Source organism: Coffea arabica, chromosome 6c (genome assembly GCF_036785885.1).
Source record: "Coffea arabica cultivar ET-39 chromosome 6c, Coffea Arabica ET-39 HiFi, whole genome shotgun sequence".
Taxonomy (NCBI): Eukaryota; Viridiplantae; Streptophyta; class Magnoliopsida; order Gentianales; family Rubiaceae; genus Coffea; species Coffea arabica.
The window spans coordinates 56,105,218-56,245,872 of NC_092320.1; the positions used below are offsets into that span (position 1 = coordinate 56,105,218).

The 140,655-nt window shown below is 35.4% G+C and overlaps 12 protein-coding genes, 1 long non-coding RNA gene and 1 other non-coding gene across 18 annotated transcripts; 9 read left to right on the top strand and 5 right to left on the bottom strand.

Moving 5' to 3' along the window:
* Positions 1-15,355: 15,355 nt before the first annotated feature.
* LOC113693307 (uncharacterized) lies at positions 15,356-18,372 on the bottom strand. Its single transcript, XM_072053696.1, has 3 exons — positions 16,909-18,372; positions 15,623-16,813; positions 15,356-15,505 (listed from the first exon to the last, which is right to left on the bottom strand). Exons 1-3 carry the CDS (start codon positions 18,370-18,372, stop codon positions 15,356-15,358), a joined length of 2,805 nt encoding a protein of 934 aa, XP_071909797.1.
* A 10,131-nt stretch (positions 18,373-28,503) lies between these two features.
* On the top strand, positions 28,504-28,610 carry LOC113694416 (small nucleolar RNA R71). Its single transcript, XR_003449367.1, has one exon. It is a non-coding gene; the product is annotated as a small nucleolar RNA R71 (small nucleolar RNA).
* Positions 28,611-31,941: 3,331 nt separating this feature from the next.
* On the top strand, positions 31,942-34,042 carry LOC113693776 (beta-amyrin 6-beta-monooxygenase-like). The gene is made up of 3 exons (XM_027212460.2): positions 31,942-33,028; positions 33,266-33,453; positions 33,564-34,042. Exons 1-3 carry the CDS (start codon positions 32,092-32,094, stop codon positions 33,855-33,857), a joined length of 1,419 nt encoding a protein of 472 aa, XP_027068261.1. The 5' UTR covers positions 31,942-32,091; the 3' UTR covers positions 33,858-34,042.
* A 664-nt stretch (positions 34,043-34,706) lies between these two features.
* LOC140008810 (uncharacterized) lies at positions 34,707-36,508 on the bottom strand. Its single transcript, XM_072053697.1, has 4 exons — positions 36,343-36,508; positions 35,598-36,145; positions 35,403-35,482; positions 34,707-35,217 (listed from the first exon to the last, which is right to left on the bottom strand). The coding sequence occupies exons 1-4, from the start codon at positions 36,506-36,508 to the stop codon at positions 34,707-34,709; spliced, it is 1,305 nt and encodes a 434-aa protein (XP_071909798.1).
* Positions 36,509-47,609: 11,101 nt separating this feature from the next.
* Positions 47,610-48,088, bottom strand: LOC140008811 (uncharacterized). The gene is made up of 2 exons (XM_072053699.1): positions 48,046-48,088; positions 47,610-47,932 (listed from the first exon to the last, which is right to left on the bottom strand). Exons 1-2 carry the CDS (start codon positions 48,086-48,088, stop codon positions 47,610-47,612), a joined length of 366 nt encoding a protein of 121 aa, XP_071909800.1.
* A 1,005-nt stretch (positions 48,089-49,093) lies between these two features.
* Positions 49,094-53,480, top strand: LOC140008919 (uncharacterized). Of its 2 annotated transcripts, XR_011816228.1 has the most exons (3): positions 49,094-49,678; positions 52,302-52,374; positions 53,152-53,480. It is a non-coding gene; the product is annotated as an uncharacterized lncRNA (long non-coding RNA). The 2 variants fall into 2 exon arrangements; XR_011816227.1 differs by lacking the exon at positions 53,152-53,480 and having other exon boundaries at positions 52,302-52,985.
* A 6,712-nt stretch (positions 53,481-60,192) lies between these two features.
* LOC113692091 (cytochrome c-type biogenesis protein CcmE homolog, mitochondrial-like) lies at positions 60,193-61,521 on the top strand. Its single transcript, XM_027210445.2, has one exon. The coding sequence runs from the start codon at positions 60,312-60,314 to the stop codon at positions 61,182-61,184; it is 873 nt and encodes a 290-aa protein (XP_027066246.2). The 5' UTR covers positions 60,193-60,311; the 3' UTR covers positions 61,185-61,521.
* A 7,014-nt stretch (positions 61,522-68,535) lies between these two features.
* Positions 68,536-74,732, top strand: LOC113692006 (putative clathrin assembly protein At5g57200). The gene is made up of 15 exons (XM_027210339.2): positions 68,536-68,616; positions 68,786-68,855; positions 69,129-69,226; positions 69,705-69,843; positions 69,991-70,118; positions 70,204-70,296; positions 70,478-70,528; positions 70,946-71,011; positions 71,101-71,166; positions 71,285-71,365; positions 71,460-71,540; positions 72,411-72,578; positions 72,678-72,756; positions 73,655-73,773; positions 74,321-74,732. Exons 1-15 carry the CDS (start codon positions 68,536-68,538, stop codon positions 74,711-74,713), a joined length of 1,713 nt encoding a protein of 570 aa, XP_027066140.1. The 3' UTR covers positions 74,714-74,732.
* Positions 74,733-80,915: 6,183 nt separating this feature from the next.
* On the top strand, positions 80,916-83,319 carry LOC113692600 (acetolactate synthase 2, chloroplastic-like). Its single transcript, XM_027211032.2, has one exon. The coding sequence runs from the start codon at positions 81,023-81,025 to the stop codon at positions 83,060-83,062; it is 2,040 nt and encodes a 679-aa protein (XP_027066833.1). The 5' UTR covers positions 80,916-81,022; the 3' UTR covers positions 83,063-83,319.
* Positions 83,320-84,306: 987 nt separating this feature from the next.
* Positions 84,307-85,365, bottom strand: LOC113693309 (DELLA protein RGL2-like). Its single transcript, XM_027211865.1, has one exon. The coding sequence runs from the start codon at positions 85,363-85,365 to the stop codon at positions 84,307-84,309; it is 1,059 nt and encodes a 352-aa protein (XP_027067666.1).
* A 3,060-nt stretch (positions 85,366-88,425) lies between these two features.
* LOC113691335 (uncharacterized protein At4g15970-like) lies at positions 88,426-95,832 on the bottom strand. The gene is made up of 5 exons (XM_027209435.2): positions 95,536-95,832; positions 91,250-91,609; positions 90,120-90,595; positions 89,924-90,026; positions 88,426-88,682 (listed from the first exon to the last, which is right to left on the bottom strand). The coding sequence occupies exons 1-4, from the start codon at positions 95,770-95,772 to the stop codon at positions 89,972-89,974; spliced, it is 1,128 nt and encodes a 375-aa protein (XP_027065236.2). The 5' UTR covers positions 95,773-95,832; the 3' UTR covers positions 88,426-88,682; positions 89,924-89,971.
* Positions 95,833-107,156: 11,324 nt separating this feature from the next.
* Positions 107,157-107,711, top strand: LOC140008812 (uncharacterized). The gene has a single exon (XM_072053700.1). It carries the CDS (start codon positions 107,157-107,159, stop codon positions 107,709-107,711), a length of 555 nt encoding a protein of 184 aa, XP_071909801.1.
* A 12,135-nt stretch (positions 107,712-119,846) lies between these two features.
* On the top strand, positions 119,847-124,135 carry LOC140008128 (uncharacterized). Of its 2 annotated transcripts, XM_072051706.1 has the most exons (5): positions 119,847-120,136; positions 120,251-120,321; positions 123,224-123,318; positions 123,425-123,513; positions 123,634-124,135. In XM_072051706.1, exons 3-5 carry the CDS (start codon positions 123,273-123,275, stop codon positions 123,949-123,951), a joined length of 453 nt encoding a protein of 150 aa, XP_071907807.1. In that variant the 5' UTR covers positions 119,847-120,136; positions 120,251-120,321; positions 123,224-123,272; the 3' UTR covers positions 123,952-124,135. The 2 variants fall into 2 exon arrangements, with proteins under 2 accessions (XP_071907807.1, XP_071907808.1); XM_072051707.1 differs by having other exon boundaries at positions 119,847-120,321.
* Positions 124,136-132,345: 8,210 nt separating this feature from the next.
* LOC113693954 (uncharacterized) lies at positions 132,346-137,588 on the top strand. Of its 3 annotated transcripts, none has more exons than XR_003449208.2 (4): positions 132,397-133,107; positions 136,597-136,733; positions 137,079-137,225; positions 137,293-137,588. XR_003449208.2 is itself a non-coding variant. In XM_027212760.2 (3 exons), exons 1-2 carry the CDS (start codon positions 132,549-132,551, stop codon positions 136,701-136,703), a joined length of 666 nt encoding a protein of 221 aa, XP_027068561.1. In that variant the 5' UTR covers positions 132,346-132,548; the 3' UTR covers positions 136,704-136,733; positions 137,293-137,588. The 3 variants fall into 3 exon arrangements, 1 of the variants encoding a protein (XP_027068561.1); XR_003449209.2 differs by having other exon boundaries at positions 137,089-137,225; XM_027212760.2 differs by lacking the exon at positions 137,079-137,225 and having other exon boundaries at positions 132,346-133,107.
* The last annotated feature ends 3,067 nt before the right edge of the window (positions 137,589-140,655 follow it).

Here is a 140,655-nt window from a genome sequence, read left to right on the forward strand (position 1 = left end):
GTGTTCGTGTTCGTGTTCGGCTCGTTTAACATAACCGAGCTGTTTGCGAACACGCTCAAAAAGTTCGAATCCAGATTATTCTAGACCTTAAATATGCCACACAAATCATTAATCATCCTAAAAAATAATTAAAATACTAAATGACTAAATTCCATTATTCAATAACTGCATAACCAACATTAACATAAAAACAACAAATAAAACAAAGTAATTTGTCCTTCAAATATAAAAATTCAGCCATAAGACAAGTACAAATTTTCAGCAGCAGCCAACGGGGAAGGAAAACAAAAGTAAGGTTGGAAAGGGAAGGGGGAAAGTTTTAGAATTTCTTATGAGTAACCCTAAAATTTGTCAAATGACAATTATGTCCTTGTTCGCGAACGCTCGTTAAAATTCGTGAACATGTTCGTGTTCGCTCGATTATTAAACGAACACAAAAATTCGTTCGTGTTCGTTTGTTTAAGGCTTTCGAACGAGTCTTTAACGAACACGAATGAACTGAAAAGAACCGAGCTAACGAACAGCTCGGTTCGTTTAACAGCTCTAGTAGTGTCCATGACAAGTACGTAACTACTAAGGATTTGTCCAAATATGAATTGAAAAACATTTTCCAACTGCCCCACCAGTTGGTGGAATGCTATTCTCCCTCTACACCCTATCAATTTGGATGCAACACATGGCAATAGTAACTTCTTTAATAAGAGACGCTCTTGGCGTGTTCTATAGAACCTGCATTGGATCTAAATCTTGACAAGAAGATTTAGGAAGTAGCTAGGGCATTTCCACGGAATGTTCTCAAAACTAATCTAGTAAAATGTTTTCCAAAGACAATTAGACACGTCGTATTCCTCATGATATTCTCAAAAACTATATAAGAGCAACATCTCTGTGCAATTTATTGCGAACCCGTAAGAAAAAAAAGCACACAAATATTCAAAAACTCTTTACGAAAGTATAGGCATTTGGATTTTATTTTGTTTCTTGTAATCACTTTTACTGCTATAAATGTCATGGATCTCTCAAATAACCCAGACAAAGATGCGCAAAAGATGACATATAAATATGTCAAAGATCTAATAATTTCCAATTTGGCATCTTTACAAACATAAACTGGTGGAACGCCTACATCTATTAACACATCAAGTATGAAGTATATTGGATTCCAAAGAAAGAGTTATTGAATTATTGGTATATTAATAGGGCATGTCGAATGTGTGTCAAATGGGGGCTTAGATTTTAGTTTTAGAAAAATCAAGTTAAATGGAGAGACAGATTACGTGCAAAGGGACAACAATTTGATTATGTATTTAGAATGGTAAATTATGCAAAAATTAGGTGTCCTAACTAGTACTCGTGAATACTCATCAAAGAAATCCATATTAATGAGAAGGTTAGCATGCTCCAGTCTTCACTAAACTTTTCTAAATGTCTCATCTTGTTCATTCAACTTAATTCCATTTTCAATTGGTCATCTAACTATCTCAAATGGCTTTATTGCCCACTCCATGGAAAGTTTTACATTAATTCCATCAACAGAGGGTCTCACATTTAGGCATGTCAATAGCATCGGGGTAATCTGAACCTATCATGCTGTCTCATGAGTATGCGTTAAAATTTTTACATTTCAAATTCTATTTTGATCTAGATCCTATAAAAGAATTATGGGTCTTGACAGGATATGATTTTGTAAATTTTTGCACAAATTCGATCCAAGCCCATAACCCATTTAAAGCAACAAGCGAGTTCTAATTATTAACTAATAGCTCTACTTTTCATATGTTTTGAGTGTTTCACTACTAACAAAAATACTTTTCTTGTGAATTTTTACACTACTAACCAATATGTCTTACCTGGTGATTTTTTTATGTGATTTACTTCTTTTATTATAGTCCCGCGAGTGACGTTTTCATAATACTCTTATTTAGTTAATCAATTAGGAGTCATTTCAAGTTTAGATAGTGGATCCTTAATTAGAATTACAAAATAAGTTCAAATATCAAATTGGTCAGAAATAAAAGTTAGGGATTAAATCAACATTAATAAATTATTTAGAGATGAAATTGGCCATTTTCCCAAGTAGTTTAAACTCTCAACGTCTTCTTTTCTTTTTTGGAAAATTTGTCATCTTTCTTCCTAAACTTTTTCACTAAAACCAATTTTGTCTTTAATGGTTTTTTTTTACCAATGTAGTCCTTCAATTTTTATTTGCTATCCAATCAAATCCTTCCATGGTGGTGCCACCCATTTTGATTTTTCCAATACAAAAATCAAGGGCAATGCAGGAACTAGAAGTGAACTCCTTTATAAGAACGAGGAAAATAAATATATTAAACTAAGTTGGAGAGAAAAACTAAATTTTCAATTAAATTGTGGTAAAAATATAAATTAGTAATTTTTTCCCCAAAATCAGACATCGCTGCAACAGTTCTTCTTCTTCTAATGATTCCCCCCTCCTAGCTAGTAGACTTGCCAGAATTTTCCCACTCTCTCACATCCAAGCACGTAGAAGCTACACACACATATAGATGCTTTTTGAAACCCAAAATAACAAAAAATAAAGGATATTATTTTAAAGTAAAATAGATGTATTTTCCTTACAACCCACTCATTGTTAGTCTCTGGTGCCTACAAGATCTACAATAGACAATGGTTTCTCTTCTCATGCAAAGACATATCACATACACAAAATCTCAGCCTCATTTTCATTATCAATTTACATTCTAGCATTTTCACAAGTAGTTAGAGGGCATTATTTAGTTTTTGGTGTGTTTTAATTATTTTAATATTAAATAACAAGGATCCCAGTGAATTTTACATTTTATGGTTAAAATGAGAAAATTTGCATTTCCATAGATTTAAGTGGTTAAAACTTCATATTTTTGTAGGTTTTGATGACTTAATCATCAATTAGAGTGAAGTGAATAGATATTTGAATGATTATTGATGATTTGAAGCGATTTCAAGTAAAAAAGAACTTCAAAATATTCAAAGCATGGAATACAAAGAAGAAACAAAGAAGAAAAGATTGGCAGCCCTAACACATGTCAGTATTTTAGCTATAATTTGAGTTTCAAGTATTGGATTGAGATGATTCTTGAAGTATTGTAAAGTTAAGATCTAGGGATACATTTTTTATTAGACCTCAAAACCCAATTAACACATTTCAATGGTCAAAAAGCTAAACTATAGTCAAGCATTTTTGCCATCGAGATAGGGTTCAAGGGTTTGGTTATTTGTCAATCTCTAGAGTTCCAAATGACATGATTCTTGATGTACTGGAAAGCTAATTCAAAGAGTTACAATTTTATGTTTTGTGCAAGAACTAGTTCGGCTTTCATCTAAAAAGCGATTATTTTACACTATATTTGAATGACATGTTATGTTATTTTTAGTCACGTTTGCAATGTTATAAGAAGAAAATTGTCCATTTTGGATAGAACTGATTTTTGTCCTTTTTCTCTCACACATTTTTAGTTGTTTTTGTAGGAGTTGCAAATAGATTTCATTTTGACAAGAAACAAGATTGTAATATGTTCATTGAAGTCCTAAAGTTCACTAATTTGGCAAGTTTCAAAGGTGGTTCGAGTTACATACACAAGAAAGTGATGAAAATTGTAAGAAAAAAAAAGTTGCCTTGAATCACTCCAAGAATCCGTGCAATGATTGTCAGAGGGATTCGAGGCGGAAAGTTTTGGTGAAATAGGGAATGAATCCCTCCAAGAATCCTAAGAACCTCTTTCTTGTCTGTTTTACTACTTTTATTACATGTTTCTAGCATAGATTTACATGTTTTATTTGTGATCATCTAAATAATAAATGATTTCGAATCACACCGACAATTGACAATCTTCCATGTAGGATCGACACTCAAATATTCCCTATACTCATGTATGACTTATGAATTTGCAGCAGTGAAATTTTGAGTTATATTTAAAACTTGGGAGCAAATAAGATTCAAACTTTGCATGCATCATGCATCAAGTTCCAATACCATTTTCTTGTCTTAAGCTTAAGACAAGATGTGAGGCAAGAAAGATATAGGAATCATTTTAAAGTGCTACATCGAACTTGGTTTTGATGGTGTAGTAATAGCAGTTGTCGGCTCAGGTCAATGTTGATGTGCTGCTTTTCATCCTATCATCCGTATTTTCTTTTACCAAATTTGCCTTCAGTTTTGTTCCTTTTTTCTTTTTTTTTTTTAGTTTTTTAAAGGAGAAATTTTGAGAGAATCTAAGTAAAGTTAAAGACCAATTATGGATTTGAGGTTGACGAATGGAGAATAAAGATGACAAATTTCTTCCAGAATCACAATCTAAGTCCTTTTAACACTTCTAATGTTCTTCTATACTCAATTTCTTCCAAGAATCCACATTTTCAGCCAAAATCCAATCTTACTCAACCCAAAAGCAGAATGGCCTTCCGTCCGTCTTTTCTTGGTAGGTTGTACTTGAGCAAGGCTGTTGTAGGTACCAATGCTTCTTCTGTTGTAGCTTTTTCTTATCCGAGTAGTGGCTACTAGGGATGTACAAAATCGAAAAATTCAGATTACTGACCAAATTCGAATTGAATTCGGAATTTTCGAAATCGGTAATTCGAAATTCGGCACTGAAATTGGAATTTTTGATTTCAAATTATGCAAATTTGGTTCGAATTCGGGAATGGAGTTTTTGAAATTGAAATTTCCATTTTGAAATCGATATATAATTCGAAATCGGAAATCGAAATCGGATTTTTCAATTTCAATTTCGTTTTATAATATATATATTAATATTTATTTATTTATTTAATATTTTTTATTTTAATTTCGTTTGATAATATGTATATTAATATATATAATAATATTTTTATAATATTTTTATATATAATAATATTTTTATAATATATGCAATATAAAATTTATATTATATAACAATACATCTAACAAAAAAGAAAAAAAAGGAAAAAAGGTTTTCGAATTCGGTGAATTCGGAATTTACCGAATTTCGAATTGAATTCAAAATCGAAATCGAAATCAGAACTGGTAAATTTGAAATCGAAATCGATCGGTAATTCCTACGTCAAAATTCCGAAAAATTCCAAATTCAAACTTCCAAATTACCAAATTCGAATTCGATGCACACCCCTAGTGGCTACATGCATTGATGGAACATGCTGGTGAAGGAAGGCTTGATGTGCACGATTTGGTGGTTTTGTATTTGCAAATTTTTAATTTTCACCCCATTTTAATGAAAAATTAGTTTTTCACCCTTGTTTAGTTGAATGTTTTTATTTTCTTTTATTTTTTATATAAGAGTTGAATTGTAAACCACAAGGGAGTTTTGCGACTATTTTGAAACCTTAGGAGTTTTGAAACCTTAGGAGGGGCCATCTGACATTATGCAAAATCACAAAGGAATTATAGAATTATATGATATTGTAGAATCTATCCTTTTCTTGGCAAAAAATGCCCCTGGCTGGTCGAGCAAAAGAGTTAAAATGCAGTGACATTGCCGTTGAAGGACTATATTGGAATGCAAAATATAATTTAAGGACTAATTGGTCAAAAAAATCATTAAGGACGAATATGGTTTTAGTGAAAAAACTCAAGGACCAAATTGGCTAATTTTCCTTCTTTTTTTAATTGTAAAATGACAGTCAATGGTTAATTTCCACAAGCAATTTTAAAATTACATAATCACATATACGTGTACAACAAAAATGAGAAAAAGACATGTAAAGATTGGACATTTGATGCAAATGAAATTGTTAAAGGAAATACAATTAGTTGATATAACTTTATGAGTTTAGTTCTTAATTCTTACATGCAGTACTATTCTATCATTATTTTGCCATTTAAAAATAATAATTAGATTATATTTATGTTATATTAAAATTTTATTTTCTTCCATTTTTAATTTTTAAAATGGTAATACTTAATTGCACATAATAATGTATCCATAGATAGTCAATTGACACCAAAATCGTAATGGGTCTGTCTTTTTCAAACTTATTTGGGTTTGGGTCTAGTTTAGGATCTAAAATTTATCCAGTCACAGTCAGAGTTAAGTAAATCTTACTCAAACCCTACTTGGCATGCTCACATCTAAATTAGTACCACAGTTTACATTTTGTTATTGCAAGAGCAGACTCCAATATTGCTCACACTAGCACGCGGTCCGACTTAATTCTTGCTTAATATTCTTTTCAGTAGACAAAGTATGGCCTTGGAGATTTGAATTTTGCGCTAGATTCATTCCTCATTCACAACTGTGCCAAAGAAATTAAAAATGCTACTAACTAAAACAATATATGTGACAAGCAGAAGTTGGTTTTCTAAGGTTGATTTCAGAAACAATGCAAAATGTGAAGTTACATTGGAAGTCAATTAAGTAAGAAAAATAAATCAGTTATGACGTTTGCCTTTCCTTTTGCTAATTAACTGGACGGAGGGAAATATAGGGTATTGGCAATATCCCTAAGATGTATAATGTGAAAACAGTATTGTGTGCTATTAATACACTTTGCTCATGTTGGGACCTTCCTTTTATATTCTTACTAAAAATGGTAAAGTAATGCCAACATATTAAAAATAAAAATAAAAATCACACTCTCAAGTAAAATAATTATCTAAAATTGTAATACACGTCTACTTTTTCATGCTTCCACAACAAATTTCTTGTGCTTTGATAACTACAACTATAATTATTGATATATATATATATATATATATATATATATATGTAATAAAAGTGTGTTAAATGATTTACTTTTGGGTGTTTCTTACTTTTTTGGATCTACCTATATTGCCCTTGAGTAAATCATAAAACATCTCTTTAAGTAAGGAGTAATATACCAATAAGGGAGGATTGATGGGTTTTTGATATAATTACAAGTTTAATTCCGAAATATACCCATTTTACTACAAGTACACAAATCAAATTAGTAGTTTAGGGCATATATCGGGTCGATCTCACAAGAAGCAACTTTACAAGTACTAAGACCTTACTTACTCTATTATTTAGACTTATAATCAATTAAAGCAAGAAAAGTTGTAATTTCTACTATCTAGCTAATCTTAACTAGATAACTTGTAAGGTAACAATGGAGAAAATTCACTAAATACTCGAGTTTAGGGATGTAGAGTCCACTTATGGCAAAAAAAGATACAAATAAATAGAATTACCTCTTGTTACAACTCTTGTTTAACTAGAGATTTATTTCCAATATTACCAAATCTCATTCTCATGATGAAATGACCTAAACTAGATTAGTTTTCCCTATTCTCATGGTGAATAACTAGATCTACTCTTGTTTCTTTCATGAAATGCAAGGCTAATCCACTTAAATGTATCTCTATTTTCATGAGTCTACTACTTAAGCTCTATTATGTTGTTCCATCATTATTACCAACCTTTATTGAATAATAGCAACTTATAGCTTTCTATTGGTGATCAAGCAACAACAAGTGATAAGCATGCATAATAGACAATTTACTACAAGGTGTAACAAGTGTAAATCATGTTCAATTCATATCAAATAGCCATAAGGTTCATCTACTCCCTAGATCTAAAAATTTAGCTACTCATATGATATATGACAAGAAAGAACATTGTTTCATTGCATGAACACTATTGAATCACAAGCAAAAGATAGATAAAGAAAGCTTAGCCAAAATAATGAAGAAGCTCCCAATGATCTTCTATTTCTTCAACAAAATGAGTTGTACAATGAAATCTCCAACTGTTCTCACAATTCCTCTAGCTAGAGAGCACAAAACAAGGCTAAAAACTAAGCTCTCCTAAAATCTAATGATAACCCGCTCTAATGTCTCCCTTTTTCTCTTTCTAATCAGTCTTACATGTTTAGTGTTAAGAGAGTCAAAAAGTGGTTTTTGACAAGACATAAAGTTTCTTTTCTCTTCCTTTTAGAATTTTAAGCATGTGCAGCCGAAATTCTATTCAGAAATTGAGATAAAAAATAGTATGAAAGCAAAGCAAGTGGCAGAGCAAGTTGTAGAAATCAGGCTAGATATGCGGCCTCAGGAATACGCGACTTACGATCGTGTATTAACAGCTCGCGTTTTCCCTTCTGCGAATTTAACACCATTTCAACTGATATTTTTTCAATGATGTAGGATGAACTACCTTTTGTGCAAAACATGAAAGTTGTAGCCCTTTGAGGTAACTTTCCAATGCCTAAGTATTATCCAATTTGGAGCTCTGTGAACCAAGAATTGACCAAAATACCCTCTATTGGTTAGAAATCTGTTTCAGCTTTCGACAATGAAATTGTACTTTAATATTTTGACTTTTTGACAATAAAAAAGACTGAACTGGCCTTTGATTTCTTCATACCAAATGTAGATTTTATGTCTTAGATTCAAAATGGTACAAGAATCACCTTAATCCAATTATTGTAACTCAAGATATAGCTGAAATATCATAAGGTGTCAAAGCTGGAGAAATTGCATTTCTTCCCTTGATTATTTTGCACTTCATGTCTTCTTTTTACCACATTAAATCATCAATAATCATCCAATTATCTTCGCAATTCATACCATTTGATGATTGAATCATTAAACCTACCAAAATGTGAAGTTTTCGCCATTAAAATCTATAGAAATGCAATGTTCACACTTTAAACCACAAAATACATATTTTCAATAAAATCCTAGCTAATTAGCTATAAAAGTGACTAAAACACACCAAAACTAAATAATAAAACACGCTTAAAAACACTCAAAATTTGCACTTATCAAACTCCCTCATACTTGAACCATTGCTTGTCCTCAAGCAATAAGAATTACAAGCCAACAATGATCCAAAAGTTTGAAAATAAACATATGTGCACCATTCAACTTCATTTCTTCAAAAACAAGGTAAATAACTATTATGCAATCACGTAACTAAGCTCAAGTACTCATAATATCAAGTAAAGGAGAGCCAATTATACCATAATTGTAACTAGTTCAACTCAATTTCTCATCCTTACCCAATTTCACAAGTAAGTAACTCATATGTCAACAAAAAGGCTACCTAATCCCATGATCATCTTCTTATTCGACTTAAAAAGGGATTTATTCATATATATATATATATATTTTACTCAAGTTGTGAAAGTGCCTTTTGATACTAAGATCAACATTTGTAGATGAAAATTGCCGGTTACTCAACACTTCACAAATTCAAATTGCTTTGCAGACTCTTAATTCAAGTACCGTTTTACATAAAAATCGACATTTGTAAATGAAGACTCCCAGTTACTAAGTACAAGAACCATTTGAGTAGAACAACTTTTACTCTCTTCTTCTTTTCTTTTTTTTGATGAAAAAGATAATTATTTCCTTAAAAGAATAATTGATAAGTGCATATTTCACATTGATTTCATTTGATAAAATGTAAGTTTTTGTTGTTTTTTTAGGGGTTCATAGCCATGTTTAAACCCTTTTAGTGCAAAATTTCTTCAAGTGTTACTTAGTGAACTAAATGTGCAAATGAGTGGATTAAAGCGTAAATATGTGATCTTTTGAAGGTTATTGGCGCATGCAACACTCTCTTCAGTTGAAGAAGATGCAATGCACTTCATGGAGGAAAACATATAAGTGAAACAAGAAGAGAATTGAAGCTAGAAATAGGGGAAAATGGATCCGAGCTCATATCCGTTTCCACAAGCCTTCAATCCGAGCCCTCGTCTGAGAATCTAGAGAAGTAGATCTGAGAGCAAGGGATCCGAGCTCGGATCCAAGTAGAATAGGCTCCGGATCATCTTGCAAAATAAATGAAGGAAAATGGGAAAACCCAGATCCAATCTCGGATCTGTGTGAAGCTCTCGAATCCAAGGCCTCGAATCTTTCTCTTTTCTTTGCAATCTGGAGAACAACTTATGTACTTTTCACACTTACTTTTTGACTCTTGTTTCACAACGAATTCCGACTAAAAATTGACAAAGCATCTTGTACACTTGAAGAAGGAATATTGGAGATTCTAATAAGGTCCATTTTTTGAACAAGAAGTAAAGAAACAAGTAGAAAAACACAGTATTGAAGATAGAAAAGAGGGTGTGAGGAGATAGAGAAGAAAAAATATAGAGCTTTTCTTTCTATTCTCGCTAGTTTAGCTTAGTTATAGTTTTAGATCTAGTTCTCATTTCTATTGAAGAACTCTTGATGTATTAAAGCATTTTTGATAGCAATGAAAATGATGGAACTTGAAGATCATGTTTCTTCATTTGAATGAGCATATCTTCCTCTTTACTCTCTTTATTTGTTTCACTAATGCTTTGTTACATTAGAGATATGAGATTTATTATTAAATCTACTATATCTAGCTTAATCTTCTTGTTCTAGGGATAGATGAAACTATTTGTGCCTTGACTATGGTTGAATGAAGTTGATTATTGCTATATTTTATACTTGCTAGTTCATTTGTTCATGCTTTAATACTTGTGAATGCTTGATCACCATTTACAAGCCATTTTAGTTATTGTTAATTTATAAAAATAGTTGACAATAATGGAAAATGAATGAATAGAACCTAAGGAGTAGACACACAAAAGTAGTGGTGCACCTAGGTGGATGTTTATGATATTTCTTGTGCTTGATCTAGTTTATACTTGAGATTTCACCATGAAAGTAGGGAAACTCTAGTGTAGGCTAAGTTCGATTCATTGGCGAGAGTGAGTTCTGATGGGTTGAGTGAAATGCATCCTTAGCAAGACAAGGGTGACGAGCGCAGGGTATACATATAATAATGAACTCATTCCACAGACAAATTTCACATTTATAACATCCTAAATACTCCACAAGCGATTTTTTTGCAAGTATACAGGTCATGAGCGAATATAGGATATTAAGGACCGAATCCACAGGAAAGATTTTCAATTACCGGTGATTTTTGAACTTCTTTATTATTTAAACTATCACAAGTAATGAAATTAAATCTACACTATTAAAGTAACAAAAGTACAATAAAAAAACTCCTAGATGTATGGAATTCCTTACTATTTTTGCAAGTGAAGTTATCGATTAAGTAAATGCTAATTTCTTGATCAGTTATGGCGTAATTTCCTAATGTATGTAAAACCTACTCTCGTAATGAATCAACTATACTTGTAGTTAAATCATACCTACTCTCATGGTTATGAAATTAACTACAAACTCATTTCTTTTATGAAATTATATGAAACAAGTCACTAAAGGCACATAAGTGCTCCTCTATTCTCGTGAGTGTACTTCCTAGGTTTATTACTTTTTTGAACTAGTGCTAAATTATAATTTTCATTGCAAACTTAACACCTTAAAGTTATCATAATTAATGGCCGGTTAATCATCATTAGAAAAGCAAAAGTAATAAATAACTTGATCAAAATAATATCATCAAATAACCAAGTAAATATCACTAACAAGATATAAAAAGTTCATCTATAACTCTAGGCATAAACTTTAACTAAACATGAAAACAAATACCAAACTTGTATTATAGTTAAACATGAACTTAAATACAAAAGAGAACGTGATAAGAGAGAAGTCACCCTTGTCACATGAGGTCTAACTCTCCATCTTTACTCTTCAAATCTTCATCCAAGTCCAGCTAGAAATACAAGAAGAAAACTTACACTAACTATACTATATTATTCTAACTAATGAACTAAGGAAATTCTAGTCAAGACTACATTTTTGGTAAGTTTCTTTAGTCTTCCAAAATTGTGAAAATGGTCTCCAAAGGTTGCTATTTATAGAGGATTCAAGAGTCAAATGAGTTGTTTCTAGTTGTCATTTTTTACTCTTGAAACTCCCATTGTTTCTCCAACTTTCCATACTCTTCTTGGACAGATACAGCCGAAATTACTTGTTAGAATTAAGTTGGAAAGTTGTGTGAACAAAGAACAAGTTGCAGCCGAAAATGATGAATACGTGACTTGAAAAAGTGACCTTAAGTCTCGTATTGCACCCCCACGTTTTCTCCTTTGCAGGTTTGCACTTTCTAGGTAGAATTCATCCTTGCTCCAATTTCAACTGATAATTTTTTGATGTTAGAAGCTAAGCTAGCTCTTGTATAAAATATAAAAATTGTAGTCCTTTGAGTCAACTTTTCAATGTATCAAGAATCATCCAATTTTGAGCTCTGTGAACCAATAAATAATGTGACAGCCCCACCTCACCCTAAGGCGAACCAAAGGGTTCGGCGGACCGCCTGCCCAACTATCGCCGGGACTCAGTCATACCTCCATCAAAACTGGAATAAAACTACAAGAATCAAAATGAAATGGAAGGGCCGCCGCCATGTAGGATCCAACCCAGTACAAGTACACTTTATTTGCCATGAAAGAAGGTATATTCCCGAATACATGTGTTACATAAACATGAGGACACACTTTAAAATATACATATTAGTAAGTTTACAAATCCAAAAGGAAACATTGTATTAAGATACATTTAGGGTTTCCAAATTGTCGAGGAGCTATACCAAAAGAACAAAAGAATTTCTAACTAACTCAACTCATTTCTCAAAACATTGAAGTTCCAAAAGATGGTTCCCTGTAAGGAAAACAAGGATAACGAAACGGGGTGAGTTAAAAGCTCAATGAGGTACCAACAGTATAAACAGTAGAATCAGTAGAATTCATGAGAAAACACTTTGGAGGCACATATTCACACCAAATACGAGAAATGAATGAACATCACAGTGTAAAGGATACAGGTGGCTCTCAGGAGCCAAATCCCCGTTGCTATACTTGATCCAGCCTCGTTGACCCTCCGTCAACGTTTAAATAAAGAAACCCGTCCAGTAGAATACCACTTTAACGCCAAAACCCCGTTCACCAAACATACCCCTTACCGGGCCCGAACGCCAAACAGGAACAGGAATGGTAATACTCAAGTATACCGGAATCAAGAGTCTCAATACCCAATGATTCCCCAGGAACAGGTACCCATGGATTGTCAATTATCTCGACCAAACCTTTGCTGGCTCGATTTAATTAACTCTCCATGAGGTTGAGCTCAAGTTTAACAGGAAGATCATTGGATACAATTCCAAACAACCTCATAACAAGTGCAAGTAACAAGTTCAAGTACATAACAAGTACAAGTAATAGATTCCAGTTCGTTCAGTACAGACAAGAGAACGAGTGTGATAAAGTACATTCTCGTCTCATACAGGATAAACAGTCAGGAAAGACATTCAAATAGCAATTTGCAAGTACAGAAACCCAGTTTAGCAATAATTCAGGGGAGTGGTGCACTCATCAGTTAAACAAGGATACGTCAAAAGTTTCAACTAAGATAGGGCTCTAATCACCAAGAAACCCTAGAATAACCAAAGTAAACAATTATGGTTCCCACAGTCACAAATCTAGTAAATGGAATGCATAAATGAGGCTCGACTACATGTCGTACGCCTTTCCAGGTTAACTACTAGTACGAAAGAATAAAATATGACTTTTGAGCAAAAAGGATAACAGTTAGTCCTAGGGTTACAAACAACTCCCAAAACCCATCATTTTTACCAAGATCAACTTAACTTAAAAGAATCGCATAGTCCTTAAATTTTGGGCAGCATACCCTCTATATTTACCTATTTTCCAGCCATATGTGGCTTCATTGTTTTCCTCAATCAATTCCAAAATCACACACAAAATAATCTCATTTCAATAGCCGTTCAATAGGCTCCAAGTGGTACAAGTACAAATTCAAGTTAGGACAATGTCCGGAAATGAAGTTTAGGCCCTAAAACCAAAAGACAGTTTTGACGTTATTTAGCGAAACGGTCACAACTGGAGCTATATTTATAGGATTGGGGTGCAATTTACACCGTTTCGAAGCTAAGAGAAAGGGATACAATGTTGAACAAGGCCACTCAGTCCAGTTTGCAATGTATCTAGGTCAAATTTATCAAAGCAATCCCAGATTTTCCAGTTCGAAGTTTACTATGAAATGCAACCAGCAGTCCTGATTCATTCAATCATATCTCAGCACATACAACTCCAATTCAAGTGATTCCAAAGCCATCTGAAAGCTAAGATACCAGAATATAAATGTTAAGAAGACATTGACAACCAAATCAGTAGTATTCCCAGTCAAACTAACCAATTACCCAAACTGATTATCAGTTTCGGACAGAAACAGGGCAGCAGGGGTATTTCAGTCTTTTCACTGGCTACATTACTCCGATTGGGTTGAAATTTTGCAGACAACTATAAAACATCATTCTCTACAACTTTCATGTTTTAATCCAAGACTGATTCAGCCTCTAACCTAGCCGAACAGAACCGGCCAGAACAGGGGTTAATTGAAACCCTAATCTGGAAATTTTGGTACAAAGAGGAAATTTTCCGCAAATAGCTACAATTTACGCATCAAAACTTCATCCTAGACTATTCCAAACCATCATCCATAGCCACACAATATTAAACATATAAAACAGAAAAAAAAATCATGAATAAAAATAAAATTCACCAATCTCTACCAAAAATCAAGAAATCTTCCACCAAATCACATCTTTAACCAACACAAGTCATTAATTTGACATTATCAAGACCAAAGAAAGAATTCCCTAGCTACTCACCTTGCAACCTCAAGAAAGGAAGTCGCTTATCACCAATTTCTTCCAACCCACTTCACTAACTACTTCAATACCACCTAGCTAAGGGTTTTTATGGAGTGATTTGAAGTTTTATCGGTTAGATTCGAAAATTGAAGCAAGTTTTGGAAGGAATATGTTGAAGGTTTTTCTTCCTTTTCCTCTTGAAGAGCTCGACCAAGAAGGATGATGAATGAAGGTTATTTTGGGTCTAAATTAAATATTTAGTAAAGTTAGTGTAAGATGGTAAAAGTCCAAGAACCAGCCGTAGCGCGACACCTAGCACCTTTAAAGTTTAAACTTATCCTTTTGTCTCTCCATTGATAGTCCATCTAGATAACCTCTAATTATCTCTTGACACCTGATAAATTAAACCCAGTATACAAAACTTAGCCTAATTGACCGAATTTTACCGAACTTACCGCACTAGTGGGTCCCACTTCCGGTATATACCCTTAAAACCTCATGAACTAACTTATACTAAAAAAATAATTTAAAAACCCTATTTACTCATAAAAATTACTTAGAAAATTTTTCTAATAAAGAAAATGTATAAAAGACGTGCAATTAAATAAAATAAAGCCTAGAAAATCGAAAAATTTATGGGTTCTCACAAATAACCAAAATACCCTGACTGGTCAGAACTCTGTTTCAACTTTCGACCATGAAAATGCACTTCTGTATTTTAACCTCTTGACTAGGAAAACGGCTGAATTAGACTTTTTTTTTTAATAACTTCTTTTATTTATTCTGTGTTAAATAAATATAAATGTGGAGTACTACTCCCTTACATTAGCTCATCTCAACCGACGAAGAGACGCAACTCCTAACCTATCTAAGTGAAATGCTCCTCTCGCGATTTGGGGTAAGGCTGAAGCTGCCAAGTAGATCTCCTCCCGGTCATGCCGACAACCTTCATTGGCCAATATATCTGCCACCTGGTTAGCCTGGCGATAACAGTGATGAACTCATGAAAAATGATGCAACAAACCAACCAACTGATAAATCTCCTTATAAATACTCCATGGGCAACGAGATGTCCGATTTAAAATTTGCACTAACACCAAGGAATCCAGTTCAACATCAAATGAATCAAAACCCTGCTGAAGGCATAACCTGACCCCAAATAGCAGAGCCCAGGCCTCAGCCTGCATACTCGAAGCTATACCAAAATTACACGAAAACGCCAGGACCAGCCTACCACTAGCCTCCCGAAGCACACCCCCACCCCCACTCTCCCCAGAGTTACCCTTGGAGCACCCGTCTGTGTTGAGTTTTAGGCCCCCGTGTGAGGGCCGTACCCATTTAACCAGCATGTAAGACCTAGCTGCATTCCAATTGGAAACCTCCAGATAAAATTCTACCCAAGATAGCGATGACACCCTGCACTCTGGGAACTGTACCCTAAACAACTCTAGAAGATCGACAACAACACCATGACATAGCTGGACCCCCTCGATCTTCTTACCATCATATTTCATGCCATTCCTAACCTTCCATATGTGCCAACAAATCAACAAGGGGGTAACATGATGAATAAACTCCAGAAACTTATTTCCTCGCTTTCCCTGCCACCAGGCCGCAATACATACGCGAAAGGCTAGCCCAGTCCAGGCAACTCTAACCGTATCCCCAAAGCAGTGCCACACTTGTTGCGCCATATCCCCAGCAGCAAACACATGCTCCGCAGTTTCGACCTCAGGTGAAGAGCAACACACACATCGCGACGGTCCATGAATCCCCAACTTCCATAAGGTACAGTCTAAGGAGAGACGATCCCGCAGCAGGCGCAACAGGAAGAATGAAATTCTCAATGGCACACCTCGATGCCAAATACGTTTGAATAGTAGCGAGGAGGAAGACTGATGTCGGACCAAGTTGAACGCTGACTTTATTTTGAAATATCCCGAATGCTCTGGTCTCCAAATCATGAGGTCAGGTAGCTGCCCGGCAGGTGGGTCAACTCGAACAATCTCAGCGACTATCTCCGAAAGCACCCATTGTGCAATACTTTGGACATCCCAGGTAGCATGTTGCACAAAATCCACAATCTTATGGTCGGATACACTATCCAACCGGTCTGACAAACCTCCTGAACCAAACCAATTGTCGAACCAAAAATTAGAGCTCCCGGAACGAACAATCCATCCGATATGTCTCTCAGCAATATTCCGCACCTTCACCATCCGTCTCCACACCTCTGAACCTTTGCCATCAAACACCAGATTCGGGTGCACCGCCCGACAAAACTTAGCCTGCATGAAATCAGCCCACAAAGATGTGTGTGCCGGAAGATTCCACCACAACTTGATGGAGAAAGCTTTGTAGACATCCTCCAATTGGCACAGGCCAACCCCCCTTCTTCTTGTGACACACACAGGTCCTGCCAGCGAATCCAATGATACTTGGAACCCCCCTCTGAAGCTCCCCAAAGGAAATTAGCAAACATGCCCTCAAGCTCCAAGAAAATAGCTTTGGGAAGAGAAGCCACCATTAACAGATGAATCGGCATAGATGAAAGGACATGTTTCAACAACACTATCTTCCCTCCCTGAGACAACACCCTGTTCTGCCAGGACTGAATACGAAGAAGGACTGCTTGACACAAACCCCCAAAGTACTCTTTTTTCCGGTGACCGCAATAAAGGGGGAACCCTAGATATTTAATCGGGAAAGGCTTATACATGAAACCAGTTAACCTCTGAATGGCCATCTTCGTGGATAGGCATACCTTTAGGTGCACCAAGAAACAACTTTTCCCCGCATTGATCCGTTGCCCAGAAACTGCCTCATAGGTTGTCAAAACCCACTTCACTAACTTTAAGGATCTCACAGTCGCACTGGAGAAAACAAGCACATCATCCGCATATCCTAAGTGAGTCACTAGAGGGCAACCCCTTGGAACGAAAAACCCCTGAAACCCTCGGAAGTACGGCAAACTATTTAGTGACCTCGACAACACCTCGACTCCAATGATAAACAAAGCAGGGGAGAGCAGATCCCCTTGGCGTAGCCCCCTTGCTGACTTAAAGAAGCCAAACAAAGCCCCATTGACAACCACTGAAAACCAGACATTCGAAATGAGCCGCCAAACCATATCAATCCGCTGCTTTCCAAACCCAAAAGCCCTAAGCACATTGATCAAAAAAGGCCATACTACCCGGTCATAAGCTTTCATCATGTCCAACTTCAATGCCACATTCCCTCCCCTTACTTTGCTAACCATATTAGAAATCAGTTCTTGAGCTAGCAAATAATTATCCGAAATTAACCGCCCCCAAACGAAACCACTTTGATTTGCAGAAATTATCTTGGGAAGGATAGGCGCAAGCCGAGCCGCGAGAATCTTAGAAAAAATCTTGTTCACAAAGTTACACAAACTGATCGGGCGAAACTCAAAAAAACACTTTGGACGTGCTACCTTGGCCAATAGAACTATGGAGGTAGCAGTAACCCGTCGCGGAAGCTCCTCTCCACAGAAAAAACTTTGCACCGCTCTATACACATCTCTGCCAATTATATCCCAGGAGGAGGTAAAGAATTTGCTAGTGAACCCATTCGGACCGGCGGCACTATCCCCGTCCATCGCAAAGACCACTTGCCGCACTTCCTCAAAGGATGGAATATTCTGCAATTGCTCATTGTCATCCTCCGACAATAATTTTGGGATGACCCCAAGTACCTCTGAATTTGCTGGAGCCTCCTCCATCGAAAAAAGAGACGAGAAATACTTGATTGCTTCAGCCCCGATACGCGCTTCCTCAGTCACCCACTCTTGATTGGCATCATGGACCCTATGAATCACTGCTTGCATGCGCCGTTGCTGAACTAGACTTCAATGTATCATACCAAATGTAGATCTATCTCTTACTTTCAAAATTGTATAAGAATCACCTCAATCCAATGCTTATAGATCAAGATATTGCCAAAATACCACAAGATATCAATGTTGGAAAACTTGCATTTCATCCTTTGAGTATTTTGCACTTCATATTCTCTTTTTTATCATTTCAAACCATCATCAATCATCTAATTCTCTTCTCAATTCATGCCATTTGATGATTGAATCCTTCAACCTACAAAAACATGAAATTTTCACCATTAAAATTCATAAAAATGTAATTTTTACCACTTAAACCACAAAATATTTATTTTCACTAAAATCCTAGTTAATTAGTTATAAAACTAAATAAAACACATCAAACTAACTACTAATATACACTTAAAACACGTAAAATATGTACTTATCAAACTCCCGCACACTTGAACCATTGTTTGTCCAACAATGATCCAAAATTTTGAAAATAAAAATATGTGCATCATTCAATTTCATTTTCTCAAAACAAGGTGAATAACCATTATGCAATCAGTCAACTAAGTTCAAGTACTCATAATATCAAGTAAAAGAGAGCCGATTATGCCATAATTTTAACTAATTCAACCCAATGTCTCATCTTACCCAATTTCACAAGCAAATAATTCCCATGGTCAATAAAAATGCTTCCTAAACCCATGATCATCTATTCATATTTAAAGAGGGATTCATTCATAGCTAAATATTACTAAGTTGTGAAAGTGTCTTTTGACGCGAAAATCGATATTTTTAGATGAAAATCGCTGGTTACTCAACACTACACATCCTCAAGTTGCCTTGCCTACTCTTAATTCAAGTACCGTTTTGCGTAAAAATCGATATTTGTAGATGAAGACTCGCCGTTACTAAGTATAAGAACCATTAGAGTAGAACAACTCTTATTCTCTTTTTGTTTTCTTCTTCATTTTTCATTTTTTCCATTTTTCCCCTTTTTTTGAAGAAAAGATAATAATTAGTCCCCCAAAAGAATAATCATGAAAAGAGTATTGCAATTATTGACTATATTTATCACTTAACTATGTAAAATCAAGTAAAGAGAAGAAATTTCATCAATCATACAAAATTTAGGCATAATTGTCTCCATTTTACACGATATGCTTTCCTATAAATACACAAATTATAATCACATAATAGTCATTTCCAAGTAAATTGAGAAAAGAAGTTTCCAAGTCACATATATTTATCTCAAAAGTAGAAGAAATTTGAATTACTAATGGTGTGCAACTTGTTACCCTTTGATAAAATCGAAACAATTTGAAACTTTTTATGGCAAATTTACAATTTTGGACAAGATTTTGAAAAAATTTGGGTAGAGTTTTTCCTTACACACGGACAAAACTCCCTGTCAACAAACCTAAGATTGACAGCATTCAAGACACATGGCAATTATCGAATAACATGTTCAAACATTTAAACACAAAAATAACATCTTAAGACAATTCTCCCCCCACACTTAGCATACACATTGTCCTCAATGTTTAGGGAAAGAAAAGATGCAAAATAAGAACAAGTTACTCCCTATTTTAATGGTTGCGGTCCAATTCAACCTTGAATCACGAGCCATCGACTGATCAACCATCTACAATAAACCATCTACTAACAACTACCACAAGTTCCGAATTGTAAAATAAGAAGTGCGAGTTAAACATCCCTTAAAGAAGAGTTAAAACAAAATACAACCACGAAGATAAAACAAGATGGAGACAAAGATAAAGATCATGCTAAATCTGGCGGAACCTTAGTCGTCGCCCTTTTTATCATGCATGGGAGGTGGACTAGCTCTTGCTGAAATGATCTTCAATGTAGTGCAGGTGAGTATCCATTTTGATTAATTGATGTTCAATGTCATCCAAACAACCAAAAAGCCTCTGCCAGTTGGATTGAGATGGATGCACAGGAGAAAGAGGTGGTGGTGCAACAGTGGAGGGGCCAACCTCATCTCGACCATGTTGCACCTTGTCTCGTCGTTCCCGAACTAGTCGAGGGACGGCTGCCACATCTATGCCCATGCTTCATAGTCAAGTTAAAGATAAATCAATACTAGGGCGAACAACTTCTTGAGTAGCTCCAGCCAAATTAAATTTCATCCTCTCAAACATCAAGGAAAGTAGGCGAGGAAATGCTAATTTGAACAACATTATGCGTCTTCTCTCCGTGGAGTGTTTTAAACTGACGATGATGTTCGGTAGAAGAATACGGGCATAGAAGGATTCCCGGTCGTGGAACATATAATGAAGGAAGTAGATGTTGCTCTTCCGAACCTCGTTGTAACCCATCTTCTTTGGAATTACATTATGCGCCATCATATAAATAATGAGACGATAGCGAGAGTCAAGGACACTTGCCACCATTGTTTCCTTTTATGAAGACCAAAAAGGTTGGTACTTAAAACCAAACCTATTCATGGCGTGCGATAGATCCTACCACTTATTGGGTGTGACAAATCTCTTCTTCAGATGAACCGCCCGACTCTAGTTGCTACAACCCAAAATAACTGCCAAACGCTCCCGTATTAAATAAATGCACTTCCCACGCACCCACGACTCTACCACCTCACCATTGTGATGTGCCCTGTTGACGATGTTGGCATAGAACTCGCGCACTAGATCAGGGTAATAATATGTTGACAGGTTCAGAATCGACGCCCAACCAAATTGGTTAAAAGCCTCAGAAATGCGATACACTGCTTCAATATCTGACCTCACATGCTTTTCAAACAAGAATTCCAAGTTAGCATGTGCATCATACCGCTCTTGATTCTGCAGCATTGAAAATTTGGCACTATCATAAACCATCGGCTCAGCTTATTGCAATGTTTTTCCCGATTGATGTCGTGGCACTAGTTGAGGCGACAGAGATTGCTCCTTGTCTTCACGTTCCTCAATTTCTTCGCTGACTTCCATCTCTTTGGTCTTCTCACTACTAGAAGAAAAGGGTTCATAAACAACTAGTCGATTTCTTCCCACCATGGTACCTAAAAAAACAATTAACTCTTATATTAAAGCATAAAGGAACACACATCACATATCATAGGAGAAACAATTCTAACAGAATACCTAAGAAGAAATTTTCCAATTATAGTAATCGTAGGCAATTCAATAGAATTTCATTTCAAATATGGGGATTAAAATTGACTAAATCAACCATACCAACACATCATAACATCATAAATAATCGATGCAAATTTTCAAAAATGTATAATAGTATGACATATAGACATGACATGAAAACTTGCTGACAAATTACCAAAATCACCAAATTCTTGTCATCAGTAACAAATAAGATCAATTTAGTGACTTTTAGCAATAATCATGCTTATAGCAAATACTAATCGACAATAATAGCTAATATGTAGCCATAAACATGAATTAGGCAAAAATTATCCTGAAAAATCATAAAATCCATCAAAATTACTCCTAATCAATAATGTACATGCTAAAACACCATCAACCAACCATTTTTAATCATAATCATCCATAAACAAGGGTTCAATAACAATCCAAGCAACTTTTTCAATTTTATCCAAATACAGAACTCAAAAATTTAACAACAATATAGACATCCAGTTGCTATAGTAGAACATGTAATCATGCTTGAATAACATCAATAAACATATTAGAAATCATAAACATCCATAATATTCATCAAAATTTCAAAATTAGAAGATGCTAGAAAAATAAAAAATACCAGCTTCTAAAATTCAAAGAATTAATGAAGAAATTTATCTCAATCACGTAGAAGGATGTTTGGTGATGAATAATATGCAAAATGCCTTCTGAGAAACACCCCAATTGACCTCCATTTGAAGAAATTGAAAACCAAGAACCCTAACCCCAAATTAATTAAAAACCAATTTTTTAGTTGTTTTTCTTGGATTTCAATCGATTAGAAAAGCTATATGATGATTAAAAGGTGTTGGGTTAATGATTTCTAGCAAAACTATGGAGTCAAAATGAAAGTGTGTGAATTGTGTGTGTTTTGGTGGAGAGAAAATGCGAGGAATATGAAGAAAAAAGTGAAAGAAAGCTTCTTCATGTTTTTTATTTTTAACATTAAGAGGCAATACACAACCTCAAAATGCAACTTGAAGTCACGTTTTAGTATGTCGCATTTTCTGCTTTGTTGGTGTAGAATTGAATATGCGACCAATGAATACGCGACTTCACTAATAGTCATGTATTCTATTTTGTCAATATAGAATGGAAAACGCGATTTGAAATACGCGGCTTGGGGTCGCGTAATCAACTAAGTGTTGTGAATTTCTGCAATTTTTGTGCAGAAATTCATACTATACCAAAAATGCGACTTTTACCCTCAAGTACTCAAAATATATCTTAGATCATTTTTTTGCCAAAATTATCATTGCACGCGCAAGTAAAATGATCAAAATATCTATTTTACCCCTTTCTAACTGATCAATAACACCTTTAACACAAGTCGAGAGGTTGAGTTTCTTGACCAAACTTCGCTTTTTTCGCCTCAAATGATCCTCTTTGCTTCCATTTGCCGAACCTACAATACAAAAACAACAAACTAATTTAAATATATGTGTTAAACACGAAATCACACCGAGTTAACATATATAATAAAAACATTCGATTGCCTCCCAACTAGCGCTTTTGTTTAGAGTCGTTGACTCGACTCAAAAGATTTGGCTCATTAAGTTGAAGAAGAGTTACCCAAAGGACATATGAGTCCTTTGGGGACGATTTCACCCATCAAGAAGGATTTTAATCTTTGTCCATTGATTTTGAACCGATCATATCTTACACGGCCCTATAAGGAAAGACTTGAATGACTTCAAATGATCCCGACCATCTTGATTTGAATTTTTCGGGAAATAATCTAAGGTGTGAATTGTATAAGAGAACTTTTTGTCCACCTCAAATTGTTTAGATATAGGATGCTTATCATGCCAATATTTAACTTTATCTTTATAAATTTTTGACATTCTCATAAGCATGTAACCGGTGTTTCTCGAATTCGCTCAATTCAAGTAATCTTCTTCCACCTACAAGATTAAAATCTATATTAATTACTTTAATAGCCCAATATGCCTTATGTTCAATTTCTACAGGTGAATGACAAGTTTTTCCATATACTAATCGACACGATGACATCCCCAAAGGTGTTTTAAATGCCATCCGATAAGCCCACAGTGCGTCATCGATTTTTCTTGCCCAAATTTTTCTTAAATTGTTCACCATTTTCTCCAAGATGAGTTTGATCTCTCGATTGGCTAATTCCGCTTGTTCGTTTGATTGTGGATGGTATGGAAATGATATTTTGTACCTACAACTATATTTAAGCAACAAAGAATCAAGTTGTTTATTATAAAATGCTTTCTTTCATCACTTACTATGGCTCTAGGGATACCGAATCTATTAAAAATGTTTTTTTTAAGAAATCGAAATACCACCTTAGTATCATTAGTAGGTGAAACAATTGCCTCCACCTATTTAGAAATATAGTCTATGACTATTAAAATGCACTTATTATTAAAAGAACTAGAAAATGATCTCATAATATCCATACCCCACACATCAAATAACTCTACTTATAAGAAAGTAGTTAAGGGCATTTCACTTTTTCTAGAAGATATTTCAATTTTTTGACAAGTACCACAGGTTTTAACATACTCCCTAACATCTCGGTACATGGTAGACCAATAAAATATCAAATACCACATCTTAATTACAGTTTTAGAAGTACTAAAATAACCATCTAATTCTAAATTATGATAATGTTGTAGAATATCACGTACCTCCTCTTCAAGAATACATCTACGAACCATACCATCGGTACAATATTATAGAGTAATGGTTCCTCCTAAAAATAACTTTTAACATCATGTAGGAATTTCTTCTTTTGGTGAGAGTTAAAATCCTTCGGAAGTACTCCACTTATCAAATAATTAGCAAAATTCGCATACCATGGAGAATTGATAATTGTTAAGCCAAATTCATTTGAAAAATTCTCTTTAATTGGAAATTGGTTATTTGTCGGGATATACTCTAATGTCGAAAGGTAATCTGCTACAAGGTTCTCCGATCCCTTTTTTATCCTTAATTTCAATATCAAATTCCTACAATAAAAGAATCCATCAGATTAGACGAGAGTTTGCATCTTTCTTATGCAGTAAGTATTTAAGAGCTGAATAGTCCCCATAGATGATAATTTAGATCCTACTAGGTAGGGTCTAAATTTATCTAGAATAAATATCACCACCAATAATTCATTTTCTGTAGTTGCATAATTGATTTGCGCCACGTTTAGTAATTTGTTACCATAATAGATAACATGCATCATTCCTTCTTTCTTTTGTCCCAAAATTGCTCTAACCGAGTAGTCACTTGCATCCCACATCAATTCAAAGGATAGCGATCAATACGATGAAGTTATAATGGGTGCGGAAATCAATTCCTTCTTCAACCTTTAAAATTGAATTAAACACTTATCATTAAAATAAAAGGGGTATTTTTACATAGTAAATCACACAATGGCTTTGCTATCTTAGAAAAATTCTTAATAAAATATCTATAAAATCCTGCGTGTCTAAGGAAGTTTCTTATCCCCTTGACATTATTTGGAGGTGGCATTCACTCAATAATTTCTATTTTTGTTTTGTCCACATCAATTCCTTTAGAAGAAATCTTGTGCCCTAAGACAATTCCTTCACGAACCATAAAATGGCATTTCTTCCAATTTAGCACAAGATTTGTCTCCTTGCATCTCTACAAAATTAAGTCTAAATTATGAAGAAAATGGTCAAAAGATGAACCAAAAACTGAAAAATCATTCATAAAAATCTCCATAATTTTCTCAATATAATTAGAAAATATAGCCATCACGCAACGTTGAAATGTAGCATGTGCGTTGCATAGGTCAAATGGTATCCTTCTAAAGGCAAAGTTGCCATAGGGACAAGTAAATGTGATCTTTTCTTGATCTTCCGGAGCTATAACTATTTGGTTATAACTTGAAAATTCATCAAGAAAACAATAAAATTCATAACCAACTATACATTCTAATAATTGATCAAGAAAGGGTAAAGGAAAGTTATCCTTCCTATAAACTGCTTCAACCACGTAGTCACTTGCACCACACATCAATTCAAAGGATAGCAACCAATTCGGTGAAGTTATAATGGGTGCAGAAGTCAATTCCTTCTTCAACCTATCCAATACAGTTAAAGACTGATCATTAAAATGAAAAGGTATATCTTTACATAGTAAATCACACAATGGTTTTGCTATCTTAGAAAAATTCTTAATAAAACATCTATAAAAGCCTGCGTGTCCAAGAAAGTTTCTTATCCCCTTAACATTGTTTGGAGGTGGCATTCGCTCAATACTTTCTATTTTTGCCTTGTCTACCTCAATTCCTTTAGAGAAAATCTTGTGCCCTAAAAAAATTCTTTCACGAATCATAAAATGGCATTTCTTCCAATTTAGCACAAGATTTTTCTCCTTGCATCTTTACAAAATTAAATCTAAATTATGAAGACAATGGTCAAAAGATGAACCAAAGACTGAAAAATCATCCATAAAAATATCCACAATTTTTTCAATATAATCGAAATGCAGTAGGAGCATTGCATAGGTCAAATGACATCCTTTTCAAGGCAAAGGTGCCATAGGGGCAAGTAAATATGATTTTTTCTTGATCTTCAAGAGTTATAGCTATTTGGTTATAACCTAAAAATCCATCAAGAAAATAATAAAATTTATAACCAGCTATACGTTCTAATAATTGATCAAGAAAGGATAAAGAAAAGTGATCCATTCTAGTGACTGCATTCAATTTCTTGTAATCAATGCACGCTCTACACCCAACCACAAGTCATGATGGAATCATTTCATCATTCTTACCATTATTATTGTGATTCCACCCTTCTTAGGGACAACATGAATTAAGTTAATCCAAATACTATCAGAGATGGAAAAAATTATACCTGCATCAAGCCACTTTAGAATTTCATTTCTTACCACCTCTTTCATATTTGGATTGAGTCTCCTTTGCATTTCCACCACTGGTTTGCAATTGTCCGGTAATAAAATGTGATGCATAGATATGGAAGGACTTATACCTTTGATATCCAAGATTGTCCATCCAATCGGCCTCTAGTGCTTTCTTGGAACTCTTAGCAGGTTCGTAGATTATTCCTCGTCTAAATGAGCACTTACAATTACCGGTAGAGTGCTATTCCCTCCAAGGAATTCATACCTTAGATGGTTAGGAAGCGGATTGAGCTCTAATTTTGGCGGTTCAATCTTCAAAGGTGGTGGAAGTCCTTTTTCCTAATTAAGATTTTCATAAACATTACCTCTTTTATAAGGTGCCTAAAAATCCAAATACTTGGCCAATATTTCAATTTCTTCATCATTTCCCTCTTGCATCCCTACACTCATTAAACAAATCTCAAGAGGATCGAAGTCAAGATTGACTTGACTCAATTCTTGGGTTAGCATTTCAATAGTACTAATGGAACAAGCATGATCGGTAAAAAGAAGGGTATTTTTTTCATTTCATGCAAGCTAAATACTACCACTTCTTCACCTACTTGAAATTTGAGTTTTTTATCTTTTATATCAATGACAGTGCCCGTAGTTGCTAAAAGTGGTCTACCAAGAGTAATTGGTATAGACATATCTTCCTCCATATTTAATATCACAAAATTCACAAGAATGATGAATTTTTTAACTTTAATCAACACATTTTTCAAAACTCCTAATGGATATCTAATAGATCGATCAGCTAACTGCAAAGTAATATTAAGGAGTTTTATTTCATGCAAAGCTAATTGTCTAGATCGTTAAAAGAATTAATGATACACTAGCACCAAGATCACATAATGTCTTGAAAAATTCAATATTAACGATGGTGTATGGTATAGAAAAACTCACCAAATCTTTTAATTTCGGCGGCAACTTGTTTTGTATAATGGCACTGCACTCCTCCGCTAATGCTATCATTTCATGATCCTCCAATTTCCTCTTTCGCATCATGATCGCCTTGAGGAATTTTGCATATGCAGAAATCTGCAAAATAGTATCAGCGAAAGGAATATTAATATGCAATTATATAAAAAATTTGACAAACTTTTCAAAATCTTTGTTAAACTTATTTGGCTTGAATCATTGAGGAAATGGAACTGCAAGAGATATCGAAATGATAGTGAAGAATGAAGATTGATCTTCTTTCGAATTTTTCCTACTACATTCCCCCACACTTTCCTCTTGTTCCACTTGCTCATCTCCTTGCTTCTCACTCTCATTGTTCCTCCCATTTTCTACCACCAGAGGATCCTCTAGTTGTTTACCACTACAAAGAGTAATGGCTTTGACATGTTCCCTCGGATTCACCTCCATTTTACTAAGAAATTCTCCTTGATTTCAATTGTTAATAGAATTGGCAATTTAACCAATTTGGATCTCTATGTTTCTATACATCCCTGTCAATTGGTCCAACCGCCCCTCTAGTTGTTTGAACCTTTCTGAAGTGCCCTTGGTTGACTTTTTCACCCCTATCTCCCAACCCAGTTTAGTATCCGTTTGAGGTTGACTTGGTTGGATTTCTGATGGATTATCTGGCTTTTGAGGATTGCATTGATCTTTCCACCCAAAATTTGGATGATTTCTCCCACCCCAATTGTATGTATTTGAGTATGGGTTATTTTGAACATTTTTATTGTAATTATTAACAAATTGAGCCTGCTCAAGATCAACACACTCGTTAATATCATGATCACCTCCGCATATGGAACAACAAACTACATGTACATTAGATGAACTTGAACCACATCCAACTTGTCTACTTAACACTTTTATCATATTACTCATTTGGGCACTAAGCATATTGATGGTATCCATTTCGATCATACCTGCTTGGCGCCTTGGATTGCCTCTTTCATTACCCCAATGATAATTGTTTGCTGCCATTTCTTCTATCAAATCTTGAGTTTCTTGGGGTAATTTTACCATCAAAAGTCCACTTGCGGCTGCATCAATAGTCATTTTAGTGGAAAAGAATAAGCCATTATAGAAAGTTTGTACGATTAATCAATCGGGAAGTCCATGGTGTGGACATTTTCAAAACAAATCTCTAAACTTTTCCCACGCTTCATATAATGATTCACCATCTTGTTGGCTAAAACTAGTAATGCCCATTCTAAATTTAGCCATTTTACCCGGTGGAAAATACTTATTCGAGAATGCTCTAGACAAATCATCCCAAATACTGAAAGCATTAAGAGCATGAGAGTGTAGCCAAATTTTAGCTTTATCTCTTAAAAAAAAATGGGAACAACCTTAATCTTATAGCATCCTCACTTATTCCATTCATTTTGATTATATCACATATCTCCAAAAATGTGGTTAAGTGTGTATTTGGATCCTCTACGGCATTACCTCCAAATTGAGATGGTTGGATCTACTCTTGTTTTCTTCATGAAATGCAAGGTTGATCCATTTAAATGTATTTCTATTCTTATGAGTCTACTACTTAAGTTCTATTATGTTGTTCCATCATTATTACCAACGTTCATTGAATAATAATGACTAATAGCTTATTATTGGTGATCAAGCAACAACAAGTAATAAGCATGCATAGTAAACAAGTTAATACAAGGTGTAACAAGTATAAATCATATTCAATTCATATGAAATTACCATAAGTTTCATCTACTCCCTAGCTCTAGAAATTTAAATACTCAGGTGATATATGACAAGAAAGAAAATTGTTTCATTGCATGAACACATATTGAATCACAAGTAAAAGATAGATAAAGAAAGCTTAGCCAAAGTAATGAAGAAACCTCAAATGATCTTCTATTTCTTTAACAAAATGAGTTGTACAATGAAATCTCCAATTGTTCTTACAATTCCTCTAGTTAGAGAGAACAAAACAAGACTAAAAACTAAGCTCTTCTCCTAAAATCTGACTATAACCCACTCTAATGTCCCCCCTTTTTCTCTTTCTAATCATTCTTACATGTCTAGTGTTAATAGAGTCAAAAAGTGACTTTTGATAAGATATAAAGTTTCTTTTCTCTTCCTTTTGGAATGTTAAGCATGTGCAGCCGAAATTTTGTTCAGAAATTAAGCTGGAAAGCAGAGAAACTTGTAGAAATCAGGCTAGAATACGCGATCTCAGGAATACGTGACTTACGGTTGCATATTGACAACTCGCATTTTCCCTTCTGCAAATTTAGTACCATTTCAACTGATATTCTCTCAATGATGTAGGCTGAGCTAACACTTGTGTACAAAACATGAAAGTTGTAGCTCTTTGAGTTAGCTTTCGAATGCCTAAAGAATCATCCAATTTGGAGCTCTGTGGACCAAGAATTGACCAAAATATTCTCCATTAGTCAGAACTCTGTTTCAGCTTTTGATAATGAAATTGCACTTTTGTATTTTGAATTTTTGATAATGAAAAAAACTGAACTGGCCTTTGATGTCTTCATACCAAATGTAGATCTATATCTTAATTTCAAAATAGTACAAGAATCACTTTAATCCGATCATTGTAACTCAATATATAGTCGAAATACCATAAGGTGTTAAAGCGGGAGAACTTGCATTTCTTCCCTTGATTATTTTGCACTTCATGTCTTCTTTTTACCACTTTAAATCATCCGTAATCATCCAATTATCTTCTCAATTTATGCCATTTGTTGATTGAATCATTAAACCTACCAAAACATGAAGTTTTCGCCATTAAAATCTATAGAAATGCAATATTCACACTTTAAACCACAAAATACATATTTTCAATAAAATCCAAGCTAATTAACTATAAAAGTGACTAAAACACACTAAAACTAAATAAAAAAACACACTCAAAATTTGCACTTATCAAGGATTAATGTCCTATCACAATATTAATACTTTGCTTTAATCAATTCAATACTCTCGTATTGCAATACCAATACTATCTAGTGACCAATTCAATATTCTCCAATTGGAATACTAGTATTATCCAGTGACTAATACCTTGAGGAGAAAAAATCAACAAGCTTCAAAGGATGGATGGACGTTTGGGTCACCGATTTACATAAATCTTCCTATATGGATTTTCAAGTTCATACTATAACCTAAAGATTCCTCAAAATCCGCGAGTAATATATCCTATTTTATCACCTTCATATCAGACAATTATCCATATATAACCAATAATTGCAAACGGACAATTATCGACACCAATTATAACTAATAATTGAAAACGGGAAATAATACCAACTAACAAATAATTGACCATCTATTTTATCACCTTCATATCAGACAATTATCCATACCAACTAACCAATAATTGAAAATGGAAGATAATATATACCAACTAACCAATAATTGAAATTTTCATATATGTAATGTAGCTATCAACATTAATCATCCCTGCAATAACCAAGACTAATTACTAGGAAGACGTCTATGGAAATGTTAATTTCAACATTATGATTGAAGGTTATTACCTAGGAATGTTGTGAAGTAGAGAAAACTCCATTAATCTGTTGAACAGAGGATACCTTTGTTGCTTGTTCCGTACCATGCTGGTTTTGACGTGTGCACGGCTGTTGGTAGGGCATTTCGTTTCTTCCGGTTGTTTTTTCTTGAGAAGCTACTATTCCTAGCAGCATTCCATTTCTTTATCAAAACTTCAAAACTTTACTATCAATAATTATTTGAAAACTTTATTTTACTGTTTAATGAGCGTAAAACACAATGATCAGGAGTATCCAAAAGCGGCTGAGTCTCGGTGCAACCATGCAAGTATTTAAAGCAAGTTGCTAAGAATCTATGTAAAACAACGTACGATTGTGTTTTATAGAACTTTATAAACAGACTTTTATCTAAACTATGTTTTCTAATTTTTTTTTCTTTTAGTGAATATTTTATTCATGAAGTTCAAACATGTAATAAACAAATAATTACTGCCCATACCATTATGTTTCGTGTCATTAATAACTAAAGAAGTTACTACCCATAATATCCTTTCAATAAGCCAAACAATCAATAAAAGAAGAAAAGTGCAAAAGCATAATAAACTTCATTTGCATAGCTAGGTAAGCATACTAGAAATTTTGAGGAATGATCTTTCTACACACACGTCGATATAAAAACAAACTTCAAGAATTACATTAATGACATTCAATGAACATTTATTTTGACAAAAGATTAGAGCAAATATCAGTTGCTAGAATCAATTTTATAATTGAAGATTTATTATGGATCAACAAATTAAATGTTTACATTTTTGAAAGTTAAATAATTAGCACAATAAAAATAAATAACTTAATAACTTTTTTTTAAAAAAATTAATTCAAAGGCGGCTAATTCACATATATATATATATATATATAAACTCTCATAATATAAGTTAAAATTATAAAAAAATTAGAAGACAACTTTATTTGGACATATATTTACACACTGTTGAATTAAAATTTTCAAAACTTAGGTCCCCCTCTGCCCGCTTGGCTCTATCAGCCCCTTGGCTTTGTCATTGATCACATAGAACCCAACCGCATTGAGTACTTCCCCTCATAGATGGGCCATCACCACTTCGTTCCTCAACCATGTATATTACTAGAGCCCCGCCTGAGGGAACAACTCTAAGTTCAACATCTTTTTCACTGTGTTGGAGTGAAAGAGAGACAACATGGAGGCCTTTTACCACTACTTCCTCTCCGTCCTAGTCGTGTTCATTTCCATTTCTCTTGCCTTTCTTTGCCACGGTTCTGAGTCTAAAAAGTACAAACTTCCACCAGGTGCATCTAGATTCCCACTAGTCGGAGAGACACTCCATTTTTTCCTGAGCGGCCCTGAAAAATTTATTCATCATAGAATGAAAAAATACTCTGACGAAGTATTCGCAACTTCGTTGGTCGGACAGAATATGGCTGTAATTTGTGGTGCAGCCGGGAACAAGTTCTTATTATGCACTGCAAACGATTTCGTTAGTCCTTGGCTTCCAGACTCACTATTGATGTTTTTTAATTGGGTGGATTCTCCTGGAAAGTCACGCAAGGATGTATTTTCAAAAATCCGCGGCTTTCATCAAGCAGTAATCATGAGGCCTGAAGCTTTGAAGAAGTACATACCCATCATGGATTCCTTGACAAGGCAACACCTGAAGACTGACTGGGATCCTTTCCAAGTAGTAAAGGTCCATCCAGCATCCCGGAAGATAACACTTGCATTGGCATGTAAATTAGTGCTAGGTCTGGAACCTGAACAAACTCAAAGATTTTCTGACTCTTTCACAGTCTCATTACAAGGTCTGTTCTCATTGCCTATCAATTTGCCCGGCACCACTTATAATCGTGCTTTGAAAGAGATCGAAAAGCTTAAGCAGGAATTCCTGAATATCATTCTAAAGAGGAAAAAGATGGTTTTAGAGAATGGGGAAAAAGCAGGTTCGGACATACTGTCTCGCACGCTGCTGGATGAAAACGCCCATTTGTTGTCCGACTTGGAAATTGCTCTTTATCTTGTAAGTTTGATGATGCCCAGCTATGAATCCACCAGTGCAGCAATCACCTTTGTCTTGAAATATCTCGCAGAGCTTCCCCATATCTATGATATGGTTTATAAGGGTACGTTACAAGCTGGTCTAAACTTCAAGAATTTTTCAAGATTATAGCATCTCCCCATGTAGTGTGTAACGTAATTTCTCCTATAAAGTTGCTGATGAATTGTTGAAATCTTATCGGTATAAACGGGTTTTGATCAACCATGCATTAGTGTATAATTTTCTTAAAGAGGCTAATTAATCAGCGCATGTCTTGAAAGCTTTAAACATCCATACTAGCAGCTTCTTTGGTGATATGCAGAACAGATGGAGATTGCCAAGTCTAAAGATCCTGAAGAGCTGCTGAACTGGGAAGACGTTAAGAAAATGAAGTATTCTTGGAATGTGATCTGTGAAGCTATGAGGTTAACACCACCAGCCGTAGGAGCCTTTAGAGAGGCCGAGACTGACATCCATTTTGCGGGTGTCACTATTCCAAAAGGATGGAAAGTAAGCACCAACAGTTATTGTAATCTACCGGGACAAATGACCATTACAAACAGTAATGAGAATTGATTGATGCTCCTACATTTAATCCCTCATGATAATTGTACTTTCAGGTGCTTTGGAGCCCATTCACAACAAACAAAAACCCCAAGTACTTTCCTGAACCAGAAAATTTTGATCCTACGAGATTTGAAGGTGACGAACCAACACCATGCACATTTATACCATTTTCAACAGGACCGCGAATGTGCCCAGGAAAGGAGTATTCCAGATTCCTGATACTCGTATACATGCATAATGTTGTGAGAAAGTATAAGCTGCAGAAGTTGATTCCCGACGAGAAGGTCCTATATCATGGCGGCCCTTATCCAGCTAGTGGTCTCCCCATGCGTCTACAACCGCATTAAAACTTAATCATAGTTTCTCTTGAAATTTAACGCTTGAAACGCTCTGTTAGCATTTGGCTAATATGTTTGGGTTGTATCTGTCTTTCATCATCTATGTATGGGATTTGGATGTACTGGTAGCCTATCAGACAAGAAGTCCTCTGTTTGCTGTTTGAATAATGAAACTCTAAATCGTTTCGATGGAATGCATGTGTTCAAACAATTAGAATAATTCGAAGAAGTTTCCCAAGTATTAAACCACTTAAAAAATAATGGATTCCTAGGGTATAGAATTCATAAATTAATTTTAATTTGGTTAAATTACCTTTTACTCCTCCCTTGATTTGGTACTTTATCATATAACTCCCCTATGATTTAAAGATTCATATATAACCCTCTTATAATTTAGATTAAAGTGTCACCATTAATTTTTTTTAATTAAAACTAATGGTCAATAGTAAAAAGTCAAAATCAAACTAATAAATTGACAAATTTCTTGTTTGATAGTTCTTGCTTCCATAAATTTCTTATGCCACCTGTTGTTTGACACAAACACATTTTCAGTCTTTTTTTCCCTTCTTCTCCTCTTTTGCTTTTTAATGGAAATGTGGTGTACAAGGCTTTGGCATATTTTTTTAAGGAGTATGTGGATAAATTGTGATAGCAATAGCAAATGGAGTCTCAGATTTATTTATTTATTTATTTAAACTAGAGTAGAAATTTCATCAGTAGCAAACCAATGGAACTAACATGAAAGCGGATAGGTAGAAATTGTTACACGAATGATTCACAAAAGTAACCAAGATTCAAAAAAACACTTAGGTTCAAGAAATCTCTAGATTTTGGGAATCAGGGATATGACAATATGATTTACTGATTTAAGCATGTATCCTGAGGAAAAGAAGGCTTGATTGCTAGGATAACATCACACTTGATGGTACTCCAGAACCTTTGGAAGAACAATGGGGTCATCCTATCTTGTCCTGGGGCTTTTTTAGAGTTCATAGAAAATAGTGCTTCGTGAATTTCCTTCTCCTCCACAGCTTGAGTCAGCCTTTCGTTCATTTCCTGGGTTATGGATTGAGGAATACCATCTAGAATTTCTGACATATCCCCCCTCCTCCCACTGTTAAATAAATCCTTGAAGAAATCTGAAATCTCAGTCACGATCTCCTCCTCATTTGTTGTCCATGAGCCATTTCCTCTCTGCAAGGTCCTGATTCTGTTGCTCACTCTCTTGCCTTTAACATAGGAGTGAAAGTACTTAGTATTCTTATCACCCTCCCTAAGCCAATTGATCCTAGCTTTTTGACACCAGAAATTTTCTCCCTCCTTATAAGCTGCTTTCAATTGGTCTTTAATGTGAGCAAGGATCTCTTTCCTATTGTCAAAACTCTATTCTTTAACTCTCTCAAAATCCTTTTTCAGCTCAGAAATTCTTTGCCTAGAGTTTGCTTGGAAGGTATTCCTCCACTTTAAAAGCTCAATTCTGCAATTTTTAACCTTCTTAGTGACTTTGAACATTCTAGAACCTTGTTCTTCCTTACTCCAAGCTTTTTCTATCACCTGTTGGATCCCCTCCCTTTGGAGCCATCTTTTATCAAAGTAGAACCTCTTCTTTCTCCTCTCTTTCCCCGGGTCAGTATCTAGTAACATCATAGAATGGTCAGAAGCAAAAGTGTCTATATGCTGACATTTAGCCTTTTCAAAAACTTGGAGCCATTCCATATTACACAATCATCTATCCAACCTTTGTCTAACCTCTCCTTCATTATCCCAATGGTTGCTCCACGTCCAAGGTTGACCCTCAAAACCAATATCTATTAAGCTATTATGATCTATGAAGTCTCTAAAGTCCTTGAAACTTCTCTCCTGCCTTAGTACTCCTCCCCACTTTTCATCATTGGACAGAATGTCATTAAAGTCCCCAGCTATTATGTATCTAGTTCTCCACAGAGTTTTCCTATTACTTAGGACCCTCCATTGTTCTTTTCTGATCATAGGGTCACAACTAGCGTATATCCCAATAAACCACCAGCTAACCTGAGTATCCGGGTCTTCTACCTTCGCTTCAATCGTGAAGGCAGTTTTATACACCTCCAAGATGTTAGTATCCTGTCTCCAAAGCAAAGCCATACCACCTGCTTTGTTCATAGCTTCAATAGTCACATTACTATCACATCTTAAACCTCTAGTCAGTCTGTCTATCACATGCTTCCTATTCTTTGTCTCACTCAAGAAAACTAGGTTTGGAGAGGAGAGGTTATATACCTCCCTCAGATAGGGAACTGTCAAGGGGCTCCCCACACCTTGACAGTTCAACACCAGGACTCTCATGTCCCTTGAGGGGTCCCTTTCAGGCAGGTCCCCCTAACCTCTCCCTTCAGCTCAGCAGAATAGACATCTATCATGGGTTTAGTCTTTTTCCACTGGATTATCTCAGTATTAGCTTCCTCCATCTCTTCATCCCTGAGCAAGACCTTCCTCTTCCCAAAACTCGACTAACTTGCTCCATTATCATTCAACTCTTTCAGAGGTCTCCTATTATTGGTTGGGGACTTCAGCCTTCTGAACGTCCTCTTAGCTTGTTTGTCCATAGCCTCCTGGACCTTTCCAGGCACCCGTGATTCCTGATGGATTACAAGCACTCCTCTAGATTCCTCATTGTCCATTAGTCCTTGATTTTGATTCTGCATCTATATCTCTCTAACCTCCTCCCTCACTTCCACTACCATAGGGGACTGATTTTCATCCTCAAACTGGACCACTAGTGGGAGATCAGGACTTCTCGTTTCTAGGTTCATGATTTCTTCACTACAGTCTTGGGTTCCTCCCTTCTTTTCCTATGCCATTGGTGAGGCTTCCCTACCCTGTACTTCCTTCGCCCTCTCCCTTTCCTCCCTACCTTGCACCCAACTAGTTTGAAGAACTATAGGCCTATCAGTCTTTGTAGTGTACTCTACAAAATCATTGCTAAAATCCTTGCAAATCGTCTGAAATCTGTCCTGGACAAATGCATAAGCAAAACTCAATCTGCCTTCATCCCAGATAGACAGATCCTTGACAATGTGATGATTGCACATGAATATATGCATTACCTCAAAAACAAAAGACAAGGGAACTATGGATACATGGCAATCAAATTAGACATGGCAAAGGCATGTGATAGGGTTGAGTGGCACTTTTTGCAGGCTATGATGGAAAAGATGGGTTTTTGCCCGGTATGGATCAACTGGATCACTAGCTGTTTAAAGACTGTAACTTACTCCTTCAATTGCAATGGAGAAGCCAAAGGTTTTGTGACTCCAGGAAGAGGCATACGACAAGGAGACCCTTTGTCTCCTTATTTATTCTTAATCTGCTCTGAAGGACTCTCTAGTTTGTTGAGGAAAGCTGAAGATAGTAATAGAATTCAGGGACTGAAAATCAGTTGGTAAGGACCTGTACTTACTCATCTCTTCTTTGCTGATGACTCCCTCATCTTTTACAAAGCTGACAAGCATCAAGCTACTGAGATCATGAATGTTCTTAAAATCTATGAAGCTGCATCAGGACAACTGATCAATCTAGACAAATTTGCTGTCTTTTTCAGCAGAAACATGACCAGTGAACAAAGGGATGAAGTGTGCCAAGCATTGGGAGGGATGACTGAGGTAAAGCAAGGGAAATACTTAGGCCTCCCGATAGTGATCTCAAGAACCAAAGACCAGATATTTGGCTTTGTGCGGGAAAACATCAAAAGAAGACTTCAAAACTGGAAAAGTACATTCCTTAGCTTAGCAGGGAAAGAGGTAATGCTAAAGTCAGTAGCTATGGCCATGCCAACGTATGTCATGTCATGTTTCAAGTTGCCAAGAAAACTTTGCAAAGATATTAGTGCTCTGATGGTCAATTTTTGGTGGGGAGAAACAAATGGTAGAAACAAAATGCACTGGATTTCTTGGGAAAGAATGGCACGAAAGAGAAATGAGGGAGGACTTGGCTTCAAGGACCTTGAAGCTTTCAATAAAGCATTGTTAGGGAAGCAGATATGGAGGATCCTCACCAAGCCAAATCTTCTTGTGAGCAAGGTGCTAAAAGCTAAATACTTCCCTAAGGAATCCATACTACATTGCAATCCCCCCAAAAATGCCTCCTGGATTTGGCAAGGCTTAATGGGAGCAAAAAGTTTGATGGACATGGGACTGATCAGGAAAATTGGCAATGGAAGGAATACACGAATCTGGGAGTATAAATGGATACCAGAGACAATCACAGGAATGCCAAGTACAAGTAAATCAAGCAATTGTGAGCTGGTAAGAGTGGACGAGCTCATTTGTCACAACAGATGGAACAAGAACACCATATTTAGAGTCTTCAACAGAGATGATGCTGAGAGGATCCTAAGTATCCCCTTAAGTCTGTCAGGGGGGGAAGACAGCTATTACTGGCAACCACAGGCAGGAGGGGTGTATACGGTCAATTCAGGTTACAAAATCCAAATGAAGAACAACAGGAATGCAAGGAAGAGTAACCCAGAGGTAGCTGGTTCAAGTTATACAGAGGGGAGCCAACATGTGTCACAGATGTGGAACACACTCTGGCAACTCAACATCAAGCACAAAATCAAGCTCTTCATTTGGAAATGTATACAAGGAGCTTTACCAGTGAGAGAAGCAGTGAGTAGAAGAACAAAAGTGGGTGATCCAATGTGTAGAACCTGTGGAGAGGCACAGGAAACAATTGAACATCTATTGCTAACATGCCCCCACGCGGTGGACATCTGGAAGGCATCACCTATTCACTAGGACGGGGCTCAGGACCAGCAGGGTGATTTCAGAAGATGGTGGCTTAGAATTTCAGAAGCAAGGACAAGACCAGAAGGGAAGGAACACATTGGTTTGACAGCAAATATTTTGTGGCAAGTGTGGAAAAATAGAAATAAGAAGGAGTTTGAGAGCTTAACTAGATCATCACCACTGAGAACAGTAGAAAAAGCACGTAGAGAGTGGCTGGAGCAAGTGGAAGTAGAGAAATCAAAGGATAAAACGAGTACAGAAGAAACAGCCCACATGCATGATCAACAAAGCCAAGGCAATCACTACAACAAAAATGGCTTTTCTTGACATGCTTATAAGGACACTTTCTGGTTTGTGTCATTATAGCAATCCTATCATGACACTTATTATCAATTCAATAATACATACTTTAATTTTTTTTATTTTATCTAATATAAAAATAATAATGTGCCTTTAGACTACCTATCATGACATTTAAGAAAATGTAAGATGTAAAAAAAAAAAAAAAAAGACACAAAACGATAGCGTTTGATTTTGGCGGAAACTCCAAAGTTTCATTTTGGCAGCCAAAAGACTTAGTGAAAATTTTCTTCTTCAAGGCAAAAAAAGTGGCGGACTCGTCTAGTTGTCTTTTACCATGTAGAAGCAAAACAAAGCTTTTCTAAGTGTTGAACTCTCTTTCAAATCACCTCTACCTCACTTTCACTTAGATGCCCACTCTCACCTCTACTTCCACCTCACTACTGCAATCTCAATCTCTCTGACGATTGAAGACCAGTGAAGTACCATGGCACTCTAGCATGAAGACCAAGTAATTCTCCAAGTGTCTGCAACAAAGGTTAGTTCTTTCTCTCTCCCCTTTCTCTCTAAAATAATTTGCAAATATTTTGGCCCTAAGCCTGTTTCTTTTTTTTTTTTTTTTGAAAATTTCTACCTGCATGCTTGTAGAATCTGCATTTAGGGTGTAATTTTATGGTTATTTACATGATTAATCTTTTCATCCCTAGAAATTTTATTGCCCTAATTTTTAACTTAATTAGGGGAAAAAATTGTTAAAAATTTTTGCCTTGTCATCATGAATCCCCTAGATTAATTGCATCATCTGCCTCTTGGCTCGCTTGGGAAGGACTTGCTACTTCCCAACCATTTTTTGCACAAAACCCAACTACGGCTGGACTTGGCAGGGGGAGAGTTGAACAAAAATTGACCAGCGGTTGGAAAATTTTGGTTGTTGTCGTTGGTAGTGTAAAATGTTGACCAAACTTTCTTCTTCTTTCCCTCATTAGACAAACCTACTCAACAAACTTAGAAAACATTAAATTAGATGTGTTTTGCCACTAGTTTTTGGGGTTGATTTAGTTTATCCAACAAGCTAATTGGAGCTTTTGTATGGGTACGCAGAATTGGAACAGATGGGATGTTATGTGCTTGATCTGACCCTATTTTTTTCCCTCAAATTCAATCTGATTGAGTAGGCTGGGTATGTATCATATGGAGGGGTTGTTCATGACTTGAAATCTCCTTTGGTTATTCTTTTTCAAACATGGGAGTGATGTTGTGTAGTTTGAGATGTATAATTTTAGGACTAGCTTAAAATTATAATCACACTTACAACTTATAATTCAGACTTTGGAGTTTTCTTTTGCATCTTCTGTGATGGGACATAATCTGTCTTGTTTTTTAACAAATTGTTGTTATTCGTACCTAACATGGTTTAAAAATTCAAAAAAATGCTGAACAAGCTGAAAAGCGCTCAGCTGAGATGGAAATTCAAGTCCAAACTCAATAGCAACTTATGCAAAGGCTGGAGAACTGACAAGCTGAAATGTAAAACCAACAAATTGAAATGCAAGACCTTCTTAACGCTTTGAAAGTTGAATTGCAGTCTAGGAAGTAGGGCAATGAGAGTATATCTGGCAATGATAAATGGTAAACTATCTTTCTAATACAAGCATTTGATTTAGCCTCGCTTTTGTCTTTACTAAAATTTGGGGAAACTATTTTTGCAAGCTTTGTATCAAGAAACTTTAGCAATGAATGCCTCTCCAAACAATTTTACCTTAAAGAAAGGAAATCAAGACTCTGCACAGGAACAAAAGCACAGCTTCTTTTGAGCACTAATACAGAACTTCCCTCCTTTGGAGGTAAAAATTTTAAGACATTCCTTTTAGTATAGTTCAAATTTTTCGCGAAAGCAACGGATGCAGTGCACATTTTGCTGTCCATGATTGCAATTTGATGTACTGAAAAGTTATTAGGTAATATATGGTTTCACCATAAATACAAAAACAACCTAGTATAGGTTTTTTATTGAGTGATCTCTCTTATGATTCCATTTTCTACATTCCCTGATTCACGAGGAAGCCAAGAAAAGATAAAACAAACTCCTGATTCATGTGGAAAACATTAACACCAAAAAGAAACTAAATTCTTGATCTACTAGGTAATTACATTAAGTATTTAAAAGGCCCTGGTCAAGGATAGGACAGCAATACATCATTAAGATTTCCAATCTGTGTGCCGGAAGGGTTGCTTTAAGTCTTCTCTAAAGGTAAATCTTGGCTCGTGATTTTTCTTGAAACTGAAAAATATGTGTTTTAATTTTGTGGGGTTTTGGTATAAGCTGATCAAAGAACGGTCTTTAGTCTTTGTGAGGAAGATTAAGGATGTTGCATGGCCTTTTCTGGATTTTAAGGATGGAAGTTGAGTACTAAAATGGGTTGATTTTCTACTCTGTTTTATGAATTAAAGAGGTTGCTTCTGCTTTGCAGATGCATTTTTGGTAGTAATTATGTCGGTGGTTAGTGGTTGTACAGTAAATTGAGGACTAGTAGTCAGTTTTGTTTGATTCAATTGGGCCTACAGATGATGTTCATTAGTGCTTTCCATGTATTTGTTGTGAAAGGGTTGTGAAAATTGTAAATGTTCCAAGAACCATTTCTTGTTCTGTTCTTTCTTTTTTTAGTTTTCTTTTTTTTGGGGGGGTGGGGAAGAGGAGGGTCAGGGGGCAGGAGATTGGGTTTATTGGACTTTGTGGTTGGTATAAGAGAATGAGTGGTGTGATTATGGTTGTTGGCAAGTATGAGGTGGTAACTAATAGATGAAATTAAAGCTTCTAGGTGGGAAACGTTATGATCTTTTCTCTAGCTAATAATTAAGAAGTAAATGCAACTAAAGCTTCATGATCCGCTACTGCTGCACATTTATGTATTGGCTTTATGGGCATTGAGTTGCTAATACTTATTCTGTAAGCTTTTAACTTTACGCATTGATCTGTCCTGTAATTGCCAATATGAAATGCATGTAACTAGTTTTGTTAGCAGTTGACTTTATGTTACTGAGTGGATACAAGGTTTAGTTTTTCATTGATAGCAGATTGATCTTAAGTGTGAGTGGGTTGCAAAATTTCCCCCTAGAAGTGATTATTTCGTGGAATACAGAAAATTTGAACAAATTTAAACCCTTAGAATGGTTCCTAACTTTGAATCAAACAAAATGACATGGCTTGTGGCCTAACCCAGAGTAGTTGAAAAGGGGTTCATGTCTTTACATCGTGGCTCTTAGGTCTCATCATGAATGGCTTCGCCTCTGGAATCATGGCAATTTAATTTGATCTTTAGCAAATACATTGTGGCTTTTCTAGAAAGCTCTTGTTAGTATAATGATCTAATGATCCCCCACAAACTTTGTGCATAGGTGGAACCAGCTGAAGATTGATGGGGACTTCGTAGTTATGACTGAAAGCTTTCATTTCATTGGAAAGTTTGGAAGCTACTGTTAGTTCTTTCAACTTGTTAGGGATGAGAATCTTTTAGTTTGTGCACAAGAGAGTATTTCAAGTTTGTGTACATGAGAATGTTTTAGTACTTGTTTGGGATTTTAGTACTTGCTACGCTTGTACTTGTTACCGACTTTTAATTCATGAATTATATTTGAGTATCAACTTCTTCTTTTAAATTGCTATATGCATTCTGCTCTTTGGGATAATTTTACAAGTCCCTTGGGATTCTGGTTGATGGAATGTACAGCAGGGAGGACTAATTGCAGGTTGCTTCCATATAAAAAAAAACAGGAAAAAAACTCCTGGCAATTAAAAGTGTCAGCATAGCTTAGTTTTGAAAAACACTAATGACGAATGGGCATGTCGTCCAAAGTAGTGTAAATTCACATGGCTACATGTCCTTAGAGCTATATATTAAGACAACTCAAGATGCCTTCATAAATTGGATATCCTACTGATCCGCTACTGATGTTCTAATGCTATACTGACACTTTCGATTATCACAAAAAAAGTTTTTGTTGGCAGAGGGAATTCTATGGCAGCATGGTATTCCTGACACATTTGAATGCTGCTAAAGATTTGAGGCTATCCCCACATTGGAAGGGACAACACTCGCCCTAGGTGTCCGGATAGATAAAATGTCAGGTTAGATTATCTATACTGACACCTTTAAATGCCGTTAAAGGCCATTTTTGTTGTAGTGAATGAAGCTCGGGGAGCTATGATCATGGACTTGACAGCAGCTACAAGGAAAGGACAAAACAACCTAGGCATTGGAGTCACAGTTAGGACAACTTCAGGCACGAGAATTGCAGAATGGAAGCAGACAGAAAGAAGCCTGGGGAACCAAGAACTAGATGATGCACTAGCATTAAAGCTAGTTTTGTGCAAAGCTGCGCAATATCAGTGAAGCAGAATCAAGCTCAATTTTGCCAACAAGGCGCTGTTGAAACAACTAACAAAAACACAACCACTGGATAGCAGGATGGCTACATTGCTGGAGGATATTGTGAATGTGAAAAGACTGTTTTGCATGTGCTCCTTTTGTTTGAGTAGGGAAGAAAATATGTTAGATAGTAGAAAATTAAGTGTTGATGCCTTAGGCATTATTGTGGATAAGGAAAGGAATGTTCCTCAGTGTCTTTGAACACTTTTTGTAAAGTTCTCTCGAGCCGTTGCTCGCACTTGTAAATTTTCCCTTACTATAATGAAATTAACCTACCGTTTCGACAAAAAAAAAAACAAGAAATCTCTAGAGAATTCAATAAAAAACTATTTAATTATAATTGATAAAAGTTTGAAAATAAATCCCATAATCCATCCCTGTTTATAACATGCAACCTTTAAATTGCGAAGGAAAAATACAATTAAAAAAGAAAACTAATAAAGAATAGTGACGCAGCCACCATCAAGATTCCCTCGCGGATCCATTCGGGGAAGCATGGATCCTTGAAGCTGATCCAAAAGCAAACTCTCTAATTCTGTTATAAAGGAGAAAACTTTTGTGTCTGTTTTAAAAATTTAAAGAGCTTAGGGTTCGTTTGGATTCCTTGTTTTTGCACCTATTTTTGAAAAACTGTTTTTCACATTCCAAATGGTACAGTAAATGTGTATTTCAAAAACAATTCCAAAAGCACCCATATCCAAACATTATATCAAAAACAACACCAAATATACAAATTTAATATGTATATTTCAATTATTTATATTATATATATTATATTAATATAAATTAAAATATACAAATTGAAAATTATATATTTATATGTTATATATTATATATTATATAAATATTTATATACATTAATATTATACATAATATAATATACATAATATGTAATATTGTATACATAAATGTATAAATATTTATACATAATATATTATGTACATTATATTATAATATATACATTATTAATGTACTTTCATTATTATGTACATTATTGTGTATAATAATGTATAATAATGTTATGTATAATATATAATATACATAATATGTAATAATGTAATAATGTAATAATGTATATTATGTATAATATATTATATTATGTATATTATATTATATATATACAATATTATGTATATTATACAAATTGCAAAATTTTATATTATATATTTATATATTATATAAATATTTATACAATGAAATATACAATAAATATTACAAATTGAAATATTATATAAACACCATATTTATTAATATTCAAATATTTATAATTAATATTAATGTATATTATATATATTAAATATTTATAAATATATACATAATATATGTATAAATTTATTTATTCATATTATATATAATTTATTTATTTAATATATATTTATATAAAAAATATATTATAAAATTATATATTATATAATATATATTATATTATATAGATTATACATTTATATAAATGTACATTTATACATAATATATATATTTATGTATATTTATAATATACATTTATATTATGTATTTTATATAATATAATACATTTATACATTTATATTAATATACATAATATTAATTTTACATTTATACATAATATTAATACATTTATATATTGATATTAATTATATTAATACATTTATACATAATATTAATATATATTTATGATATATTAATTTATACATTTATATAATATTCATTTATAATTTATATATTTATAATAATATACACTTATACATTTCTAAATATATTTATATTATGTATTATATATAATATAATACATTTATATATTTTTATATAAATATATAAATATATTTATTTATAAATATTTATAAATGTATTATAAATGCATAAATATATATTTAGATAAAAATATAAAATTTATAATTTTTACATTTATATAATATTCATTTATAATTTATACATTTATAATAATATACATTTATACATTTATAAATATATTTATATTATGTATTATGTATAATGTAATACATTTATAATATATTGATATATTTTTATATAAATATATAAATATTGATATATTTTTATATAAATATATAAATATATTATTTATAAATATTTATAAATGTATTATAAATGCATAACTGTATATAAATATAAAAATATAAAAATTATAAATTATAAAATACTCAAAAATATGATTTAAAAATACTTCTAAAAATAATGCAAAAAAACATTTACAGTAAAAGTTTTTCATATAGTTTTTGAAAAACAACCCCAAAAACAACTAATCCAAACGGACTTGTATTTCAAAAACGAAATGCTACAGTATTGTTTTTGAAAAACAACTCCAAAAACAGCTAATCCAAACGGACCCATTGTTTTTTACTTTCTTAACAAATTGAGATTTGAGAATCATTAGAGTGGAAGTTAGACCGGTGGAGAGGAGCTTTTCATCAGTTTTTATACAGAGCAACAAAGGGGAGAGACATATAGAGGCAGAGCTTGAAGAGTGCAAGAAACACCACAAAAATGTAGTTTCTTGGTTCTTTAGTGTAGAGTAGTGTAGGATAGTTTAGTTTTAAACAGTTTATGCTTTCTTGTATGTTAGCTACATGAAGATGAAGATGGAGATGAAGAAGGAGGAGTTGAAGCTCAAGTCACATGGGCTATCTCTTCTCCAACTCTTTATCTTTTGTATTGGATTCTTAAATATGGTTAATATGCAAGTTTTGGATTTCATGTTTATTATGTGTCTTTAAAGTTTATGCCATGGGTTTGGTTAAACTTTCTACAATTGTTAGTGTTTATTATTTGGTTATTTGATGCTATTATTTGAGCAAGTTATTTAGCACTTTAGCTCTTTAAATCATAATTAATCTGGTACCATTAATTGTAATTATTTAAGGTGTTGTTTCTGCAATGAAAATTGAGATTTAACACTGGTTCAAGAAGCGCTAAACATAGTACTCACGAGAGTAGAGGTGCACCTATGTGGTTTTAAGTGATTCATTTCATGTAATTTCACAGAAGAAATGAACTTGTAGCTAATTTCATAACCATGAGAATAGGTATGGATTAGTTATGAGTATAATTGATTCACTATGAAAGTAGGATTCATATGCATAAGGAAATTATAGTAGTACTCAATAACCCAAAAATGGCACTTGCATGATTAGTTAGAGATACCATAACCTAAGGAACTTTCATTTGTTATTTTGCATAAGTTCAGTAGGTTTCATTTCTTATAATTCATTGATAGTTTAAATAATAGAGAAGCTTTAGTAGTGCCGGTAATTGTTCAATCTTCCACGTGGGATCGACCCGATATATACCCTAAATTACTAGTTGACCTGTATACTTGCAGTGAAACGGGTGTATTTCGGATTTTTAACTTTTACGTATATCAAAACCCCGACAGTTTTCAACTTATAGGCTCGAATTCAGTTAATGTTAAGAAAACCTACTATTATGTTAGCGAAGTCATTTTTTTTCTGCAATTACCATTTATTGGTAAATCGTACTGATTTTTTATTTTAACAAACCTACTACTAAGCACTACAATTTTTTAGTGAATCTACTATTTTTTGAGTAAAGGAGATTTCAAATTCAGAAAATTATTTCTTCATTTATAATCCCCCAATATTTAATATTAGTTTATATTGCTTTTGGTTAATCTAGGAGAATTTTCATATAGTGATTAAAAATCACACAGGCACTTTTAAGAAGTAATATAATAATTATTAAAAATGGCATCATCTATCCATTGACAATAGATGCATTACTAAGGCCTTTCTTAAATAGGTAAACTAATTTAGGTTGAGATACAAAACCTAAAAGGGCTTACACAAAATGGGTAAAGCACACAAGTTTGTAAAGAGAAAAAACTCCAACATACGCAATGCAGTTATGAATGGCATTTTACAACGCCTTTTTTCTTTCCATTTTTTTTGCTTTGTTCGGGGTTTTTTTTGGGATTTTTATGTAGTCCTAAATTATTACACATAGATTTATTTTTAAAAAATTACACATAGATTTAAAGGGAAGAATGAAATTTACTACAAAAGACCCTATTATAGTGTGAAACAACAGAATAGGCAATGCACCACAAACACAAAAGGACACAAGTGCTTAAATTCATAGACACCCAAGTTTTTCGCTCTCTCTCTTTCTTTCTTTCTCTTTTTTTTTTTGAAGGATCTAAGGACTGTGTCCACCCAAATTGAGGCGAACTTCGATGCCCTTGATATTAATGCCACACTTCCAATTTGGATTTTTCAAAGAAATCCTGATTTTCGCGGTGGCATTGCTACCACGGCTTTTCATGAAATCACCCAATTGATTTCCTTCCATCCGTCGCCATGGGGTTCGGGATGTTTACCCGGTTCATTACCATTTGGTGACTTGCCAATGAACACAATTTGTTGAGGTGAAAAATATCTAGTAATTTCGATATGGCCTTCATCTTCAGCAAATATGATCGATGCAGATGCCCTTCCAAGTTCATGGGGCTCAGAATCTAGCTTCAACACGAGATATGCCGTATAGAGTACTCTGCCTCTGTACAGGTTCTGTGCAGGCACACTTGCCTGAATGTCAAACGAGGGAACATTCTCGAGCTTGGCAACCCTGATGCTGAACACATCTATCAAAATCAGTCCAAGGAAATTGCAGTACTATAATCTGCAAAAAATCGACAACTAAAGGGAGAAGTGCGACAACATGAATGCAATAGGAGGGGTCAGTGGGTTTGTATACCCAGAAGATTCATTAGAGTGCCATTTCCAACAGAGTGGATCATCACCGTGGATGATTGTTAGATCCCTTGCTTTGATGATGTATACATATCACCCGATTCCGAGATGACTCAGACGATATGTAACCGGAATAGTGCTTGTCAGTACGAGATCGATAGCCAAATCAATGAATGACCTGTCTTCGAGTTGACTCCAGCTGACTTGGTCGATATTAGCCGGGTCAATTCAGCAAGACAAGAAATTAGCCGAAACTGGGCGATTCATGACGATCCGACAAGCAATATAAAAGTTTATGGAACGCATTGATTTTTAAGTATATTAATGTTTAGAGCTTTTTCTGAAGCTTTTTTCATTTTTTAGTTAAGATGTGAGTCTTTTCTCATGGATTTTTGTGAGAACCCTGAATATATATATACAAATAACATTGCATATTTCATTTGCATTTCTAATTCTCTAATAAATTTTAGCATTACTTTCACTTGTTTGTAAATAAGTGCGTAGAAACAATTTTCATGTGAAAAATAATATAATTGTTCTAAGTTACGAAATTTCTTTTGTTTTGCTAAACTAAATTAACAGCTTTAGAGTTAGAATAATTTTAGCACCCCAACATAAAATATTAAAATACTTAGTTTCCATTATGTTAAATTAATACTACTTGAGCAGATTAATTTTACTACTTTAAAATAAATTACTTGGATTCCAATAATTAACTCCAAATAGATAATAACGTTAAATGTTAATAGAAATTTCACATTAAGACGAGGCCGATAAATTTTAGATAAAAACAATACAAGTATATTAAATACGTGTAGGACGTAAAAATTTCGATAATTGAAACCTTGCAAGTTTAGGGTATTATTAGGAGCTTAATTTATAATTGGGGAAAATTTGGAAACAGGTTAGAATTGAGAACTCGAGTAGAAATTTGGAGGAGATGTGAAAAGACTAAACTACCCCCACTATCTTAAAAATTCCCATGCAACCACAAACCATTCGGCCAATACAAATTTTCTCCACTCCAACACGCAACCTCCCAAACACTCAACCTCTCCCTCACCGCAAATCACCTCCACCTTATCTCAGCTTCAACCACAACATTTACTTCGCCTTGTTATCATCGACGAAGTGCGAGAGAGGGAGTTGCATTCTGCAATCTGCGATTCAAAAGGAAAGAAAAGGAAGGAAACCGAGAGAAACTAGCCTTATTTGTTCTTGTCAGCCACTAGCCACCGAAAAGAAACAATCTTGTCATTCCTAAGAAATAAGACCCAAGAGCAAACCAGGAAGAAAAGGAACCAACTACATATTCCTCTGCTTGCTAACACCGAGAGATAAACAACCGAAAGCTTTCTTCACTTCTCCAACCGTAAAGCTGTGAGTGAAGTGAGAAAGTGAGAAAGAGTTGCATGCCGCGCAAGCTGCAACTTTTGCAACTGTCCGAGAGAGAAAGGAGAGAGTCAGTGCGTGAGCTTCATCCCTTCCTCACCTTCAACCAGCTGTGATCAACCCAACCACAAACACCACAGCTGCAACCCCTGAGCCAGACCAGCTACACCAAGTGCGATAGCAGCCAAGAGGAGAGAAAAAAAAAATTGCAGAACCTTATTGCGTGAGCTAAGCTTCAAACCAAGGTAATTTCCGGCTTTAGAGTAGCTGATTTTGGGTAGATGATGCTGTTATAAGCTTGCATGTGATGTTCAAGCTCTTGGATGATGGATTAAAGTATCGGAAATCCTGAATCTTACAAATGGGGAGCTGCCGAGAGTTGAGCTGGAAATTTGCAGCTTTGATTCGATAATCTGGGATAATCTGAGCAGGAATTTGGGATTAACTAAGTAAAAACAAGGAGATTAAGACTTGCATGTCGTGTTTATGTGCGTTGATGAGATTAAGAGCAAGAAAAAAATCTGTTTTGGTGAAAATAGAATGTGCCATGAGATGATTCAGAATTTCAGCTTTAATCTTGTTTAAATTGGAGTAATCTGAACTTATAGCTATGATTAACTAGTTAATAACTAGGTGTGTAAGTCTTGCATGAGGCTAATCAGTTCGGCTAAAGAAAAAATATATATATAATAAGAGGAAACAAGAAATCTGTCGCATGCTAGCTTAGCCGAGGAAGAGCTGCACAAATTTCTGGATTTTGGGATGATTATAACTGTTGTTTGAATTTAATCTTGAACTGGAAATGTTAATTAGCTAGCTAAGTGTTTGCATGTTAAAATGGAATACTTAAATCAATATTTTAGCCGAGGAAATATTGGTTTTATGAACACTGAAGTGCTGGAAAAATTTTGACGTCCAAGAAGGTTGAGCTGGAATTTTCAATTGGTTTCTGGAATTTTTTTTCTTGGAATATAATGGTCTAGAAATGCATGAGAAATATGTGTTTTATGCGGTGTAAGTTGTTCAGCTACGAAGCATTTAATTTATTGGCAAAGATTGGCCAAAAATGTTGACCTATAGCTGCTGGAAATCCTATTTAACCAATGACAGATTTATTGTGGTGGAATTATCCGCCAAAATTACAGGTTATTTGTTTTATTTCATGTTGGAAAATTTTGATGGTGGACTCTATGAACTCCCACCCTTGGATTGATGGCTGATAAAATGATTGATGATGGATATAATGCTAGTTTAGTTTTTAAATAAATAGATTAATGATACCTAGCTAGTCTAGACTTCAAGTGAGGCATAGTTCAAAAATGTTCAGTTTTGCCCTGTTTTAATCGCACCCCTTTTTGTAGAATTTTGAGGGTTTCATGACTCGTATATTATGTTTATATGTTGAATATGTGGTGTACAAAGTTTTATTGAAAAATATTGAGATTTGGTTGGTCAAATAAAATGATTTCACAAAGCTAGTAAATCTGGAACTGTTTCCGTAATACTCTGACCAGCTTTCGTATTTCGGCTATAAATCTGTGCTCCGATGTCGAAATTAAGTACCGTCAGTGGCATTTGAAACTAGACATCCCAGCCTTTCCGACGGTATAAAATGCACATTCTGGTTCCATGTGTGTGATCCGAACCAACCATTTTAAGTCGGCTGTCCTGTTTCTCTGTTTTACAAGAACAAAATGATGAGGCTGCAACTTGTGGCTCGAATTCGAGCTAGTTGTGTGCCGAATTTCAAAGTGATTTCTTCTGTGAAATTATAGCTCTATGAGTGTGTTTTCCAACGCCATAAACCATGCCAAATTCCTAGTTAACTTGAGTGATCTATAATCAAAATAGGAAACCTGCTCTGTCCTTGAAAACCCTGATTTTTAGACAGATTTGATGCAAGGCTCGGTGTAGACTTGCAAATTAAATCTCTTGGTGTTAATCACCACAAATGTTGTTCTGAGATGACCCTTAAACCTTTTCTATGCAAATGAACCATGTTTAGAGGATTTTCCTTGGTCAAAAGTTTAGAAAAGGAAATTTTCACATACAAGGCAGCTTTGCCTTAAAATTTTGGAAACTTGAGTGATTTTGTTAAGTGACTTCCCGTGCATATTTTTCTATGAAATTTGGTAGAGGGACAACCCTTATATGGTAATATTATACTGCTAATTTTGGTGTTATTCCGAGACCGTTTCATGGGTCAAATAAATTACCAACGTTCCTGACTCGAGTTTGAAAAACCCATGTTTCACAAGGGAATTTTGGTAACTTTGAGTTGCCATATCTTAATATTCAAAACTCCATTTCTCATCCCGCTTGTTTTACTGTACACTTGGATTATGACTCTAAAAGAGTACCAAATTTCAAAAGCTAGTTCCCAACGAGTGAATTTTTCCGAATTTTCCAAGTTGACCAAAAATCAACTTAAATCTATCTTATGAACCAAAGCAGCGTCCTTGAGCTCATTTTTGAATATTTTCCATTTGAAATCATGGAAAAGTGTCTTCGAGGAACTTTTAATACTTTGGAAGTAGTTTCCAATGGTACCAAGTTTTCCAATTTTGGGACCTACTGAGTGCAAGACCTGATTTTTCTAAGTTTGACGTGCAAAGCTGAAATTTGCCGATTTCTTAGAAAATGAAAATTTGAAAACCCGTTATTCCTTCTTGATGAAAATTGGTCACTTTAAACTTGATTCCATGAAGGAAATTATTTTTTTCCTTGTGTTAATAAAACCTCACTTTTGAACCTTTATTTTTAGTGGCTAAGGTTCTTGATTTGAGGTAGTGACAAGTCTAGATAAGTGTAACTCCTTCCTTGATTAATGCGTGATTATGAGTGAAAAATACTTGTCAATTGCTTCAGGTGCTCAAGCTAGTCTTGAAGAGAATCCCGGAGAGGACAACTAACGATTCTCTCGCTCAATTACTCTTGAATTGTGAGTGTCAAGTGCATGACTTGTCGTGTTTACTTGATTTACCTGCTTATATACGTGAATATCACTTGATGGGACGAGTGTGTACTTTATCGCACTCGCTCTCCTTTACTTGAACTTTACTTGTATTAACTTGGTTTTCGAAGTCGATTTGAGTGAACCTCGTCAGCTAAAATATACCCGTTTTCGTGTACATGTCGTGTTGTCGTGTGTGACGTGTTGTCGGGTGGAGTGAAACTCCTCGACTTATGGGGACGCCCAAATTCTCTTATCCAATCTTGCAACTCGAGCCGGCATGGGCTTGGTCGAGAAGCTTGATAAGCCAAGGGAACAACAAAACATAACTTGATCTTTTGAGATCTTGTTCGGCATACTCGTGGAGTATCGCCCTTTTCGTGCGTGTTCAAAAATCAAAACTTGATCTCTTGAGGTCTCGTTCGGCATACTCAACGAGTATCGCCCTTTTCGTGCGTGTTTGGTTACGGATCCGAGAGGGTGGAACGTTGGCCGGAGGAAGTAATAAGTGAAGTTTCTACGGATATAATACCCACCCGAATGACGGAGGGTCATCGTGAGGGGGTATCGGATCGAGCCGTGGCGAAGCAAGTGGAAAATAGCTCCTGAGAGCTCCTATATTCTTGAATTGTTTCTGTTTACTTGCCTCGCTTGAATTGTAAATTACTGGAACCTTATTGTTCTACTTGGACAACGTGCGTGCATGTGTGTTTTCTTGGCCTCACGAGCTATTGGCTCACCGTGTATATTTGTTTTCCTTGACAGGTTCTGGAAATTGAGAGCTTTACAATTTACTTAGACTTTCTTATGGATGTAAATGAATTCTATGACTTCGCTTTGCGGTTTGTAATGTCTAATGTTACTTATGTCATGTATCGGATTGGAGATACATTAAGCTAGGTGTACTTAATGCTTTGGATTGCCACTTGAAGCTGGAAAAGTGCAATCCCTGATTCAGATATTCGGCTTGTATGTTCGTACTTGTGTTGTATGAACTTGTAGGTTTGGGATGGTATGACTTTAGACTTGGGTTGTAACGCGTAACGTTCTTAAGAGTCGACGATTGGCTATATTGAAATGCTGTTATCTCTGAAGTTAATGTGGTTTGGTTATTGACCATTTTGGAGGAAAGCGATATTGTAATAGATTAGGTTATTCTTCGAAAGGGTTTTGGCTAGATTTCTTGCGTGAGTCCTGGCGAGAGTTGGGCAGGCGTCCCGCAGATACCCCTTGGTTCGCCTTGGGGAGAAGTGGGGCCGTCACAATTTTGAAGATAAAATCATCTTTTTCACCAAAAGAATCATAAGTTTTTGGGCAAAGTTTTGCTTCAGTAGAACTATAGAAGGCAGAGCCGAAGTCCATTGAAGAAGACGATGAGAAATCTCTAGTTTTAAATTTTAGACAATTAAGGCAAAGATTTCACACTATTTACCAAAATACCACCCACATTCTCTGCTGGTTTAACCGTGGCTACTATGCAACTACTTATCTTTTTCAAAATAAAATAATTTTATAAAAAGGCCGAAATCCTTTCAAGTCTTAGTATAATTCAAAAAAACCATTTTCACTAAATAAATATTCTTCATTTTTCACTAAATAAATTAAAATTAAAATATTTTATGGTATACTTCATATGTTTTAGCTATCGCAATGTACATATTAAAATTAAAATATTAAATAAATTATTTTATGTAATCGCAATAAATTAAAATTAATGAATTATGTATAATTTTTTATGAAATTCTCTAATTTTTAGTAATATTTTCAAAAATTTTGAAAATTTTTATGTGCTATAATGTACATATCATCCAATATCCAACTGATATGCCGTGATGAATGTGGAACAACCGCAACCGCAATCCGCGATGGCGAACCATGGATGTATACCTATTGGAAAATTGAGGATAGAGCCGATACAGTATATTTTTTTTCTTCAAAAAATTTTTACATTTTTTATGAACACATTTTCCAATTACTTCTTTATCTCACATATATCAAACCGATATAGTATATTTTTTTTTATAAAAACTCTAAAAATAGCAATCCCAATGAATTCGATGTAAAAATAATGCATCTAACCTTATGTAAACCTTATTTTTTAACATTTAATTTTTAATATAGTGGACTTATCCGGTTTTATAATTCTACAGGTTTACAAAATAAATGAACGAGTGGTAGTCCAAGTATCTGACATGAAACGCACGGGTGTTGATCTTGGCTATATACAGTATTATAGAAATCTTTTGCGGGAAGTTATCCATCTACGAGAAAGAACAAATAAAAAACCTAACCCGGATTCTCCCAAGTATGAGCGATGTGAAGCAGACTTGAAAAGTTTACAAAAGAAGTTTTGTTCCATTACCTGCAAAGTAAGAATTAATTTTCAGTAAAGTGACATTTAACTTCTGCTGTACTTAATTATGTCAAAACATACTTATGCATGTATCTTCATTCGATTTTGCAGTTTAATCTGCTCCATGGAGATGATGGCCAAGGAATGCGCCAGGAAGATGTTGGCCTAGCAGTAGTCTACTCTCAAGGCATAGCAGAAAAGGAGCACCTATTAGATCTCCTCTATTAATTTAACCCACAAATTATGTTCTCTTGATATTAGATATTTAAAGCATTTGCACGGATTGGGATTTTCTTAAGGTTCATAATTGCTTTATTATCGTAAAGCAGCTTTACATGCTAAGGCCTTATTTGAATTGTTAGTTTTCGCTAAAAAAATTCTCTCGATATATTTTAGAGTTACCTTTTTACCTCATGCATATCACATTGTTACACTATATTTGTCTATAGAAATCCCAAAAACTTGCAATTTAAATGGGCTCTTAGTTTTTAGAAGTGATGGCTGTTTTTTTCGATTTTAAATAATTGTTATTTAGGCAAAAACCTTAGTATGTCTTGTTCGGTTAAATTATAATGATGTTTCTGGTAAATCCTTCCTTAAGCCAAACTTATGGCTAATTTCTTCCATTTTTCTTTGCTTTTTTCCCATTTTCCAATATCATCCAAAAAAGAAGGGATGATTTGAGATACTTCCCTTGCGATTTATGTTAATATCTCTTATCGCCCCTAAAGTTTTAAAAATATCACTCACCTCTAGGGGTGTGCAAAATTGAAAAATTCTGATTTACCGACCGAATTTGAATTGAATTCGGAAATTCGAATTCGGTAATTCGGAATGAAAATCAGAATTTCAATTTCGAATTGGTCGAATTCGGTAACGAGATTTTTCAAATCGGAATTCGGAATTCCTATTTCGATTTCAAATATGTTTTTCATATATATATATATATATATATAATATAATATAACATTTATATTATAATAATAATTTTTATATTCATGAATTCGGTGAAATCGGAATTCCTATTTCGATTTCAATTTCGTTTTTAGACATATATATATAATGTTTTTTATATCTATGTAATATAATATTTATATAATAATAATAATAATTTTTATATTCATGAATTCAATGAAATCAGAATTTACCGAATTCCGAATTGAATTCGGAATGAATTCGAATTCGGAATTGGTGAATTCGAAATCGAAATCGGTCGAAAATTCTGATACCAAAGTTCCGAATTACCGATTTCGATTTCGATTCACACCCCTACTCACCTCTCCTCAAATGATATCTTTTGTAACAATGTACCCCCTATATCATAAAAATATTCCTAAAATAATCATAGAAGGATAGAGATACATTTTCCTTCCAACATAGCAATGCTTTCCTTTTGCACTATCTTATCTTGAATTTTTCTATCAAATTGATCTACGTATTAATTTGCATGGGAGGACTTAAAAAGTTATTTTTTTCAAGAGGGGGGAAAGGGGCATTCAATGCAACAATAATTATATTCGAATTGTGATTTATTTTTCTATATTTTATTTTTTTCTAGATTATTTTTGCCTACATGATTATTAGAATAGCGAATAAAATTTGATATAAGATTGGCATAGGAGACTAAAAACAATAGAGGGGAGAGATGTTTAAATAGAAAAACAAGGAATAGTCATTTTTATAATCTTCTATTGTTTTTGCATACATAATTGTTAGAATAACAAGGATATTTTAATATAAGCATCAAATAGGAGAATTAAAAATGGGGGAAAGAGATATTTAAGTGCAAAAATAGTTGTCAGAATAGCATTCTTTTCATGGATTTTCGTATTTTCTCTTCCATTTTCTTTTTTCTTTTGACTAAAAATGTTAGACAAGTAAGAGTAATTTAATATAAAGATGTTGCAGGAGGACTAAGAAATTTGGAGGAGAGTGGTCTTTAAGAAAAAAATAATTGCTCAAATCACCATTGATTTTTATCAACTTAGATTTTTTCTCTAGAATTTATTCGCTTAAATAATTATTAGAACAGTAAGGATAATTTAATACATGGTTGGAGTAGGAAGGTTGAATAGATGGGATGGTTTAAGTGTTTGAAAAAAAATGAAGTTAAAATAGCCATTTATTTTAGTGCTTTTGATTTTTCTCTTCCATACTTTTTTGGCCTAAAGAGTTGCTAAAATAGTGAGGGAAATTTTATCAATTTGTATGCTATGACAATGATTAGTGGTCCCATCCTACTAATAGGGAAGGTAAATGATATTTCTAAAATTTTAAAAATGCTAAGTTATATTAGCATAAATCTTAGGAGAAGTTTCTAAAATTATCCCATAAAACAAATATTGTTTTAATTTTTATGGTGTGAAAAATTCGAATTACCATATCTATCCGTTTATGAAAGGTGATGCGCATTTAGGGGTGGCATCGTGGTGATTTTATGGTGAGGGAGCTTTGTTACCAAATATCTTCTGATCTCGCCCCTCTCCACGTAGCCCCTCCCATTTTGAACGCACAGGGGAAGAAATTTTCTCTAAACTTATTTTGCTATTTCAAGCTAGAAAACTATGATAAACCCCAAGATACTCGATTTTGTCCTCCAAGAATGGAAAAATTGATGGGGATTTTGCTTACCCTAATTTGGGTTTTGGAAAATCAAGAGACTTGGAACTGTACAACTTGAATTCATCTCAAGAATATGATGAATTGGTGACTTTGCCGGTGAAAAAGAGCAAAAACAATGGGAAATTGCATGGAGTTTCTCAAAAATCCAAAAAAGTGAAGGAAAATGGGGTTATGCAAAAGGAAAAAAATAAGAAGAAAGGGGAAAAATGGGAAGGTTGACTCAAATTGTGTGGAGTTCACAGAGATGATAGAGCATGTGGATGGATAATATTAAAAACAATCACTTCAATCTTTATTATAATCTTTTATGTATTACTTGTTTGAAATTGGGAAAATGGCCATTTTTGTCCCTAAACTTTTGTCTAGAGTTGATTTAGTCCCTAACTTTTATTTCTGATCAATTTAATACATAAACTTAATTTTCAGATCCAATTAAGGACTTTTGTGGCAGCGCCACTACCTAAAAGCAATTTATCTCCTAATTTAATATTAAACAAGGGCATTTTTGGAACTTCAGGTATGAATTGTAATCAAACTGAGTAAATTAAAAAAATTATTAGTATTTGGGGTATTTTTAAATTTAAAACTTTTTGAAGGGATTTTTAATATTTTTAATTAACTTCTTAATTCTTCCTCTGCCTCAACCCCTCTTTCCTCCTTGCCGCCACCGCCACCGCCTCCCCTTCCTTCCTTTCCTTTTTCAGCCACCCCTCTTTCCTGTTAACCCTCCAAAGATGTGATGTCTAAGGAAATCAAGTACTTTCACCTAACATCAAGTGGATGCACAGTTCAAGAGAGCAGCGATCACCCTGCAAAGCAGTTAGTGTTGGGCCCAACCTGACCTCTTGACTGGAAGCTGCTGCTGCTTTTGTTGGCCGCCTTTCCCAGCCGATTGGCCTGTGGTTGTGGGGTTATTCCTTCTTAGTCTTTCATTGCTTGCCTGTTACAGAGGCTTTAGCAGAAGCAAGACAAGAAGAAGGTGCCGAATCACAATTTTCCGAATGTCGAATCAAGACAAGAAGGTGTCGAAGCCAAAGCAAGACAAGTCTTTCCGAATGCCGAAGCAAGACAAGAACAGCGTTGGCTGCTCTTGATGGGTTTGTTCAAAAATGTATTGGGAGTGAGATTCTCCAAGGTTTTGTGGTTGATGGGCTTGTTCAAAAATGTACTGGGGGTAAGACCCTCCGAGGTTTTGGGATTGATGAGTTCGTTCAAAACCGTAATGGGCGTCTGAATCTGGGGTGGTTTTGAAATGGTTTGCAATTGAACTAGAATCATGGGATCTGTAGTGGTAGAAATTTATGGACCACAAACGTTGGAGAACAGAGGGTGATCTAGCAAGCTTGGGTTGTTGAGATGAAGATCATTTTGGGAGTTTTGCTGGTGCTGATGGTTGACAACACCTGGTTAGCTAAAGTCGAAGTAATTGCAATGGTACCAATCATGAGATTGAGGAGAACAAAGAGAACAGCAGGAGTAAACCAGCTCTTCATGGATACCCAGATCGAATGTACAATGATTGACACAGATTCCTCAAACATCGTGCAACTTTTGTTCTTCAGAAATGGAGGGCTGGAATATTGGGGAACCCACTCGCCCGCATTTACAGATTTCCTCTTCTACTTTCTCAATTACAACGTAAACTCAAGATGGACGAAAAGAGAAGGATAAGAGGAGGAGGAAGAGGTGGGTGGGTGGCTGGTGATGGAGGTTGACAGTGGAGAGAAGATAATTTGAAATTTTTAAAAATGCCTTTGTTTAATGTTAAATTAGGAGATAAATTGCTTTTAGGTGGTGGCACTGCCACAGAAGTTCTTAATTGGATTCGAAAATTAAATTTATGTATTAAATTGGTCAGAAATAAAAGTTAGAAACTAAATCGACTCTAGAAAAAAGTTCAAAGATTGAAATTCAAGAATAACTTTTTATAAATAAAAGGTAAAAGAATTATAAAATAACATTATTTATAACTTTGGGCTAACTAGTTTTCATAAAAGAGGGTGGTATTTAGATCCATTGGGGTTTGAGACGTAACCCGACGCGCCCAGTAGCCTAGTCGACTGTTCATTCAATCTGATCAGACAATTCGAGTTAGGTTCCAAAACCTTGGACAGGAGGTATTTTTTTTTTGTCACAATGTCACTTCCTTTTGTATTAATTAAAATAGTGCCTCTACAGCAGTGTACAAACAGGAGCAACTGCTCCATCATAGCTGTGATGCTCGTTTGAGCCACAGGGGGAAAGTTCTTTCCCACTTAACATCATGTATCAGTTTGGTTGCAAATTTTGCAAGTTTAAAACTAACTGTCTTTTTGCTGAATAACTAAAGAGAAACGGCACTTCCAAAAAGATGCTTGAAGTTGCTTTATATCTCTGATGATTACTGCTAGTTGGGATTCCTCTTCAGCTTCATCATTTAGGTTCCAAAACCTTGGACAGGAGGTATTTTTTTTTTTTTTTTTTTGTCGACACAGGGATGTCCGGGTCAAGACCCGAAGGTGGCCTGACTAATTCCCTGCGGCCCGAGAGGAGAGGCCCCATCCCCTCGAACACGGTAACCCTGCACGACTCGACCCCTGGCAAGCTGCTCTGCCCATTTTTTGGCGGGGGATTAAAAATTCTCTTTCCCCACCCTCCCAACCCCACCCAGGCTCCCAGCCCCGTCCTTGCCCAATGGGGGAAGCGCTGCCGCCTGTTGTTGTCATCATCCCTATAGGCGTTCGGACAAAAGGCCTGAAATGCAATTTCAAAATTGGGTATCAGTCCATAAATTGACAAACCTCAGGGCAAAAAACATAAATTTCCATACTTAGTCGGGTATAAAAGTTACCGCAGCTTTAATTTTTGTAACCGGCCCCCTTTGTATTGCCCGTTTGCCCCTCTCTTTTCTGGAGAGACTTCTCATTTTTCGCTAATAAAACCCCAAAAATATAAATAAATAAAGATCCAAATGTACTCCCGAGTAGCCTCCCATCTCCTCCGCCGCCTCCGGCCAGCCGCCACGACAACCACTACCTTCCTCCGCCACCACAATTATCCCAACTCTTTTAGCACCACCACCACCACCACCTTCTTCTCGAAATCTCACCCAATATTCTCCCTCTATCCCCCCGGCCACTACAACCTCTCCCCAAACCTCCGCTTCTTCTCCACCAGGCCAGCTCGACCTGTTCGTCCAAACCGACCCGACATCGGAGCCCGAGCCCGACAACTCCAAACCCGCCGGCTATGGACTTATGCCCTGACCTTCAGCTGCATCGCGGGGTTTATAGTCATCGTCCTCAACCAATTTCAAGACCAGCTCGTCTTCTACGTCACCCCAACCGATGCCCTAGCGAAATATTCCCAAAACCCTTCAAAATCCAAGTTCCGCCTTGGCGGGCTCGTTCTGGAGGGCAGTTTGACGCAGATTCCGTCGTCGCCGGAGATGGAGTTCGTGATCACGGACTTAATGACGGATATTTTGGTGAAGTACGAGGGTTCGTTGCCGGATTTGTTCCGGGAAGGGCATTCGGTTGTGGTGGAAGGGTTTATTAGGCCGTTTCCGGAGAAAGAGAAGGATGAAGATGTTTCCAGGGAGGGAAGTAGTAGTAGTAGTAGTATTCACGGGAAGGCGTTTATGGTTTCGGAGAAAGCTAGAAGTGGGGAATGTTATTTTAAGGCCACTGAGGTTTTGGCTAAGCATGATGAGAAGTATATGCCTCCAGAAGTGGCGACGGCAATCGAGAAGAATAAGAAGGTTTTGATTCAGGAGCAACAGCAGCAGCAAGAATCTGAGGGGAAAGGAGCTGGAGATGGGGCTGTTGGAACTGCAAAGGTTTAGGGGAATTGGTAATGATTTTGATTTTGGATTATTTTTTGCTCTTGTGGAATCCACAGTTTTGTTATATGACCAATATACTTTTGAGTGTATTTATTTGTAGTATTGTTATTCGTTAAAGGTACAATCAGGTAAAAGGAAGAGTCAGCGAAGTAGAGAGGGATATAGGGAAACAGAGAGGCAAATGATTAAAGGTTTAGGTTTACAATTTTGTGGTAGAAAATGACAATTTAATGGTGATAGTGGAATTGCAGTGACAGGTCCAGGGATGATTGGGTTCCTGTGGATCCTGAGTTTCGATACGAATGAATAAATGACGCACTCTTGGTGCGGTTTTGCATTTGATTTCAAGTATGTTTGGCTGGCAGTATTCTTTAGATTGTGTTGAATTCTGTTGTCTGGTCCAAGTGTTATGAATCTAATGCCTGTTTCAAATTTCAACACAACTTTGAGTGAAATTCAGTCTATTTTATGTTACTAGTGTGTATATTTTAATTTGCAAATACACCCGTTTGAAGCTTTTTCTACAATTTTTTGGTGTATTTTTGAAAAGGGGTGAAATGAAGAGGTAGGTGCAAGCTTGCTGATAAAAGGAGAGTATCAATTATGAAAATATATTGATGAGGTTAATTTGTCTCGTAAATATTTGGACTGTCTCTGAAGTTACCATGTGTTTAGAAGGATAATATCTTTAAGTCTTATATTGACTGTAAATGTGTCATGATGACTGCGAAACTTACATGAACTTGTTAAAGATGAAACAATGAAGTTGTTGACATGGTGAATGGAATGGAAAGTGCATCTTTTCCCAGTCAATTTTGACAAAAGTCAGAGTCTTCTGGGTTCTATATTCGACTCCAGTTTTTGAATTTTGGAGTGAGCTCCTTTTCATTTTGTATGCATGTGATGGAACTTTAAAACTAGGGAGACTCTTACAAATGTTTTTATCTCAGAGTTGGTTCTTCGTTGGTTTTTTGGTTCTGACGTTTTGATAAATGATTACTGGCCTTCATCAGAAGGATTTCTCAAAATAGTCTAGAATCGGCCATAGTTCAGATAGACATAAAAGTTGCCAGTCTTGTTTGAAATTTGATAGTCATCCTTATATTAAAATTTAGTGAATTACACATTGAGTTTTGGTGTAGTAAGTCAATGACGCTACCACCTTAATTCTGGATTCTCCTCTGTAACATTTACTTGAATTGAAGTGAATATAGAATGGATTGGGATGACAATTGACAGCTATCAATCAAATATAGACTTCCATAGTTTTAGTGCTGCAGATATGGTGCATCATGGTAGTAAGATTAAGAAATTCAAATTTTATATAAAAAGGAGCTCCAGGAAATATCAATTGCCATATTCTCTTTTGGACTTTCCAGGTTTAAACGCTTCCAAAGCTCTTGGCAAGTTTCAGATGACCTGAATGTAGTTGATTTGTCTGATATAGGGTTTAAGTATTAAGTAAATCAGGTAGTGCATCCCATTGTGGAAACTAAAATAATCCTACTGGATAGTGAAACGGTTCTCTATCTTTGATTTAAGTAGTGTACTAGAATACTATTTTCCTTTTGCATCCTACTGGATGGATATGTTAGATTCATAGGGGCTACAGTGAAGCTTAATAAAACTTGTTGAAGGTTTTAAGATACTTAATAAGCTAGATTATGGTGGAACTAATTGGATACCCTGTGCACTTTTGATGTCGAGCCAAAATGAACATACCCAGAAAACTTTCCCTTATTGAACTTTATCTTTTGTAACTTTAATTTCTTAAGTGGAATGTTTTATGTTGAGAACTGATGTAGGCACAAGTTTTATCCAGAAACATCGAGAACTTTCTCCATCAAGATGTCGGGAAGTAGGAAAAGGACTTTTTAGCTGTGTCCCCTAATTTAGTTTCCAGCTGGAGGAATGGAACTTAGAGCAGGGGAATGTGGACCAGTTGTAACATTTTCTTTTCTTAGCAGCCGGGAACATCATGTTTGGGAAAAACTCTCTCACATTCATTTTTTTTTCTGGATTTCAATTAGGATAGCTTGTTCAGAGTAAAAATCTTTCAACATGCTTTTGATCTGAGGAAAAAGCTGATATCTACAGAAAATGACTGAAAGTGATGGTCTACAGTTATCAAAATTGGACATGAATTCTTAATGAAAGCATGGAACTTCTTATGTTACCAAGAAACTGGAGTCAATGAAAAATTTAATGTACAGCAAAGATGGATGTAGCATTATTTTGATTTTGTCATTGTTCTCCCCTTTAATGCCCCCTTGCGAGTTAGCTGCTTGAGTAGTAACGGTTAAGAATAGTTGTATATAAAGGACAGATTTATTTCCATGCGTCCTTTTTAACAGAAAATGGGTCTTGGGTTTTTTTTTTCTTTATTCTTTAGTGGAAACTTGGCCATTTCACATAGTTAACACATGAGAGCTGTAGATTATCTTCAATTTTTCCCAGAAAGGGATGCACTCTTGTCCCCCCTTCTCTCTCTCTCTCTCTCTCTCTCTCTCTCTCTCTCTCTAACGTTTATCTGGTTAGTATATCTTGAGGCGTGGTGGTCACTTGATTGTTGCATCTGTGAAACATAAAGTGCTTGGGTCACTTGTTTATCGATCTATCTTGTAAAGTCCCTTCTGACCTGCATTTCTGGACTTAACCACATGCCATTTTTGGTGTGATGAAATGGTTTCGTGCTTCCTCTTTCGCTAATTGGAAAATTAGATAATGGCTACTATTTCTGTAGTATTGGATTGCTAACGGTGCTTCTTACACCTCATGGAATTACTATTTGAACCTCATCTGATACGCCAAGTTAGCAAGTTAAAACTGTATGTCTGATTCTGATGATAATCCTATTATAAATCTAGTTTGATATGAATATCTGATGATAAACGCGTGCCATATTTGGAGGCATGAAATGTTTATGTGCCTCTTCTATATCTAGTTGGAAAATTGGATAATGCCTACTATTTCTGTAGTATTGTATAGCTAATGGCACTCCTTACCCTTCGGAGAATTACTGTTTAAACCTCTTCTATACTCCTAGTTAGCAAGTTAAATTGTAGCCTATTTCTGAATATGATATGATAAGTTATCGAAATCATATTGAATAGAATGTGGTTGTGAATGGCATGCAATGGGGAAATGCATGCTACCCTCAACAATTATCGTGTGATTGTTATTAGTCTATATGTTTAATCTTTCGCTCATATTCATGAGCTTTGAAGATGACTGATGAACCTAGAACGTTTGCCTGTTACAGATGCATATCCTGTCTCTTATAAATCATCTTACCCAGAAAAGGAAAACAGCATTTCCGCAATCAGGGACATGAACAGACAGTCAACCATTTTTGTGTCTATACTTAGGTACATTTTCAAAAAAATTTCTGAAAGACCGTTTAGGAAAAGAGGGGGTGTTTTGGGGGGGCGGGGGGGGGGGGTGGCAACTTGGACAATAGAATGATCCAAATGATAGCTGAAGTTATACAATCTTGAAATGTGGATGAGAAAGGACATTTTGGTTGAGTTTCTCAAACTGAATTTCCCAACCAACTTGACCAATAATTTCTATGTGAAAGTTTCTTTCTCATGGTAGAATCTCTCTCAACTGCTCAAGTTAAGAAGCCCACATATGATGGATAAAGTAAGGCCATTAGATTTAGGCATGAATATCATGTTGATGGTCTTATAGCCATCATTACCTTGGCATTTATGCTTGAGGTTTAGGTCTTACATAATTTAAACCGTGTGCTTTTGTTTCCTTATTTTCCTCCTTTACTCGTTAGTCTTCTCTTCAGTATCCATCAATTTAGTTAATTACTGTAAATTGTTTCCCCTGCTAATTAAAGAGTGGAAATAAAAATAACAATAACAAGTCAAGCAACACCAATGAATATGTTTAATGGGATGCAGATAATGTCAATTAATGCTAGCCATTAGGAAATGGTTTGCAAACCAAGACTGGATAATTTCCTTTTAGCGATATTAGAGAGAGATAAAATGTTCTTTTTATGTAGTTTTGAGCGGGGAAAGGGGAGCGAAAATATGTCCTATTGCAAAAGTTGGTTCTGGATTGTGTCATTATTTTGGTCTATTGCTGTTTACATAAGTGAGTCGGATACTGTGGTATCTTTCTGGGTAGAGATTACATTTGATGGTAGTACGAGCTATTTAATTCAGTTCAAATCTACCTTGTGGGATTAGTGCTGTTGTTCTACTGCTTCATTGCTGTAGGTTTAGGTACTGTGGATATAAAGGTGTCACAAGTGTTTGTAATGCCTCTGGCAAATTGGCAGTAATACTTTTATGTCCTTTTCTTTATGTTATTTATTCGAATCATGTTCTTGCTTCCCCTTAATCTATTGCCCCGTCAAATTAATTCTGGCCACTTTCATCTCCTAAAGCTGACTGATACGAGTGGAAAGACAGAAAAGGTGCATAACTTATGATTCATTTATTTTGGTATATTGTTAATGCTTGTTATTGAAGATTTATTATGTTTTGTCATCATCGTGCTACCAGACTCTGAGGTGAATGCCATTCGTATTGCATTATTTAGTGTGAATGTCATTCTTATCGACCTGAGCATTCTTGGCTGGCATGATCTTAAATCACCAAACTCTGGAATGAAAAGTGAATCTCTATTCTTGTCTTTCAATGTAAACCAGGCGCTTTGATCCTTCTTGCTGTTAATTTGTTTCGTTTCAAAATGTGTTGCATCTTTCTTCTTTGGTTGAATGGGTTATAGAAATTACTTGCTCTCCGCCTACACCTGAACCTCTGGCCATTTTGTCTAATCATAGAAGGCACATCCAACTTTCTTGGATATCTCTTCATACTATTAAACAAGCTTCACGAAATTTGAACTTGTTTAGCTGCTCTTTGCATTAGATGTGAATACAGGTAATGAACCTGCCAGAACAAGCTTTGCAGTCGAGGGCGGCAGTTCTGAAATTTCCTTCGGTTTATATTCACACTAGCCCGTCGTCATCTATCATATTTTGGTATATTTTTAACTTCGAAAGCATTAGGCATGGTTTTGTATATTGTAATGTTGGCATAACAAAAAGAATAGCCATTCACTTGTTAGACAGCATCATCAACTCAAGTATTTGCAGCGGACAGAGAGTACAGGTTAATGGAGGATGCAGAATCTAAGATAAACAGGATTTTTATTTATTTATTTATTTTTTATATTAAGTTGGATTTGATACTTCTCCTATTCCATTGGAGTTGATCTTCCAAAGTGTACAAGTTTTTATAGGCACAAACTGTGAAAGAGAAATACTAGTTAACCTGAAGTTTGAGAATGACAGAGGAAGGCTGCAGCAGAAGGAATGAAGCAAAGGAAACAAATCCGGTGCAACTTAGAAAACATAACAGTAGCTATGATTAGAAGAAAGAACCAAAGTTGCAACAAGAAGAGAGGTCATGATAAAAATTAAAGAAGCAAAATAATAATAGTAAGATAAAGAAAGATTTGAAAAAATATTACTGGGGATGTTGCACTTATTAGTTAGAAATGAATTTAGTTGAGACTTGAGACAAAAACTCAAAGTTGTATTATGTAATTAATCCATTTTTATAACGCAGAGTTCAAATAAATCAAATCCGAGATTTTACAGATCAATGCACATAACCCTGTTGGAAGTGGCCTTTGAAATCAACACCTTCAAAAGTGAGGGATGAAAAATTCATTTTTTGAAATGTGAGGGATGGAGAAATTCATTTTGCGAAATGTGAGGGATGAAAAAAATCATTTTATAAAATGTGAGGGATGAAAAAATTTATTTTATAAAATGTGGAGGACTATAGATCAGATTATGTAAAATATAATTTGACAAATTTACCCTTCAAAAATGATCACGTGCCTTGCACATGATGGATTCCGGCCAAAAAATGATCGGAAACCTAGTTAGGGACTAAATTTGTCCGATGTGAATATGTAAGGGATATAAAATTACACTTTTAAAAGTGAGGGACGAAAAAAGTTATTTTACAAATGTAAGGGACGTTTTGGACGATTTTCCCTTAAGAGAACAATTTCATAAAATTAAAGTGAACTGTGTTTAACCCAGAAAACGGTTAAGAATTAATGTATATCATTTTTTCCTTCTTTCCTGTTGAGAAGAAAGGATGTATGTATCTGAAGTGAAAAGCATTCAAAATATTTTTCACATTTTGTCAAATGAATTTTTCCATTCTTCAAATTTAAAATATTAGTTTTACGTCCCTAAAAATTCAAGTTAGCAAAATTTTATTCTGATTTAAGTTTTCGATCATTTTTTAGCTTGAAATCACTATGTGATCCACACGCTGTTTTTTTTTTTTTTTGGTACAAAAGATCAAATCTCACTTTTTTAAAGTCAAGATTGAGTATGACTTGGATTAGATCTCACTTTTTACGAGAAAAATAAATATTATTCATGTTAGATTTTAATTTTTTAGGGGCAAAAATAAATATGGATTAGGTCATTTGTTTAACTATAAATGAGATTTAACCCTTTTGTTGAAAAACAAGGCCATATATGGATTATGTGATGAATTCAGTGTAAAAGGTGATCAAATACCTAGATTCAAACTAAATTTTACCAACGTAATTTTGTAAATAATGTAAAATTATTATTTTAAAAGTGAAGCACGAAAAAATTTATTTGGAGAAATGTGAGGAGCATTTTAAAATAATTTTCCCTATCTTGACCAACTTTTTGCATAATACAGGTGTAGTAATTAAAGACACGTTGATTTGAGCTGGTATTAAACAATTCAAAAGCATGCCACAAGATTGTCAAAAAAATAAATATTTAATGATCGAGTATGTAGGATGGTTCCTTATCATATTTTTCATAATAAAAAGTATATCTATCTCAAATTTTTTATGCAATATGGACATAATAATTTTTTCCTTACTATTCATCTAAATGAAATTTTTCTATTTTTAGCCACACAGACCGAGGTCCTAATTCCGCCATTAACATAAAAGCATCCTAATTAATCTCAATTTCTATACATTATTTTGGAACCTAAAACAAATCCCAATATATAACCCAAAGTTCCAAATCTAAAGTTGGTAACCTCAAATAACCAGCAAACGCCCAACATTGTCCTTGTACAACTGTCCCTTCAACTAATATGTGTGAAATATCCAAAAAGGAAACTGGAAAGAAGGAAGGGAAAAGAGAGAGATAGAGAGAGAGGGTGGTTGGTATTTTGTTGTTGAATTCAACACGAAGAATACGAATATAGGAACACATGCAATCTCTCTCTTTCTCATGTACTTTTTTCTGGATTCATGATCATATAGGTGTTGTATAATTAGCTATAGCAAGATTTTATATGCTACCAAATAAATGGAAAGCTTTAGAAAAGCCTATGGGGCGCTTAAGGATTCCACAAAAGTTGGCCTAGCTAAGGTCAATAGCGATTTCAAGGTTTGTGTACAAATTTGAAACCTTTCCTACATTGAAAAAGAAATGTTTGTGCATTGATATACATTTTTATAACATGAAATTCTTGATTTGCATTTCCCATGCAAATTTGCATGTTGTTGATACATGAGTTTTATTTGATTTGAGGTATGATTTCTGCTTTCGATGGTAGGATTTGGATATTGCGATTGTCAAGGCTACAAACCATGTTGAATATCCACCAAAGGAACGTCATGTTAGAAGTGAGTTTCTATGATTCAACTGTCTTGTTGCAATTTTTCTTTTTTTTTTTTTTAGAAATAAATTCATGGGGTTTTGGGAATGCAATCCTTCTTGCTTCCCCTTCTATATGAGATAGATGGTACAAGTTTCATGCAGGTTTCATCTGCTGCCGCATTTTCCATAGGTGGAAAACATGGCCTGAATTTACTAACTTTGCTATAGACTACAATGTATATCCATGCTCTTGGCTTCTTTGGTATGTCTCATGATTGTTCCTGTTTTGCTTTTCTTAGAAATATATTTTGCAACATCCGTGGCACGCCCAAGAGCAGATGTTGCCTACTGCATTCATGCTCTTTCTAGGAGATTGGCGAAGACTAAGAACTGGATTGTAAGTTTTTCTTTACTCAACTTTTGATTCTTGTGCTTATCTTTCTCCTTGTTTTCCCCAAAACCCTTCTTCCTGCAGTAACCCAACTCCCACTTCCATATTGAGATGCTGCTGCACTTCACATAGATATAATCTAAGGCACTTTCATCTTCCTAGGCCTAACAGTGAATATAGAAGTCCTGGCATGTTTACTAATTCTTCTGAATCATGTGACAAACCATCTTAACATGGTAAGGCTTTGTGAATAAGGAAATAAAGGATTGAAAAATGCCAGCTTTTATTGGACTAAAGACTTCTCTGCAGCGATCCCGTTGTATATTTCAACATCTGAAATTGCATTTCACGGTCACTCTAAATTAATAAATATAATGTATGTCATCAAAAGAGGGTTATTTAATCATGGCTTGCTTGATTTAACTCCATTTTTAGGTGTTTGAAATGCACTGAAAATTGTAATTTTGAAACTGTTGAATTTCAGGTTGCTATAAAGACACTGATAGTTATTCACAGGACATTGAGAGAGGGTGATCCCACATTTAGAGAGGAATTACTGAACTACTCACATAGAGGACATATTTTTCAGTTATCAAACTTCAAGGATGATTCTAGCCCTCTCGGTATATCAGTTCTTCTTGCTGCTACGTTTCTTTATTTCCCGTTTCCTTCTGTCCTTTTTACTTTTGATGACCAAAGAGAGAGTCTTAGAAACTTTTAATTACTAAGATTAAAGTGCATTTGCTTACATATCCATATTACTCATGCAGCTTGGGATTGCTCTGCGTGGGTGAGGACATATGCTCTCTTTCTGGAGGAAAGACTTGAGTGCTTTAGAGCCTTAAAATATGATATCGAGGCAGAGCGTTTGACAAAAACATCTGCAGGAACATCCAAGGTGCTTGCCCTTGTATCCTAAGATTAGCTGAGAGTTTTACCATGACTCTCATATTAAAATTTTGTTTTAAGTTTTGTTTTGTCAGGTGCACAGTAGAACACGGCTTTTGAGTGGTGAAGAGCTGTTGGAGCAGCTCCCTGCACTACAGCAGCTTCTCTTCCGCCTAGTCTGCTGCCAGGTAATACTGTCAAAATCTCTCTCTCTCTCTCTCTCTCTATATATATATATATATTTGCAACCCTTGTTGTGTTACTGTCTTGGCTTTTCAAGGAACCGTTTTGGGGGCAGCCTGAAAACCATAGTAGAATTAGCTGTTGGTCCATTTCCTTGACGACAATTTATCTTTTGTGCTATGGCAGCCTGAAGGAGCGGCTTGCTTCAACTATCTAGTTCAGTATGCATTGGCTCTGGTATGCACAAGAACTTGTTCTGTTATTAACCATACTTTAGAACTAGATTATGTAATTGCAAAAGCATTGATTAACAGGGGAAAGTAAGACTCTCTGCAACTTAAACATCTCACTTGCCAGAGATGAAAAAGCGGCTCTTTTATTGGAGAAGCAACATGAAAAATTAACTAGTTTGCTTCTCATGTGTCATGCTTCCGTAGTCTCATATGGCTGATTTTTGGTAGGATTCTCTTAAATGTGTGATATACTTGGCGTGATAGACATCAATGATCAACTAGTTTCAAGATGATGTGCTATTTATTGTTTTAATGTTCATATGTTGTCAAATGGTTGCATCTGTAACTTAACACTATTGCCTGATTTTGTCGCAGAAGATAATGTTCTGACTGTGAATCTGTTAACTTGTTGATTGTATAGGTACTAAAGGAGAGCTTCAAAATTTACTGTGCAGTTAATGATGGAATCATTAATCTTGTCGACCTGGTATGAAATTATCTCCTGGTTCTTCACACTGTCAACAATGATAAATGATATCTGTAGATAATGAGGTCTACGTTTTCGTTGTGCTGCAGTTCTTTGATATGCCTAAATATGATGCAGTTAAAGCTCTTAATATTTATAAAAAGGCTGGGCAACAGGTTCACAACCATTCATTCTTGAATCTCATGGAATTGCAACATAACTTGAACTTGCCTTTCTTTTTCCATGATAGCTAATATGAAAGTTTCTGCTACATTTTCATTGTTTCATATGCAGGCTGAAAATCTAGCTGAGTTTTATGACTTCTGCAGAAGCTTGGATCTTGCTCGAACTTTCCAATTTCCAATACTAAGACAGGTTTATTTTGTTAATTCATTCGAAATCTTCGTCCCAATAAATCTTCGTCCCAGGTTTATTTCCCAGTTGTAGTCACTCTTCCCATAATTTACAGCCGCCTCCTTCATTCCTTGCAACCATGGAGGAATATATAAGGGAAGCACCACAGATTGGTTCTTTATCAAACAGGAGGCTGGTAAGAGACATTAAGATTTTCATATAATGTTGATGCCTTGGATCTGCACAAATCTGAAATCTTCTCTACATAGCCATGCTGTTCACTTGCTTAGATAATCATTCTTCATTTGCCATTATGACAGCAATGTCTCTGGATTAATTTATTCATTACTTGCCAAGGTTATTTGACTTAGGAGTTGACTTCAAAGAACATTTTTTTGTCCATGCATTTCCACCAGCCATCACATGGCTAGAAAAATTGACATCTCTACACTTTCCAGTTCTGCAGTGGAAATCTTATGCATTACATAGAAAGCAAACAAAGGATCATTTTCCTCTCACTTTTTCTGCTTAGAAGTTAATTTTTTCCTAAAGTTTGGATTGTAACTTTGAGAATCTCAGAAAATTGTCTCAGTTTGAACTATTTGTGACCAAAGGGAACATTAAGTTTTGCCCACTGTGACTGTGTGACGTCTTCGAAGAACCAGTCTTGATTTATGCAATAGTTCCACATCCCTTTTCGTTTCCTAAGTTTTCATATTTGCTAGGTGAAAATGGGAAGGTTCATTGAGCAATAGTTGAGGGAAATACTTGATTTTTTATGTACATCTACCATGACAATAGTGTGTGCTGAGTACTCTACCAGTCTACAAAAACTCGGCTCTACTTGAGGAAATATATTTATGCCACTTTTCCTTTTTTAAAAGAAGACATAAGGGCAGTATAGATCAACGTTGTTATGCATTGAAAGGAGACAAACAGCATTGTTTTTGTCTCACTGGATGATTCGGAAGTCATAATTCAGGAGTGTACCCTTTTCTTTATAAATCAAATGCACGAGATTATTGATGATTTTCGTGGACTAAAACTTTGTCATTTGTGCTAATAGGAGTATCAGGAGACAAATGAAGAACCAGAAAAACCTGCAGAACCTATACCTGAAGAACCTGAAGAAAAGGTTGAAGATGAAAAGGAACAGGTTGATGAAGGACCTCAGTTGAAAAAAGAAGAGGAAGACCCACCATTGATATCTGCCGAAGAACCTGCAGATCTGCTTGTAAGCTTTACTGTTCTTTGAAATGTGCTTTGTGCTGGGCTTTGTTAGAGAATTATCATGCATTTATGTGTCATCTGATATGCATGTTTTGTAATACAGGGTCTGAATGATGAAGTAAATCCAAAGGCAGCAGAATTAGAGGAAAGTAATGCACTAGCTCTTGCCATTATTCAACCTGGTAAGATAAACTTGTTCTTATTATCATATCATATATCAATAATTTATCCGTAAAGTTCATTGACTAGGTCTGCTGATTGTTATTCTAAGATGATAGAGAAATTGACAGGAACTAAACACATGAATATTATGTTTAAGCACCCACTCTAATTCTCTAAAGAAGACGAGCACTGCAACTGGTCATTGTGAGAACTACTTACATTTGATTTAGGGCAAATTACACTTTACCCTCCTGTGGTTTAGTATTTTTTACATAATTTCCCTATAGTTTCAAAAACTACAAATAACCCCCTCCTGGTTTGGATTAAAGTATCAAAGTGACGGAAATGATTATCGCAACGAATTCACCTAAAATGTTAAAAATACCCTTATGTTATATAAAGTTGAAAATTATTTATTAACCGAGGGGGATTATGTGTATATTTTGAAAACTATAAGGGGGTTATATGATAAAACATTATACCATAAGGGGGTTATATGGTAAAATATAAAACCATATAGGGTTAGTGTGTTATATATTTATAAGGGTAATTTCAACATTATTAAAAGTTCCATTACCAATGACCATTTTGGTCACCTTGACCTTTTAATTCAAACCATGAGAGAGTTATGTATAGTTTTTGAAACTATAGGAGAGTTATGTAGAAAAATACTAAACCGCAGGGGGATAAAGTGTAATTTGCTCTTTGATTTATCACAAGATCTCTTTAATTCAAGTTACCCTTGCTACTTCCTTTTCTTGTCTTAATTGGCACAGTGATTAGTACTCGAAGCCAATAATCCAATCGTACTGGTAGGGGTATATTTATTGATAATGAAGTCCTCTTTTGACTAGTTTATTGAACATTGGTTGCTCTGGATTTCTATTCAATTGAATGATGAGTTTGAAAAATTCACAGGTAATGATCCTTCATCAAGTAATTATGCCCTGACTGAAATAGGCCAAACTTCAGGCTGGGAACTGGCACTGGTTGCTGCTCCAAGCAACCATACTAGCAAACCACCAGAAAGGAAAATGGTATGTTTTCTGTCCTCCAATCTAAATGTTTGTTCATGTTATGCAATGGTTTATTAAAATCAAAATATTTGTCAAGTTATTATATAGCCAGATATTAGATTGTCTTAACTTCTGTAATAAGTAATTATTCTTCTGCTGCTAATGAGCAATTATCCTTGTGCTGCTAAATTTTCTATATAAACATTGTTTTATCTCAAGAATATGGACGGACCTAGCATGAGTGGACCTGAAAATTTTATATGCTGCTATGATGATAAAGCCTGCATAAAAACCTTCTTTTCCATTATCTGCTGATTCTTACGAGAATGGGACTGTGAATTCTTCATTCTAGCCCTTAAAGTGCTGTCTTGATTACAATACAGAGATCAAGTCTCTTTTTCTGTACCTCAGAAGCCCTTTTCTGTTCTTCTCATAGCTTTAGTCCACGGTGCATCATAATCATGTATATCAGATTGACAACTTGCACAGAAGCTACAGTTTGGCCAGAGATGAAGCATTGCAATCCCTTTACCTGTTTTCACACCTTGATTTTTCTTCCTCCTACCAGGCAGGGGGATTTGACAGTCTACTACTTGATAGCTTGTATGAAGATGAAGCTGCCAGGAGACAACTACAGCTGCAGCATGCCGGTTACAATGCAGGCTATGGATATCAAATGACAGCACAAAGCCCCCTTGATCAACATGACCCCTTTGCAATGTCAAATGCCATAGCACCTCCAACCAATGTGCAGATGGCGCTGATGTCCCAACAAGAGCAAATGATGATGCAGCAGCAGCAGATGCAACAACAAAACATGATGATGGTTCCTCACCAATATCCAACTCAATATTCACAACAACAGCAAGTGCCATATATGGCGTCTTCTAATCCTTTTGGAGATCCCTTCGGATATCCACAGAATGCAACACCACAACAGGGAAACCATACATTAATCTAAAATTAACATCCTCCTAATTCTTTTTCTTCACTGTTTTTTGCCTTTTTGATAGTTGAATCATCTTACTTGTTACATCCTGTAAAGTGACAAGTACACCTGTTGTATTTTATATGCCACTACTGTATTTGACATAGTAATTGTCACAAATTGCCTTCTATGGAATGCTGCATAGAAACTGGTTCCCGAGTCTGGACTGATGTCGTTTCATCGGTGTAAGGAGAAACATTTAGCTCAAATTTTGTTTTCTTTTTTCAACTTTCGGATTTTGTCTCAGAAACTCATCAGATTGGTTTTCATTAAACCGGGCGATTCCTTGTGCAACTCTAATTAACCAAAAAAGTTTAAATTTGGTCAGTTAATCTCATTCATTGACATTCCGAAATGAAACCTTACCAATTACTCATGCATAATTGTCTCCAATTAGTTAGGCAATAACAATTATTACCTTGTTTTTACTTCTCTCTCTCTCTCTCTCTCATAATGATACCTTAACTCTTGTCTAACATTTAGTGCGAATAGCAGCATATTAATTATGTTAACTCATTAGTGCATTTTAATTGTTTGTCATTGCCTTCTATTTATTTTTAGGAAAAATCGTTCAAAATATCTCTCCAATTTTATACAATGACTTTTTTCGTCACTCACTTTTAAAATTGTAATTTTACGTCCCTTACAAATTCACATTGATCAAATTTGGTCATTATCTAGGTTTTCGACTAGTTTTTGGTCGGAAAATTTTATTTTATAAAATGTGAGGGATGAAAAGATTCATATTGTGAAATATGAATAATTATGCATCGAATTATATAAAATTTGATTTGACGAATTTGCCCCTAAAAATGATCACATACAAGGCACATGGTAGATTTCAATAAAAAAACTAGTCTGAAACCTAAATAGGGACCAAATTTGACTAATGTAAACTTGTAAGGGATGCAAAATTGCACTTTTAAAAGTGATGGACGAAAAAAGTCAATTTACAAAATGTTAGGGATTTTTTGAACGATTTTCCCCTTTATTCCTATTTTATAAACTACTGGTCATATAATTTAGGAAAATTAAAAATGTAAAAAATTAAATATATAGATAATGATGCTATTTTATAATTCTTTTACCTTTTATTTATAAAAAGTTATTCTTGAATTTCAAGCAAGCAATACATAAAAGATTATAATAAAGATTGAAGTGATTGTTTTTAATATTATCCATCCACATGTTCTATCATCTTCGTGAACTCCACACAATTTGAGTCAACCTCCCCATTTTTCCCTTTCCTCTTACTCTTTTTCTTTTGCATAACCCCATTTTCCTTCACTTTTTTGGATTTTTGAGAAACTCCATGCAATTTCCCATTGTTTTTGCTCTTTTTCACCGGCAAAGTCACCAATTCATCATATTCTTGAGATGAATTCAAGTTGTACCGTTCCAAGTCTCTTGATTTTCCAAAACCCAAATTAGGGTAAGCAAAATCCCCATCAATTTTTCCATTCTTGGAGGACAAAATCAAGTATCTTGGGATTTATCATTGTTTTCTAGCTTGAAATAGCAAAATAAGTTTAGAGAAAATTTCTTCCCCCGTGCGTTCAAAATGGGAGGGGCTAGGTGGAGAGGGGCGAGATCAGAAGATATTTGGTAACAAAGCTCCCTCACCATAAAATCACCACGATGCCACCCCTAAATGCGCATCACCTTTCATAAACGGATAGATATGGTAATTCGAATTTTTCACACCATAAAAATTAAAACAATATTTGTTTTATGGGATAATTTTAGAAACTTCTCCTAAGATTTATGCTAATATAACTTAGCACTTTTAAAATTTTAGAAATATCATTTACCTTCCCTATTAGTAGGATGGGACCACTAATCACTCTCATAGCATACAAATTGATAAAATTTCCCTCACTATTTTAGCAACTCTTTAGGCCAAAAAAGTATGGAAGAGAAAAATCAAAAGCACTAAAATAAATGGCTATTTTAACTTCTTTTTTTTTTTAAACACTTAAACCATCCCATCTATTCAACCTTCCTACTCCAACCATGTATTAAATTATCCTTACTATTCTAATAATTATTTAAGTGAATAAATTCTACTGAAAAAATCTAAGTTGATAAAAATCAATGGCGATTTGAGCAATTATTTTTTTCTTAAAGAGCACTCTCCTCCAAATTTCTTAGTCCTTCTGCAACATCTTTATATTAAATTACTCTTACTTGTCTAACATTTTTAGTCAAAAGAAAAAAGAAAATGGAAGAGAAAATACGAAAATCCATGAAAAGAATGCTATTCTGACAACTATTTTTGCACTTAAATATCTCTTTCCCCCATTTTTAATTCTCCTATTTGATGCTTATATTAAAATACCCTTGTTATTCTAGCAATTATGTATGCAAAAACAATAGAAGATTATAAAAATGAATATTCCTTGTTTTTCTATTTAAACATCTCTCCCCTCTATTGTTTTTAGTCTCCTATGCCAATCTTATATCAAATTTTATTCGTTATTCTAATAATCATGTAGGCAAAAATAATCTAGAAAAAATAAAATATAGAAAAATAAATCACAATTCGAATATAATTATTGTTGCATTGAATGCCCCTTTCCCCCCTCTTGAAAAAAAATAACTTTTTAAGTCCTCCCATGCAAATTAATACTAAGATCAATTTGATAGAAAAATTCAAGATAAGATAGTGCAAAAGGATACCATTGCTATGTTGGAAGGAAAATATATCTCTATCCTTCTATGATTATTTTAGGAATATTTTTATGATATAGGGGGTACATTGTTACAAAAGATATGATTTGAGGAGAGGTGAGTAGGGGTGTGAATCGAAATCGAAATCGGTAATTCGGAACTTTGGTATCAGAATTTTCGACCGATTTCGATTTCGAATTCACCAATTCCGAATTCGAATTCATTCCGAATTCAATTCGGAATTCGGTAAATTCTGATTTCATTGAATTCATGAATATAAAAATTATTATTATTATTATATAAATATTATATTACATAGATATAAAAAACATTATATATATATGTCTAAAAACGAAATTGAAATCGAAATAGGAATTCCGATTTCACCGAATTCATGAATATAAAAATTATTATTATAATATAAATGAAAACTTATTTCCGTATCTAAACTTTATATTTTGATAATTGAGGAACTGGACTAGCAAATGTTGAAATCTTGTTCTCATAAGCCAGGAAGGTGGCAGCCAACTTATTGCATAACTAGCCTAACGGCTTCCATTTCTATCTTCTCTGTTTTCTCTGTGCTTAAGTAACAATTTAAGGATCTCAGTTCTTTGTTTCTCACATAACATCAGCTCACAGATGTGTTTCTCGTTTTATCCAAGTTCTTGTAGTTAAACTTAGATTAAAAAATGGGTAATAATAGTAAACAAAACAAAGATTGCACAGCACACAGAGCAAAGCTCTAACTCCTAGTAGCCAGTAAAAATCATAGAAGTTGACAATATAGACAATATATCTATATATATGTGTGTGTGTGTGTACGCGCGTGCGTTTGTAACTGCAAAAATTTTAAAAATTTTTCCTAGTATGATTTCCACTAAATAAAAAGTTAAGAACTTACACAAAATTTGTTTGTATGGCAATAAGATATTTCAATGACTGTTCATTTAATTAAATGCAAGATGTTGTAGAATTAATTAAACATTTTTTGCACCTTAGCATTAAGTGCTAAACGTAGATAACTAATACTTTGCTTATCTTAAGAATAAATGAATGTAGATGACTAATATTATATTTATTAGCCATTGCAAAACGAATATGAATAGAAAGTAGCTGAAAAAAATCCTCCCTCTTTGGTACTTTAAGTTTTATCTTTTGCATCAGGGAGGGCTCTTAGAGGTTCAATATTCAAATTCTATACGTTAGAAGGACTTAAAAAATTTTATAAATGAAGAAAATATCACATAAGATGATTGGCATAATTCATAATTTAAGTGCAAAGGGCCCTGAAAAATGAGAGGCTAGGTGCATTTCACCCCGTGTTTTATAAACAATAGAGCCAAACAATATGACTAAGACAAGGAATCAGCCACTAAGGCAGTACAAGAAAATGACGGCGGGAATTTCAAATGGAGTTCCCCACGAGTAAATTGTTGCCCACGTGGTTTTCCGCTACGAAGCGTGCTACACTGCTACTTGATTGCAATTCCTACCGGCCGTGCCAAATCAAACTCCTAGGTGCAAGTGCGTCTAGGGTGTTGAACAGTGATAAATAAATAAGAGTATGCTCAAACTTGACTTGTTAATTAAACAAGCTAGACATTTAAGTGTGTTTTTGGGGCTATTGGCCACCACAAAAACTATTTTTAAGTGTCTTTTATAAGGTAGGAGATCAAGGTTCGACTCTTGTTTCTTATCACTTGTCATTTACACGTGACTTCTTCAAATTCAAATGAGCGTACAGTGCACATGATCCAATGATAGTTTCAAATCTCATTGATTTGTCAACCCGATTAAGTCATTCCTTTGATAGGTTAATGTAGAAGGAGGAGCAGTACTAGTATAAAAAATATCGATTGACAAAAAAGAAAAAAAATTAACAAGATAGACATGAATAGCATTGAGTATTCATTAAAGTTTTTATACTCGAACTGAGCCCAATAAATTAAAATAAAATTTAAATTTATACATTAGATATTAAGATTCTCATGTGCTGTGGCTTAAATTGCATGACAAGAAATGGATCGATTTGATTTTGTGAATCGACTATTTTTTGTTGCTAGTCGAGCATGAGTTGCAAAAAATGTGAACTAAACTAAATTTGAACTTAAAATAGTAATATTTGATATTAAATAAGTTTAGGCATATCAAAACTCAATTCACATACTTAAATTGATTAATTACCCTCTTTTCCAGTTAAAAAAAATTAGAAAAAAAATTATAATACTACATTTACATTTTACATTTTATAATAGCATTGAAGCTACTCAAATCCGGTAGGAATCAAGCTAAGCTCGATCTTACTTTCAAACTAGTTAAAGAAAAGGGAAAATCGTTCAAAACGTCTCTCACATTTTATAAAATAACTTTTTTTCGTCTCTTACTTTTAAAAATGTAATTTTACGTTCCTTACAAATTTACATTAATCAAATTTGGTCCTTACCTAAATTTCTGACTGATTTTTTGCCTGAATTCATCACGGGTCTTGCACATGATCATTTTTAGGGATAAAATTGTCAAATCAAAATTTATATAATCCATATATAGTCCCTTACATTTCACAAAATGAATTGTTTTGTCCATCACATTTCACAAAATGATTTTTTTTATCCCTCACATTTCATAAAATGCATTTTTTTATCCTTCATTGACTATGTGTATGAATATATTTGTTTTGAAATCCATGTCTATGAATAGTTTTTCACCATGTGTACAAATAGTATGTAATATATCTCCATTTAATTTCACCTAAACAGACTAATTGTACGTATACTATTCAATAGATATATACAAGGGTTTAAATCTAACAATTTTGTTTTAAATCTATATATATATATATATATATATATATTTATCTATTTGATTTCACCATGAACATGAGTGAAAAATTAACAATTTTTTTAAAACCCCTGTATATATCTATTTTAATTTCACTTGAACAGTACGTTCAGGCGAAATCAAATAGAGATATATTACATGTTATTCGTATTATTCAGGTGAAATTAAATAGATATATATATATGAGTTAAAAAAAAGTTATTCGTACACATGATCAATGAGGGATGAAAAAATTTATTTTGTAAAATATGAGAGATGAAAAAATTCATTTTGTGAAATGTGAGAGAAGATAGATCGGATTATATAAATTTTAATTTAATAATTTTGCCATTCAAAAATAATCACATGCAATGCACGTGGTGGATTCCGACCAAAAACCAGTTGAAAATTTAGATAGGGATCAAATTTGACCAATGTGAATTTGTAAGGAATGTAAAAGTACATTTTTAAATGTGAGGGATGAAAAAAGTTATTTTATAAAATATGAGGATATTTTGAACGATTTTCCCAAAAGAAAACAATTAAATATCTTGGACAGATTGGGCAGCTTTACTCCTGATTAGCGTAATTAATCCCGGCTAATCTCCGCTTTACGATTTTTCCTTTTCCTTTTTTTTCAGTCAAACTCGAGTCTGGACCACTAGTAAGGTACCATTCGTCCTTTTATTTCCGTCCTATCATCAAATCATCCCTCCATTCCTCACCACGAGAAGAATACATTTCCCCTGCAGAACCGAAAGCCACATTACTCCGCCGCCAGTAGGGTCAGAGATGGCCGCCGCCGCCAACTTCACCGCTCCGAGCTCCGCTTCTACCACCTCCACCATCTCTAACCACCTCTCTCACTCTTCCGCCAACTCCCTGAACAACAGTTTCCTTCCCAAATTTACCCTCCCATTCTCCCAAATCCCCAAAAATCCCACTCTCCACCACCGCCGCCGCGGAGGCCATTACACTCCGATTGTCACCAACGTCCTCTCCACCTCCACCGAGACGCCTAAACCCTCCTCATCCTCCTCGTCCACCACCTCCACCACCACCGCAGGCGCCCCGTTTGTTTCCAGATTTGGCCCTGATGAGCCACGAAAAGGCTGCGATGTCCTCGTCGAAGCCCTAGAAAGAGAAGGCGTGACCGATGTCTTTGCGTACCCAGGTGGCGCCTCCATGGAGATTCACCAAGCTCTCACCCGCTCGAAAATCATCCGTAACGTCCTCCCCCGCCACGAACAGGGCGGTGTCTTCGCGGCGGAAGGGTACGCCAGGGCTTCTGGTGTGCCAGGTGTTTGTATTGCGACTTCTGGCCCTGGTGCGACGAATCTTGTCAGTGGCTTGGCTGATGCGCTCCTTGACAGCGTTCCGATTGTGGCTATCACCGGCCAAGTTCCCCGGCGAATGATCGGCACGGATGCTTTCCAGGAAACTCCTATTGTCGAGGTAACTCGGTCCATTACTAAGCATAATTATCTGGTTTTGAATGTTGAAGACATTCCTCGAATTGTACGTGAGGCTTTCTACCTCGCTAGAACTGGCCGGCCTGGGCCGGTTTTGATTGATGTTCCTAAGGATATACAGCAACAGATGGTTGTTCCTGATTGGGACCAACCAATGAGGTTGGCTGGATATGTATCCAGGTTGCCTCGGCCGCCTAATGAGCTGTACTTAGAGCAGGTCTTGAGGTTGATCGGTGAGTCAAAAAAGCCGGTGTTGTATGTCGGAGGAGGGTGTCTGAATTCGAGCGAGGAGCTTAGGCGATTTGTAGAGCTCACAGGGATCCCTGTGGCGAGTACTCTAATGGGGTTGGGAGCTTATCCCTGTTCTGACAAAGAGTATTCGTTACAAATGTTGGGGATGCATGGGACTGTTTATGCGAATTATGCTGTGGATAGGAGCGATTTGTTGCTTGCATTTGGGGTGAGGTTTGATGACCGTGTGACTGGGAAGTTAGAGGCATTTGCTAGTCGAGCTAAGATTGTTCACATTGACATTGATTCTGCAGAGATTGGGAAAAATAAGCAGCCACATGTGTCCATTTGTGCTGATGTGAAATTGGCTTTGGAAGGGTTGAATTCAATGTTGGAGGCAAGAGGGAATAAATTGAAACTGGATTTTTCGGCTTGGAGGGAAGAGTTGAAGGAGCAGAAGGTGAAGTTTCCTTTGAGTTTCAAGACTTTTGATGATGCTATTCCTCCACAATATGCAATTCAGCTTCTTGATGAGTTGACAAACGGGAATGCGATTGTTAGTACTGGTGTAGGACAACACCAGATGTGGGCTGCTCAGTTTTACAAGTATAATAGGCCTAGACAATGGTTGACATCCGGGGGGCTAGGAGCTATGGGTTTCGGATTGCCTGCTGCAGTTGGTGCTGCTGTTGCGAGACCTGATGCGGTTGTTGTGGACATTGATGGGGATGGAAGCTTCATCATGAATGTGCAGGAGTTGGCCACAATTCGAGTGGAAAATCTACCAATTAAGATTATGCTTTTGAATAACCAGCATCTGGGTATGGTTGTTCAGTGGGAGGACAGGTTCTATAAGTCTAATAGAGCACATACTTATTTGGGAAATCCTTCAAAAGAGTCAGAGATTTTCCCTGACATGCTGAAGTTCGCTGAGGCTTGTAATATCCCTGCTGCGCGAGTAACAAAGAAGGAAGATCTTAGGGCCGCAATTCAAAAGATGCTTGATACCCCTGGTCCATACTTGCTGGATGTAATAGTGCCACATCAGGAGCATGTGTTACCTATGATTCCTAGTAATGGAGCATTCAAAGATGTGATAACTGATGGTGATGGTAGATCAGTATATTGATATCATAGAGTGGCAGCTATCAAGTTTAGGTTTTGGAAGATATTTTGGCAGCTGAGTGGTTAAAGTAGAATTATAGTTTTTGCTCTACCTTTTGGTTACTGCTGTATGTTTTGCTTTTAGCTGGACCTATTGTACTCTATTTTCAATGTAATGGTTAGTATTTTGGTAGCAATCGATGCCGCTTTTCTTGAACCTCTTGTAAAAGGTGTGTTGTTGATACGTGTTAAAAGCAATAAAAAAATATGGACGTTTTTGAATCTCGTGTATGTATTTTGCCTTGTAGCTTCCTTCTGGTTTAACAAGATGTTTCATTTCAATATACTGAGTATCAGTTTGGAGGTGTGCATCTGTGATAATTTATCTGAAAGTATTTTCAGTCAACGATCGGGGGCCATTCATATCTTGTGGTTTGCTTTAATCTTGGCTTAGGAGGTTCGCGGATAAGGGTTGACTGATGTTCGTTTATATTTTGCACTATATATGCACTAATGCTTGGCATTTTGACTGCATCCATACATCTTTGGCATCATAGATCTGGATTTTCTGACTTTTGGTTCTCTCTGGTGATTTGGGTTTGAAGGAGTCTAAATGGTCTTAAAATCTTATATCAAGTTATTGATACTGATCCTACCAAACTGCATGAAACTTGTTGACAGCTAACCAATCCAAGAAATGGATCAGGAGTACTCCAGCCAAACTATGGTCTGTGCAGGGTTTAAAGTGCACAAGCTATGGATCAGGAGTACTCTAGTCGAACGTCTCGGTGAAAGCTAAAGCCGAGTTTAATTTAACAAAATTTGGGCGAAAGCCAACCCCTTCTAGCCAATCTATGGTCTGTGCCTACTTTAAATTTTGTGCCCTCAATAACCTTTTACGCTACAATGGCCCTTAGTAATTATGTCTTAAAATGCATCTACCTCTTTTTTTTTTTCTTGTTTCCTTGATAAATGAAGTCCAGCCATGTGGAATATGCTTGTGCAATTTGTGGGGGTGGTCAAATTACGAAAGGACAGTAAAAAGCACTAAAATCTCATACACGGTTGAAAAAACACAATCAGGAACATTTGCTTTCAATGGTTTTAGGTTGTTTGCAGAAATATCAAACCTAGAAAACACTTGAAAGAGTGTAGTGACCTACAAAGCACTTTGCAAACAACCTACATTTTGGTATAGAATGTAGTTACATTTATAAGAAATAGGCTGATTACCTGACTTTCAAATCTTGCAGCAGTCTTTGATCACTCTCAGTCATACTGGAATTTCCAGGCAGATACTGAGATAAGTGGGGTTCCTTTCCACCCCAAGATGAGGCATTTTCTATCCGTATAAATAGTAAAAGAACTGCAAAGAGCAGACCGTTTAAGAAACATGCTTGCTCGACGAACTGATGATTGACTGAGAGCTGTTTCCACAATGCCAAATTTTGCAAAAAGGGTCCTCCAGAAGGCAACCCTTTCATGTCTATGTACCCTCTCTTTACCCTGTGCTGTGATAATATTTCTAATCATGTTCCGACAGTAAACTTCTTCAGTCTGCTTTCTGTAGAAGATGTGATTGTCCATGCAGTCTCTGATGCTCTCAAACATGCCACTGAAAAAAATCAGAGCTTCATGATATCGTTCCAAGAAAATTGGATTATTTGTGCTTGCCTCCATTTCCTTGACCACCATCACACGTGGCTTCAGCTTTTTAATCACTCCTATCAATGCTTCCAAGTAATTTGGCCATGCTAACAGAGTCCAAAGCCGCCTATCCAAATAAACAGCCACAACTTCATCAGCTTCTGACTTGAACATGTCTTCCTTGAGGTCCTTCAGGTCCGAAACAACAATGTTGAACGTAAAAGGTAAACTAATGGAATCTGCAAAAGCTGACAACCACTTTCCTGTCTCTTCCATCATCTGTTTAGAGGTTCCAACAGCAGTTATCTTGAGAATCTCAATTGGATAGTCGTCCTGAGCAGCAAAATCCTGCATAATTGGCGTCCAGTGTGGTCCATTATCAAGTCCAAAATTAATGAGGTGAACTCTCCTTGCTGTTGCCACAGTTGCCCTGATGGATCCAATTGCTGTGAATTGGCTAACGAGGGAGAAAGGGTTCTCTTGTTGAGATGCCATCATTCCAGGTTGCAGACTAACCAGAGCCAATTTCTCATCAATAGGCCTCCTTGTTTCTCCTTCCAGATCTTCTAATGATGCAACCATACCCCATTCTTGATCAATTTTCTCTCGCAAGGCTTCAGCAAAATAGTGTACAATTCTTTGAGCAGGATTACCACTTTTAGAAGAAAAATGATTACACATGTTGAGCAATTTCCTTGAATAAACATATTGTTGATTGACTACGTATTCAGCAGCTGCTTGAAGTAGTATTGCAAGTCCAAGTCTTCAGAAAATTCAGAACTGAGAGCAGATTGAGCTCCAATGCAACTAGCCACACTGGAAAGAACACCGGCCTTCTGGGAGTTGAGCACAAACAGTTGTGCTCTAGCTAACTCCATGATCCCAGCAGTAGACAAAGCTTGATGGCCAGAACTATTTGTTGGTTTAACAGTGTTTAGCTCTTTGAGATTTTCCTCCCTCAAACGTTTCACTTTGGCACCATACTGCTTCAGAAGTTCTAGCAATGTCAAAGGCATAAATGAGCTTTCCTTCTTTACTTGAGCAAGATAGGAGATCAGTGGTGGCTTTTCAACCTCTACACCAATATTATCCATGTCTTTCCAGTTGTACTAAGCAAAACGTGACGTGGTAGAAATTGCATAAAAATTTCAAACTAAAAGCACCAAAACTGGTATGTTTTGTGCTCAGTTTTCCAGGCTTCCAGGCTCGGAGGAAAGGATTCATATCAAAAAAAAAACAAAAGAATGCCAAACTGCAATATTTGGACCAAAATCAAACCACGAAGTCCAGAGAAATTGCAAAAATAAAAATAAAAAAATGCAATCCTGGATCTTACATTAAAGAAATTCAGGAATGCATGCATATCCTGATACATGCAAACTACTCTTCTCTGGCTCTTCAGAAAAATACTCTCCCAAAATCCTTCACAAAAATACGGTGTGCCCAGCACCGTCAATGTATTCTACATTGTGCAAGTTGAGATCAAGGAGTGGAAGGTTTTGGAAGGTTGAAGAGTGGGGAATTGTTGGTCAAGGTTCTTTTCTGGTGGTAGAACTTCTATGATCACCTAAAAAGACATCGACTCAAAGAAAAAAACATAGTTTGGATCACTTAGAATCAACCCTTCTCTTTTAACTTGCATTTATGATCAGACGTCTTCAGGGAATCACCCACGTATTGATCAACCATTTTTCTTTTTTCTCATTCAATTGACTGCAATCTGCAGCTAATGATATGAACTTCTCAATTGGCAGCTACCTCCATATATAGTGGCCTGACTCTGTTTCATTCCAACTAAGAATTGCAAAATGTCGAGCACAGAATACGCCTTTCAATGCCTTTGCTTTAGCATTTTCTCAAGGTAATTGTCTTTGCCGCCCTGATCATCTTGAGCAAAGAATGCTTCCCTATTGGACAACAATATTTTGTCTGATTGGAAAATGCTTCGTGCTGGACATTTTGTACTGAACTAGGATATAGATAGCGATCATTCTTTAAGTTTGAGAAGCAACAAATGATTATCTCGAAGGTGGATCGACCTTTCTGTGCGAGCTTCTCGATCGATCATCCACAAAGAACCTTAAAAAAATGGAATGGAACATGGCTGCTTTGCCTGTCGATGTTATCTCCTGGCCAACTGCTATGCATTACTCTGGCTTCTAGCTACTTGACAAAGTCGTGTGCCGATGCTGGTAATGGGAATAGAATGTAAGACAAACAGCTCTGGTCGAAGTCCTCCTGGTGGAAGATACTTGGCCCTGGCCTTAGGACTAGTGCGGCTGTAATTTTTGGGAAATGAGGCAGGTATGATTGGCTTAGGTCTGGTTAGATGCGGTTGGTGTATTGTATGGACAATGTGGTTATATGCTTATAAGAATAGGTATATGTTATGCATTAACATATCGTATATGAATAAAATTTATGAGTACAATAAAGTTATGTAAAAGTACATCATACAGTTTAAAACGTAGAATAACTGAACAATTGTATAAGATTGTCAGCTGTAACTGCCCGTGATCCTAATTTTTGTTCAGGTTCATTAGGGGTGCAAATGAGTTGAGTCGAATCGAGTTTCGACTTAATTGAACCAAGTCTCAATATAATTTTACGAAGTTCGAACTCGAACGCAAGCTCTACGAGTTCAAACTATCAAGTTCGAGCTCTACGAGATCAAAATGTCAAGTTTGAAATTGAGTTCAACTCAAATTTGAGTCGAACTCGAGTTTGAACTTAAAAAATAAAAAAAATTTATTTTATTTTTAAAAAATAAATAAAATAATTATTTTCTTAATAAATAATAAAATATTAGGGATATATATGTAATTTTACTATTAAAATAAAAAGTGTATATAAATATATTTATATATAATAGAGTTTGAGCCGACTCACGAGCTAATGAGTTTTAGTATTTTTGAGCTCGAGTTCAAGTTCTAATTTGAACTGTCGAGATCGATTTGGTCAGCTCAAACTCAACTCGAGTCAATGTTGACCGAGTTTGAGCTGAGCTTGGAATCGAGTTGCTCGCGATCGACTCGATTTGTTTTGTTGATTTGATGCAAAGGTTGATGTACATGAAATGAATGTTGTATATGAATGGGTACAACAGTATACCCTGATTCACATCGTTTTACAAATGCACCAACTGCAAAAGCTTTTGTTTTCTTGGCTGATGTCTAGCAGTAGAAATTAGTAGGAAAACAAAAAACTGATTCAGGACTCCCAAGCGGTCTCCTTTCTTCCTTTCATTTTCCTTGACTGAGGGGGAAAATTTTTGCCACTTTCCCTTTGAGGGTTTAAAATTTCCATTGAACTAAGAACTAAAAACATTTCAAACTTTAGTTACAAGATTTCTGGATGTTGATTTGAACATCCCTTGCCATTAAAGTAGGTTTATTCTTTCCATAGCTAATTTTTTCCCATCTTTTGTGTAAATCAATCTTATATAAAAATTAATGACATAAACTTCCCCCTTTCCTTTTAAGTCCAACACTTTCACAACTTGAAAAGGAAAAAGGAAGAAAGAAAGAAACTTAAAAAAAAATTAAAAGAAAAGGAAGACCAATGTTAGGAAGCAATTGCTGTCATTTGCACCCAAGCAAGAATTGAAATTCAAAGTATGAAATCAAGTGAGTGAGGAGATCTTCAAAATTTTTCCTACACTGTCAAAACTTAGAAGTGAAAGCAGCAGTAAAGTAGGCAACTTTGAAAATTTGCAGAACTAAAAAATTGTTACACCCTGAATAAAATGTAAAACCACAATTAGACTAGAAGGGCTATTGTCATCAAATGGACATGAACCAAAAAACAGAGGGTTATAACAACTCCTCTTCCATCACAGTGTAAGCTGATATCAAAATTCTTTACAACAATATGAGATCTAACTTTTTACAAGGATTGGAGATCTTTCAACTAGAATATGCCAAGTACATGAGGTGATTTAGTTGGTTAGAGAGAGCCAGCCATGCAACTGTGTTTAACTTTTCAATTGAATCGACTGCCTGCATCCACAGTCATAAAATTCATGTGAGTGCCTTTTCAGAATATAAAGCAATTTGGTGTAAAGGGTCACTAAATTATTTAAAAATTTCTTTTGTTAGTCACTGAACTTTTTCTTTATCACCAATAGTCTTTCACCTAAGATTTACATTGCTGAGCCAAAAATATTTGTATGCTTTCATTAGTTGAGTTGACAAAAAAGGTATATTTCCAGTATTTGAGTAACCAAGAAAAACAATTTTAATATTTGAATGACCATTTTAGCTAGAGAAAAAGCTCAATGACCAAAATAAGGAGTTTTAAATAGTTTAATGACCAATTATGCCATTTTTGCTCTATATACTACCTTCTTCCAAATAGTAGGGTCAATTTTGTGGAAATCGAAGTATGTTAAAGACACATGTAATCATTATGTGTGAATGAATCGGCTGTGGATGAATTTATATATGTTAATTATTGGATTCAAAATATTTACTTTAGTACATATTACCTAAGATCGAAGAAAATTACATTTCAACCAGGAAAAATAGGAAGCAACTAATAAAACTTGCCAATACGATTACGCCAAGCTCAGAAGAAAAAATATTGTTGACAGAACCTCACACATCGATTTTTATATCAATATGTAGAAGAATCTTTTTGGAAATATTTTACAGAAATATTAATGTTCTTTTTTTTTTGGACTTGAACTTCCTATAAACTCATGGGAGATGTTAAGTTAAAGGGTAAATTACATTTTACCCCCTTGTGGTTTATCCTTTTTTTACATAATCCCCCTATGATTTCAAAAGCTATACATAACCCCCTCATGGTTTGGATTAAAGTGTCAAAGTAACGGAAATAGTCACTCATAACGGAACTTCTAAAAATGTCGAAATTATCCTTATAAATATATGACACATTAACTCCGTATGATTTTTATATTTTATCATATAACCCCCTTATAATTTTCAAAATATACACATAACTCCCCTTAGTTAATACATAAATTTCAACTTTACATAAGGGTAATTTGACATTTTAGGTGACGCCGTTACGAATGATCATTCCCGTCACTTTGACACTTTAATCCAAACCATAAAGGGGTTATGTATAGCTTTTGAAACTATAGGGGGATTATGTAAAAAACACTAAACCACAGGGGGATAAAGTGGAATTTGCCCTAAGATAAACGAATATACAACATTTCAACACTTTGACAGTCATCAAACTAATCCACAAAAAAGTAGATGAAAATGTTTACCTTTTCATATCAATTCCTCATCAGTCCGAAACACATTATGAATTTTCATCATGTTCCTTCTGAGGTTTTGTTGGTTGATCTATGACGGCCAAAAGATGCAAGGCTGCAAATGATAACAAAAAATGAAAAAAAAAAATTAGCAACACCACCTTTCAAACTTATCAATCTAATTCCGCTGTAATTAGGTAATGCATACCCGCAAAGCTGTGGAACTGTCCAAGAATGGTCCGATCTATTGCTTTCAGATAGTTTCATATACTTTCTCCAATCCTCAAGCATGATTTTAAGGTCATGAACTTTATTCTCTAAACCAGCACAGCAATTTGCATGCATGGTGCATACCTTGTTCAAGTCTCTACTAGGTTCACAAAACCCTCCAATATAAGCTGTATCAAAGAACTTGATTTTTAGTCCCATCTGCTGGATGCAGGGATCACGTTTAATCTTGTTGAGGACATCTTGATCGTGATATTTTGGATAAAGGATTCTTGAGTCGTGCCAAAACCTGTAGAATTGTCTTGTTTTGTTGTTTGATTTCACGTAGGTGAAACCTCCATTAGGTGCATTCTCTATGTCCGAAGGGTTGCCCCGAAAATAATCACAAGCAATCTGGAAATCAGCATCTGGATAGAAATGTGGAAATGGATCTCGAAACCACATTATATCTGCATCCTGAAATGGAAATGTTATAGGAACAATGTTTATGTTTCTGAACGAGTATATACATACATACATACATATATATATATATACACACACACACACATATACATATATGCACACACACATATGTATGTATATGTATATTCACGCATACACATACATACAATATTCCGGTATATATGTATTTACATAAAACAAAAAGGTCACTTGAGTGAAACCTGACAGTAAAATAGAAAAGAACATGCCTATGTTACTCCTTTTGTAAAATGAAAGAAAAAGTAACATTATTTAACAGAATCAATTTGATTCCTTAATTCTGCACTCATAGATCTTGGCAGGATTAAAGTTGGAAAAAGAACTGGCAATGTCAAGTATTGAAGCTGTAAGAGTAATTAATACTTGTAATCTCTCAATTGGATGGGCAATCATAGATTTACTTGTTCCATTTGTCTAACAACAATTACTATACCAAAATGGGAGTACTTTTTAGGCATATAGCTATTTCACCATTAAGCTTGTAGTTAATTGTTTCACATTAAACAGTTTTTGGTCCAAATCCAAGACAAGTATAAGGTACATTCTTCTTTTTCTTCTAAGGCTAAAATTATGTTGGCTTACAAAGTTCTCGTATGGAAAAAAGACAATGGAAGACAGCAGAATTACCGAAAAAAGGAAGTTATATCCCATATCAAGAACTTTTGTAAGAAACTGAACCCTCCTCCACATCATCTTCAAGTAGTCTGCACTCATAAAATATGCCTCCCCAGAAAAATCAATGCCATCAGTTCTGAGGCTATAGCAATGAAGCTTTGATTTTAAGCATCGAGCATATGCTTTTTGATCCAATGCAATCACTAACAAGTGCTTCAATAGCCCTTCTGTTTGATTCCCAATTTTGAAGCTTTCAATGAAAAGATCAAATATGGAATCTTTTGCTGCCCATGCTTCATTCAGAGTTGTCATAATAACAGTTTTGTTCGTTGTGGCTGCCTTTTGTAAGACTCTATTCAACTCATAAAGTTCCTGATTAGCATGCAAAGAAGAAAAAAATTAGACCAAAGAAATTAAACCCAGGGCTGCATTTAGAGAATTAGTAAGCAATATATGGTACTTCTTATTTCTAAGGGCTAAATGCAAAATACACCCTCGAACTATGCTTAGTTAGCAACTTGCCCCCTATACTGTCAATTGGAGTAATTTGCTATCTTATACTATGAATTTTCAGCACATTGCTCCAATTAAATTAATGTGACAAGTAATTCCTTATTGAAAGGACAACGATAATCCCACAAATAATGTGTTGCTTGAAATACCCATTTCTTTAATTTATTTTTTTTAAATTTCAACCATAAACAATCTTACATCTCTTGCCATTGACATTACATTAAAATACCTACCATTGAACTACCACAATAGAAGAAGATAAATCAAACTAGATCAAAATCAAAGCTTTATGTCAAGGCTAAAAATCCATCTATAACCTATGCAAAAAAAAAAATGAAGATACACCTCATAAATCCACACCAAATCTTCAAACAGCAACACCCATAACACAAGCCTATCATATGTAGAACCAATCACATACTAAATCAAACTTCTATATGCAGCAAGCAGAATTAATAACACCCAATAACATAGACCACTACAAAAATTAGAAGGATAGGAAATGACAGGATTTGGGTCTCTTGAATCAAAAAGTATTGAGAGATTGGCTAGTAGCAATGAAGGTTGATAAATTTAAAGGGGGTTGTGATTTTGAAACTTTAGAAACGATGAAGATTCAAAGAGAAGGCTCTGGTGATGATAGGCTTGTGAAGTTAAGGGATTGAAGAAGCAGATTTGAGTAGGAAAGGTGAAGAGCAATCCATATTAAAGAGTTTGATGTGAGGGGTGGGATGGATAAGAACTTGATGGTGTAGTTTGGAGGAGCAGAAGGAGGACCGTTACCAGGTAGTTTAGAGGGGAGAGGAGGAGTGATGTAGGTAATTTAGGTAGTTGGTCATTTAATTACGATAAATTTATCAGTTATCACATCATCTTATTTTAAGCAATCTGCAATCAAACTGGTAGTATAAGGTGCAAATCCCTACAATTGATAGTTTGGGAGGCAAGTCGCTAACCATGCATAGTTCAAGGGTGCATTTTGCATTTAACCCTATTTCAATTGTAAATATGTTTTCTTTTTCTTTTTTAATGTTTTTACATATAACTAAAGTCTAAACTTTACACTACCGTTGGTACTATAACTTCAAAGAAAAAAAATGGGAAGAAAGGAGGATGGTTGCTTCCAATAACCAGTCATTATGCTCTCTTTTGTTCAAGAAATCCATTTTCAATTAAAAAAAAAAAAAGAATTTGCCTAATGGTACCCAGTTGGCCAGTTCTACAAGTAAATGTTCCCCAACTTTTCTCTGTGTGTGTGTGTGTGTGTGTTGGGGGAGGGGGGTGGGGGTTGGGCGAAGAAATCTGTCTATTTCAATCTTTTATTTGTCTTGTCTATGTGTGTGCTTTGAAGCCATTCTCATTCATTTACAGTTATACAACTTCAAAATTATACTTAATCAGGGAAACAAAATTAAAAGATTATGCCAAGAAAAACATATTTCAGTATCTTTATTTATTAATTTATTTTCCCTAGAACCTTGATAAATGCCTATTGAATGCTATTTATCTGAAGAAGAGGCCTACAACTTGTGGTGAATTTTGTACAAGTAAACACATTACCTTAAAGAAAGGTGTCAGGAAGTTTATGAGGGTAATATTTGAATAAAATGTAAGAACTGGGGTCAAAAGCTAAAGTTAAATTTTGCGATGAATTGCAGCAAAAAGACCCTATCAAATTTTTTGGTTGAATTATGAGAAATTAATAAGATAAACATTAGAAGGACCATGTAGTCCTATTGAGAATTTTGAAGCCATCTAATTTCACCAGAACAAAAGGAAAACATGTTCATAATTTTTTTTTGGTATTATTTTTCTTATGCATGTATATAAGATATTCATTACCAAAACAAAACAAAAAAGTATTCATTTTTATTATCTTCTTTTAATAGGAGCCTTCTCATTAAGTGCACAGAAATCATCCAAAACTTTTGAGGATCAACTATCTAAAGATGCCAATCTGATTTAATTATTCGGTTTCTATTTCTTTGCCTTTGTTATTGAGGTTAATTCTGAACTGTCATATTCCATCCTTCTGTATGTTAAACACTTTTTTTTTTTTAAATTAATCACTTAGTAATATTCCAGAAAATGCATTACAAAATACATATCAATTCATATTACTACGAACAGATGAGATCTTCCTAAGAAGACGAGAAATTCGGTACTAGATGATAGCCATGGAAATGAAACATCAACAACTTTTTATGAAGCAAATGAAAATTATAAATTAAATTATTTTAGTCAACTATTCTCTTTTATATTGTTAGCAACGTGATAAACCAATAATGACGTTTAGTGTTCCTAATTAAGGAGCTGTTATAAGAAGGAATAAGACGCCATTAAATGCGAAGTGGGGTACAATGTTTTGATTGTAACTGACATAAAAATTTCTGCCTTATGAAATCAAGCCTAAAGGAAATTGCTTTTTGCTATTTTCTTGTTAATTTACCAAACTGGTTAGGACCACAAGGAAAAAACAGAATAAGAACAATGCAGTTTGTGGAATAGTTTCCGAACTAAGTAAATGTTGCCAAACTAATCTAAAACTTGAAAAAGGACAAAGAAGCCTGGCTGGCACAATGTGGAATCCTGTTAAGCATTATCTTCTTCCTAATAGAAGTATTAAACCCCCTTAATCCGCACTTTGGTGTAGAAAAGATAATTAATTTCTTTGTGGGGATATGGATTGAGAAATTATATACATAGATTATCTGAATTATTGACTGAAATAAGTTTGAATATTGAGGGAAAATTTTTCACCTTGTAGAAATATCATATGCACATTTGGAATACAAAGTAGGAATTTTTTAATTGGACTTTAGTAAGAGAGAATTCGGCAATTGCCCAATACCCAAATTGTCTTGGTCTTTAATGTGCCAATTGCCCCACAGCAAACGCAGCAAATGGTAAACTTAACAGCTTGATGGCAATTTTTGGAGCATTAATTGGTTGAGATTCTTATAAATTAAAGATGGTACATCAAAAGGGTTGATCCTAGGTTTGTGCCTAATTAGGTTCACAGCCAGATATTTACAAGACAAAGAAAGAGGTAATCCTAAGGGAAGGGTAATTAGTGGTGCTTAATTATGCTAGTTAAGAGAAAAACAAATTTACTAAGTCTCCTAGCTGATATGAAATTCTGAAGAGGTCTAAGAAAATAAATAATAATCTTGATATTTTGGAGATAAAACAAATCTTGTCATCGGAAAAGAAGGGCCATCTCACTACCTCCCACTCCAAACCCATCTTCCCACTGTACCCCAACCAAAAAATTAGGGAAAAAAAAAGGGCCTAAAAGAGTGGCCACTAATAACCAAAACAAGCATTTTAAACTGTAAAAAAAGAAAAAAGATCTAGACACTAAAATCTCTGTGTTATTAGGCAATTCTCATTTTGCAGTTCTCTTGTGCTTAACCTTGCTAATTCCACATACTATCACGCTTCTTTGGTGAAACAGGAATGGAAGAGAAGATGGTTGTGTGAAACTGGACAGAAAAATGAAGTATAATCCCAACAAATTAGGCCAAAAAAAATCCTCTTGTTTGGGAAAAAAGAATAAAATGTTTCGCACTATAAAATACAACCAAAACCAACAAATTTTGATGTTGAAAAAAAAAAAAAAAACCGCATGCAACTGAGTTGGGATGTGGATATTACCATCACTTGTTTTATAACCGAAACAGGATATATATAAGCATCATAATCAAAGCCAAAACAATCCTATAAATCAAGAAACTGCATGCATTTGGCAGAAGGAATCGATCACAGATTTGTAACTGACTTACCGAAGAAGAGAATCCGTCGGACGCCGGAAATTTATTGTACATTGAAGTGGGGAGCAATTCAAAACGATCTGCCGAGTGATAAAGAACAATGAACGCAAGAGCAAGTGCAGCAGATAAGACCATGGATTTGACAAGATGATGAACAAAATATTGTTCATGGTGCTGATGATGGTGAGGATTCTGGTGTTGGATTGAATATTGCTGGCCCTTTTGGTAGTTGCCTCCTCCGGACTCCATGGTTGTCTTTGATCCCCTTGATCTTGATTTATTGTGATGCTTCCAATTCTTCTGAATCCTAAAAACTTTGTTAAGCCATAAAGAAAATAATGTAACACTAGCACTAACTTTTTTCATACATATATTTTTCTTGAGCCAATCATTCTTTAATTAATCTTGGTTGTATTTGTTTTACCTGTCCTATAAAACAGATAAAACAAATACTAAGTAACACTAATAGTATATACGTACTCACAGGGAGGAAATGTATAATTGAGGGAAAGATACAAAGTTGTATATATCTTAGGCTAAAATGGGCATTAATTTTTTTTTCTTTTTTTCGAATGGAAAATGGGTATTAACCTAAAATAGATATTTACTGGTTTTGGTATCATAGTTAGTTTCAAAGTACTTGGTCCTATGTGATTAGTATCCATTAGTTTTTGTGTCATATTTAGTTTCAAAGTGTGGTTCTATGGCATTATCGCCTAAATCCTAGCAGCAATCTTAACAAACATCCAAGGAGTGAAGCCTTGCCTGAGGGGAAAAAGATCGAGTCTTGTTGGGTTTTTAAGGGGAAAAAAATAATTTTTCCCTTTGAAAGAAAATTTTTGGTTTTCTACTCTTGGGGATATTTTATTAGTAGTAGTAAAATTAGTTGTAGTAAAATGAAACACTAAATTTCCATGGGAATTTTTTTCCTTTACTTTTTGTCTATGGTTTCATGGGATTTCTTTTGTCTTCCCCAGTCTCAAATCTACCAACTTATATTTTTGCTCCTCTTAGTTTTTCTTCTTTTTTTTTTTTTTGGAGGGTGATCCTCTTAGGCCGTGTTTCATAACCCAGTTCAATACTTAAATTTAAGGGATTCATATCTTAATATGTTCAAATGCGTTTGATCACCAAAAATTGAACATCTGAATTAATTAAATGGCACTGAATTTCCTAGGCAAAATTTGCTCTAAAAAATATGTGATAAACTATTCACTTGTCACTGAACATGATGTATACTTAAATGTATTTGATTAATACTTAACAATTTAATAATTTAATGGATTTAGAATTCAGATTTCAGATTTCAATTTTCAAACTTCAGTTTTATCAAACACACCCTCAGTTTCTCCTTTCAACACTAGCCAACAATAATATTTTCCCTCACTTTTCATTGCAAATTATTTAGAGGGAGCTTTTGAAGTATTAAAATTAGGATTAATGTTTCCTACACTATCAGCATTGAATGAATGACAATTATGCAAAATTTAAATTTGAAATTCAACATTTGCAGACATGTCATGAATCTAACGATGATAGTGTATACACCATCAGTGTAGGAAAGATTTCCTCTTAAAATTATTGAAATTTAACTAACAGGTTATTGGTTTGTGGATTTATACATCTAGATCGTCACATGCTGTAAGTATGATTTTTTATGCAAACTTAATTAGTCTAATTACAACTTATGTTTTAGGATAGGCATTTGCCATTTAACGACAAATTGTATACACAAGTTGCAAGCGGCAAGTTTTAGGTATAAAGTACAAGAGTCCCATGTGAAGAATTTATTTACAACCCTAGCCCTATTTCTTTTTTTGCTCTTTTCACAACTTTCCCCCTCATTTCTTGTGTTACCATACAAAGTGATGGCATATACCAATTGTAATGCCTATGTGCAGAAGTAGGGCTGCAAACGAGCCGAGTCGAGTCAAGTTTTGGGCTAATCGAGCCGAGTCTCGACTAAATTTTACCAAACTCGAACTCGAACTCGACGAGCCGGCAATTTAAAGCTCGAGCTCGAAAAAAAAATAATTATTTTATTTTTTAAAAAATAAATAAAATAATATTTTTTTCTTAATAAATAATAAAATATTAATGATATATATGTAATTTTACTATTAAAATAAGAAAATAAAAAAAAATATATATTTAAAATAAAAAATATATATACTTAAAATAAAAATATTATATATATATATATATATATATATATATATATATATATATATATACTCGAGCTCGTGAGCCGGCTCGCGAGCTAACGAGCTTAATATTTTGAGCCCGAGCTCGACTCGAACTTGACTCGGCTCGCAAGCGATTCTATTCGTTTGCAGCCCTATGCAGAAGTAAGTTGGCAGGACCAAGTTTATGTCTTTCTCCTTTTATTCAGTGTTGTTAGAGCCAGATTAGAACAGCCGGTTCGACCAGTCCGATTATAAATCGACCTTCTTTTCGAGTTAGTTTGTAGCACAAAACCATTTTGGTCAAAAGGTGTCAAAAATCGATTAAATCAATGACCCGATTTGACTCGGTTTTCAAACTTTTCTTTCTTGTTTTCCCCAAACATAATTTGAGTTATCTAAACTATAACAATTTCATATATTAATAGGAATGAGAAAACACTAACCACTTAAAATAAATACCAAAATCACTCGATTTTCTGAATGATCTCTAAATCACGTTGTTTTTATCCCTATCATCTTATCAATTTAGCATCACTGATTCCAACTTGCATTAGTTTGTTTTAATTTAGTTTTTCATATAGTTTTGGATAATGGACATATTTTAGCCTTGAATATACATTTTTATATATAATTAGGTGTCTATTTGATGGCAAGTCCAATATTTTTGAAACATTTTGTATGATTGGCTGAATATAACTAAGAACTTAATTTCAATATTTCTAAAACTTATAAAAATATAAAATAATTATAACATCATGCTGACGTCAAAGGACTTTTGAGAACGGTCCGACCGATCTGACCAATTGACCCCTGACCCAATAATTTAGTCGAGTCACTATCTGGTTCGAGTTTAACAACATTGCTTTTATTCCTAAGTGTAAATGATCAATGATCAGATAAATGTTTATAGTCTAATGTCATGCTTCAAGATAGAGATATACAGTGACTACAAAAATCAACATCAAAAGCATACGAAATAAAAAATAAACCTCATGCATAATTGGATTGGAAAGCAAAAACAAAACTTCTTAACTAAGGTCTACTATAAAAGAAAATTTACCAAGTATAGTCAATGACTCTAAACCATTAAGTGTAAATAAAGATTTTTTTTTTCAAAATTTTCAACATATTCCCAAAATCGGCCTTTTCTTTTTCTCTTTATATTAGTTTAAATGGAGACTCTAATCCTTATGGGGAAAAAAGGGAAGTGATAAGACTTGAGGATTGAATCAAAGATCATACGCATATGGCTGGATGCACCTTAAATAGGCAGCGATAATGGCTGTCTAGGTGTGTAAAGTGCAAAAGGACAAAACCCGATATCAATTTGCTATGAAAAATGGGACCGGCAACCAGCGTCAGTAGTCGAAATATTTAAACTATAAATTTTAATAACGAGAAAGGATAGTAGCAGGTTAAACAAGGTCGTCAAGAAAAGAATGCGAGTGCATTACTTTTGTTTTAAGGGATACTTCGAGAAACCTCCTATGAGCTTTTTACTAGTTTCACTTGGCATCTTCAAATTTAAAAAATCTCACTTGACTTCTTTACTTTAAACTTTTATAACAATTGAAATCCATTTGAAAATATAATATTAAAAACTCATTTTGACAGAGAGAATAATTTTATTCTAAATCCGCACTTTTCTTGTGACTTCTTAATTGCCATGACGCATCAAATTTATCTCTTAATTTTTGTAAATTGATCGATTTAGTTCTTTAATGAAAATTTAAAAGTTGATAACAAGATCAAAAAACTCTTTAATAGTTTTTGTGTCATTGGTTTGAACACAAAATGCTAAATTATTTAAAATAATGAATACTTTATAATACTTTTAAAAATAACTTGTAATAATTTACAACCTTGATAATACCTTTTTGCACTAGCTTAATATATATAATTTTTCACACATTATATTTTTTTTAGTTTTCAAGCTATCAATTTCAACAAAAATTAGAAAATTCAAAAATATGTAAATGATTTACAACTTAAATTATTTCAAAACACTTACAACAAAAAATATCATCATTGTAACTTGCAAAAAAGTTCAAATAAACTTTCAAACATTAACTCTTGCGATTTAAAAAACACACTATATTTTGTTCCATCAATTTATTAACCTTCATACTTTTTTATTTTTATTTGTTATTAATATAATCACGTTTTGGTAATAAAAAAATAAGACAACAAAAGGGCAATTTTGAGATAAGATTACATTTATTCTCCCAAAATGAATCTTTTAATATTAAATTTTGAAATGGGTTATAAATGATGCAAAAAACTTGAAATAAGGGAGATAAGTGAGACTTTTCAAAATTCGAGGATGTTAAGTAAAACTATCAGAAACTTCACCTGAGATTTCTGAAAGTATCCCTTATTTTAATTTTTTGTTAATGTAGTTGACAATAAAGGCGGAGGGTAAAGTAGGACAAAATAGAGGAGGGAAAAATCTGAAACAACACAGCACCTTACAGCCAACCCTTGTGACTGATTTTGCCTCCTTGAGTTCCTCCACTGAAAATCACTTCGGATCTCTATAACCTTCTCCGGAGCATACCCATTTTCTAAACATTGTGCACTTATCATCGTCCAGTTACCTCATGTTCTGCCTTATCCTAAACCCTACTATCTTAGCATTATGGTTATAGACTTCTTTGGCCTCTCTCCTTCTCAAATGTCATTTGTAAACTTGTTTTCAAGTGTAACTTATTCGTCCCTCTTTTTATTGTCCGCATTCTCTACTACTATTTTTTTTTTCCATAAACAGAAGAAGAAGCACACACTACTACTATCGCTAAGGAAGTTATGCTCATTGTGCAAGTAGGAAACCAGTGAAGTCAAATTATCCAAGTTGAGCTTTTTGCTATGAATACAATGAGAAAGAAAGACACAAAGTCAAGGCTTTGTCTGTTAAAGTAATTCCGATGCCTAAGTTAGTGGTTATGCTGAGATAGAAGTTTGGGGAGTCATATCAGCGAGAAAGTAAAGATTTTCGTGTTATTTCTAAGTATAGGATGGATTCATATTTGTAGCCCAAAAGATGAGGACAAAATTCAAAAAACTGAGATGCATCAATTATCAAGTCTTAGGTCTACTCCTAGGCAAGTAGTTTCTGACTACTATCACATAAAGTGGTAGAACATTATGTTAGCCACGGTCTTGCTAGAGGATCAACTCAACTCGGCACTTCTATAGATATCGGATTATAACTCGGCTTGAATTGGTGGATGAGGCAATAGCTTGGGCCCTCACCACAAATTCTTTGCTCTCGTTTACATGAAAAATTAGTCATGTCCCAATTTCTTTGACTTTCCACACACCTACAAACACATGCATTCAAATCCATTAGCCATCAACCCAATTCAATTACTATTTCCATACATACGTTGATCGAGAGTACATTCTTTATTATCATTGCTGATCGGCATTTCAGTGTCATTGCTATGCCAACCGTGATTCTTTACTCAATACGTACTATATAGAGACTATTGTACCATTTGAATTTCCCCGATCGGCAAGTACAACTCAACCATACGTTAATTGGTATTCCTACATTATAGTCAAGGCTTGTTTGCCGTGGCCCTACAAAAACGAATTTCCCTGACTGAGACTATGCTGATCGAGTTTTTTTTTTTTTTTTTGTTTTACTACATTTTAACTAAAATTTTGATTTGGCTAGGCTTATCATTTGTATTCAAGAACACAAACATTAATATATCATGGATGAACTACATTTGTCGGATATGGTCAAGCTACAATGGTCAGACATGGTAGAAGAACATTGTTCAGACATGGCTGAACGATGTTGGTTAGACATGGCCCAAAATATGGTTATGTCCAAGCTCTTAGATAACGCTTATATCCAAATTATGAGAGCTGTTATTAATGGATAAGTGAATGAACCATCAAATTTATATCCAGTGACTTGATAACATAATATAATAATCACCAAAGGATTATTGTTATCAAAAACTCATGAGACAGTCACTTGGTGATCATCTTTACCAAAAAAATCATGGGATAATCATCAAACGATTCATTTATGACCCACTCAATCCTATAATTATAGGTACAAGCCATCAAAGGTGGATAATCTGATACTCACTCAATTCTCTACTTCTCTTTTCCTAAAAATATCAATAACTCAAAAACTAACTTGATCATTAGGGTGACTCCAGGGATAAAAGCCTAGTCCTTTGACATTTCTTTTAGGTCATATTCAAGAGCTGACTAAAGGCAGTTCATCCAACCCCCACATCAGTTTGAACAAGTATAGTTTATCTCATCCCAATAGGTCAGATGGCGGTAATATTCTATCTCATGGGATCTTGATAATTACAATGCTAGCTTGTCATACGCACATCCCAAGTCAGTCTTGTTAAGTACCTAGGTTAGTTCGGCTCGATCAAGCCCCTAGGTCAGTTTGGCTCGATCAAGCACCTAGGTCAGTTCAACCTGGCCAAGTGTTAGCCCCTTAGAGCGCGGTCCAGACGGAACGCGCGCGGCCGTGGCCAAGTTCGGCCAAGCCATGGCCTAGGTGGAAGGCCGAAGGTGAAGCTTGTTGGAAACGAGTGGACCCATGTGTGATGATGTTTTCCTAGCCTAAGTATGGGTTGGTGAAAGTTCCAGGGGCATCAGGTGCCTCTGGGTTAGTTGGGGACAGAGGGGTGCCTCTACTAACGGTTGGAAGTTTTCCCTTAAGACACCTATATGGAGGGGATAACTGTAACTAAGCCAAGTCATGGCCAAGGGCTAGGGGCCAAGGCCACGGATTGACTATGGCTCGGTGGGATGTTTTGGGTGGTTCCAAGGGTTTGGGACCACGGTGCTTAAGGTTGCTAAGTGTTGGGGCAAGTTGGGCGCGGAACGTTGCGATGACGGGAAACGGGGCGCGCGGAACTGCTGGGCGGTTGCTGGTGCGCGCCAAAGACGTTGGGCAGTTGCCAACCGTTGAGGGCGGTTGCTGGGAGTTGCTGGCGGTTACCAGCAACTCAGCCTTGTTCCTAGCCGATTCCTAGATTCATGGACGTTCAGTTAAAGACCAGCGGTTGGGTCTTTTGTCAACCGTAACAAGCCTATAAATATTGGGCTAGGCAGAGACTAAAGGGCAGAGAGAGTCTCAGATATTGAGAATCACCCTTAGATGTTCTGCACGCCAAGTGTTTGTAGAAAGTCCTTGTAACCAATATTGTGAAATACAGGGTTGGCCGTGTTGGCTGTAACTTGTGCGTGTGTTCCTTTGTTTTGCTTAAGTATTCTAGGTTCTGAATACTTGTGTGCAATTCGAGTTCGTGGGCTGACTGGTAGCGGCTACCAGTGCCATTACGGGTGTGGTTTGCTAGTGTACGTAGACACCTCGTAACAGCGTGGTATCAGAGCACGGCTCTGATCCATTTAGACCGTGCTTTTGTTGTGTTTGTTTTGTAGGGTATGATGGTTGGACACGGAAACACTGTCCAGGAGCGGTTGCAACGCCAGGAATCCGCGTTCGAGGACTTGATGCAGCGTCTGGGAGACGTCCCGGAGGGCTTCAATGTCGTGGACGCTTTGTTGCAGACCCGAGAAACGATCAATGCCCTGACCGTGCAGATGGAGGAAACCCGGGCGAAGGTCTCTTCCGTTGGGGATGTCGACTCGTTGAGGAACGAAGTGGCTTCGTCCCGTGCTGAGATCGCGACTTTGCAGTCGGAGATCGGTGTGTTGAAGAAGGCGGTTGGCTCTTCCAACACACAGACCGTTCAGAAATCTTCGAGAGGGAAAGTGAAGGTCCCGGAGCTGAAACCGTACCAGGGGAGTAGGAGTTCGAAGGATTTAGAAAACTTCTTGTGGGATGTCGAACAGTACTTCAAGGCTGTTGACGTTCCAGAAGTGGAGAAGGTGTCCATTGCATCCATGTACCTTAGTGGGGATGCAAAATTGTGGTGGAAAACGATGCAGTCAAACCCCACCAAGCCCAAGATTGATACTTGGGATGTGCTGAAGGAGGAATTGAAGAAGCAATTCCTTCCCACGAATGTGTCGTGGAAAGTTCGGGACGCGTTGTGGAACTTGAAGCAGAACAAGAGTGTTCACGAGTATGTTGCTGAGTTCCAGGCCCTAATGTTGGACGTGAAGGAGATGTCTGAGGAAGACAGACTCTACACCTTCATCCGTGGACTGCAGCCCTGGGCGCAGACGGAGTTGCGGAGACAGAATGTTCAGACCGTGTCTCAAACACTCGCTGCCGCAGAGAAATTGATAGACTTCAGGTCCACGGGATCCAACGACAAGAAGAAGGAGAAGGGCAAGGATCAGAAAGGTGGACCGTTCGCGAAGAAGAAGAAAAAGAAGCAACCGGTGGTCACAAACGAGGCCGGTGGTGCTACTTCTTCTAAGGAAAAGCAGGCCCCGAATCCGAAGAAGGATGGCTGCTTTAATTGCGGAGGACCACACTTGGCCCGCAATTGTCCCAACAAAAAGAAGAACCAGAACGTTAGTGCCTTGGTTGCTGAAGATGATGGCTACCAGTACGAGACGCAGGATGCACGGGTCAACCCCATGCAGTTCGTGAATGCTATCACAGGTACTAATGATCGTTCTACTTGTAATAGTTTGATGTATGTGCAGGTTACGATGAATGGTAACCGGATACTGGCGATGGTAGATACGGGAGCATCGCACAGTTACGTGACGGAACGTGTGGTTAAGCAGTTCCGATTGAAGTTGAAAGACTTAGGCTTCAAGTTGAAGGCAGTCAACTCTGAAGCCAAACCAGTGTTGGGCGTGGCAACGGTGGAATTGGAGTTGGGGCCATGGAAGGGATGGTGCAGCGTCATGGCCAGTCAGATGGATGATTTTGACTTGATCCTTGGCAAGGACTTTATGGTTGCCAATCGGATCTATCCCATTCCGCACTTGGATGGCGTCATGGTGGATGACGACCAGAATCCAGGCTTTGTTGCTGCGGTAAGGTTGCCGAAACAGAATGGTAACCCACGAAATAACATGGTGTCGGCTGTACAGATTGAGTCCAGCCTTAGGCGCGGCGAAGTGGTGTATATTGCTGCGTTGGTAGAGATGAAGCCCGACATGTACCAGGAGGTACCCGATGCCGTGGCTCATGTATTGGAGGAGTTTGCAGACTTGATGCCTGCAGAGTTGCCGAGACGGCTACCTCCTAGACGTGCTGTGGAGCACAGAATTGAGTTGGTGCCAGGAGCACAACCCCCTGCCCAGGCTCCCTATCGCATGTCCCCGATGGAGTTGGCGGAACTGCGGCGCCAACTGAACGATCTGCTAGAAGGCCAGGCGCTGAGGCCGTCGAAGGCTCCGTACGGTGCCCCAGCGCTGTTCCAGAGGAAGGCCGATGGAACACTTAGATTTTGCGTGGATTATCGTGCCTTGAACAAGATCACGATCAGGGACAGGTACCCGATCCCAAACACCTTTGACTTGTTCGATAGGCTGGCAAGGGGCCGATTCTTCACCAAGATTGACTTGCGGTCGGGATACTGGCAAGTCCGGATAGCCCCAGGAGACGAGGAGAAAACGACGGTGGTGACGAGGTATGGTTCTTTTGAATTTCTTGTCATGCCGTTCGGCTTGACGAATGCACCTGCTACGTTTTGTAGGCTGATGAACGATGTCTTGTATGACTACCTTGACAAGTTTGTTGTAGTGTACTTAGATGACATTGTTGTGTATTCGGAGTCCCTAGAAGAGCATGTAGGTCACTTGAGAGACGTATTCCGCAAGTTGAGGGAATACGAGCTCTATGTAAAGAAGGAAAAGTGTGAGTTTGGCAGGGAGCAGATCACTTTCCTTGGCCATGTGGTAAGCAATGGCCGGATCCAGATGGATCGCAGGAAGGTCGAGGCGATTCTCGACTGGCCCGCACCCCAGAAGGTTGCTGAACTGAGGTCCTTCCTTGGTCTGGCAAACTACTACCGGCGCTTCATCCAGGGATACTCCAGGATCGTAGCACCTTTGACGGACTTACTAAAGAAGGACAGACCGTGGATGTGGGACTATGGATGCGAGGATGCATTCAGGATGTTGAAGGAAGCAGTCACTTCTGAACCTGTGTTGCAACTTCCGGAGTTCACGAAGACCTTTGAAGTGCACACTGATGCTTCCGACCGTGCAATTGGGGGAGTGCTGATGCAGGACAAGCACCCCATTGCGTTTGAAAGCCGAAAGCTGAAGGAGTGCGAGCAGAGATACAGCACGCACGAGAAAGAGATGACGGCCGTAGTGCATTGCCTGGAGATCTGGAAGCACTACCTGTTGGGAACCAAGTTCGTGGTGGTGACCAACAATGTGGCCAACACGTACTTCAAAACGCAGAAGAAGCTGACCCCAAAGCAGGCTCGTTGGCAGGAGTTTCTGGCCGAGTTCGACTTTGACTGGCTGCACAAGCCAGGAAGGGAGAACGCGGTTGCCGACGCACTTAGCCGAAAGCATGCCGAAGAGTACGTTGCGGCCCTTAGCACTGTGGAAACGGACTTTCGGGACAGGATTAAGGCGGAGTCCCCGAACGATCCTGTGTACCAGACCCTGATCGCTCAAGTTCGTGAGGGCAAAGTTCGTCGTTACTGGCTTGAGGACGACTTACTTTTTGCCAAGGGTGGTAGAGCTTATGTCCCGGCAGGAGGGGGACTTAGGCGACAGTTGCTGCGAGAGACCCATGACACTCCTTGGGTTGGTCATCCCGGAGTGGAACGAATGAGGGCCTTGCTGTCGCGGAGCTTCTACTGGCCAAAGATGGAGGGAGATATTGAAGCATACGTGAGAACATGTCTTGTGTGCCAACAAGACAAGGTGGAAAGGAAGAAGGAGCCAGGCTTGTTGCAGCCTTTGCCGATCCCTGATCGACCGTGGCAATCGGTCTCAATGGACTTCATTTCGGGATTTCCTAAGGTCGATGGTATGGCTTCTGTCTTTGTAATCGTAGATCGATTTTCTAAGTATGCTATCTTTATCGGGGCGTCGAAGGCGTGCCCGGCTGATGTTGCCGCTGAGTTGTTTTTCAGAAATGTTGTGAAGTACTTCGGATTACCCGAAGACATCATAAGTGATAGGGATACCAGATTCACGGGGAGATTCTGGACCGTGTTGTTCAGATTGCTGGGATCCGAACTTAAGTTCTCTACTGCCGCCCATCCTCAGACCGACGGACAGACGGAGAGGATCAATGCCTTGCTGGAGGAGTACCTAAGGCATTACGTGACGGCAAGTCAGAAGAATTGGGTGGAGTTGCTGGATGCCGCGCAGTTTTGCTACAACCTGCACAAGTCATCCGCAACGAAGCTGAGTCCGTTCGAGTTGGTGAACGGGCAACAACCTCTGACTCCGCATGAAGTTGCCCTTCAAGGCGGGAGTCGTTGCCCGGCCGCACACCGGTTTGCTCGTGGCAAGCAGGAACTGGTGGACGAAGCAAGGGATAGCTTGCTGGTGGCGCAATAACGCATGAAGAAGTATGCGGACCAACGTAGACGGGACTTGGAGTTCCAGGTGGGAGATCAAGTGATGCTGAAGTTGACTCCCCAGATATGGAAGAAAGTGAGCAGCAAAACCGTCCATCGCGGGCTCATCCCAAAGTACGATGGACCGTTTGAGGTAATAAAGAATGTGGGTCGTGTAGCCTATCGATTGAAGCTGCCCGATAGACTAAAGATCCACCCGACCTTCCATGTAAGTTTCTTGAAACCCTTCAACCAGGACGGGATGGATGAAGGACGGAGGCAGGCGAAACGTGCTCCACCAGTGATCCGCAAGCAATTCCAGAAGGAGGTGGAAGCTGTGCTGCACCACAGAACGATGGGGCAGAGCAAAAAGAACAAACGGACAGATTACCTGATCCAGTGGAAGGGCGAGACCGAGTTGGATGCTACTTGGGAACGGGACGTGACCTTGTGGCAGTTCGAAGATAAAATTGCTGAGTACCTGAGGAAGGTGCGGAAGCAAGCCAAGTTGACGAGGGCGTCAACCTCTTCAAGTGGGGGTGGTTTGTTAGCCCCTTAGAGCGCGGTCCAGACGGAACGCGCGCGGCCGTGGCCAAGTTCGGCCAAGCCATGGCCTAGGTGGAAGGCCGAAGGTGAAGCTTGTTGGAAACGAGTGGACCCATGTGTGATGATGTTTTCCTAACCTAAGTATGGGTTGGGGAAAGTTCCAGGGGCATCAGGTGCCTCTGAGTTAGTTGGGGACAGAGGGGTGCCTCTACTAACGGTTGGAAGTTTTCCCTTAAGACACCTATATAGAGGGGATAACTGTAACTAAGCCAAGTCATAGCCAAGAGCTAGGGGCCAAGGCCACGGATTGACTATGGCTCGGTGGGATGTTTTGGGTGGTTCTAAGGGCTTGGGACCACGGTGTCTAAGGTTGCTAAGTGTTGGGGCAACCTGGGCGCGGAACGTTGCGATGACGGGAAACGGGGCTCGCGGAACTGCTGGGCGGTTGCTGGTGCGCGCCAAAGACGTTGGGCAGTTGCCAACCGTTGAGGGCGGTTGCTGGGAGTTGCTGGCGGTTACCAGCAACTCAGCCTTGTTCCTAGCCGATTTCTAGATTCATGGACGTTCAGTTAAAGATCAGCGGTTGGGTCTTTTGTCAACCGTAACAAGCCTATAAATATTGGGCTAGGCAGAGACTAAAGGGCAGAGAGAGTCTCAGATATTGAGAATCACCCTTAGATGTTCTGCACGCCAAGTGTTTGTAAAAAGTCCTTGTAACCAATATTGTGAAATACAGGGTTGGCCGTGTTAGCTATAACTTGTGCGTGTGTTCCTTTGTTTTGCTTAAGTATTCTAGGTTCTGAATACTTGTGTGCAATTCGAGTTCGTGGGCTGACTGGTAGCGGCTACCAGTGCCATTACGGGTGTGGTTTGCTAGTGTACGTAGACACCTCGTAACACCAAGCATAGTCATCTCAGCAACTCTGCTTATTTGGCTAAACTATTCAAATCAGTTTGGCCAGTAGATTTTTTCTGCTTTTACAATTGGCGCCATCTATGGGAACTGGCAGTTGTGCTCTTCCCATAAATAATAATACAAAAAGATCCTACGAGCATACCTTCCAAACTTAAGAAGATCATTTCATCGTGATCAGTAAGAGCAAATGGGAAAGTATTCTCATAATATAATGAGAAGAAAGCAAGAAGATCTTACTAAAGACCTCATTACGAGATAACGAGTTAAGAAGCTCATCACATGGTCAGGAGCTGAAAAAGGAGAAGACCCGACATTGATGAAAATCGAAGAGCTGAGGTCCTCAAAAAACAAACTCTATGCATACAATAACTAGGGAAGAGAATTCAAAAGATAATGAACTATAGGGCTCATTAAAAGATGACAAATTGCCGAACTCATCAGAGGATGACGAACTATAGAGCTCATCACAAGGTGACAAGCTAATCTACGAGAAGAACTCTCACATACTGTTGAGATTAACATATAAGCAAACCTCACCATGACAAAATTGATTGTCTAAAATTTTGATGAGCTAAGTTGGCACAGTATTTAGATAATCTGAACTAAGTTATTATAACAACTAGGGATCTAACTAAATTTCTCAACTTAAAAGTTTTTTAGATTATTTGTAATGATTTACCTATCTAAGGTTGTCAATTGATAGCTTTGATGAACTCTTGGTTAAAATTATCTACACAAGATAGTATGAGCAATGAGAAATATATGCATAGGTAATAGATCGGATCAATTGTTTTCTTTTTTATAATCTTGCAAGTTTGAAATTGAAATGCCATTGAAATGAATAATGGAACTAAGAGGGGCTAATAGAGGCTAAGTTTTAAAAATTTTAATTCATATTGTTTAAATATTTGTGTAAAATATAAGTTTGCCCTTTTAATTTTTTACAATTTTAGTTTATATTATGAGACTTTATGTATGTGTGTGTGTGTGTGTGAATTAACTACATTTGAATTAAATTTTTTCTTAAAAAAGTTATTTATTTTTTACAGTCCTTTATAATTAAAGTTAATATTTGATTTTTTTTCGATGTCATAGATTTAAATAGATGAAAATTATTTCAAAATGAAATACTTGCAAACGTTATGCATTCGATTTGATAAATTTGCACAAAAGTGTGAACATTTTTTACATTAATCAACTTTTAGAATGAAAAAAGATATTGGTGGTTTAGTTAATTCTATTGAATTTTGTGGAGTTCGTACTACAAAAAAATGGTTAGTGAGACCTGTATTTCTTGAAAGTGAACTTGCTAAATCTTTTAAAATATTTCAGTGGGATTACTATGGTGTAAGATTCGTTTTGTAATCAGTTGTTTTCTCATTTGTAATCTTGCAGATTTGAAATTGACACGTCATTAAAATCAATGGGAACCAATGGGAGTTAATGGGGGCCATAGCCCTTCCCCCTAAATTTTAAAAATTTTAATTAATATCATGTAAATATTTGTGTAAAACAAAATTAGCCTTCCTAATTTTTACAATTTTAGTTTATATTATGAGAATATATATATATGTGTATATGTGTGTATTTATGTGAATTAACTACCTTTAAATTAATTTTTTTCTTAAAAAAGTTATTTATTTTTACATCCCTTTATAATTAAAATTAATATTTGATGTTTTCAGATGTCATATATTTAAATAGATGAAAATTATTTTGAACATAACACATAAAAATTTTGTTAGGAAAAATTTTAGCCCCTCCAGAAAAAAAAAATATTGGTTTCATCACTGATTGAAATGCTTGTAAGTAGAATTTATCTATGGCAAGAGTATGATACATAGCCTTTTTTCACTGTAGTTAATTTGTGTGATGACAAATGAAAATGGGTTAGTGATCATCAGTTTGTGAATGATTATGAGAATAAAATACATTATGACAATAAGAGTTGTAGAATTGTGGAAATTGTAATTCAAACGGGCTCCTAAATTTTAGATATATGATTTCGTAGTTGCGAGTTTCTTAAATTAACAATTATTTATTGTTATTAGTGATGTGATAAGTGTTAGTATTGCTATCAGTAACGTAGTAAGTACCAGTAGTAAATGTAAGATATGAAACTTGTAGATATTATTTTGCAGGGGTAGTTATTATCTGTTAGTTAAAATTTATGAGTTTTGATTTTGTGGATTAGTGGGTCATGTAAATGGAAAAGTGAGAAGGGATAAGGAGAATATAAGGATTATTGAATTAAAATAAATCTAAAATTATAATAAAAAGGGATTCAGATTTCTGATGCTTGTGAAAACTCCTCGTCAAAAACCTGCCCTCTAATACATATAGACATACATATTTACTAAGCAAAAGCATATAATAATTAATTAATCAATCTTCTTGAAGCAACTACAAAGATTCTTCTTAAATAAAGTATGGCTATGCCATATTTTGCATAATCATTTGCGTATTGCATTGTTACTATAATTCATGTTAATATAAGGCCAAAAAAATCCTGAAATATAAGCTTTTTGTATATATGAAAACAATAATTTCTAACTATAAAAATAAAATAACAACCTATTGTTCAATGACACATTTGATATTATCCAATACAATATCCAAAACTCTTTACACCAATTTAAGTGTCGTAAAGGCCTTTCTTGATCGAAACCCCATCTATAGGTTTACGTTTAAAAGCAACATACATCAATCATTGTTTCGGGCAGAATTCGCAAAACTCTGTTTCTTGAAGTGCCAACAAACTTCAAAACAGTTCTCATTGTGCCATCCTTAAGGTGATAAAATAGCAAAACAACAAAGAAGGTATCGCATTAGCAGCCAGCAAAACCAAAATCCCAGAGCATTTCCTAATCAAGGAAAAAGAAAGCGAAATATAAACCCATATAGGAATACAATAGTCTTTTTCTTATATTTTTCTAAGTTCTCCCATTCTACAATGTCTTCAATTTAAGGAATTAAACTATTCTTACTCCAGAAGCAATATACAAAAGAATTGAGCATAGGAGTGAAAAAAGTGTAAATCTACTTTGATACGAATACCCTACTAACATAGGGCCGAATTTGTAGATGTGCAATTAGCTTTGCTTTTTGGACCAGATTATGAACCTAGCCGAAGCATATCTCCCTCAAAACTAAACTGAAATTCACATAAGAAATCCCATTAGTTATCGTAAATAGAAACTTTTAGACCAAAAAAAGGAAGAAAAGGTATGTCCTGCAATCTTCATCAATTGGATGACAAATGAAAGATAAATGACACCAATGAAATCAAGAAAAATAATCTTTTAGAAAATTCATTATCATTTGAACCAAAAAAAAAGAAGAAGATAAATTCGAGTTGATCATGAGTATTCTATTGGGTGACAAATGAAATCAAGAAATAGTCATTTGACGCTTCTCTTAAAATGGCTCGTCATTGGTCAAATGTGCCTAGCATTCTCATAGAGCAACAATCTACTAACTAGCAAAATGCAGCTTTGGATAGTAATATTTCAGAGGATGAGATTTGATCCCATTTGCGGAAGCTAAACATACCAATTAAAGTCAAGACTTTCCTGTGAGATGTTTGAAAAGTATTCTACTTATAGCTTTCAAGTTAAATAAAAAGTTAATATTATATATATTGACAGTATATACACTATATTATATATATATATATATATATTGATAATATATACACTATTATGGTTAGATGAATGCGAAGATGTAAATCACCTTTGTTATACTTCTCATTAACAATCCAAGCTTGGATGATCAATTGCATAACAACAAAGATAAGATTGCATTCGGCTTATCAAGTAAAGTCTTGGCTCCTAAGAAGTTTTTGTCACTTGAAAAGGCAAGACATCTATCCAATCAAACACTAGAAGCTAAAATGTGATGATTTAGAAAGAAATGGCTCGAGTAACGTCATGAGAAATACTAATAAACTAATATGAATACCCGTGCTATGCATGATACTTACGTTATTGAAAGAAATTAAAAGAGAAGGTAAATTTGAAACAAGTTTAAAAAATTATACCAGCATAATTAAAATTTAAGATTTGTCTAACAATAGTTCAAAGTATAACAAAATGTGTAGATCATTCAAGAATTGCGTGTTTACAGAAGATAGATCTTGAAATAATAATGGAAATTTATATTAGAAAATGAATGATATATGGATAGAAATAAATGCAATTGCATGTTTTATTTGATTTCAAAATGAAATATTTACAAACATTATGCATTTGATTTGATAATATTGTACAAAGGTGCGAACATTTTTTACACCAATCAACTTTTAGTATGAAAATTAATATTGATGGTTTAATTAATTCTATTGAATTTTGTGGAGTTCGTACTATAAAAAAATGTTTAGCGAGACTTGTATTTCTTGGAAATGAACTTACTAAATCTTTTTAAAATATTTCAATGAGATCACTATAGTGTAAAATTCGTTTTGTGATCAGTTATTTTTTTCTTTATAATCTTGCAGGTTTGGAATTAAGACGCCATTGAAATTAATGATAGAACCAATGGGGGCCATAGCCCTCCCCTCCCCTCCCCTCCTCCCAAGTTTTAAAAATTTTAATTCATATTGTGTAAATATTTGTGTAAAACAAAGTTGACCCTCCTAATTTTTTACAATTTTAGTTTATATTATGAATATATATATATATATATATGTATATATGTATGCGTGTGTGTGTGAATTAACTACGTTTGAATTAATTTTTTCTTTAAAAAATTATTTATTTTTTACATCCTTTTATAATTAAAGTTAATATTTGATATTTTTAGATGTCATATATTTAAATAGATGAAAATTATTTCAAAATGAAATACTTACAAACATTATGCATTTGGTTTGACAATTTTGTACAAAGATGCGAACATTTTTTTACATTAATCAATTTTTAGTATGAAAACCAATATTAGTGGTTTAATTAATTCTATCGAATTTTGGGAAGTTCACATACAAAAAAAAATGTTCAATGAGACTTGTATTTCTTGGAAGTAAATTTGTTGAACCTTTTTAAAATATTTCAGTGGGATCACTATGGTATAAGATTCATTTTGTGATCAGTTGTTTTCTCCTTTGTAATTTTCCAAGTTTGGAATTAAGACGCCATTGAAATCAATGGGGGCTAATGGGGGCCATAGGCCCCCCCCCCAAAAAAAAGTTTTTAAAAATTTAATTCATATTGTGTAAATATTTGTTTAAAACAAAGTTAGCCCTCCTAATTTTTTAAAATTTTAGTTTATATTATGATAATATATATGTATGTGTGTGTGTGTGAATTAACTACATTTGAATTAATTTTTTTCTTAAAAAATTATTTATATTTTACTTCCCTTTATAATTAAAATTAATATTTGATATATTTAGATGTCTTATATTTAAATAGATGAAAAATTATTTTGAGCATAACGCATAAAAATAATTATGTTAGAAAAAAATTTTAGCCCCTCTCGAAAAAAGTCTTGACTTCGTTATTGATTGAAATACTTGTAAGTGGAATTCATCCATGGTGAGAGTATGATACATAATCTTTTTTTTCACTGTATTTAATTTGTGTGATGACAAATGAAAATGGGATGGGTAAAATAGGTTAGTGATCATCAGTTTTGTGAATGATTATGAGAGTAAAATACATTATGATAATAAGATACGTAAAAATATGAAAATTGTAATTCAAACAGGCTCCTAAATTTTGGATGTGTGACTTTCGTAGTTGCGAGTTTCTTAAATTAACAATTAGTTATTCCGAGTTTCTAATATCCGAGACGTAAGGTGGCTTATTCCTAACATGGGATTTCCTATGCGGTATTCCCTCTATAGTTGATGCATGATGACAGTTTATTAAAACGAATAAATATATAATGCAATAATTGGAATATGACCTAAATGTGCCCCATTTAAATGTCGAGATAAGCCTAAAATATGTGCAATATATACGTATTATTAATACAATAGCCAAAATTTTTAAAAAAAGTGTATGCACATATAAAGTGCTCCTTTGAGGGGTGAGATTATTATTAAGCACGCATGAAGGCTCTAGGGTGACACTCCCTTTAGACATTGATCTCTTAGACATTGCTACGTACACATCATGCCGCGACCACATGTCCAAGTGAATTGATTCTGATTCTAATAGGGAGGAGTTATGCGACAACCACTAAAAAAAATAAGATAAGGAGTTAAAAAAATAGTGTATGCAAATATGAAGTGCTCCTTTGAGGGAGGGATTATTATTAAGCACGCATGAAGGCTCTAGGATAACACTCCCCCACCTCAATGCAAAAGCGTGATAATATAAATGAAAGTAAACAAGTTATCAATCATATACGAAGAGCGGGAAGCGATTACGTTTGTGAAATACAGAAAATCCTAAAAAAGAAAAGAGAAATAAAAAGAAAAATACAACCTAAACATCCTAATGTGATATGCAAAAAAGGTTAGAAAAAAAAAAGAATCGACTAAACCAAATGTTTGGACTCTCTAAAAGTCCCCAATGGAGTTGCCAGCTGTCGTGCCCTATTTTTTTTTTGAAAAAGTAACTTTATGTGTTGAAAAATGTATTTATTGATTATAGAAATAGAATAAATAAAGAAAAAGGAGTTAAAATGAGATTTAAAAAGTGTGATGGTTTGGGTCCAAAATAATAGTATAGAAAGGGTTTTTTAAGAAAAAATAGGAGTCGCCACTTGGTATTGAGTTAAGGTGTACCAAATCACCCAAAATATGTTTTTAAATAAAAAATAAAACCCTTTTTAAACGACTTCAGGCTTTGAAAAACAAGAGGAAAGAGTTCGGGAGTCATGGTTGAAGAAAGGGAACGTAAAGATTTGATCTAAGGCACTTTTTCAATCTAATCAAGGCTAGTTGCAAGATTTAGTAAAAAATTTTCTTAATCTAATCTATAAAACTTATCACATTAGGACATTTCTATATGAATGTGAATTTAAACCTAGGGAGTATCTAAAGGGACAATATGTCTCTTCATAATTTAATTGATACAAATCATATTAATTACGATACCTAAAATGATTTTTAGAAGAGGTCACGAACATGCAAAAGATAAAACTCGAAAAAGAAATTATATATAGATGAATACACATGACCTAGAAAAGGGGAATACAACATAACGGATATGGGAAACTAAGATTCGTGACTTAACTTTCCTTTTTATAGAGGGGGATGAGAGCGTGCTAAGGCTAAAAATCACATTCGTTCATTTCCCATATTTGAAGGGTGACTCTTCTAACCTAATCAAGAAAATGGACTAACCTATTTCTATTTTTCTAAATGGAGTACAAGTCTAAAGATCATGTTTCGCGCATATAAGGATAATAGAATAATAATAGGAGGAAATATCATGTTTCGTGCATATCATGTAAGATGAGAAGAAAGATCCTAAAATGAAAAATATGCGTGGAATGCAATAAATGTCATGCAACATATTATTCTAGCGCGTGAGCAGTCTAAAGGGTCTAACATTGGACTAACCCATTTATATTATCCTCACTAGCGTTGGACTAGTGAGAAATCGGGGAGAAAAGCCACAACTAGAGTTGGACTAGTGTGGTGACGTCATGCATTTATTATAACTAAATAAATCATATAAAACGTAATTAAAGCAAGTATATACATAAAGCACGTAGAGCACATAGCACATAAGTATAATATCTAGATGCAAAATCCTATAGAAAGTGAATAAATACATAAACACACAAGCATGAAAACACACAAGCAAAGAAACGCACATAAAAACCTAACTATTACATTTGGGCCCTAACTACAATCTAAGGGGGGATTCGAAAAAAAAAAGGAAATAATAATCTAACTATTACATTCATCTAACTAATTGCATTTTTGACAAAATCAAAATCTATCTAATTACACAGCCTATCTAAATACATGTCTTGAATATCTATCTATTATAAATTGGTATTTAAATGCCTCTCAAATAATCATCAAAATTAAATAAAATAAATAAAACTTAAAATGAATAAAATGAGTGATTAAAAGAAAAAAGCACTTAAAGCATGCAATTACATATAAAAAACACATTGAAGCACATAAAAGAATTTAAAATAATAAAAGAAATTACCTCCCTTAAAATTATGGTTAAATGGGATGAAATTTGCTCTATTTATACTCCAAAATCAACAAAATAATCAAAATACCAATTTAATTAACAAATAAATTATAAAGAAGTGGAAATAACCATGAAATCTACCAATTAAAACATTTAAATGAAGTATAGTTAACAATTAAAGAAGAAAAGCAACTTATATTTAAGAAATCAAAGCCATTAGGGACCTAATTGCAATAATTAAGAAGATTTTTTAGGTTAAATTATAATTATTATAAAGATTAGGGGTCAAAATTAAAGAAAAATAAAGTTTAGAATCCAAATTATAATTAAATTAGGGATTTAATTGAAAGAAAATCAAAGTTTAGGGTTACAATAAAAATACTCAAAAGTATAGGGACAATATTGCAAAAGGTTTTCTGCTTTTAACCAGATTAATGGCATTGGGCCATCTTTATTTCTTATTTGGGTCAAAACCCCCTAGGCCCAGCAAAAGTCCAAAAAAGTGCGGGCCAACCTATCTTTTTTACCAATCAAACCCAATTGAAATACATAGGGTTTGACTCTCAAGCCCATGTCATAACACAACTATCCACAACATCTATTTACCAAAAGCTCAAAGAAAACAATAACCCAAGGCTTAATTTATCTCATTTTTACTACCCACCAAGCTATAAATCTTCTAAAAATTATTAAGGCCTAATTATGCCCTAAAACCCAAAAATAATCTATCCAAAACCTATTTAAAATATGAAAAAGAGGATTAAAACTTAAAAGGGGCAAAATTGATTTATTTTTCCAGATTTTGTGCCACAGTAGGATTATTTAAAAGCTCAAGGGTCAAAACAAAATTTTCAAAAATTCCCATGCATCTTGTTTGAAAGCTTCTACAACTTTCTGGGTTTTCATCAAACACAAACAATGCCCTAACGGATCCAAAGTTTCAGACAAAAGTAGCAAGACCACACAACCCCATCATCAAGATTCAATCTTGGTACATTTAACACGAAATTATGCAATAAAATCTGACCTATTATCCCATAAAATGAGCAAGAAAATGCAGCGAAAAGAAGAAAGAAAAAAGTGCAGGGAGAATGCGGATGATTTTGGCACAGATTAGATAGCAAGGAAAAGATGAAATACATCACCTTTGGCGCTTTAAAAAGGCGAAACAACATGTTGAAAGTCGAAAGAAACGGATCCAATTGCTGGAAGAGGAATCAAACTTCTACGGCAAAACATTCAAGTGTTGGCGAGCTGGTAATTTCAAGCTGAGATTAGAGAGATTTGGAGGTGTTTTTTCTGGAAAGTTTCTTAATAAAAGTTGTTCTTTAGTGAACGCATATAGTATAGAAATGAAAAAATAGCCTAAAGAACTAAAATCGGGATCGGATTTTGATCCGAAAGAGGGCCAGAAAGTCAGCCCTGGCTCAAAAACCTTTTTGCAGAAAAATTCTGCTTCTCTCTTTTTTTTCTTTTCTCTCCCGTACTTTCTTTTCTTTCCCTTTTTGTTTTTCTGGCACCTCCCCTTTTCTTCTTACCCTAAAGCTACCGTTTTGAAGCCTTTATATGGAACAACCCCCCCTCCCACCACCAAACCCTAGGAGCAATGGTGGAGATAAGAGCTGGGTTTCTTGGCAACTTTAAAGCCCTTGGATGGCATTGATTCCAAATTTTTCTTGATTATTCGGATTGAGGCCAGGTGGCCTTGTATTGGGGGGCTTAGAGAAAAAGAAAAATGCAAAAAAAAAAAAAAAAAAGAGTGGAAATGGGATCAAATGGCTGCTGCAATTCTGGTACTATTCATCCATGACTTCTGGTACGAAACCATGGAGAAATGGCGCGGGCGTGATCAGCACGTGCCGTGGGACTTCTTCTTCTTCTTTTTTTTTTTTTACAAAATACTCTAGTTTCTCATTTTCTGTTTTTTCTTCTTTTCCCTCTTTTTTTTTTTTTTTTTTGCTTTGCCCTACAAAAACCAAGCAAATAATCAATAAGGTAAAAAAAATGATTTTCTTGGAAAAGAAAAGAAATAGTAATAAAACAAAACAAAATAAAATAAAATTGGTATCTACAACATATAGATATAGAAAAATAGAAGTTTTTTGAATTTCATTGTCCTCATCGTGTTCTAAGAGTAGCACAGAATTCTATGCCCTTCCGTCTTGTGATTCAGCTCCAATTCAACTATTCAAGTGGCCTGCACTCGAGAGTTTCTACATTAAAAAAAAAAACCCTAGACGGTTGCTTTCAAATGGGGCAATAGAACAAGTTCTATTTCCAGAAAAACAAAAAAATAGTCCCATTAGAATTAGGAATTCATGTACTGGTATTTTTGTACTAAAACCATGTACTAGAAACAAAATAAAGAATCTATAGTGCAGAATAAAAGTGCAAGTTTTAAAACCTTTTACCAAAAACCAAGCTTAGTTTTGACTCGAGAAAAACACACAAAATACAAGTTTAATTGAGCCCAACTTGGCATCTTCATTGATACCTACCGTCAAATATTACCAAATCTCCAAAAGTATGAATTGTACATTATGGATGCGGTTCGAAGTGCACTATCTTGCACCACCAGACTTCACGTTCAATAATGACTGTAGCACACTGAGCTAGCTTATGAGCAACTCTATTGCAATGTCTCTCAGCCCAAATAAATGGTTCAAGGCTCCTAATGAATCGAGTCAAATCGAACTTTAGCCTAATCGAGTCGAACTTTGAGTTAATTTTATCAAACTCGAACTCAAACTTGAACTCGACAAACTACCAATCTAAAGTTCAAGCTTGAGCTCGACTCAAATTCTAGTCGACTTCGAACACGAGCTCGAGCTCAAAAAAAATAATTATTTATTTTTTTAAAAAATGAATAAAATAATGAATTTGTTTGGATAGGCCATTATTTGGGTTTTTTGAAATAGTGCTACAGAAAAGTGTTTGGATAACACTTCAAATAACACAAATAATTGAGGTTCTATCCCAAAACTTTCCCTACTGACGTGCAATCGGCTTGTCAACGTTGGTGCTGAAGCGTGCATCCACGTGGAAATTCCATGGGACCCCTGGCTGGTCCACACACGTTCTCATCTGCATGTGTAAGACGGGAATTTGGAGAACACTGTGCATTTTTTACTGTTAGTGCTATTGAAGAAGAAAAGTAAAGGTAAAGCTGCTCTGGTTGCTTCCAAACTTGCACAAAATTTATTCTCTTAGCTTTTCTTCTCCATTTCGTAGCTGACTGTCTTCTCGCATCCAGACGTAATCAGATACGCCTTTTATCTTTTCCCACGGGCAGATATGCCTGCAAATTCGGATCTTGGATTCGATTCGCTACGCTCACAATCCAGCTGAAACTAGGAGACTAACCCATTGAAAGTGCTGTTTTGAAAGCTATCCAACACGACACAGTACCTCTCCCTAAAGGTACTTTTCTTACATAAATTGAGCTGCTGCTCAATAGTTGGAGCAGTATTTTGGTGCCGGGTTGTGCGTTGCACGGTTCATCACCATCTTCAATTGTTTTTTCCTTGTCATCAGCGGCGTTCGAGCATGAACACAAAGCTTGAACAAAGTGCTGTTATTTGAGGGGGTGTGAGAAATTGAATTTGGTAAGCAATCATCCTCCTTACCGACTGCAATTTTTTGTTTGAGTTCTATTTGGAAGTCTGGACAAGTGTCCATATGTACCAGAAATTGTGAACACGAAACTATAATCTGATCGAGATTTGAGCTCTCTGTGTTAGGGTTTTGTCGATTTGCTCTTTTACTCATTACTTTCAAATTAATGTAAGTGGTTGTGTGGAAGAACACTTTCTAGCTTTGTGAATTGAATAACTAGCAAGCATACACTGGACTCTCTTCTCTAACCGCTGGTTCTTTACCAAGCTTAGGTTCTGAGAAGGGGAGGATTTTCCCCCTTTGCTTTCTTTATACATCGTTGCTTATTTTGATAGGACTTGAGCAGAATGGTTATCTATGTAGAAGTTATTTAAATCATTTCCCTACTCTGCTCGGCTTTGCTCGTGAATAATTTTAAGTTTGCTTTGTAGTATAAACATTTGGGTTCCGTTTGGATTAGCTGTTTTTGGGGTTGTTTTTCAAAAACAGCATTGTAGCATTTCGTTTTTAAAATACAAGTTCGTTTGGATTAGTTGTTTTTGGAGTTATTTTTCAAAAACTATATGAAAAACTTTTACTGTAGATGTTTTTTGGATTATTTATAGAGGTATTTTTAAAACATATTTTTGAGTATTTTTATAATTTATAACTTTTATATTTATATACATTTATGCATTTATAATACATTTATAAATAAATATATTTATATATTTATATAAAAAATATATAAATGCATTATATTATATATAATACATAATATAAATATATTTATAAATGTATAAGTGTATATTATTATAAATGTATAAATTATAAATGAAAAGTATATAAATGTATAAATTAATATATTATAAATATATATTAATATTATGTATAAATGTATTAATATAATTAATATAAATGTATAAATCTATTAATATTATGTATAAATGTAAAATTAATATTATGTATATTAATATAAATGTATAAATGTATTATATTATATATAATACATAATATAAATGTATATTATAAATATGCATTAATATATATATTACGTTTAAATGTACATCTACATAAATGTATAATATATATTATATATTATATTATATTATATATAATTTATATAATATATAATATTTGTATAAATATATAAAAAAATATTTTTTAAATAAAATAAAATATTTATAATATGTATAAATAAATAAATAAATATTTAATATTTAATATTTAATATATATAATATACATTAATATTAATTATAAATATTATAATATTATAAATATGGTGTTTATATAATATTTCAATTTGTAATATTTATTGTATATTTCATTATATAAATATTTATACAATATATAATTTATAAATATATTATATATAATTTTCAATTTGTGTAATATACCATATATTGTATATATATAATATAATATACATAATATAATATATTACACATAATATACATTATTACATTATTACATATTATGTATATTATATATTATACATAACATTATTATACATTATTATACACGATAATGTACATAATAATATTATACATTAATAATGTATATATTATAATATAATGTACATAACATATTATGTATAAATATTTATACATTTATGTATACAATATTACATATTATGTATATTATGTATAATATTAATGTATATAAATAGTACTACATTCCCACTTTTTTCTTTATCATTTCCTGAAAATTGTCATCATGCTCGTTTGGCTTGTGGGCTGAATTCCTATTACCTATTTTAGTACGCGAATTATTAGGATTCATTTGAATAGGCATTTCTCTCTCCAGTTAGTACTCTCTCTATATTATTGTTGATAGTCTTAACCGTATTACGGGGAAATAGTCATTGTACCCATAGTCCTGTGTTAATACTACTATTGTGTTTCCCTTCTTTGTGCATGATTCATGAAAGTGGTTTGATTGGCTAAAAAAAAAGTTTATACTCTCTCTTGGTAGCCCTCAAATGACATTTACATATCTCAGTACAGGCACCTTCTACAACTCGCATTGACTGATGCCTGCATTTCTGGCAATATGGAACCGTAACCCATCCTGCACTTAGGAGTGCTTCTATTTTTACATGTTTTGTGGTCCTGAAGTTGAATTATACCCCAAGAAGGAGCATCTTTTTTTGTCAGTTTCTTGATTTCTTGAGACAACATGCTCTGCTCTATACTGACCTTGATGTTGAATTGGTTTAGGCAGAACTTTTGTCTAGTGGGGTAGATTTTGAGATTCTGGCTCTGGATTTGAAATTGTTTGGTCTTGATCCTTGTGAACGAGCCTACTGGTATCGTGGTTGCACACTTTCTAAAACTGCTTAATCCTTGACCAGCTCATGTTTGATATGTTGAGATCAGGTTGTTGGAGGATGGCCATTGATGGCTGTTATCCAAGGAGGAGCGTGCTTCATTCTAGCGTAGCAACTTTGAGTAACTCATTGGGTTTTTGAATGTACAAATGCTATATCAAGTTTCCTTGCCTGTACTTTCATTACCCCAAGGTGTTTTCTTTTATATAGATAGGCTGTGTCCCTTTGATTTCCTGCAGTTTTCTCTAAGCAGTTGTCTTGTCTTCAAGTGCTTGTATGGGTACTAAAATTAGTGAGTTGGGCGTCTTAACTTTATATAACTACATTCACTTCCCCGATAATTTTATGGACTAAAAGTATCAACTTTTCAGTAGCCAGATATCCCATATAGAATGGACTAAAGCTTGTTTTTGTATATAAACCGTAGTTCAACACTAGAATCCCAGAAATAGTCATGATCTACTGCTTGTTTGCATTCTGCCTTTGAATCTTGTTCTATTCTTGGAATACCATCTTCACCTGTTTCTTGTCATCAGCTTGCTTATACTCCTTCGAATTATTATATATGTCACATTTTTGCAGAGCTGAAACTACAAAGTTTCCCGGAAAATAGACCTGATTTAAAAAGAGAATGTTAATGCCCACTGGAAAAAGGATAAAATTAAGTTCAAGTCCAGGTAAGCCACTGCTTTGTGACTTAACCATCCTTATCGGTTTATCTTCCATTTTGAATTTATGTAGTTAACTCTTGTTAAATGCTTGTTCTGTTCCTTATTTCCTCAGAATCCCCATCAAGTGTGACTAGTTCGGTTATCGCAAAGTCTTGTTGTGACTCAAAAGACTTTGAAGAAAGCCTAATCAACTACTTTGAGGTGTGCCCATAAATTCTCACCTGACCTCTTATACGATCAAAATGATAGCAACTTTGTTGTTTCCTTTTTATTTTGCATCTTGTGACTATTGAGTTTCATCATTCTTGTCCTCAATCATAGATGTCTGAAAAGAAGCACTGGGAAGACTGGGAAGAGGAGATGTACATCCGAACGTATGTTGAATGGCAGAAAGATGGAAGGTGGGAGGCAACTCAGACCACCTTGGCAAATCACACCGCAATGGCTGCCTACTTGACTCAAGAATTGGGGGTTATTTGCACTGGAACTCAATCCCAGTCCAAGTTCTATTGTGTGGTCGAGAAATGGAGACTTTTCACATACCCCCGAAGTGATTCTGCCAAGCCAGAGACGGGGATAGGATGGGACGAGGAACACAGATGCTTTGTAGCCGGAAAAGAGCAATGGGGATATTTGTAAAAGACATGTTGTTCGACCTCTGGATTCTACTATATTTGCAATTAAATTTGTACCTTTGTGCTTCGAAAGAGCTAATATGCCTTGTCGTATTACACATTTTGGTTTAGTTGAAGTGTGTGTTTGTTCTTCATTTTGTTCATATCAGATTCAGTTTGGTGTCCTGTGTTAATGGTTTCAGTGCCATTAAGACAGGTTTTTTTGGAAAGTGTGTATTTGCTTCGAAATACTACGCCGTTTGAAATTCATTGGTCTTAACCTTGGAGTGATATGTTATTACTTATTCAATCCAGTAGGTTATCAGTTTCTCACATTAAAATGAGGACTTCCTCACTTAGGCAGAACGTTTGTGTTGCGAGTTGTGACACTTGGTTAGACGTAGTTGAAGTTGTATATCAATAGCGATATTCCATTTGCATCTTCGATCTTCTGGGCAATAAGTAGGGGACCTCACACTATCAGTTCTTTAACCCTTTATGCAATGAGAACCTCTAATTCTGTACCTACAAGAGAAAAGGTGTGTGATAGAATGGAAGAATGTCAGATTTTTATTGCTACTACATGGGAAACGTTTATTATTTATTACTTGTCTTTGTGACCTCCGTGCCACTGCACATAAACAAGAGTAACATTTAATGGCTTGTGATAGACTAAGTATGTGCATGGTTGTATTCAGTAACCAGGAATTTATATAGCAAACACCGGCATAAGCTAGATTCCTTCAACATTGTGGACTGCTGTTTACTTCTGTTGTTAGCAGTTATGGCATTTTAATAAACTGTCTTTTCTTTGTTATGGTTTCTCTTAGCAAGTGTTATGGCTTCTGTTACCAAGAGTAATGGCTTCTGTTAGCAAGTGTTATGGTAATTTACTGAACTATCTTTTCTTTGTTGTTTGTCTAATAGCTGGACAAAAGCTATGTGGACTTCCAGCACCTAAATAGTGCTGATTTGATGATCCTATGGGATGAGGTGATGGACGGCAAATATGCCACAGGCATCCGTGCTCAATCTTCGGCCCAATATGTACCACAATTTGTGCCTCCTCGTGTCCGTAGACCTAGGGGTGATTCGACCCTCAAAGGCAAATGAGTTGCCTCCAGTTCTGTCATCAACCCAGCAGATTCTAAGAGCACATCGGACGATACTGGCAGCCCAATTATGTGTAATCCCGGCAAACGACCGTTGGGTAGTGCTCCACAAAGTTCAGAGAATGAAAGCTCAAAAGGAACCAAGTCCCGAAGGTCGGGTTCGGAGAACTACCAAGAGGCACTGAGCAACTTCAATAGATTTTCTTCGATTGCATGTTCCGAAAGAGAATCGAAGGAGAAATATTCAATTGAGGTTGCCAAGAAAGCAGTTGAGGGGCTGTCGTTGGACGATACTGTGCGCATGTATGTCTTGAAAGAATTGTTGGAACTGGAGTTCCGGGCTTTATTTATTAGCTTTAGTGAGAGTGCGCAGATGACATGGATTGAGTTGTTCATCGTGCCGAAGATCCTCGGGAAGTAGGGGACCTCAATCGCCTGGGAGTTACTCTGATGTGTTTTTGCTATTCCTCTATTATTGCTAATTTCGGACAGTTGGTTTCCATTTGCATCTTCATTATATGTTGCAGTGACAAGTGGTGGAATTTTATGAAGCTTTGACCACCAGATTCCTTGTGTGGTCATTTGTGTCATTTCGAGACTTAAATTGCAGAGCTGGTTATGTACACTAAGTATACATAAAGTTTCAATAGTGTTTAAGCAAGATGCCACCTTTTCTTAACTATTGTTAGCAGCTAATAACAGGTTCAGTTATTTATTGAGTGAGCTATTTTATATAAATGTCTTAGTTGGATTCAACGTGCATATGGCTATATGTTGGACATTAGCTTACTCTGCAATTAGTTGGAAACTGCCCATGTTAACTTCCTGCATAGCTAGTTTATAACTTGCTACTTGAGCCCCTCTAAATTTTCCCCTGTTTGGAGGTACCATTCTTATTATTTGCATGTATTTGTAGTTCTCACGACCCAGCTGCATTTACTTATTCCATGGTGTAGTTCGAAAGTAGGCAATTCATATGCTCAGTACATGCTAGTGACCGAGCAACTCATTTGGCTACCGTCTTTCTGTCTGTTCCCTTTTATGCTATTACAAATTTTTCCATTTAACCATTTGCATTTCCCAATGTTTAATTACCAGCTATTTCTTTTAGTTCTGTCATGTGCAATTCCATTCTGTGAAATGCGAACCCCCCTTATCCTTAGAAATTGGAGTTCTATGCCATTATCAGTGACTACTACGAGTGCAATTTATGAATCTTGACAGACCCTAAAAATAACAATTGCAAAGTTTCTGTATTGAAAGTTGTATGTTTTACATGGCATTTGATACAGTGTAAAAAAAATAAAGTAGTGTGCTTTCAGTTGTTATTTACATTTATATACAGGAGTTTCTTTTTATTTTAAGAGTTACTTAATTATTTGAATTGGTTTAGTGTACCACCGCATGTGAATTGTACGACTGCAATGTCTTAGTTGTAATTATTTTCTAGTACTTGAGTAGCTAGTAATGAACCCAACTTCCATTATCAAATAAATGATTTAAAGCAAATTAAGTGACATGTTTTGCTAAAAAACAAAAAATAGTTTGTAGTAAAAATCCCGGGAAATTTCCAGTTTGCAAATTAACGCCAAATGCCTTCTACCAAAACTTGAATAGGCAAATTTCACACTATAAATTGCCAGCAAATAAATCCCGGGAAATTAAATCCCGGGCAATTTAAATTACTATAAATTATATATTTTGCAACCTTTATAAAAAATTGTGCCAAAAAAATAAACAATTTCCGAAATTAATTATCAGTATAGATCAGTTGAAATTAAATTAATTTATAAATATTAGGCTTCCTCACTTAAGCATTAACTACCAAATTAACTGAAATCTTTTGATTACGGGAATTGCAAATTACTTTCATTAATTTTTGTCATAAATGTTTGACATAAAAACTAAAATTAGCCTTTCATTTAATTGCTGAAAGTAACTTTTTAATAACAATTTAATACTCTGCATCTATTTTCCAATCGCGGGTTTGTGAAAATCGAATAAAAAACATTCCATTAGTTTCACGCTGAGTCCAAAGAAGCAAAACAAGTAACTGTTCCTTATTTTCAAAAGGCCTTATCAATCATCTTGGACATTAGCTTTTCGTGCATGAATGTATCTGGACGGCAAACTAGAACACAGTTCTGCAATAAATTGCTGTTGGAATCATTAAAGAAATCAACGAAGAAGAGGTTGCTTCATGCAGCATCACTGGAGGATTCAACAGGAAGAAAAGTCATGCGTGCTATCTTAACATCTCCTCATAAACACATAATCCAAAATATGCTCTGCAGATTTCTTGGGTCCTACTACATACATATAGTCCTGTGTTTGTCAACAAAGTGGGATGAGAGGTGCGGACACATCTAGGCAATTCAACAGTAGGATGATTTTACCTCATGCATGTATAGTCGATAACCTTTGTCTCAAATCACCGAAAGTGAGCAGGCCCACTACCATGCCTGCAATAATTAGAGCAAATATACAGGGGATTCCAAGGAAGGCACAAGTACTATGAATAGATTAGGCATCTCTTTCTCTGTTAGACATGGGAAACTAGTACAGCTTCACAGGGGACGACAAATTTCTATGCAGGCCTCCGACTAAAGCTTCCAACCTACTAACTCAACCCTATATATATACCCTAACATCAATGCTGATTCACACCACCTTTAGTTCACAACATCTCCTGCAAAACTTTACAAGGCCATCCAAGTTTCTTAGTTTTTCAAAAGAAGTGCGGACCCATTCACGCCCACCGTTACTGAAACCACATAAGGAGTGGGTTTATCAGTTTTTCCCTTCCCCAGCAAACAACGGACTACACCCACTACAGCTAACATAAAGCCCTGTCGTGGCTTAACGCTCTTCCTCACACCATTGTCCGGCCTTCGATTTTTTCTTGCATTCATATGCTCTATTTCCACAGTCCTGACAATTGCAACTGATTTCACTCTACATTTTAATTAAGTAATAACACTTTATTATATGATTACAGGATTTTAGCTACTTTTCATGCATGGCAAACTTCAATCCGTATTTCGCTTCCTCCTCTTCTGGCTCACGCTATGAAGAAGACGAAAAGGTTATTCTCAATGCTGCAGCTATGATACTTTTTTCACCGGAAGCGGAACATTACGATGGGTCTCTACTAAAAATACCTTGCCGCAATTCTGACATGCCTGGTTGGAAGTGGGTTCAAGAGCTAATAACAGGTCACCCACTACGCATTTTGGAGAATTGTCGAATCACAATAGACAATTTTATGCGGCTTTGTGATGTTCTAGTAGACAATAACTACGTACCTCAAAATCCACACAAGCATGTCTCGATCAAGGAATCGCTAGCCATGACTTTAGTTATGCTAAGTCATAGCACGCGAACTTGTGCAGTAGCTGAAAGATTTCAACATTCAACAGAAACCATCCATATAAATGTAGCGGAAGTGCTGTTGGGGTTATGTCGATTTGCACAAAGGATTATTAAACCAAAACAAAGTGACGAAGTACATACAAAAATAAGATATAGCACCAAGTATTATCCCTGGTTCAAAGTATTCGAATTTTTTCCGTGTGATATAACTTTTAATTCTTTATTTTTGGAAATAGTCAAAAGAAAATTTTCTGGAAAATGAAATTTTTGGAAATAGCCAAACTCCACAAATAAATTCATCATTCACACCCGCATTTCTTCACCACCCATTTATTGAGGTAAAACGAGGACTCAAAAGCAAAAAACTCCATTTGTTCATCTTGGTGCAACCCCACATCAGAAGCTACAATGATTCAATGCATATTTGAAATAGTCTGGACAGCTAACTTATTGGGGTATTATGGCCTTTTATAAACCATTTTTTGTATCTAAAATTTATGATCCTTTTTTTTAATAAATGCAGGACTGTGTAGGTGCTTTGGACGGCACACATGCGGTTCATATATGTCTATGCCGGATGGGAAGGCAGCGCACACGATGCACGGGTCCTAGAACATGCAATGAGAATGCACACCGATTTTCCATTTCCCCCCCAAGGTTATAAAAAATTTGATTTTTAATAATATGCCTCACAGAAATTTTTTAGGAAGGGTAACTATTGAAGGTTCCCTGATGTCCTAAACTTCTTAATTTGCATGTAGGCAAGTCCTACCTCGTCGACGCGGCTTATAAGATGGTGCCCGGTTTTTTAGCACCATTCAAGGGAGGACGTAACGTAAGAGTTGGACAAGGACGTGGTCGAGGACAAGGGCCGAAAGAGCTGTTTAATACTCGTCACTCTCAATTTCGTAATGTAATTGAACAATCCTTCGGTGTCCTGAAGCAACGGTTTGTCTATTTAAGGGGTCCGGTTCCGTATTCATATATGCAAACGCAAATCGATGTCGTTATTGCATGTTGTGCACTACACAATTTTCTTAGGGAAAATCAGCCTTCGGATGATCACTTCATGATGTACGAGCAAGAGGACATGCTAATCGAAGGCGAATGTGGAGCTCCTCCATATCCACAAATTCAACCGTTGACGTCCCCACAAGAAATAGAAGAATGGAAGGGAATGAGAGAAGAAATGGCTAATTAAATGCATGCCGCGTCACGAAGGCGGAGACAGTAGGTGAATGAGAATAAAAAAATCTAATACCCACAGAGGTATTAGACGATGTGAGGGCCAAGGGTGGAGAAATATTCAATAGTGAGGGTTACAGTAGCTATAAACTATTGAATGCGTTTTGTTTTTAACTCTATGTAATCAAATAGTGGTGCATAGTACAAGTACTATGCAAGTCTTCGTACAATAGAAGAAGCTCTTGTTTGTAATAAATTGCGGTCCTTCGTGGCTTTCCGATGAATTTTGCATAACTTAAATTGGCAAAAATTTGCATGTACATTCCAGAAGTCCTGGCTAATAAGAGATAGCCACCCTAAGTAGCAAATTTGAAAAGGGGTAGATTTTATGACTTTACATTCCCACGTTACTTCTTAGTTCTCCCTGAAGGACTAGTGGGCCCCGAACGTATGTGTTAGGAATCTCAAGCTTCAACATGCTCTTCAAAGTTGCCAAGCACCCGTGGTTGTCCAAAAGAGAATAGCCAGCAAAGTTTTAACCTTACATTTACGTGGCAGCTGGGTTTACTTTCCATCGTCATAGTCATTACGCCACATCAGCAAGTAGCACCATTGACTTCTTTGAATAGGATGATTTCATGGCCCAAACATTATTTCAGCTATGTCTCATTATTTGAGGAAAAGGCCAATATTATTTGAAATATTATTCCAAATATCACCTATCCAAACACCTCCAATATTTTTTTCTTAATTTTCTCTTAATAAATAATTAAAAATTAGGGATAGATATATAATTTTACTATTAAAATAAAAAATAATATATATTTATATATATATATATATATACACACACACTCGAGCTCGACTCGAATGGTTTGGTTCGTTTACAACCCTAAGAGTGGATGCCATCTACCAAAGGAAACACATAGATAATCAAAAACCTCAAATCAATTTCAAGCACTTTATAGTTTATTTTCTCTAGACAAACCAAGTTGAAATTTTGCTTTTTCGATTTAACTTTTGTTACTAGTTTTGTAGAAAGTTGTTTATATGAGCATACTCTATGCACAGAGCTTTACTTTCATGAATCAAAACTCACGTATTTTTTTTATCAGAAACCTTATCTATCAAATAACATAAAATTAACCTTAAAATTGCTTGTCGACAAAAGTATTTCAACCCAAATATGTTTTCAATTGAACTCTACTCCAATTTTTAGTTGATAGTTTTTGGCCAATCTAACTACTTAAACATTTTTTTAAATAAGTAGGAGGTTTTGCGTTCAAAATTTCCTACTTACGATTCCTCTCATCTTACCACTCAACCCAACCATTTCTAAGCTAACTATATAAACTTGATTAAGTTTAACTTAACCCAACCCAATCTTTTATAATTTCCAGTCAACCTAAATACTTAGACCCATAATGTACTAGCACTTAGCAGCATATTGCGTCAATTTTTTGAGTTGACTCCGTAGTGCTTAAACGTTTTTAAAAAATTGCATAAATTTATAATATACATTTTTATTTTTTTATTTATTTTTAACCCCCACCCCATAACCTCCCCATTCCCTCCCACTCCAACTACTGGCTGAGGGAATCAATCCCCCAACCAGTCAGCGGGAAAGGACTATAATATACTATAATGCTTCAACTATAATATACAATGTTTCAAATGTAAGATTAATGGAACACAAATGAAATTAGCCTTAGATGTTTAAGTTAGTGGTTTGATCACATTAAAATACAATAGCTCATCAAGACGTGTTTATAGATCTCACAATAAAATTAATTTTTTATTTAAATTCGAACCAGAAGCCATATCGAATCCGAAACACAAACAAAATTATATATATATATATATAGTTAATATTTTTATATCTATATAATGTATAAAAAAGAGAGAGAATGTTTATATAAATTACAAAATACAAAAATATATCTAAAGACTTTTTCATGAGCTTTCTTGAGAGCCAATATTAGTAATGCATAACTGAATCTCTAACTTTTCGTATTGGTTGAATAAATTTTTGTATTGGCATAATATTGGTTGATTTTTTTTGGTCTACAAACACAAATCATCAAGCATGTTTAGATTCAAATCACAAGATTATAAAAAAGTTTCAACTTTTAAAGATGTACTGGCTTATGATCACATGTTTTATTACTATTTTTCATGCATTTTGAACTAATTAAATATAAATATTGTTGAAAATTTTTTGGTTTATATACTTTTAAGAACTATTATTTGTTCATATTTAGTTTTAATATTATAGTCATGTAAATGTTAAATTAGTTTTACAACCTAATAGTTATAGTAATTGTATTAAGAAAATTAAGGAGTAATAAGTGAGTTTGGGCTAAACCCGATTAAGACTCACAACCCGAATATTATGTGAGTTGAGTATGAATTTCACATTTATGAACCGAAACTCATAACTCAAAACTCGAAAATATTCCAAATAAAATGAATTGAGTTTAAACTTACGAAAGTCCGACTCATTAGACCCGATTGACAGCCTACACAAACACACACATGCATCCCATTTTTCTAGCCTAAGAAAACTTCCAATAAGACAATAGCCACCAACAACTACTTATCCAAAAAAACAAAAAAAAAAAAAACACAATTCTTCCATCCATATTTCTAAAACAAAGCCTTAAATTACTACTAAAAAATTTAATAATTTTTTCATTTAGAAAATTTTCTTTTTGGATTTATACGCACATAAGGTGTGCCGTTCCCACTGATTTTCTTAACGTTCACGTCATAAGGTGTGCTTTTCCTGCTAATATGTATATATAGTGTCGCCAGTCTCCTGGCTCCGTCACACGGTCACTAGCAACCGCCAACAATTCTCCTGTTGTTGTCTACTCTATCCACCCCAATCCATATAACTTCTCCCCTTTTTCCCCAATTCTCTCCTCAAATTCCTACCACCACCACCTCCGAAATGGCGATGACGCGTCTCATTTCTCAAACCCTAATCTACCACCCCAAATCATCATCTACCCTTCCCCTCTCCCCTCGAATCCTTTCTCAACGGCACCGTTCCGGCAAACCCCGGGTCACCGCCCAACTCATAGAAATCGAGTTGGATTCTTCTTCCTCTTCAGCTTCATCTTCTTCCTCCTCCTCTTCCTCCTCCTCGTCCTCCGCGTCATCGCCGCCGTCGTCGGCTGATGTGGAGACCATCAGCGGCGGGATCAGGAAGCTGGAGGAGGTCATTCAGAACATAATCGTGCGCCGGTCCGCTCCCGATTGGCTTCCGTTTCGACCTGGGTCTTCTTACTGGGTGCCACCTTCGAATCTCCGGAACCATCCCTACGGCGGTGTGGTGGAGGTCATTGGGAAGCTATCCACTGCTGCGCGGCTCCACAGTGAGGGTCATCTTGGTCCCAGTCTGAGCCAGGGGAAATCTACTTCGACTACTTTTGAGTTCGTGACTGACGATGAAACGCCGGCTTTCCCGTCCTCTCGCGGTTGGCCCTCCACTTCTTATTTCATTGAAGGTAAAAAGAAAAAAAATGGCAGTAATTAAGTGATTAATTCAGTATGTCCTTACTAGAATTTATAATTGAATTTGATAAGGTTTAATATGCTGAGAGCACTTCTCTGCTTGTATCCAGTGGTTGAGGGGAAAACGAGGAACAAATGCTCTTGTCCTTTGATGGGCTAGATAGGAATCTCATTTTTAGATGTCAAATAGATTGCTTTAGCTTTTATGATAGTAAAGAAATAGATAAGAAGGGGTGATGATAGAATTTTGAGCAAAACTAGGTTTAATTTCTTGGTTTTTATGTTTTAAGTCATGCTAACAGTTCGTTGTTATTCATCTTAGTGAAATGGAGAACAAAATAATTGTTGGCTGGATATGATGCATTGCCTATTATTGTTTAAGCCGCATAGAAGTATCATGAGTATGCAGAGGACAACTTCTGAATTGTGGTTTTAAAGTTGTTACTAGAGCATAGTGGAGATCGATATTTGGGGTTATAGCACAATTTGTGGTAGTTTAGTGGGGTCTAACATCAGCCAGCAGAAAATGAGGGTGTAAAAGTACATTTGGAGTATCATGACGTGTATACAGGAACCAATAGGTGAAATACTTCCTTTAGAGTTGTTAAGGAAGTAGCTGAGCTTTAAAACTACGTATCAGGTATACACTGTATGACTGGGTTAAGTATATGAGTTCTGAAGAAGCATAAATGAGGTGATCTAAGAAGGCTGCTCCAGCATTGTTATGCATTCTATTTATCTAAAAGTGAGATCTAATCACAAGATGTAGCAGGTCTTTCTATCTATAGTCTTTTTGCTCGGTGGAATATTTGTGTTTAAAACTCAACCGTCGTCGTCTATTTGCTGTGCTCTTTGGAAAATTTCTGCAAAAAGCTGGATCCTGTTGGCCTGGCTCCTCTATCAATGCAAATTTTTAATGAGCTAACATCAGTGACTTCTAATTTTAATATTTCCTTTAAGCTGTTTTTCTTCTTCATCTTCTTTTGTGATTGTGCAATATTTTCTGATAGCTAAATTATCAATTTTTAATTCCATTGTGGTGACAAATGGAGCAAACTGCTTTGGCACTATAAATTTTCAAACATACAGTTTTCCTTTTGATATAAATGCATATAGTTGGAGTGATGCTTGTGACCTTTTTGCTCTGCATTGTTTGGTTGTTATTTTTGTGGTGTCTGAATTGAGCTTCTATTTCATGGGAGACCAGTTTGAAGTGAATAGTTACAAGTCTCAGTTTTGATATGTCAGATTCAACATGTTCGATAGTGTGGATGGATCTTTTCTAACTTTGGTAAAGATCCATCAGCTTGCACAGTGCTTCCTTCCTCCCAAACACTCCAAAACTCCATATTACACAAATTTTGCCTTATTTCCTATTATTTCCCTTAGTGGTTCGTACTTCACATAATTTAATAGGACTAGTTGTCCCTGTGCTCCCTGGTTCCTTCCCTCCATTGACCTCCCTCTCTTGAAAAAAGGGCCTTGTTTCTATGTAACATAGCATGGCTATTAATTTATCTCTGAATGTGCATTTGATATTTCAGACAGCGTTGTAATCTGCTCCTCTAAATATGATATCCCCATCCCCTGCTTCAAGTTTTCAGTATATCATGCTTAAGATACCAAAATTTCTTCCAAGTAGCTCAAAAGTTCAAAATCATTTGAATGCTTTAAGCATTGTCTTTGGTTCATATGCCATCAGCTAGGTTTTGTGCCGGTCTTTTAACTTCACCAATCACATAGATGATGAAATTAACTTTGGCAATGGACCTTTTTCAAGCTATGGGAATTCTTTAGAAGATATATTAGTGTCTTTCAGACTGCGTATTACATGAAAATATACTAGTCTTTTACGCTGAAACTATACCTCATATTTTGACTTAAATTCTAGAAGTCTTTCTAGAATAATGTCTCTCGAATTACTTATGCCTATGTGCATGAACATGGATATCTTTTGTTCTGCTAATGGCTGACAAAAATTAAGAGTAGAAGAATAAAATAGTATGAGGAATGCAAAGGTTATTAAATAACTTTGTTTTCTGTGTCTTCTTATTCAAATTCTATGCTTCTTGCTGAAATTAATTTCTTTCCTAGAACAATATTTTTTGGTACTTTTATCCATCTTTCCTATATCCCTCTTTCAACACTTCATATCAGGCATTATTATGTCAATCTTCTTATCACAGTTGTTATCAAACTGTGCTCACATGGCTTTCATCATTTAGTAAATTCATATTCAGCAGCCTTTCAACTTCATTTACTGGTCTTACCAGGACAATGTATACATAACATGGTCAAATTTTTTGCTTTCCATGTAAAACTAACTTAATTGCGATGCAAATGCCATATTTAGAGATAGCATTGCTTAAATTTTGATAACTTCATTCACTTGCAGAGAAAATATTTTTCTCCAGCTCCATGGGCTGTTTATTCTGTATGTTGAGAAGCATCCGTTGGTGCTTCAGGATATGATTCATTGAATTGCTAAGTCAGTGCCATAGTTGTACATCTGAAAACATTTTCTTATCTATATGATTTAAATGATATGCAACTGTTACATGACGAATAAGCACATAGTTCGTACCATGGAGGACCAGCATATGGGTTCTGGTATGACTTAGACCTTGAGTTTAAGGCCTAGGGCTGGTGACATTGAAAGTTGAATGAAATTTGAAGAAAGGGCGAGAAGGATCATCTAGGAATCTTTGGCAATCTCGTTAAGGAAATACTGTGGGACACACTTTCAAGAGGGCTTCAGAATGTAGAGTTACTATTCTAGCACTGAATTCTATTTCTCTGTGACAAAAACTGTGTATCATGTTGAAAAAATTTAGAGTATGATAACGTCTTTTTTCACCTTATTGTTTTGTGCGCCCAGTGACAACATGTAATTTTAGTCATTTGAGTTTTCTACGTGTATGAAGCGTCTTGCAGGAATTCTCTGATACTGGAAATAAATTTTCTACATATATAAGTAAACACATGAAATTAAGTAAAAAATTTAACAAGACCAATGGTAATGTAACTGAAACTTCAATTTCCTGTATTTGCATTATAAATCTGGCAGATAGTGGCCTGGGGGTATTATTATAAAGCATACAGAGCGGCATTTAGTATGTATGCATTAACAATTTCTTTTGGGTTTTGTTGTTTGTGATTTAGCTCGTGGTGGACAATCATACCAAAAATTTTCTTTAGCTGCTGAGAAAATATTTGACCTTTAAGCAATCCGAGTACAATATTGCTGAGAAATGGGAATTACTTCAATACTACAACTTAGGTGCAGTGTAGGGCACTATAGTGAGATTTCTTTGAAAGTTTTGTAGTTACAACTATGAGGCTTCCTTCTAGTTGTTATTAGTACAGTTACCGTTGTTGTACGCTGTCATTGTTTTTAGTAATAATATGATTGTTATTCTATAAGTCGAGCCATATTTTATTACTATACTGTTATTTACGTGACAGCACGTTTTGGCTTGCAGGGAGTGCACCAACATATCCGGTGCCAATGGAAGTGGAGATGGAAGCAGAGGTGAAGGTTCTGGACAACTCAAAGGGTGGTTCTACAGATGAGGACGAGGAAGGGTAATGACATGTCCTACCTCAAGAGGTTTGTAAGGTAAGCCAAATTTTCACTGTCAATGGGTAAAGCTTGTTTGGTTCCCAGAAGCTTGTTCGCCCAAGAGGTGAATGTATTGTTTAGCTGTATGGCTGTGTCTTTTGGCATTGGAAGCTGCATTCTTGTATTATGATATCAAGTTGATATTTTCTCTTTGTTGTCGTACTAGAAAGAGGAATTAACTTTCTCTAGTGTCATCAAGTTGTTTATTATGCCTTCCATTAGATACCTTATGCTTAAACATTGTTGGTCTAGAATTCACAGCCCCTGCCTCTGTCTCAACCATAAAAATACTTAAGCGACCCATCTCAGTTTGGTCTATATGTCCTGAATGCATGTAGATAGATGCATGCAGGTGTTTCGCTTACAAGTCACCTTTGGCGTTGCATTTCTGGGGAATTTAGATACTAGAAGAAGCTCGCACTTTGGAGTTGTTTTTTTTCCTGTTAAAAGGGGAAAGGTTAGGAAAGATGGGCTAGCTGCTGTAACACGGTAAGTTTACAAGGTGCTTTAGAAATGTATTTAGTCATGTTTCATTGTATTTCACTGGGATTTGCAGGTCTTCACCATTGTACATATGCTAAACTTGGAATGGCAAGAAAATCAGCTTTATTGAGGAAAGGCAAGCATGCGAATTTGGATGGTTGTAAAGATGAATCAATGGTACTTCCGGGATGATGAAGCTCATCAGATATTGGTCCTTTCAACTTCTTGCTTATCCTTCTATGTAGAGAAAATATTTATGTAGAGAAAATATTTATGATCCTACTCTGTTTTGTTTAAGATCAACTTTGATGATGTAATGTGTCGCACATTGAATGAGCTGATGTTATGTTTATTACTTTGGTTTTTCTCTGCCTTACCATCCTTACATCTTCTGCAGTGTCTGTTCTGTTCTCTCTTCATTTGGTATTACTTGTATTTTTTTTTGGGTCAAAAAGTCATCACTGTGTAGATCAGAGAATTAATAATTACAAATTACTTGCGTTAAGACTGACAAATGCTAGAGGATCAGTGTGTGCATCTTTCTCAGGCCACACAGGAAGCTTTCCTTCCACCCAGTATCGCCAACAAGGTTAATGGCGAATTTTGCCAAACCATGACAATTGCGATTACATTCCCTCTCCATGAAGGTGAATGAACATCATCAGAACGCCCTACTTAAAAGTAGGATATCATCAACCATGACTGCCAGCACATCTAAAGAGGAAATTCCAGTACAATTCAAGTTAATCCTGTCAACTAAATATTTTACAATCAGAATGAACTAGAATTGAAGTCCGGTGCTCGTCCATTGCCTTAGAGCAAGGCGGTCCTGATTGCCTCAGCCTCCAATATAGCAGCATCATCTCTTGACTGTTGTTGGAATTGCCCAGGTGGTGACGAGGCTGTCATTGTAATTCTTAACCGCAATACCAATATCCCCCTTGTTCTGGATTTTGTTCGAGACAGCATCAATGTATATAAGCACTGAGTGTTGGTTCTGGAGAGGCCTAGTGCGAGATTGTACTGCAATCTATTTCTGTCAATCTAAGTCCTTTTTTTTTTTTCAATAACGATAACATTGCATACCTAATTTATTATATTCAGAGGGAGGAGAGCAACTATGTGAGAGGAATTAGCAGGTATACAGACTTGACCAAATCAAAGGGATGCTTTGATACCTATTTTAAATCTTTTTTGTTATAAGTGAGGTTTGAACTTTTAATTTATAACTCAAAGAGGGATTTGGTCTCTTTTTGGTGGCCATTGAATCAAAACTCAGTGGTTCTGTCAATTCTAAGTCACTTAGAATGGAAAAGGGGATCAAAGCATGGAAAAGGAAAAAGAACGCAGGAAGTGCTCGCACCATCTTTTGTATTTGAAAAGTACAAGGATAATTATGATGGTGTTAGATCCCTTTTATAAGAGTAGCTACAACTATTTGTGTAGGTGCAAATTCAATGAAATACGGCACCAACAGTAGGTACGGCTTCTTAGTTATATTATAGTTTCTGTAAATGTGCTTCTTTTTTTTTTTTTTGTTTTTGCTGATAAAATTCATATCTATCTATGTTTTTTTTTTTTTGTTAAACAGTTACACACAAGTTAGATTAAAATTAACCGAAACACTCCGAGGTTAAACCTAGGGGGGACCCACAAGAAACATCCATCCATAGTTATTAAATCCGGCCCGGTCCGGCGGTTCGACCGGTCAACCCGGCGAACCGGCCACTAAACCGGGCCGGTTCTTCAATTGGATCGTTTTTGCATAGGAACCGTTGACTTTTCAACAGACCGGCGGTTCAACCGGATTAAACCGGAAACCCGGCCGGTTTTGTGGGCAGACCGAGTTTGAGGAAAAAAATGTTTGTCCAAGCCTTTGCTTGGATTCGAACTTCCGACCTTCAACTTTGTTTGTGCGTAGCTCACCACCAGACCACTTTGTCATTTGTTCATTAATGGCCATTCTTATGCTATATGAATGTTTTGTTAATTTCATCTTTATTTTTTTTTAAACTCTCTCCAAAACAAATGTATTTGGAATCTTTTAATAAAACTTATGACCCTTATATTCTATAAATTATAAAATAGATTTCAAAAATAACATATTACATAATTTATTTTAAAGACAAATATTATTTTTTAAATATTTTTTTGCATTTAAAATTTGTAAATAATCTAGATAATTACAGTAAACATCTACACTTGAAGTTTGGTGGATTACTAATTAAATTTATGTTTTGCTGATTCTTATATGAATTAAATATTCTATAGCAAATTAAATTAAATGAATATTTGTTATGACATTATTTATTACAATTTATCTCATATATCCTATATCAAATTTATAAAATATAATATTTAAATATATGTAGTAACCCACTGGTTCAACCACTCACCCACCGGTTGAACCAGTGACCCGTTGACCCACCTCCTTCGCCGGTCTCCTCTCCGGGCCAAGTTTAATAACTATGCATCCATCTAGTCAATTTGTGACATTAAAATTAGCCGAAACACTCCTAGGATTAGACCTAAGAGAGATCCATAAGAAACATTTATCCACCCAATTGGTGAGAGGAAGGTGCTTCTGTGGACCTTAAGTCTAAGGGCATTACCTCACACACACTCAATGTGGGATGAAAACCATCCTACCGTCTCAGCCGGTCTCACTCACACAAACATGGTGATTTTTTTGTCAAACAGTTACATACAAGTTAGATTAAAATTATCCAAAATACTTCGTGGGTTGAATCTAAGGGGGATCAGGACCGCTCCTGAACGGTCCCCTCACAGAAACAAAGGTAAGGCCATAAATAAACCACGTCAACTGATTGTTTTGAAGGAAAAAAACGTCACCGTTTGACGAAAGGAAAAAAATAAGATTGACGGACTCCGTTTCCTCTAAACGGAAGAATTGAAATTTTGAAAATGAAGTTCAAAATTTGAATTAGCCGCACAAACCAAAATCGAGAGAAGAAAGCAAGCTGGGTATGTCATTGTTGCTTGGCTGACGTGAAATTAGGTGGAGAGAGTTGGGTTATGGCATCAGAAGAAGAAGGAAGAAGGCAAACAGTTAGAATGCTGTAAAAGAAGGCCAACGATGTCTTCAGAAATTGTATGAGCAATGCGAGCAAGACAGCCGGCAAGGTAGAAGCGAATTAAAGAGGAAATTCATTATCTGACGTTGCCCACCATTTTTTGTGCAACTTAATAGCAGAAGCAACTGTGCATAAGGGCATTCGGTGAAACAAAAAGCTCTCAACGGGCCAAGGTAACGTGATTCAACCATATCAACAACTTTGTGAATCTTATACCAGCAATTTTTCTGAATGTTAGATTCAGTAAAGACATAATATGAAGATAATAGAAGAATAGTCAATGTGTACTGTATGTGTGTGTGAGAGCGTGCAGTTTTGCAGTGATGAACTATTTAACAAGT

Coding starts and splice junctions, on each gene's coding strand:
- LOC113692091 (XM_027210445.2), top strand. CDS start 60,312: ATGTACTCCCGAGTAGCCTCCCATCTCCTCCGCCGCCTCCGGCCAGCC.
- LOC140008128 (XM_072051707.1), top strand. CDS start 123,273: ATGTTAATGCCCACTGGAAAAAGGATAAAATTAAGTTCAAGTCCAG. Junction 123,319..123,424: donor AAAATTAAGTTCAAGTCCAG/GTAAGCCACTGC, acceptor TTATTTCCTCAG/AATCCCCATCAAGTGTGACT. Junction 123,514..123,633: donor GCCTAATCAACTACTTTGAG/GTGTGCCCATAA, acceptor CCTCAATCATAG/ATGTCTGAAAAGAAGCACTG.
- LOC113691335 (XM_027209435.2), bottom strand. CDS start 95,772: ATGGAGTCCGGAGGAGGCAACTACCAAAAGGGCCAGCAATATTCAATC. Junction 90,596..91,249: donor GATATAACTTCCTTTTTTCG/GTAATTCTGCTG, acceptor TTTCCATTTCAG/GATGCAGATATAATGTGGTT. Junction 90,027..90,119: donor ACAGTTCCACAGCTTTGCGG/GTATGCATTACC, acceptor TATCATTTGCAG/CCTTGCATCTTTTGGCCGTC.
- LOC113692006 (XM_027210339.2), top strand. CDS start 68,536: ATGGAAAGCTTTAGAAAAGCCTATGGGGCGCTTAAGGATTCCACAAAA. Junction 68,856..69,128: donor AAAGGAACGTCATGTTAGAA/GTGAGTTTCTAT, acceptor TGCTTTTCTTAG/AAATATATTTTGCAACATCC. Junction 69,844..69,990: donor GGATGATTCTAGCCCTCTCG/GTATATCAGTTC, acceptor TTACTCATGCAG/CTTGGGATTGCTCTGCGTGG.
- LOC113692600 (XM_027211032.2), top strand. CDS start 81,023: ATGGCCGCCGCCGCCAACTTCACCGCTCCGAGCTCCGCTTCTACCACC.
- LOC113693954 (XM_027212760.2), top strand. CDS start 132,549: ATGGCGATGACGCGTCTCATTTCTCAAACCCTAATCTACCACCCCAAA. Junction 133,108..136,596: donor CACTTCTTATTTCATTGAAG/GTAAAAAGAAAA, acceptor TTTGGCTTGCAG/GGAGTGCACCAACATATCCG.
- LOC140008812 (XM_072053700.1), top strand. CDS start 107,157: ATGAAGAAGTATGCGGACCAACGTAGACGGGACTTGGAGTTCCAGGTG.
- LOC113693307 (XM_072053696.1), bottom strand. CDS start 18,372: ATGCAAGCAGTGATTCATAGGGTCCATGATGCCAATCAAGAGTGGGTG. Junction 16,814..16,908: donor CACAAGAAGAAGGGGGGTTG/GCCTGTGCCAAT, acceptor GATTTCATGCAG/GCTAAGTTTTGTCGGGCGGT. Junction 15,506..15,622: donor ATGTTGAACTGGATTCCTTG/GTGTTAGTGCAA, acceptor TGTTATCGCCAG/GCTAACCAGGTGGCAGATAT.
- LOC113693309 (XM_027211865.1), bottom strand. CDS start 85,365: ATGTGTAATCATTTTTCTTCTAAAAGTGGTAATCCTGCTCAAAGAATT.
- LOC140008810 (XM_072053697.1), bottom strand. CDS start 36,508: ATGGACAATGAGGAATCTAGAGGAGTGCTTGTAATCCATCAGGAATCA. Junction 36,146..36,342: donor GTTGAATGATAATGGAGCAA/GTTAGTCGAGTT, acceptor TGAACTGTCAAG/GTGTGGGGAGCCCCTTGACA. Junction 35,218..35,402: donor AAAGGGAGGGGATCCAACAG/GTGATAGAAAAA, acceptor TTTTGACAATAG/GAAAGAGATCCTTGCTCACA.
- LOC140008811 (XM_072053699.1), bottom strand. CDS start 48,088: ATGATCCACTCTGTTGGAAATGGCACTCTAATGAATCTTCTGG. Junction 47,933..48,045: donor CACTCTAATGAATCTTCTGG/GTATACAAACCC, acceptor TGATTTTGATAG/ATGTGTTCAGCATCAGGGTT.
- LOC113693776 (XM_027212460.2), top strand. CDS start 32,092: ATGGAGGCCTTTTACCACTACTTCCTCTCCGTCCTAGTCGTGTTCATT. Junction 33,029..33,265: donor CTATGATATGGTTTATAAGG/GTACGTTACAAG, acceptor GGTGATATGCAG/AACAGATGGAGATTGCCAAG. Junction 33,454..33,563: donor CTATTCCAAAAGGATGGAAA/GTAAGCACCAAC, acceptor TTGTACTTTCAG/GTGCTTTGGAGCCCATTCAC.